We start from the raw sequence: 122,943 nt of genomic DNA, 5'->3' as shown, positions 1-122,943 counted from the left end.
TGCAATAAAAATATTTCAGCTTATGGATAATTTTAAAGAGCACATCTACCAAAGTACAGCCCACTTAAACAGTGATATGGTTTGTTTCCCTGCTATATCCCATTGCTCCCCAGAGATGAGAACATCCCTCTCATTAAGGGGCTGCCTAAAGCACTCAGAGTTAACCAGGTAACGCTTAAGCAGGAGGAAGACTACGCAGGCTGATTCAGGGGTTGCCAGAATGCTCTGCGATGGAAAAGCCTGCTGATACTTCTGTTGACATCTCACACTCAAGGTGCTTAGGAAAGTATCACATCATTTGGCAAAAACATCCTGTGGCTGAATCAGCAGATTTAATGGAAAGTCCCTACGTATGCTACTCGTATACAGACTGGGTTCTGGAGAGACAAGTCTGGTTGACATAAAAACAAGAAACAACAGTTTAATGTATAACTAAATCTGCCTCTCTGAGGAGGTAACCTTAAATATCTTTGGTTTTTTATAAATTTGCTGATAAAAAGTACTTGAATTAAAACACTGATAAATACCAATATAACTGTATTGCTTTTAATTATGTAAACTTAGCCCTTTGATATCTCTGCTACTAAAGCTAGTTTCCCTATCAGCCTCTAAATAAATTTATTTCAAATCTGCTCATCTTTACTTACTTACAGGCTAACCTATATATTTTAATGGTCTTTGGTATGAAAATACTGATGAGCAGTATCTTGTAATATTTGGCATAAAAATGACATGCACGTTTCAGTACTTACAGAGAATAAACCTTTGGGAAAGAAAATAGTTACTATTTGCATATTAGCCCCTTTGGAGTGAAATACCGTGACATAACACCACTAGGAGAGAGAAATGAGAATCTTCACATTTTAGTTACAATTTCATACTTAAGACTTCAAAGAAGCTAGCTTTGGCCAAGTAAAAAGAAGTCTTTGGTGTACATTAAATATCTTACTTCAATGAGACCAAAATATTTATCTTTGGTGAAAAGATTTTTTTTCTCTCCAGCAAGTAGTTTCAACAATTTCAATATACTTTAATACTGTATAGCTGAAGATCTACTTGCTGAAGAAAAAAAAAAATCTGAAATTCTATGGAACTATCTGCTGGTGAAGAACTTATTTTAAATGCTCTGGTAACAATAAGGTAGTTAAAATTACTAGTCTATTTAACTACAACAATTAATATAAACCCTATCATTCTGGGTTAGTAACTACCTGTATAAGCTTTATACCTATACATGTTTCTAGTTAATTCAACTTGGGGGGAAATCATAGTCAAATTTCCACTTTCTACTGAAAATTCTTTGGTAACAGGATTATTATGAAAAAATCTTGTATAAGAACAAAATGAAAAGGTGAAAGAGTAAAAAATGTACTGGTAAATAATTAGCAAATAGTTACAGCCTAAAGATCTACAATTGCTATGGGCCTATTTATCAAAAACAAAACAAACAAAATACTCTCTTCAAGGACTTCAGATCATCACTTTAGGCTTTTAAAATGATTCAAATTCATAGAGTCCTAGACATATCTCCCATAATCACGATGGACAAGGTTTCAAGTTTAGATTTTGTTTGCCTTTTAACAAAAGTTTAAAATAATAAAACCAACTCATTGTACTCCTTAAATTTAGACACTGATAAAAATTGGCCCCTCATACTTCTACTTACGAACCAAAAAAACGCCATACCCTGTCAATTTGCCCATGCTTCCATGAGGCAGCTCAAAAGCAACAAAACGTTCCCTGAGTACAGGAAAAAAAAATAACACTAGAATAACTTTACAAGGAGGTAGTATAAAACAGGAGCTATAAAGGCAGGAGCAGCATTTTCCCTTGCCTCAGATTGTTCATCTAAAGCTCTGCTTTTTTGTTTCGCCATGAAGCCCATTTTTAGATAACAAAATGGGGGACTTGGAATTCAGTTCGGAAGTGTTTGCTGGCACTTAATGTTGGTCTGCTTCTGAACACATCCAGTTTGGCACAAAACTGCGGATTAAAAAACAACCAAAAAATGTTGTATCATCAGACATTGAGATAGAAGGTGACAGAGGTGGGACAGTTACCCAGTAATTTTTTTTTTTTTAAGAACATCATTTAACATGACCCCTCTATAAACAAAAGGTTTCAAGGGGAAGATCCATTATGATTCCTTCCAAAATGAGGCTCAAGGCTCAAAAGTCATTTCTAGATAGTTTGAAGAAATACTTTTAAAAGATATGAGGGCCCCCTCTCTATACACCATGTGTTTCTTTATCCTCTCCCACTGCTGGGCACCGAGTAGTTAATGGTCTCATGACTGAGAGAAAGCCTATCTATGTGGCTAAGTAAACAGTTTGCTGATTTCAAACCAGGAAGAGAGTTAACTCACTCCTGGAGTTAGCACTGCTTGTTTACAGCACTGATGCTGAAGGAAGATTAAACAGAGTACCAAATTCTCTTAAGAATTCAAGAAAACACAAGCAAGCTGGTGGAGCTCTGAATACTTATCCCTAAACAAAACCTGCACAAAAATAAACCAAAATGCTTTGATAAAATTCTGTACATAAAAACAGTTATTGATAAAAATCCAAGAAATTCTTAAGGCAACTTTTTGTACTCTTGTCCTGAAAAACTTCATGAATATTAAAAAAGTATAAGGCAAAGAACTTCATAATATATAATGAAAGGCACTGTTACCATGACAACCTCAAGTTTATTTTACTGTCTACTGTTGCACTTATCTTCATTCTTAATATTTTATGAAATTTCTTTACCCCTTTAAGCCAAGCTGAGATTTAAGGGGGGAAAAAAAAAAGCCCTAACCTATTCTCTTTAAAAATCTGTTTCCTGCAAGGAGTTTTGCAGCTAATTCTGGAAAGGTTGAGGATGCTTTGCAAACTAGACAGTGCAGCCTTTGGCCAACTGTCAGGCAAAGGGGCAGGTAGAAAGGCACGGCTTCGAGACAGGCTGAGGTCTGGGTTACAGCAGAGAAAGCATTCAGGCTCTCATGCCCACTGTGTAAAGGCCCTTGAAGCAACAGCATTCCCTGTACGCTAATGAACAGTTCTGTTCTCAAAAGAGATAGACTTTTTTGTTTTGGTCATTCAGTAAAATCAACAGTCCCAACTTTTCTCTTCTCAGTGGTTTCAGTCTGCACAGCCAGAGGTGCTAAATTATCTAAATCATGTAGGTATCATAGTTTTTTGTTGTTGTTGTTGTTTTTAAATCAGAGCTTCGGATAAACATTCTTACTCATCTACCTATATGACTCCTTTGATCACACACATTACACGTACAGCAATGAAAACAAAATGCTACTAGGAAGTATCATTGGTTACATAGCGGAGATCAACTATCACAACAAACGAGGTAACAAAGTTATCTTCTGAGTTTGCCACTTGGCAAACTGAGGTAGATAGTCAGCAAAGGGGCTTTCAAAAGTCATCCCTTTGCTCCAGTGATATATTTTATAATCCAGTCAAGTATCTTGACTGTCTTTTCACATTGCTGACAATGAAACATTCAAAATATGTGAGCTTAAAAATAAAAAAAAAAACCACATTCAAAAAAGGTGAAATACCCAAAAAGACATCAAGATTTTCACAAAAGGCTTTGGCTCCCTGTTCATTGTCCTTCGAACAGACTTAAAGGTGAGAATACCTGGACATGGCTGTCTAGATTGGAAAATCCTTTTTATCAAAGCAGAGCATGGCAGGTGGTGGCTGCGGCACTGAAGGGAGAGTTTGCTCGGCATCTGACGGCACTTCAGGGTCTTCACACTTCCTCATCGAGGGCTCCCCACCTGAATCACTGCCAGTGAAGGAACTGGGGATCAGGGGCGTGGTACTTATAACTGAGGACAGGTGTATTTCATCATTGGATTCGTGGGAGAACCTTCCGGAATCCCCAGTTTCGTGGCTGCCTTCACTATTTGCTGAATGCTCAGTATCAGTCACACCACCAAAGGGTCTTGGGAAGCTGGCTGTCTGACCTGGGGAGCTGGGGGAGTCTTCATCACTGATCAATACCGTGGTGCCTGGCTGGTAAAAGCAGACTGCTTGAGTAAATCTTCTTTGAGGCTAGGCAAAAATACATAAAACACCATCAGCCATACCAGAGCACTCTTAAAAAATATTAAACCTGGTTTTACAGATTCAGTGTATTCTGAGATAGCAAACTGTTCAAGTTACCTGGGTGAAAGAAAGGTCATCATGAAGGAACTGTCTGGGCCAGTGGTTCCGCAAGGAGTGAGAGCACATCAGAATAACTGGGGCAAGAGACGTGCCCCACCCCTTTCTCCATTGCCCCCCAGTCCCCACTGAGAACCACAGCTCTGATTACTATTCCAGCTGTCACTTCAGTGATCATTCCCCATGGCTTTCCATAGAGTCATGTCCCAAATTCATAAAATTACATCCAGAAAGAACACAGAAGTTAAAAGCCTTCATTTTCATTTTCCTCTTTTTAAAATTATCATTTCATATACCATGGGTGGCCAAAGATTCTTCCATTCAGGTAGGTGAGTTACCTGCTCAGCTTTTATCTTCTTAGAATCTTGGAAAAAAAGCCATTTTTTCTTTGGGTTGCTTTTAATAATAGGACCATAGCTATTAATTATCAGGTCAGTTCCTCCCTGGAGATATAAAAGGGAAAATGTGCATATTACAGATTTCAGTTTATTACAAGTAGTACACAACATTTTTACATGTTAAAAGAAAAAATGATTATAGACATTATTATTTCTTTTTTTACACAAGCAGTGCACAACAAATACAGGATATTTGTAAGTGATCAAAAAGATAAAATTGGTTTATTTCTGAGAGATATATATGCTGAAGTATGTGGGCTGAAGTGTAATGATTCCAAAACTTCTTCTCAAATGACAGAGGAAACAAAAATACAAAGAGAGAGAGAGAGAAATGACAAGATACTGATGATTATTTGTGCATTCATTATATTTTTTCAACCTTTCCACATGTTTGAAAAATTTGAAAAGGATTTGGGAAGAGAAAAATGGACCCACATGTGCTCGACAAAACAGTAGTAGACGGGGGATCATTTCTTAAGCTGACCCATGGGAATTCAGAGACCTGTCCTTCAAGCTGGCTTCTCCGCCTCACTTCAGGCCTCCACTCTGCTCTGCCCCCTTTCACGGGAATGCAGATGCTCCCTCTTTTTTCCCACGTCTTCCTCCCCACTGCGTGTCTCCTTAGTCCTTTCCCATGTCTAGTTCCAAGTGCTTAATAACAGAACAACAGTGTATTCTAGTGCCTTTTGTGCTTATTTAAAAGTTTTAGGTTCTAATGTTCTAGATTAATTTGAAATAAATTAAATGGCTTGCATTTGCATCAGAAAATAAAAGCTAAATTAAGCTGCAAACAAAAAATACAGAAGACAAGAGTAGCAAAAATCAATTCATTATTATTTATCCAGATATACACAGTATATAGCACCGTGCTAGATACAAGTAAATTACGTATGTTGAATATAATTGTGTAAAATTTAATATGAAAACTACCTGAAATTTTGTTATATTTTTGGTATTCTATATTTTGGGGAAGAAGAATTTATACCAGGATTTAGCAAGTTTTTTCTGTAAAGGGGCAGATAGTAAATATTACATGCTGCAGACTACATATGGCCTCTGTTGCATTTTTCCCTTCTTTCTCCTTTTTATTTTCCCCCAAAATACCCTTTAAAAATGTAAAAAACATATGTAGCTCAGGGATGGCCATACAAAAATAGGCTGCAGGGTTGTGGATACCTGATTTACAGCACATTGGTTATGAGAGCCATTATAATAATGCATGCTATCCAATGTTGCAATGTGACTAAAAATAATTTTCAGTTGGTGTTCACAACGCTTATCACTGTACTATTATTACATATAGCGGGGAAGGACATGAAGTAACCTCCTCCACTGACATCTCTTTACTATGTCCAACTTCCTAAGGCCATAAAGGGAAGGATCTCGAGATGCCCATTTAGATACTCCTTATTTTAAAAATATGTCGTTCATATCTGGAATGTTCTGATGCTCCCTTCAGTTCGAAAATCAACTAAAGTATATAATTGATTAATAAAAATTTATCCATCTAATATATAGAGGACAGCCCCAATTATAGTCAATATGGACTAATGACCTTTGTGTCCTTATTTAAGAGATCTCAGCTCCACATAATCCCATCTAAGAGAATTTATGCTACTTTTTCATTTTTTTCTTTATCTCTTTCATCTTTTATTCTTTTACCTATCCCTATCTTCTTCTCCCCATTTTATGCTAGGAAGGACCTCGGTGAAATGGTTTCCCATTTCATCACATGGAGTATGGATGTAAGAAATTCAACGGATCATTTTTTGGTAAGAAGATTTTATGCATACAGAGAAGATGAAGAGTGGGAAGGAGCACGCAGCACTGAGTCCGACAGCCGAAAGTACCTTGGCGTCTATGAAGCTGTTCGGCATGATCATTGGCATTAAGGACTCTTCATTTTCTACCACTCCTTCCAGGTTCTTTCCCATTTCATTTCCGCTGGTGAGGGAGGCACCGGTACGAGATAACTGTTGAGCTCCATTCTGTGCTGTCTTAGAGGCAGATGATTTCCTGAAATAATGCAAGAAAACAAAATTGTCTAAGTCCAGAGAAGATAGAAGCAAATGTACCAAATTTGGTGAAATTAGCAAAACTCACAACTTCGCAAACAATGGACTTCCTTAATGCTTGTTTCTCAAACACCTTTAGAAAATGAGTACTAGATTTTTTTAAAATTGAGGTACAGTTCATTTATAGTATTCTGTTAGTTTTAGGTGTACAGCAAAGTGATTCAGATATATATATATATATATATATATATATATATATATATATATATATATTCTTATTCAGATTCTTTTCCATTATAGGTTATTAAAAGATATTGAATATAGTTCCCTGCACTATACTGAGTACTAGATTTTAACTCCAACACAGTGCTGCAAACTTTTAAGACTTGAGAAAACTTCTTTATGTCTTTTTGCCCCAATCTCTGCTTATATAAAATTACTTTTTACAAACACTTAGTAAAAACCTTAATATTTATAAAGTAACTATTATTTATTACTGTTGATTACAATTTATGCAGAAATGGTATCTTTTTAAATTTACATGTTCTCCTGCAGGTCTGAAGATTGTCACAGTAACGTAACAATTAATGATGACAAATTTACAACAGTACTTCTGCAAGATTTGGGCATCAGTAAAACTAAGCCAGTTTCATATATAAAAAATGTTAGAACTCTTTCATTAACAAAATATGTTTTCTGAGTATGTTTCTAGGTACAAGTACCAAACACATATAGAATAAACTCTGAAAAACCTGTGCTAATGGAGAGTCTAGTGATGAACATTACCTAAAAATGATGTGTATTTGACTTTGTTTTTTAAATTTAGTAAAAACCTGAAGAAAATAATTGAAAGCAAAAGCCAAAATATAAAAGGTTAGAAACAGCCAAGTTCACTGAATGCTGAGAATTCAGCTGAAGTCAAACCACAGGCGAAACTGCCTGACAAGAGTTTACAGAGAACTAATCCCTAGTTACTACTTTTGTTTTAACCCCTGTCTGGAGAATCCCAACCATGTGCCCTGTGGTGGTGAGGGTAGAGCTCTCAAGCGACTCAGGCATTTCAGGCTACTACTTAAATATGAAAACATTCCAGACAGTAAGGAATCCTCTCAACCAGCAGATACATCAGATTAAGTGTGCCATTTTTTTCAAAAAGAAAAAAAAAGTCAAAGGATATACTTTGTGATTCTCAAAATACCACGGAAATGAGGAAAACTAGGTCCTCATTTAAGAATATGCTGCTGGCGCAGTAATTTTTTTCAAATGGCAAGAGAATAATCCTTTCCAAAGTGAGCACATCTCTACAGCTCTAAGAACTCTAGTAATAATATGTTCATTTTAAATTGAAATCAAGCACTCTAAAAGGCGCCTGATTTCAATTTGCTCCTGTAGTTTCTGTAATTTAAATTTCTTTTTCTTTTAACCATTGCAGCATCTCTAGCAGCGGAAACACACCTGGCTTTACTTCGGTATATGAGGATGAGAACACAGATGAGGATGCAGGTCAAGGCTATGCCGACACCCACAGCAATGCCGGTCATTGATTTTTGGTCCAGATGGTAATAGCCTGAATAAACTAGAAGGGGAAACACATGTACTCATAGTCAGTCAGAAAAATAAAGGATTCCATTTTATCATAATTCTCAGGTATTAGCTTTTCAGTAATTTTTCTTCCTCTTACAGGAAACCTTTTGACAGTATCTGTGTCTAAGCAGAAAAGACAGATTACTCTTTGATCAGTAATCTTAAAATTGGTTTATCTTCTCATATCGAAGGCTCTAAATATGAGTTCTAGATATTATATTACTATGTCAAACACGAACATCAGTTCACAATGTATAAGGCTAAAAGGTGCAAAGCACAGATGTTCACTGATGGACCAAAGGATAGCTTTCCTGGCATATTACCCTAAAAGTAGATCTGTAACTGCAGATTAGTTTTCCATTTATGTATTTTCATTTACATAGCAGTGCTTCTCAACCTTTAATGTGCATAAGAGTCACTAGAGGATTTGCTACATCTGGGTCCCTGATTCTGCACATCTAGTAAGCTCTCAGGTGATAATTCACACTGCTGGTCCCTTGACACTTAGACTAGCAACGTATTGCTCTCAGCTTCCCCTGATGACACTGTATCTACTGTGGCTACCTTCTTCCTGTGCTTAAATCCGACTGTCCTGCCGTGTTCTGTTTCTCTCCCTCCTTCCCAGTTCTACCCTCACTGCCCCCCCGCAAACACACACAATACTGAATGACTATTCTCTGGGGAATTAGGAGCCCTTAATCCCATCCCGAGTTCAGCTGGCATCTCCTTCCTGCCTTTAAAGCTGTCCCTGTCACACCCTCATCCCCATACAGGCCACCTCCCCCAGAGGAGGAAAAGGAGGCGTCTAGTCCTGTATCACAGGGGACCCCCGGTTTCTTGAGAACAGAAGGACGATACCCTGAGTGGAGTGAGAGTGGCTCGTTAAAGGTATTCTTTCCAATTGCTTTCTGAAGAGAAACAACTTTCTCTCTGGAAAAGCTTTCTTTTTTCTTTTCTTTTTTTCTTTTGTGGTGAACACTTAATGAAAACCATGTTCTCCTTAGCTTGAACACCACAACTACCACTACTATTTATTTCCACGAAACCTCCCAGGATGCCTACTCCCACCAGTTCACGGGTGGTGTGGCTCCTCTGTCTTGGTGGCTGCACAGCTGGGAAAAGAAGACTGGGACACAGTGGTCTGAAAACTGCAGTTAATTTTGAGCTGAAGCCTATCTCCTAGGAGTGCAGAGCGAGCCACGCAGCTCCACAGCCCCAGAACCTCACCAGCAACAATTCAAGGAGCCCCACAGGTGTGGGGACATGGCCATGGTAAGAGTGGAAACAAAGCATGGGGAGCTGGAAAACAGCACGTGTACTTTCTTTTCCTGAGGAAAATCAGTGACTACGGCAGCATACCGACCTTTGGCATCAGCAGGATCTAAACGCTTGGGCCTCTGATTTGATTCTGGGGTTTCCTTTGGAAGCACTGCCAGCTCCACAGAGTTTGAAAAGGGTCCTTCTCCCACTTCATTGGATGCAGATATCTTGACAATGTATATATTTCCTGCCACCAGGTTTTCTAGCAAAGCCATGGTTATTGCCCCTATAAATATATCAATTACAAATTAAGCAAACTTTATCTTTTATTCATTCTTTCAATCACACAAACATGGTCTTATTTTTATGATTCAAAAAGTAATACATTTATTGTAGAATGTTTGTAAAATAAAGATAAGTATGAATAAAATGACAATTTCCTATTGTTAACATTTTGGTGTATTTGTGTGTGTACAATACACGTATGAGTACATATTTACCACAACCATTCTTATATCCTAGAATTTTAATTTAACATTGCGCCATGCACACTGCCCCTATAAATATATAATTCTTCCTTGTAATTTTGTATTAAGAGTAGCTTGTAAAAGCAGTATGTATTTTTGTTTGGATTATTTTTTTAACCAAAAAACTATAAACATATATATAATGTTTCACTCTTTATATAGGTATGGATACAAACAGCATTGAAAACATTTTATTATGGAATATTTCAAACATAGGTAAAGAGAAAATGACATAATGAACTCAGATTCAACAATTATAATTAGATTTTAAAAATCCAATGTGAAAGTCCTTTTTTTTTCTTTTAGGAATGTTTAAACTACTTATGGTAATTGCGATAGACAAATTACAAACAACACAATTACTTCTGAAAGTATGAATGTATTTTCAACCTCCTAATCATTATCTAAGAGTTCTTGGATGTAAACAGGCAAGAAAATGCCAGAGTTGTGTCGGAACTTCAGAATGCTAGAGATCTAGATCTCAGATTGACTATTAAAATTAGCACCAACAATCTGGCTGGCGTCTACTTCTCTCTAAAAGTCACCATCATTTGAATGGATAGACATTTGGTATTGAAAGGTATCTTCTCTGATGGCATGACTGCTAAGGAGTCACATTTGGGCACTGCTATTTCTCGAGGGGTCTTTCTGCACTCGTTCTGCCATGGCACTGAAGTGTTTTTTCTTACAAAAGGACTCACACCTTAGTAGCTAGTCCTAATGTTAAGAGAGCAGGTGTAACAGAAATTCAGCCAGGAAGTTGTCCCTGCACTGCATCTGTGGGTGGATGTTCATAGGGAAACTGAGCTTCCCTGCGGTGATTTCTTCTCATTTTTTCCTGACGCAGGGCATCCTTAACGGTCGTTTCAGAGCACTTGCAATAGCTTGTAGCTGTCACCTCCAGCCCAGAGCCGGCTCTTCTAGTGCACCTGCTACAGTATATTTCATTACGCAAGTGAAGTGTCGGGTGATCTGAGAGCTGAGGTCATGATTCAGAGGCCACATCTGTGGGTCACATGGTGGGAGGCAGCCAAACCGTGCAGCAGTGCAAGGAGCTGAACACTGTTTTCATGTGCTCTGGTTTCAGCTTGGCCTGGACAGAGTGTGAGCTACTTGAGTCACAAGTGTTAAGTAAACAAACTGACCCCTATTTAGAATCAGGAAGAATCTTTCCACTCCTATGTGTCCTTAGGCATGTGAAATAAAAAGCAACGATGTACTATGACATGTTACAATTAGCTAGAAGGAATAACATTTTGATTTCTTCACAAATAGACAAATTGCCTTTCCATTTTATTATAGAATACTTTATATTTAATTTTAGAAAATGCTTGGCAAAGCCAATCACCACCTGAAATTAAAATTATTTCACTTAATTTAAAATTAACAAGCAGATGAGCTGTGTGTGTGTATGTACATGCATGCTCCCCTTCCTCCCACAGAGAGAAAAAAAGCTAACTATTACATTCTCATTCTGCACATTTAAAGCATTTCCCAAACAGTAAAGTGATCAATCCCTATAGTCTCTCAGCAAACTGTCTCAGTCCTAGTCACTGTGATTATTTCAGTCCACAGCCTTTTACATGTGTCTGAATCTTTGGCTAGACTATAGGAGTTTCACAAACCAGACAGTGTAACAGGCTCAGTGTTGGACCAATGTTGACCAAATCCTGGTGTGTTACCAACTGAGTAATTTGCAACCTGGGGCACATCACTGAACTTCCCTTCCCTCGCGGGGGCCATATCCTCACCTCACAGAATTGTAACAAGGATTAAATAAACTACCATGGGCAAGTGTCTGACACAAGAGAATAGACTCAATGAAAGTAAGCCTCTTTCCTCACTTCTGATCTCCCCATCTCCCTTTCTGGAGGACCGAAAATTTTCTTTTTCACATTTGAACAGCTTAAGGTGGCTAGCGTAACACTTTGTACAAGATGATCCTCAGTAAATACCAACTGAACATATATTAAAATATGAGCCATTTGTTACCAAAAGAGTGTTCATTTAATACAGAAAAGAAAAGGGTAAGATTTTGAGGTTGGAGGAACACCCCAGAAGGCAGTCTCACACCCTTCTCTCTTCTGTCCACTCTCTCTAACGTGATTTTCTTCCAGTTCCACCATCTTAAATGTCACCTGCACACTGATGACTTCTAAGTTACACCACTGGTCCCCTCTCCCAGGAATTTAACCCTCCCACCGCTTACTCAACCTCTCTACCTGGACATCTAAGCGGCACCTCAAATTTCACATGTTTGAAACCAAACTTTTGACTTCCTCCACTAATTCTGCTTCTCTTTTTCCATATATCCCACATCAATCTGTGACAAATCAATAGGATGTTCTTTCAGATTACTAAGTTTCTTCTTCCTTTCCTCATTATTATTCCTACCTAAACCCCCATTAACTCTCACACGGACACGTGCATATTAAATGGTCTCCCAACTTTTCTACTCTTACCTCCTTATAATCACCTTTTCAGGGAGGCTGTTAGGGGCTGCCAGAGCAATCCTTTACAAATGTAAACCTGATCAAAAGTCCACAAGGGCTTCCATCTCTCCGAGAATAAAATCTGTGGTCCACATGGCCTGGCCTACAAGATCTTCCCCTGGTTACCTTCCCACCTCATTTCCCACCCTTTCACTCTTCCCCTCACTCTAGCCTGCCTGGCCTTCTTCGTGCTCTTCTAAAACGCCAAGCACACTTCTGTCTCAGGGCCCGTGCACTTCCCCCAGATACCCATACGGCTCTGCTCAGATGTCGTCTATTCCAAAAGAACTTGGCTCACTGACTGCACCACTTTGTTCTTTCCCCTACTGCAGCTTTCTTCATAGCACTAGGACACTGCCTGAACATTTACATACTTGTTTGTTACCTGAGATGTAAGCTCCAATGAGAAATCGACATGGTTTTGTTCCCTGTGGTATTGCCAATGCCCAGAAAAGAGCCTGGCACATAGGAATCACTCAATAAGGAGCCATTTAATAAATCAATATGTTCTTACTATCAGTAATCCAAGGCATTTGGCAAATGTTAAGTTAAGTGAGTTCCTTTACTGAAAGACTTAATTTTCCAATATGAATCTCTAATAGGAGGAAATGGCATATGGTGTTTCTCAAATTTATTTTGTTACGGAACTTTTTTTTTTTGAAGGAGGGCACATTTATGTTCTTGGGAAAATAACACCAAGAGGGACAGAAATTGCTGTAGTAGAGAGTGATTTCTTACAGCACACCCTGTAGATTTAAAAATAACTGAGTACTTTGTGCTGATTTATATCATATCAGGAAGGTAAAGGCTGTAATTTCTGATCCACTTTCAATTATGATTTCATGTCACACTTCTGCTAAACTATTTATCCATGTCCCATTTTAGCCACAAATACACGGTTACCAGGAACATCTTAAAAATGTTTTAACTAATGCAAACAATTCTGTTCCATGTGGCAGTAAATATGTAAATTAATTATATACATAAGTGTATAAGCATACTATGTATAGAAGATTAATAGATAAATATGAAAGAGATATTGATATTCCTCCTCTTTTGCCCTCTATATTTTTCTACACCATTACCTTTCCAAAAGTTGCCATAATAAAGTTTTTTTCTTTAAATGCCATGCTGCATTCTCTGCTTTTTGTTTAGAAGTGGGTAACTCAAACTTTTTATATTTTTCTCTCTGAACAAAATAAACACAATTGCTTCTTACGTTGTTTCTTTTGTTCTCTATGAATTACTAGCATTAGCTATGAAAAAGGTTCCCTACATTTAGTAAAAGACAAAAGCTTTTCCCTGATAATATTTCTTAAAATTACACAAGCGGCATAAAGGCAAAAATAGATTTTTTTCCCTCATGCACTCTTACATAGTTAGAAAGGCTTATATAGAAGTAAAACCTGAGATTACAACCCATTTCACTACTGCACCATCAGTAAGGCAAAATTTTGTTTTCTGAGCCTTGTCTGAAATTGACAAATGAATGCGTTAAAAGGAACCAAACCAAAATACTGGTTTTTTTCTAGGTAGGTACAAATGAAGAGCTAAAGGAAGTATGTGCTCAAGTGATCAAAATTTGTTATTAGTACTTATAAGTAACACTCCTTAAATCAGGTTAGTCACTTGGCCAAACGTTGTGTCAATACATAATTTTGGAATTAATCAGTGAAAACTGAATTATATATTTTAAGAATATCGGGGTAGACCGTAAGACGAAAAGCCCTGCATAAACCGTGCCTCCATCTCTCCACACCTGTGGGCACTCCCTTCCCACACTGACGGCTGGGCTTGTCTACGTGATTTGCTCTGCCAGGGGGGTTGTTAGCAAATGTGATACAGGCAGAGGCTTGCAAGCTCTGTACCTGGGGTTTCCTCCCTGTCTTCCTTATGCTGGAATTGTCTCGTTGTTTGTAAGCTACCCACGCCCAGCTGAAACCCTGAGATGATTAGAGCCTCATGAGTGACCTGAGGAGAGACCAACAGAACTGCCTGGCTGATCCCAGTCCAAATTGTTGACTCACAGAATTGTGCGAAAATACAATGGCTGAATTTTAGAGTGGTTTGTTAGGGCAGTGATGGACAATGGGTAAAATGAAAAACTGTATTAGTAGCAAGCACATATTACTTTCCAGGCTCTTCAGTGACTAGGAAATCATTACTTAGCGGGGCATTTGCTTAGTGAAAAATATGAATACATAACTATCAAAATGCCAGCTACAGTTACTGTGTACTTTATAGTCACAAAAAGCGTTATATATTCATTACATCCAGGTAAGTGGCCTTGAAGTACATTCTTTTAATTGGGTAAATATTCCGCATTAAAGGTAAAGTGGAAGTGGAAGTGCCTGGTACTGTAACGTGGTTAGAATATGCAGACTGCCAACAAATTTCCTTCTCAAAATCATGCTTAAGTTTTTAATTGCTTGGAAAACTGTTCTTTTCCCAGCATGCGTGTCTGAATTTAGAAAGTGCCAAAATAATGAAATTATTCTATTCATGTGATGGCCCATCTAAAAACTGGCATCTGGGACTTGTCCAAATGAAAGACTCAAAAATTTTAAAAGGGCATTCTGATAAAAGCATGAAATAAGAATGGTGAGTTCTACAATTCAGTTTCTCTCAGCCAAAACAAAATTGGTGTAAAAAATTTAGATTTAGCGTTCTTAAGCCCTAATCAGCTTCCCCCAGTACTCAGGTGGACGTGACATCCACATGGGTCAATTCATTTGCACGTGGACCATTTCTGTAGCCGTACAAAGGTCTTCTCCTTTAAATCAGGTCTTCTTCCGGCGTCAGCTACTCCAGCGCAAGACACACAACCCCTGGAAATCTACTACTCACCTGTAGCAATTCTCCCTCTCTGACCCCTTCTCCTTCCCTCCTTTAGCTACCGAGTCCTGTTAATTTCACCTCCTTGATCTCTTTCAACCACCCTCTCCTTTCTACCTCAATCCTTGCCACCATCATCCAGGCTTCTCATCTCTTTCCTAGATCACAATTCCTTCCTGGTCTCCTTGTATCATGCTTGCCCCTAGTCCTCCTCTACCAAACCTCTTCTCTTCACAATACTCAGAGTGATCTTTCTGAAATGCAAATCATGCTCATGCTTGCAGTATGTGGATGGCTTCCCAATGGCCTTTGAACAAAACCCAAATCCTTAATTGGTTACTTCATAATTATACCTTCAAAACAAACTCTAGATCCCTCTCTTTCCCTTTGTTTCCTTATCACTGATCATCTTACTTCTTGTCCCCTTTGGTAATTTATGATCCTATTTACCTTCGCGGTGTAGGACCTGCCACTCTCCTGCAATCCAGGCCTTCCTGGATGCGTACAAGATAGTGTAGCGCGTCACAACCGTCTCCGGGCCATCAGGAGGTTTCCAAGACACCAGAGCAGTGTCATCCTCTATCAGCGTCACTTTTACTCCAACCGGTGGGCCTGCCGGTGCTGTGCACACACGTGGAAAATACTGTGCTATTAGGAGATAATGGTCATAAAGACTCAAATACCTGGCTAACGGACTGATAGGCGGGCATAGAAAAGAGTTTGAAAAACTAGAAACCACTATAAAAACATCTCAAAATCACAGCTTTCATAGCTCACTGGTGATAACAGCAGATTATGATTTTTTTCTTCTTTACCTGAAAGCCTAATGTTTAAAACGCTAAAAAAAAAAAAAAGCAAAGGAGATGGTAGATTCCCAGACGAGGAATTACTAAGTCGCAGGTTGTCAGCATTTTTAGGGCTCTTCATACTGTTTTGCCACACTGACGACTAGAAAGGTGTACAGTTCCACCAGGAGCACCTGCCTGTTAGGCATCCTATTAGGTATAGAATCCACTCTGTGTTTCTTACTAAAATGCACAGAATGTAAACTTAATCTGCTCTAGGAAACCAGTGAAGAAAATACTAATGAGACCAAAATATTTACTTCTTCTCCAAAAAGTTGTGAATCAGTGAGCTTATAAGACAGACTTTAGACTAATAACTTTTATCTCTGAAAAGGTAGTGAAGTCTAGGGATTTTAGCTGACCCCATGTTCAATATGCTAAAAGTGTGAGGAACTTGTTTTGGGTGTCACACTGCATATGGAGTACTGCCTAAACCTTAGCAAAACAGCCCAGTGCTCACTGAAATAAACGCCCTCTGCCTTCTCTCGGCATCATTAAAATAGAGCTGCAATGGTCCTTACAGATGGATCATGTAGACCTCACTGTAGAGAAAAGGAAAAGCAGGTTGAGACATGGAATACTGTATCAAGTGCTGTAGGTAAGCCTCAAAACTGGTGCTCGTCTCCACTGCACTACGCACAGCACCAAGCTAGGAGCTCACATTAGGTTCTAATGCGGGCTCCTAACATCATTAAATACATTATTCACTTATTTCCATTTTAAATTATTTCGGTGCAGCCTTGCACGGCACACCTGATTTTAGAACATGCAGCATTCCCTAAAGAGACACTAAATTTAAGCCCACCTGCTTATGCAATACATTGAGAGGGAAAATGTTTTTACTACAATAAAGGAACAGAAATTTCAAAAGTTAAGAAACTAAAGAAAACAAATACATACACTTCAACAGGTAGGTAGCAACCATGGCAGTATCTTCTTCAAAGTGACACACACACACGCACACACACACATATATTATATATGTATATACTTTAACATGTAGATAAAACCCATAGGGGAGCTGCTTTCTTTACCTTCTGGAAGCGTGGAGTGGTAGACAACCGGGCTCCAGGGACTGGAAAGCTGATCCACGTGCAGTCGAACAGCAAATTCGTATTTGGTGTTTGGTTCTAGACCTTGAACCAACATGTGAGTTTCTGATCTATGATAATGAGGAATGAAGTTGTTAATGCTGGTAGCACATGGTTTCTAAAAGATGGTCAGTATTTCCAATCAATACAGTTAGGGCACACTATTATTATTCATTACCTCCTCATTTTCTTAAGAAAATGTTTTTAAATTGAAAGAGCAATCTAATTTGACTATTAAAATGCTACATTTGGTCTTGACTGTGGTAGTGGTTTCATTGGTGTATACACCTATCAAAAATTAATCAAATTGTACATTTTAAGTATGTGTGATTTACTTCACAGGAAATCATACCACAATAAAGGTGTTTGTTTGTTTAAATAAATAAATAAATAAATAAATAAATATTACATTTGGTGTTATAGAAATAAGCCTAAAAACTGCTTTGAGAGGAAACTGGGAAATTAACAGGACAGAAATGTCCCAATACAAAAGGACTTCCTGTGAAATACCGGAAGTCAAACCAGTCTTTTAAAGCATAATGATGGCTATCTTTCTAACTATGATCTAGAAAACAGAATAACGAGCTTCATTTTTTGATGGCAGCATGAAAATGGTCTTGTTTCTTTCCTTAAACATGCTAAGTTTAGCTACTTGAAATGAGTAATAGCTTCTTGCCTAATCTTGCTCCATGAGGCTGGGGAAACAACAACAAAAAATTGTTCATGGAAATTAAATTTCAAAAAATACAGGTCTCAGAACTGAATATGGTAAAGATGCACCATTCCCACCACTTTATAAGTAAGACAAGTCCTGAGACAGATGCTTCCCGCTGGAGCTCAAGCTGGCCCAAGATGGTAAAGAAGGAAGAGCGAGTTGGGAGGAGAGCGAAGAAAACAACCATTAATAGAAGCTACATACGTTTGAAGGTACAGAACCAAAGAAGCATTCTGCAGGCCAACAGGGTTACAGCGGACGGTGTAGTTAATTATTTGTGCCGTGGTGAACGCAGGCCTCCTCCAGTGCAGGAATATGGAAGATGAGGTGTTAGCCTTCGCATAGAGGTGGTGGGGTGGTGGTGGAGGAGGAACCATGCGATCACGGACAGCTATTGAAAAAGACAATGTTAATTTACTGCATGGTGTAACGTTTAATGTAGAAGGTAGAAAAATGGTAAAATCATAATACGTCCCCTCCTCCCATAAGTTGACTTTAGGTCTTTCTTCCACCACAGGTTCACTGTGGTTTAGCGATATATCATTTAAACCAAAATGACTCTTCCATGAGTTAGATAAGGAATTAAACATTATCAATATTTAGAATGTAAAACAGAAGCACAGAGAAGTCAAGCTACCAGCCAGAGACATTCAGAAAGCCAGCCATAGGCTTAAAACAAGACCCACATCCTCTTTAGTAGCAATAAAACCAAACAGCTCTTAGTAGCAATAAAACTGAACAGCAACTGGAAGGAAAGAATTAGCCTCAAGATTAAAGGAGATAAAAGAAAACTTAGTGTATGTAAGTATTCTGGGTTATTTTCCCAGTTAAATTTCTAATGGTCTTTTGCATGCAAAACAAAAATAGGTTCTTATAATTAAGTACATCTCACTGAGTACGTACTTGTTCAAAATAGAATGTTAGGCACCTTGGAGAATATAAAGTAATAAAAACCACCAAGGTGTGCAAGTAGTAATGAGACTTAAATGTAAAGAACGAAAAGGAGAAAAAGGAGCGTGTGTCTTACATGGTGAAACAAACTACTGTAACTCTTACTTACACACGCATCCTGGAGTACTGACTGTCTGGTCCGCCTGATAGCCATCTTCTATGTTGTTGTAAGCCAGCAGCCTCACATGGTATTTTCTTCTGGGGTCTATAAAGAAACCAAGAGGTAGTAATTAGGTCCAGCCCTCTAGTTAGGAACAAAGGTTCTAGAACAAAGGTTCTAGAATCTAGATTTGGGTTTTAAAAAACTTTCGAATGCATAAGGGCGCTAAGTAAAATGAAAACTTTCTTTCTCTTCCTGTTCTTTGCAATGATTCAGCAATTCACCTTACTATGACATGGCTACTGGGACCATCTACCAAGTATTAAAATTTTATTTTATTTAGCCTCACTTCGAACAATGACATTACCACCACCACTCTTCCTCCTCTTCTTCAACTGACCAGACACAGATTCTAGATTTTAAAAGTCTTGGGCTGTCTAATGGGCCCCTTACAAGGGATTACACTACATACAAGCTCTTTGTTTAGTTATTTAAGGGTCGTTAACTTAAAAGCATGGAAATCCAACTGAGATTGTTTTCCCCCTAGAAGGTAAGAAGAATTACAGTTGTCACTCTTGAGTACCTTTGAAAATGTTTATAACCATGTGTTATTTAAGTTTATTTCTACTTGTGCCCTCTCCACAAACCGACATGATCAAGTTGAGCTAAATTTACCAAGAAAGATGCGCTGGAGCTCCCTCTACTGGTGTCCATAAACTATCACAATATGGAAACTGAAGTCCATCCCATGCATATTAAAACAAAAATTTTTTCATGCCTTGTAGGAAATAAGTCGTCATAAATCCTAAATAATATACTTTAGAAGATATTCAAGAAGTTTAATGATATAAATACATTTAAATGTAAGTGTTTATGATAACATTTAACTATAAAGCAATACCTGATTAGGGCAAAAATAAATACTATTCAGAAACAATGTATTCCTTTTTTTCCAGCTTTATTGAGGTATAGCTGACAAACAAAAGTTGCAGACATTTAAGGTATATAACTTGATGTCTGATATAGGTATATACTGTGAAATAATCACTATAATCAAAGAAATTAACATACCCATCACTCCACAGTTACTGTTTGCATGTGGGTATGTGTGGTGAGAACATTTAAGATCTACACTCTTAGTGATTTTCAAGTATACAATACAGCATTGATAACTATACTCACCACGCTGTACATCAGATACCCAGAACTTACTCATCTTGCATAACTGAAACTTTGTACCCTCTGACCAACATCTCCCCATTTCTCCCACCCCCAAACCCCTGGCAACCACCATTCTACTTTCTGCTTCTATGAGTTTAACTATTTTAAATTTAAATATGAGTGAGATCATGTAGCAATTGTCTTTCTGGCTTATTTAGATCATGTACTAACTGTCTTCCTGGCTTACTTCACTTAGCATAATGTCCTCTAGGTTCATTTATGTTGTGCAAATGGCAAGATTTCCTTCTTTTTAAAAGCTGAGTAATATTCCATTGTGTGTGTGTGTGTGTGTGTGTGTGTGTGTGTGTGTGTATGCATATATATGTGTGTATATATGTATACATATGTCACATTTTCTTTATCCATTCACCTGTCAAGAGGCATTTAGGCTGTTATCACAACCTGTCTATGGTGAATAATGCTGCCATGAACATGAGGGTGCAGATAACTCTTTGAGATACTGATTTCACTTCCTTTTGGTATATACCCAGAAGTGGGACTGCTGGATCATATGGTGATTCTATCTAATTTTAATGTATTTCTACCTTATACTTCTCTAAATAATAATAAAACAAACACATAAATAAATCCAGTGTTTCATAAGGGAAAACAATCATCCTTAATAGATATATCAAATGTGAAAAAGGCCTTAGAATAAAATAGTAAAAATAATTCTAGATTGAATTTGAACATTTAAAATCCAAAAATAAGCTGTGAATTTAGAATTTCTCCAAAGTAATTTAACAGTTTGCATAAATATTTTTCAAACTGATATGTTCTAATATTTAATTTTAAAATGCATTAAAAGGATATCCTAAAATACTCTATAAGATATATGTGATTCCCTCTGTATACACTGTGGTACAAATGTGTTAAGTAGCATGTCCAGTATCACTCAAAGCTGAACCAAGAACTTGTGATTTCCTATGAAAAAGTACAGGGTCTTTAAATTTATACAAATACATGCCTTTGTCACAGCAAGTATGTCTCCTTATAATGAATTTTAAAACAAATATTTTCAAGCTTTTATAAAATAATTATCAGAAAGCAAAAACACATGTGCATTTCATCCTTGAAACGATTTCTAACATCCAGCACTGAAATTCTAAGATTCAAAAGGTTTCTGTTCAGATCAATGGCTACTTAATTTGAATCTGTTTTCTTCTTTCTTTCCTCCTAGTGCTAAACCTATTAGTCAACTGAATCCTGAGTTCCATCTTACAAACTCTCCCTCTGAATGGGTACAAATGGAATTCAACTGGCTCTCCGCACAAGTTTTTCAAACGTATTTCTTTATACTGTCTCTACTCAGTTAGAAGAGTACCTTTAGGAAAGCCTCCTGAGTGTGAGGTATTATGCCAGGAATCAGGAGATACAGAAAAGGAAGGATGAACGAGAACTTGCCCAAAGTAGCTCACATTCTCCGGCAGCCAGACACGGGAACAGCCAGGTCGTATAGAAAGCTGATGTTGACGAGGGTTATGAGTGGAGATGGAGAGATTAATCTTTTTTCCATCGTGCAAACAATCAATCAACATTTCATGAATCCTTCTCTGCAATGGTTATTTACTTATTTTTTAGCCCTAAAATTGATTCTTCATTTTCCTCTTCTTACTCTTTTAAAAAAAATAAGCTGCTTACACTAAATTTTAAACCCAGAATTAACCTTTTTTTGGTTGCTGTTGATCACACAGAAGCAGCTTATATGTCCTAAGAAGATGAGAGCACAGAGGTGCCCCCTTTCCACTCCCAGCACCTGGCTATTACCCTCTCAGCAAAGACGCCAACAAGTCCGACACGAGGAGAGGCAGCTCTTCCGACATCCACCTGGAAATCATCCCTGCGGCCAGAGCAACCGCCTCCAGTGCTGGGCTCCTTCCCCTGCTAGTTTACCCGAGGTTAGGAAAAGGCAAACCACTGAGCAGGCAAATCAAGTATACTGGGTGCACGAGATTCCTTTCTATCCACACCAAAAAGTAAAGCAAGAACCAGGATAATTTTGGAAATTATTTTAGTAGAAAAAATAAAATTATAGGACATATTAGGTGGAAAAAATATGGTAAAGGAAAGAGAAAATCCATTCACGTTTGTTCACATGTGATCTACTCTTCATGCTCTGTGAAGAATCTTGTTTTTAAAACTAAAAAGTGCCACGTTGGGGGCCAAGCTGAGCAGTGAGCCACCTGTACTTGCCACATACTCCTCTTAGACTTTAAAAATATGACTTCAATTTCAAAATCTAGTCACTGTATTATTTTGATCTGTGAATCCAGAAAGCCCAGAGAATCCTGGCTCGTTCTTCATAAACAATTTGTTAGAAATTTGATTTCATGTACTTTTGTAAATTTAAGACGGGACCTAAAGGATCAAAGCCCTCAAAATAATGTTAAGATGAGCATTATCAGGCAGTAAGAGTTATCAGCTAAGAAAAAACAGAGAACAGCTGCACAATTAACAAAATTTAGGATACCGAGTAAAAAAATAAAGTTTAGGACCAATACATTAAGTACAGGTAAATGCACCAATGATGTATCTCAGCAGAAGCAGTACAAGTCCTAATGCTCTGCAGTTCTGCAAAGACCCTCTGATGCATGAAGGACAAAACAGAGACAGGATTAACACTGTGAAATGCCACAGGGATCCAGTTCCCAAGGCCTGTTCCAGCCCTCCTTGAGACAAGCGCTGCCACATATGTGGTGCTTGGTTACACGAGACTCAGCAGACTTAGGCTATGCGGTTTAGGGGGAAACCAGCAGAGTCAGGAAGAGCAGCCACAAAGAATAGCGCAGGCCTCCTCCAAACCCAGCAAGGGAAGGAGAGTGAGAGAGAGGCGGGTGGGGAGAGAGGTGGTCGCAGTTCCTTCAAAGGTCAACGCAAGGGGCATAAAAATCACTCCTCAACAGGGCTAATTGCTTAATGGTCCCAGGGGTGATAGATGGCATTTGGATTTGTGGTTAAACTTGCCTAAAGATTTAGCAATATAGAAAGATGAAGGGTCAGGAAAGAAAGCCCACGTTAATTTAACACAAATCTGGCTCTGAACGCTTTGATGCATAACTCTGGAGTGTCAGCTTAAGTTAACGTGATCGTGGTCCCAGCTAAATTAACTTGCCTTTCTTTATCAAAGAAATTTGTCTTTATCTTTTCTTTATTTTTTGGCTAAAAAACAATCTCCTTCCTGAAACATCACTATGGCTATATCCATTATTTTTTCTCCACTGGTTCTAAGACTTGCGTCACCTTCTTTCTTTTCTATTTCATTCTCACTACCAGCTCTTCCACTTGAGTTTGTTTCACCTAAGGAGGAATCAGAACCAGAAGTCTGGCTGGCCAAGCAAAGAGTCCACAGGTGTCAAATAAACACTTACCAAAGCACCTGCTAAAAGTCAGGTACTGTCTGCAAGACTCAAAATGCCAGAAAACCATAACTCTTGCTTTTAATTTCAATCTACCAAAGGGGAAGGATTGGTAAATGAATGCTCGCTCTATATGATTTACCAGTTGTATAGTCTTGGCTAAGTTTCTTAGTTTTCTAAGCCTTGCTTATTTTCCTTTGGAACATAGAGATATAATCCTTTTCAGGGATTTTTTTAACATTTTTTATTGATTTATAATCATTTTACAATGTTGTGTCAAATTCCAGTGTTCAGCACAATTTTTCAGTCATTCATGGACATATACACACTCATTGTCACATTTTTTTCTCTGTGAGTTATCATAACATTTTGTGTATATTTCCCTGTGCTATACAGTGTAATCTTGTTTATCTATTCTACAATTTTGAAATCCCAGTCTATCCCTTCCCACCCTCCACCCCCCTGGTAACCACAAGTCTGTATTCTCTGTCTGTGAGTCTATTTCTGTCCTGTATTTATGCTTTGTTTTTGTTTGCTTGTTTTTGTTTTTGTTTTTTAGATTCCACATATGAGCGATCTCACATGGTATTTTTCTTTCTCTTTCTGGCTTACTTCACTTAGAATGACATTCTCCAGGAGCATCCCTATTGCTGCAAATGGCATTATGTTGTCGGTTTTAGAGTATTAGATGACATCATGCCTATTAAGGGCTTTGTATAGTTCCTATAATTAGTAAACACAACATTACTATTGTTGTTATTCTTTTGAGTAGAGCTGTCTGGGAGAACAGAAAAGGCACTACCAAAACTACAGGTGCACTTAAATTTGGGAGACACCTTTAGGAAGGCAAATGAATACGAAGGTTGTTCGTTCATACAAGGAAGGTCTAGAATCCCGAGTATCAGCAAATCAGCAAACACCGAGGCTGAGCTGGAATACCCTCAGTTCTCACGAACATCCCCTGGGCTGCAGAGCAGGCACCAGCTCTCAGGTGTGTGTGTGACTCATATACATGACTGAAGGAGCTGCGTTTTGTGTTTATAGCCACTAAGAAAGCTTGCTGTTTTGGCAGCCACTCCACATGGTGTATAATCCTCTCAGTGTCAGATCTACCTTCACCCATGTCTTCCATTTTAATCTAATAAGCTCTCATCTGTTAATAAAGAAACAACCTGATGATGATAAATGCTTTGGAAAATAACTTAACAGACTTCCCCATTAATGGAAGAGCAGTAGATTGTTTCAAAAAAACGAGGTGGGAAGAGTTTGAGAACTTGTATTAGAAAACAGCAAGCAAGTGGACACAACAAATTCATTCATTCTTAATTATGTCCAGTTTTAACCATTAGGTGTTACCAAGAACCTGTCTTAATTCCATTCTAAAAGCGTATGATTTAACAATAATGCATTCACTGAATCTTCATGCAACAATCTTAAGTAACCTACTAAAAGTTTTGGTAGAATATACCCATTTTTTCATTGCAACCTGTTTTCAAAGACCACAAAACAACAACAAAATACGCCTTCTCTCAGTGTTTTACTTAAATAATGTGCATTTCCCTTCTCTATCACTAGATGGCACCTATGTGCCTGTAAGGAGAGTGATAACTCATCTAATAAGAAGGTGGGAGCTATTCAGATACCAGTTGAAACTGATAAATGAGCAATTCAAAATAGGTATGCATGAAATACCGCTATGGCTTTAGTTTTACCAAATGAAAGACTTCATGAAATGCAAAGCTATAAAGAGGGAGAAGGGCTGCCCTGGATCAGGGTCTGTCATACATACAAATATTTCACATGAACTTAAAAACCCCATGACTGAGGTATTGTTTTTGTCACCTATCCTCTACACAGGAGGATACTGAGACAAAGAGAAGAAGTAACTTTCCTAATGACTCAGTGCTACCAAGAAGTTAAGATTGACAGTTTAGCACAAGGGTTATGCTTTATCTGAGATGTCAGACCTAGATGGCCTGGATTCCAATTTCACCTTGGTAAGTTATTTTCTCTGTTTACCTCGGTTAAAATCACCTATAAAATGGGTATGATGATGACACAGCATCTGTCTCTTGAGGTGATGGGAGGAGGATATGAACTGATTCACATAAAGTGACTGAGAGAGTGCCAGTGTGTAGTAACAGTAACACACTGATAAAAGTAATATACAGATAAAAATATCAGTAGTTATAATATAAATCTTAGCATCCAACAACTCCCTGCTCCCTCTCACTTAGAAGACCAGGATGGTATAGTGGTTAGAGGAGAGAGTCTGGAACCAGACCAGTTGGGTTTGAATTGAGTTTCCTCATCTATAAAATGGAGATTAAATGAGTTTATATTTATAAAATGCTTAGGAAAATGTCTGACACAGTAGGTGTTTTAGTGCTAAATAGATAAATGTAGAGAGGGCTGGTTAGAGAATTAGGGGATCTGGCTTTCATTCTTGGATTTTATAGCTGTGTGGCTGTAAAGGTAGTCTCCTAGAACTCAGTTTCCTCTGTTTAAGATTAGGAAGTTGAAACATATAAGTTACTCCCAAATTTGTTTAGGTAACAGTGTGCTAGGAGAGCGAAAACAAAGGTCTAAATAAGTACCATGCAAGACAGTAACTGCTGCAAAGGGATTTGTTGAAACTCTAAGGGAAGTTAGAGGAGGGAATGGTTACTAGTAGTTTGGGGAGTGAAGAGGGCTTCATCAAAGAAGTGCATTTGATTTGAGCAGAATCTGACCTTCCTGTAATAAGCATGGGGGAGAAGAGACTGAGGCCATGGGAAGAATATGAGCAAAGGCTCGGGGTCAGGAACCTACGGACCAGGGATGAGTGACGGGGAAGAGCTCAGTAAAGGGTGCATGAGTGAGGGTCAAGCAGAAAAGTTCGGCTGGGGGTCATTCTCGGAGGGCTTTGAGAGCTAGGCGAGGCATTGTGGATTTTATTACTTATATATGGAAAACAGCTGACTCAATGAAATCGCTGAGAGAAGGGATTAATGAGGAGGAGGAGTAGGAAAGCTCCCCAGTTTCCAGCATGGGTTCACCAGACAGAAATGGAAGAGCATATGCCTGATGGAGCCAAGGACATGCTGAATCAGAGATGCGGGGGGAAGGGGGCTGACCAGAGGGTGGTAAGAAGTGTAGGCTGAAGAAAAAGAAAAAAAAGGCGGGGGGGTGGAAGGTATAGCTCAGTGGTAGTGTCTGCTCAGCATACACAAGGTCCTGGGTTTAATCCCCAGTCCCTCCACTAAAAAATACATAAATAATAAATAAACCTAATTACCTCCCCCACAAAAAGAAAAAAAAAAAAAAAGAAATGTGGGCTGGAGCCAGCAGTGAGGATGGAGAACCACATTCAGCAGTTATTTACACAAAAGGGTGCAGGCAGAGGAGAGAAAAGACAGCAAGGACTAGAAACCTTGGGGCCAAAAGGGAAGTGGTCTTCAAGAGTCATGAGGAGAACCAGGAACGTAAAATACCATGGACACCAAGGGAAGGATGGCTGACAATGTCCAAAGCTGGAGAGAAGGCACCAAGGGTCTGGCTATCTCTGTCCTTTAACAGAATAAATTCATCAGGAAGCCGTGAGGTTAGGGGTAGCAAAAAACATGGAGTTAAAGGGCAAGGAAGTGGACATCAGAGGCAGAACTATAAAGGGGAATGAAAATGCATTATCTTCTGATATGTACAGAAACATGAACATGTTATGTAGCTCTACATGGTAGAATTTTTAGTTACTTTGCTTCCTATATTTCTACCTGTTCTATAACAAACATGAATTGCTTTGGTAATAATAAAATGGTGAAGAACTGTTGAGAAAATGTACTGTTTTATATGCCAACAAGCTACAATGTACTTGATATGCATTATCTTAAATAATCCTTACAATAATCCTATAAAATAAGAATTGTTATTTTTATTTTACAGATTAAGACACTTCTATGTAAGCAAACTAGCTTTCTGTCAACAACCAATCATTTTTTCCCATGTAAAATATCCAAAACTCTATTTCAAACCTCCTTGATTCTTTACTACACTAGAAATAACTGAAACTTCCTCTGGCGCTTCAAAATCATCCTTATGAGCATCAATTATTATATCTTCTACAACATAGAGTGGTTGGGTTTGTTTTTTTTAATTTATTTTTATTGTCCTTCAGCTCCAATTTTGTGCTTCTGGGTCTATGTGATAAAGCCAGGGGTCCTATAATCACTAATATCTGAGAAGCCAAATAGGAAAATATGTGAGAATATGTGTAAAATTAAGAGAAGACATTCTAAGCAATGTCATCCTCTCCTTAAGTGGCTTTATGACTTAAACCCATTTTTGGCCCCTTCCGGGTTTAGGTTATCCCTGGAGTAGACCCCGAATAAGTGGGTGATATTAATGTACATTCAAAGCAATCAAATACACAGTAAAACAAAAGCAAAGTAATCAGAGATTTAAACACTAAGGAATAAACTTACTCCGAGGAGAAAACTTTTAAGAGTTCCAGTCTTATTGGATTTTCATCATTGTTCTGTCCTTCTACTTTTTATTTTCGATACAAAAGGCAAAAACGAATAGGCTCACTTGTAGGAAGTTCCTGCACCATTCCTTCCCCCAGACACCATGAAGATCAAAAGTTCTCTGACCGGAGATGAACTCAGATGGTAAAACTGATGGATATCCATTCAAACTTTATGGATTCTCTGCTATAAGACTGACATTTCTAGGAGTTTGGCTTCTTGGAAAATACATAATAGAAAACTATTAGTTACAAAGTATTTAGCTGTGGACCAAGAATGAGAGATAACTCTGGGCTCATGAAAACCAAGCTTTTATTTCTTCCAGCTGCTAACTGGTAAGGTTCCAGAAGCCTTGAAAAGACCCAGGCCAGAGCGGACACGTGGGAGCAGATAAAATTCAGAGAAAACCTGAGGTCAGAACCATGAGAAAACTTTTACCCCACAGCAGTTGAGTCCACCTCTGACATAATTTCTAAAATTCCAATCTCATAAAGACTTGATGCGTTTTATTTCCCGTCCTTCTATGCAAACTTCTCAGGTGGTGGGAAAAGTAATCCTCCTACGACTCAAGGAAGGAAAAGGAATCAGATCCACGTTGGGACAGTCCAGTTTACTGACATGAACATGCTGGAGCAGCTTAATAGAACATTTTGAGAGAACAAAAAGCATTACTTTAAAAATCACTATGCACTGCTGAAAATTATTTCCTTAAACTACTGCTAAAGAAAAGCTTTGCTTATATTACCGACAAAGTGTCATAATTAAGATGGCTTCAAAGCATTAAAAATAAATAAATTAGAATAGATGTGCGCAAGTAAGTCTGAACACTTGCTGATAAAAAGTCAACTTCTATGAAGTCTGAGAATAGCTAAAGTAGGAAATGCTCAGGGTAAGTGAGAAACGGTGAAGTTCTGAGGGGTGAAACCTAGTGCCTGGCCAAATGTCCATTTTTAACTTAATCTTTTGTGCTACAAGGTTTGGTGTGAGCCTTTTCAGGCTCATTGTTCCCCTGCAGTCCGACTGGAGGGCTCCTTGGTCTGGCTAGCCAGGGTGGCTGCACTGCCCCCAAGCCTGTCCCGCCAACACAATACCCCCACATAATTATTCAGAGAAGAGGCCAGCAGTACGGACCACTGTGACACCTGGGTCATGGCCTCTGACATAGAATCTGGGGCCAGCCCAAGTCTGGTCCTGGAGCAGAGGAGCAGGAAAAATGCTAAGGGGGATGGGTGGGAAAGGGAAGCTGAGTGAAATACTCTGTTTTAAAACGCTATGTTTAAGCACAGTAATGAAAATGCAAATCACATTTGAACAATTTGATTTGCCTTCAAGTTATCAAACTGCTGTGTCTCTCCTTTCTAAACTGTACTGAGATTAGTACAAGCCTTTGTCGGGGGGGCATAATTAGGTTTGTTGGTTTGTTTGTTTAATAGAGGTACCGGGGACCGAACCTAGGACGTGGTGCACACTAGGCACGCGCTCTACAACCACTGAGCTATACCTTCCCGCCTAGTACAAGTCTTTTAAGAGAGATTTCTTTGTCTTGTATCATCAGACTTTGTTAGAATGGAAAAGGTTAATTCATGACAGTTAAAACGCCTTACATAAATGTGTTAGTAGGCTGATTAAAAAGCAAAAGCTTTTTAAGCTAAAAAATGTAAATTTTACTTTAATTCAGGATGAAAAATTCATTTCCCTTTTGTTTATAAACTGACTTTCTGTAACGGATTGCTAATCATAAACATATTTCACTGTTTGCATTATCAATTTAAAGGAAGGGTTTTTTTTAATGATCACCATGCCAAAATGTTATAAATTTGTTCTGTGATAATACAGAATATTTATCTGAGTGTAAAATGGACAGAATGGCAGACAGAGTGGGCAACCCCTGCACTTGCACTCTCCCAACTTTCCCTACGTGTTCTGCAGAACAGCTCTCTATGGAAGCTGGTGGTAGAGTATTTGTCTAAACCTGAAATGACTCAGTCCCTTTTGTTCTGCCCCCTCACCCCTACCCCAAGGGCCGTAAGACAAATAACACCTCTCACTCCCAGTAAAAACATCCCCTTTCCTACTGAGTTTAGGATAATTTGGAAGAAAGCTCTTTGTATGTGACATTTGAGAATCAGTTTCCTACCAAAGTAAGTATATCCTATTGTTAATCTCTATTTTTCAAAATCTCCCCCAAAAGACTGAGATTGTTTTGTAAAATCCAGAAGCCTAAGGCTTTCCCAGTTATATTGTCTTCACTAGCATTCTGATCATGTTATTTCTTTTTTGATGGCATGGTTTCATTTTTATACCTCTATTAGACTTTTAAGACTTCTTTTAAAATCCATTTTTCACCTTTGACAAATGCATTACTTGGGGCTGTCTGGGTAAGATATATCTGGGGTTGAAGACTTCTACTTGAACATTGCCATGAATGAATCTGATTTACAACCAAACACAAAAAACGAATCTGAAAGTGATATTGGAAGCTCTGACGCAGGTTTTGATCTTTTATGTTCTTTTCTTACGGCATTCCTTTGCCCTTTGTGAATCTCTGTGGAAGAAAGGCACCTCAGTGGTCCAGTTTTGTAAGACGAGCAAGCACTGCCACTGAGTCTCTCCAACTACACCATCAACTAATGAAATTGTGCCGACGGCTGATGGTGCCTGTGGGCTGGATGGAGAAAAAGAAAGAAGACTCCAAGAAAGCAGTGGCTTAACTGTTACAAAATTTGTAACAGCTTTATGTGAGGAGTTCTAATAAAGCTGGTCGACATCTATTATTCCTGAATAACTTGAAAGTGAATAATATGGAGGGATTGTGGATTACAAGAATTTGTAACATAAACAAGTGTGTTAGAATGCGGAAGTGGGGAGCGCATTTTACAAGACTATAAAATTTACAAAGGAAGTTTACTTAAAGTCGTTATCTAAGAAAATGAAATAAATCCCTTTGATTATGTTGATATTTCTATCCAGAGCAATCCTTATCCTAAAAGCATACAAAGTACTTGACTTATGTTACTATATTCGGCTTAGCATTTAAGTAGCTGCTCTGTCTGCCAACACACACTGTCTGTCTGACATACATCATTGCCTTACAAACAATATTTTTATAGACTGACAGAGAGAGCCTATTCATGACAACCAAACTTCCCCTGAAGCCATGAAATAAATTTCCTTCCAGGACTAACATTTCTCCCTTTCACTGTCATGGGCTCGCCATGCCATTTTGACCTTTTTGTGAGGCAACATGAAAATACCATCTATCATCTCCTGAACCACGGTGACTTGGTCGGAGGTGCACAGTTTCATGGCAAAAACATCTGTGCTTTGATAACCATTCCTCCAAATCTCAGACCTCGGCAGTTAAAAGCATGCTTACAAGATGGGAAAGAAGCAGGTAGACAGCTTGAAACCAATCTTAAATTTCTTCTCAAGTAGGAAATGCAAGCTGGTGAAATATCAGCTTCATCAATCACAGCGATAAAACATGATTTTGTTATTTATTTATGCCTCCTTTAGAACTCACAAGAAGCACTGTGTTACAGCAATTTATTTAAACTTTGTTGAATGTATCACTCTGAAATCAATTTTAATGCTAGCAGATAAGAGAATTCTGGGAGTTCTTTGATATAAGCAGGTGCAAGTCATTACCGTGTTAATTGGCTACAAACTGTCTACTCAAGTTCTATATAAACCTGAAGTTTATATAGATACTTTCAGATACTGAAAGACACTAAAGATCTTTGGGGGTACTTGGAAGGTATTCAATATATCTTTAAATAGTTTTCAACAGGTATGATAGAGAATCTGAAACAATTTGAGCATACAGAGTTAAACCAAAAAACATTTTTCTGGTAAGTAAAATATTCAAAAGAAAACCCTAAGATTTCTTATAATCAATCTGAAATATATTACTATAAACACCAATTTATAAACATTCCATGAATAGAAGAAATAATTTCAGTTTTTAGTTCCTCAAGTGAGGTTTAATTGGAAGGGCTACTGGACAGTATGAGTAAGAAACTGATTTTCTGTATTTATTTCTCAGTGGGTGAAGTTATATTACAATGTATGCCAATTGATACAACTTTTAAATATCACACACATCGGAAGAAATTGTTTTATATAATCAGCTGTTATTTCAGAAGTGCTGTTGTTTTAACCATGTGCATCATTATTGTAAAACCATTCCTAACTTGGAAGAGCTGATTAAACACACAGCACAGGGCATTTTTAACATTTTAAATTATTTTTTAAACATTTTGATGTATTTTCCTGTTTTCTTATTCTCTTATTGGTATGTGCATGTGTTCAAGTGCACACATACACACACATTTTCTTTTGTTGAACTATCACTATACTTCATACCTAAATACTTGGACATGTTTCCCCTGAGAACAGGACAGTCTCTCCTACATAACCACAATACCATTATTACATCCAATAGATTTAACACTGATACAGTTTTATCAGACACACAGTCCATTTTTAAATTTCCCACCAATATGTCCTTTATTCTCTGCCCCTCCCACCCCAATTCCTGAATCCAGCTGAAGGTCACACACTGCTTCTTTCTCTAGAACTGTTCCCTGTCTTTTTCTTATCTTTCATGACAAGAACATCTTTAAAGAATCAGTCCAGATGTTTTGTAGACTGCCTCACATCTGGATTTATCTAATTGTTTCCTCCTGGTGAGATTCAGACTAAGTGTTTTTGGCAAGAATATTATGCAGGTTAGACTATGACTTTAATAAAGGTGGTGTTTTTTTTTTTTAAGGGAAATAAAGTCCATTTTTTTTGTAAGTGCAAATTTGTCAGCTTTTTTGTTAAAGAGCAATATCATGGTTTCATAAGCTTTCCTAACCCCAGAATACTCTAATTTTCTTAGTGGCCAATTTTATCTCTGTATCTGTTTATCTCCTTATCCATATGAATGTTTGTATTGAACTCTTGTCTGACAAGACAATGAAAAGTACTAACATGTTTCTAGGCTTCTTATAAAGTTTCTAGAAATATCTGGGACTTTGTATATAAACATAAACGCACATTTCTTTCCTTAATTCTCAATGAGTCATGCGGGAATACTAATTTGTAATATGTACACAGCATGGGAACAGAGTGCCCCAAGAAATCAAGGCCATAAAGTGTGCAACTGAATCAACATAGAATAGAGAATTAATATGATTAAAACAATCACTTTAATTTCTCAGAGTGGAAATGTGCATAGAAAAATGGGCCTTTTAAAAAGAGTGTTTCAGATGTAGTTTCCATAGTTTTGAAAGGTCAGAGTTAAGGCCCATCTGCCATGATTTTTCTTCTGAGACAAAAAGCCATTTTATGAAAAGAATAGGAGTGTACTCAAGAAACGGAAACCACACTAAAAATCTTCATACTTGGTCATCCAGATGGAGAAAGGTGAAAGTTCAAAAAATTATTTTAATTGTTTCCTCCATTAATATCTCTAGGTCATTCAAAACCCTATAACTTGTTAAATGATCCTAGAAACCACAGGAATCCTCTTCCTGTATTATCTTAAGTCATTGTCAAGCATAATACGATTTTCAATACACAGATTCAGAGATAATTTCCCACAATTTGAACACAGTTTTTTGGAGGTACTGTATTTTGGGAATTTAATTAGTGTATTACAATCTTCTAATAATTAAAATATCTTGATCCTCACAGCTAACTGTATTTGTGGTTTGCTTTGGCTGCAAGGCAGCTCACAGCTAAACTTAACAGGCATTTCTAGCAACCATACAGTACCTCACAGCATGCAATAAGGACGCTGCTATCCTGGTTTCACTGATTTTTCAATCTTGATTTATCTTTGCTCCAATTTCTTCATCTAGGTATAGTCAATTAAAATGCACTTTATTGGTTTTTTCTCATTATGATCAAATATGTATTTGTTACAGAAAGTTTATAAAACTCAGATAAGCCAAAAGAAAAAAGAAAAAGAAAATATCCTTAAAAATCAGCATCCAGAGATAAGCACTGTGAGCATTAGTCTGTATGCTTTTTCATTCCTTTTCCTAGCCACGTGCATACATACTCGGTATTTTTTGCATTTTATAACCTGCTTTTTTCATTTAATATACTACGGACAACTACTCATATTATTAAACATTCTCCTAAAAGATCCCTTCTAATGTCCACATTTATTCAAGTTGTATGTATGTACCATAGTTTATTTTATTAAACTTCTGTAGTTGAACATTTAGGTTTTGTCCAGCTTTTCACAATCATAAATGACCCTGTACACTACAGTGAACATCCCTGTGATTAAATGTTTGTGAATGTTCATTATTACTTTCTTATGACAGGCGTCTATTAACGGGGTTGATCGGTAAGAGTGTGTATTAAATGCACCCCCCCCTTTGGTGTTGCCTAATTATCCTTAGAAAAGCTTTATATCAATTTACACTCCCACTATCAATATGAGTGTTCTCTAACCCCAAACCCTTACCAACACTGGGCCTTATATCACCTATTTCTTCTTTTTATTTTGTTGAATTCGTGTTTCTGTATTGCGTTCCTCTAAATCTTTCTTAGAAGGAAGCAGGAAGTATATATATTTGAAATAATGACTTGAGTTAGATATACTTACACAATCTACCAGGGAAGTCATATCCTGTGATAATCAGGCAAAATGTGCTGCCCACTGCACAGGTTTCCTAAGTTATTATCAACATCCTGGCATGCTAAGAAAGCTCAGGTGCCATTTTCATCTTCAGCTGAAACAACCGCTCTAGTTTCTGTGATAAGGTCAGAGTTAGTGGCGTGCCCTATCTTGGCTAATTCAAGAAGCTTCCACTTACACAGGACAGCCTACATTCTGGGATGTTACGCAGTCTTTGAAGAGTTCAAGCATCACAGAGTGGAAGAGAAGTGTAAAATTTCAATAAACTCTGTTGGGATTACGTTATCACAGTAGTTTATCCAAATCAACTGAGAATCAAGTTGTTCAGACAGGAAAATATACCAGTATTCAGCCTGTTTTGATAATTAGTCTCTGACTATGGTTTATGCCATGCCTTCTTTAAATCTTTCATTATCCCTTCAGGGTCCTTCACCTAGTTAACTTCTAGTATCCTTCAGATCTCAATTCATTATCAGTTTCTCAGGGAAATCCACTCCAATGGCCACTCACAAATTACATAGTGTCCCTTATAACTTATGACACCCTATGCCTTATAACTCTGTATGCTTTTCCACCACAGCACTTACCAAAGTGTGCAGTTATAATTTATGTGGTGACGTGACTAATGTCTATTTCCTCTTCTAGACTGTAAAGCTTCATAACTGGGGTAGTTAGAAATAACCAATTCCCTATTTTAGAATAGTGGTCTCCGAATTTTTTATTTCCCCCTCCATTAATAATATTTTCTCTAACATGCATATTCATAACAAATATACCTTTATTTATAACATATACATGTGTAACTGTCCTATGATGTACTTTATGAAGCACACAAAATATTTTTAAAGGCTAAGATAAAAATATTTGCCTCCAGTAATGCCTGTCTTGTAGTTCCCCTCCACCTCAGGGAGTGTATAATTAGCACAAAGCTTAACATTTCATCTGCATTAAGGTTTTTTTTTTAAATAACAAGCTTAAAACAAAAACAAAACAAAACCCCCAAGTATAATTACTGCTATGCAGCAAATGTTTTTTTTCCTATCCACTCTGAAGTTTCTTTCATGTGCTAATGTGGCATTTAAAAAACCTCCTCTCCTTTAACTTACTTAGATCTTTAAAGACCTCACACATCTAAAGATTCTTTACATTCACCAGAAACGTCCAGAGTGCTCTGAGGGTTGACATGCAGTATGATTAATGGACAGTATTGATTTAATTTCCTAAGAGTTTTCCCTTCTGCAAGGAAAACTGTTGTTCGCAATTCATGTCAAGCATTTTACCATGCTTACAGATTCTGAAAATTAGTAAAAAAGGAAAAAGCTTACTGAATTTTTTCCTTCATTCATAAAAATACCATTGGGAAGTTCTGGCCTATAAAACAATCAAGCTGATAAAAAAAACTATGACCATCTTCCTAAAACCAAGGAAACGCTGATTTTGTTACCATTTTAATGAGGGTTTTTTTTTTAGCACATGTAGAAAGGAGACAGAAAGTAAAACAGTAAAATAAATTTAATAAATAAACAAAATATAAATACAAAGTGCTATAGAGAATACTGGGATATTTTAGGAGAGAGATACATAAAGTTAAAGGTTCAGTATAAAGCTATTAGTTAAATAATTATTAAATAGACTTGAACATCACGAGAAAGTAAACTTTCAAAGAGTCTTCAAAGATCTTAAAGTGTCATTTGAAATGAAATTAAAAATATGTTTTCTGGAGACAAATAGTGGGATTAATTTTGTTCTCATGTACTCTTTGTATTCGGTATCTGAAGAAAAACTTGACTTCTTAACATACAAAGAGAGAAACAACTGGTGAGCCTCATTCTCACCTTATTTCAATAGTGCTTTTTTTTTTAAGTTTTCTGTTTCTTTCGTTCCCTAAAGAAAACATATTTCAAGTGGAAATTTACTTTGAGGGAGCCGGCAGGAAGGGATATTTGCTGAGTAAGGGAAACAGAGGACACGGCCTCCAGGCATCCCCAACCCTAAGTTCTCTAGCATCAGACCCCAAACTTCAGTGACATCAGACTCAAAACTGGAGACACTTCACAACTGGTATTTCACTTTACAGAGCGGTAAAAAACCAAAAACCACCACCACACACAAACACACACACACACACACACACACACACACACACACAAACCCACAGCCACTTGAAATAATGGAACCTCCTTGTCCTGCTCATTTTCTCCATCTCCACAGGGGCCTTGCTTTATTTAGGGCTCTCCGCAGTCAGGCATGTGAAGCTTGGCTCCACAAGTACTGTAAATCTTTACCTAGCACCAAGGGTCAAAGGGTTATCTGTGCTGTGTAGTTTGAGGGTAGATGATTTTCTTTACTCCTTTCTTTCTTTCTCCTTTTTCTTCTTAAGAAAACAAAACGTATGCGTAGGAAACAGCAAGCCAATTTAGGTACTAAGAAAGTTCCCCTTCTACAGCTGAAATGCTTTCTCGAGAAAACTACTAAATATTAACTTTTCAGGCATTTTACAAAGAGAAACCAGATGCAGCTGAGTCCTCCTCTCCATCACCATTGTCTGCTAGAAAACTTGCCACACAGCTGCTAAAGCAGTAAAACAACTTCAAACCCACAGAAGTGAGGACCATTTAGGCAAATGCATCAATTTCGTTCTTGGGCAAAAAAAAAAACTTTGCTTTATCTTGGGGGAAAAAAAAGGAGTAGGGTTTTGTGTGTGTGTGTTCACAAATTACACCTCATTTAATAACAAGACAGATGTTTTTCACAGAGCTTTTCATGTTTTACAGCATTTCTAAAGGTGATGACTATTCAAGACTAAGAATATAAAAGTCCAGGAAAAACTATCAAAATTCTTTTCCCAATTATTTTTTGGGTTTGATATGGAAAATAGAACCTTAATATTTTTTTTAAAGATGGAGGAAAGATGTTTAAGAAAATATAGGCATTTATGCCTTCCTTGTCTCTTGTCAAAATGATCTTTTTAAAGTGGGAAATAAAATTGTTGGGTGTAACATCCCAAAGGGTGCCACTGATACAATTCTGACCCAATACAATATACAGCACAAGAGTAAACGGCATTTATTCTTTCAGGACACACTGTCATTTTAATGCTTTTTGCAATGCTCCAATTTAATAAGCAGAAATGCAAATGATACTACTACTGCTCTTGCATTCAACTGATTTACAAAAAAAGTTACAAAAAGGCTTTCAAATATTGAAGAGTACCAGATGTCTTCTGTGATCTGCTACAAGGAACAGTTTGGAATTTGCCAACTATTTTTTTCCCATAACATAGCAGCAATGATTTACCTGATCCTTTTTGCTTCTTTCTTATTTAAAATTCCTCTATCTTTAATGGCAAGTAAAAGAAAAGAGATAAATGTTAGAATTGCACCAAATTAAGCATATAAATATGACCTTATCTATATGGAAGGCAAATGGAAGGAATTTCAGTTTCCTGAGGTCTATAGAGATGATTTTTAAAAAAGAGAGGGAGGTGCCAAGATGGCAGAGTAGAGACTCGCAGCTCTCCCTCTCCCACAAGTACACCAAAAAGTACATCTATAAACCCAATGAATCGCACAGAACGCCTACTGAACTCTGGCAGGGTCTCTCGCTTCAAAATACAGGAGAATTCTCACAAAATTCGATCAACAATAAGTTCGTATCTTCACCAGAACACTAACCTTTCCAACCCAACATGATCAAAACTGAACTTACTATCTCCCACTTTTCCAAACCTCATCTTACTCCTGAAAATTCTACTCCAATTAAAGTACTGTCCACCCAGAGCTCTTGAGAATCAGTCCAACTTCTTACACACCGAATGATGTTACAGACAGCTAATAGTTATTGAGCACTTAAGTACCAGGGCACCATGTTGAGGGTTCCACATGCAGTAGAATATTTAATCCTCAGCATCCTGGACACTGTGCAAATCGAGGTTCATGGAAGTGCAGTAACTTGACCAAGATCACAACCCAAGTGTGTGGAGAGCTAGAATTTAAATGCTGGCCAGTCTATCTCAAAACTTTAAGTCTTCTATTTCAACTTTTCGAATTGGCCTTTTGGGGGTGTATGGTTCTATTTAACACATGCACAGATTTGTGTAACCACCACCACAAACAGGAAACAGAACAATCCCATCATCTCAAGAAACTGCTGGTGCTGTCCATTTGTAGTTAAATCCTGCCCCCCACCCCTAATCCATAGAAATCACTGTCCCCCATCCCTATAGTTTTGACTTCTCAAGAATGTTACACAAATGGAATCATACAGAATGCACCCTATTGAGACTGGCCTCTTTTACTCAGCACAATGCCATTGATACTCATCAATAAACTACTGCAAGTAGCAATACAGTTCATTGCTTGCTTGCTTGCTTGCTTGCTTGCTTGCTCTCTTTCTTTCCCGCTCTCTTTCTTTCCCTCTTTCTCTCTCTCTTTCTCTCTCTCTTTCTTTCCTGCTGAGGAGTAATGCAATTGTATGGATAGACTACAGTTTGTTTTTCCACTCACCCACTGAAGGAAAACTGCTGTTTCTAGTTTGGGGGGACTGTGACCTGAGCTATATATTTGCATATAGGTTTCTATGTGAACAACCATTTTCATTTTTCTAGGTTAAACTGCTGGGTCACATGGCACAGGCATGTTTAACTTTATAAGACAGCACTAAACTGTTTTCCAGGGCGGCTGTACCATTTTGCATTCCTACAATAATGTGTAAGAGTTCTAGGTGTTCTGTGTCCATGTCAGCACTTATTACTGGCAGCTTTAGTATTTATACATTTTTTGGTCATTCTAATAGGTATGCAGTGGAACCTTACTGTAGTTAACATTTTTTAAATTTGTATTTCCCTAATGACTAATGATGCTGAACATCTTTTCATAGACCCCTTAGGCATAATCCCTATATATGAAGGTCTCCCGTCAGGCCCACATGTAATCAGAAAAGTTCTAAGCCCAAAAATCTTCTCATCTGCCATCTCTCCATCTCTCCAATGAACTACTGTCTTAGCTTATACTTACTTTACTATTTTAGATTATTTCAAAACCCATTTTATTGATTTCTTGTCTTTAGTAGCCCCCTCCTTGACCCATGCTCACTGCACTCTCTAAACCTATGCTCAACAATATCATTATCAGTTATCTGTCTAAACAAGCCATGTTATTTTCTCACTTAGAAACTTTTGATAGTTCTTCACTGTTTATCAGGACAAAGACCAAATATTAAGGGTTCTTAAAACACATGCATGTGGTTAACTGTACGGTTTTAGTCTCAATAACCCCTACCCAAATAACCCATGTTTTAGCCATAGCAAATCAATGAGGCTACCTCTTTTAATCGTTCTGTTTTTGTACATTTTAAGCTCTTATGATTGGAGTGGTTTTCCTCCTCTTTTAATCTTTCTGTTTTTGTACATTTTAAGCTCTTATGATTGGAGTGGTTTTCCTCCATTTCTCTACTGGGCAAACTATTTTTCATCATGCAGTAAAATTAGTCATTTATCCTTTACGTTTCCAGAATACTCTGATTATACCTCAGTTTTGCCTATGACTGATAAGTCCTCCAGGCTGAACTTAAAACACTCTGGAAACAGGCATGCCAGCTTATGTTCAGGATCCCTGTGCCTGTGCCCAATACAAGGCCCGGCAGAGTGTGTGCATTCAATTAATGTACATTAATTTTTAAATTTTAAAAATAATAGAGAATAATGGGGAACACACACATAAACTTCTGAGAAAAATATGTATTGCAACCCAAAAATTAGAAATTTTGCATTTAATTTTGCAATTAATTTGCTGGTAGTTAATTTACACTAATTTAACAGTAACTGCAGCCCATTATTAGTAATTTCCAAATGGAGTTCATCTGATTTGCAAGGCCAAAGAGCTTCTGTGTTATAAACCTTCTAGTAGGGTCCAGGAGAACAGCTCCAAGAAAGCAGAGGACCCTCTTTACCTGAGATCCACGGAGTTCCATAAAACACTGTACTCACTGTATTCACATAGTGCTAATGAGAGCTTTACAGACAGTGCTGTAGCTTTGGGTCCACTGTAAAGCTCAATGATAGCAGCTGAGTGGGTTAAAAAATATTCTCCTTTTGATTGACTACTAAATGCTCATGGCTTCATGCTGTGGATTCAAAGAACAGTTTGTGTTATGGGTTTATGGAATCCATGGCTCTGTTTCCTTTACTTCTTTGATCATTTAAAAACACAAAATTTAATTAACTTGGCAGTATCACAGTTACTTAAAATGAGAGGAACAAATCAAGAGTAATTAGTCTTTCTCAGGGGACAGAATACATCATTAGATTTGTGACTGGATGCCTTCTGAGAGTTAACACCAACAAAATGAAGAATAAATTAAAACACTTTAACACAGTTACAGAACTGGCTTAAAGGCAGGCATGAGCCAAAGGTCCAAATACCTTCCCCTTCTAGTTAAAAGAGATTTTTTTTCCTGATAGGGGATCAACACTAGTTAATAGTTCGTAAATGATTTTTTGAAGAGAATCTGCACAGTGAAATTTCCAAATTTGCTAATTTGGTGGATACTATATCATATAGTGATTGTAATCCCCCAAAGTTGAGTATAAACTGATTTAAAACAATAGAATAAGCTGTTCTGTGAGGGAATTTTTATTTATTATTTGATGGAAACTGCCATGTACAGCAGGGGCTGTAGCAGATTTGGAGCACAGAGTTTTGCAACATCCCTGAACCAGAAAGTGAAAAGAAAGTTCACAAAACCTCCTCTTTCTGGGAAGAATCAATTCTGAGCTGCTTCCTGTCTCACTTCTCGACATCACATTCTACACCTGCCCTGCAACAGAAAGATACTTACATAAATCTCATCAGGCCACTCACGTGCTTAGAATCATCTAACAGCTTCACACTGCCCATAGGACAAAGCCCCAGTGCCCTCACACGCCTTACCAGGGGCTAGCCTCTTACAGGCCTCTCCAGCTTTGCTCTGGTCACAGTAACACTTCAGTTCCTCCAGAACGCGGTTCCCTCACCTCCTGGCCATCCCACATAAATTTCACCATTCCCCGAGCGGTTCCTGGCTTCTGCCATTCCCTCTTTCTAGAGGTAGATTTTCTCCGAAGCTATGAAGCTTAAGTTTCAGAGCCCTTTACTTGAATGGGGTCTATTAGAGACCCTGTACCTACAGTGTATTTCTCTATTAGCTTAATTTATTGCCTATTATTTTATTAGGCTCCAAACAACCCGTATATGCTCCTGCCCCTTTGCCTGGCTAATCCTCTTCTTCCTTTAGATCTCAACATAAATGTTCTTTCCTCTTGGAAGCCATCTCCATTCTAGCCCTAAAATAGGTCAGAGGCTCCTGCCAAGTGCAGACGCCCACTACCAGAGTTCACCATGCCTTATTTTCATTGATTGTTTAATTATCAGTCTTCCTCCCAAGCTTCCCAAATGCTATGACCACATCTACGCTGAACATGGCTGTGACCTGATACAGGGCCTACCACACAGCAAGCTGTCTGAGAACGAAACAGTACTCAGCGGCAAACAAAACACAGGAATGGAATGATTAAACCCACAAAAGGCCACGTAAGCTGAGAAGGATGGGGAAATGTGACTAGACACAGGATAAGCAGTAAAAAGCGCAATAAACATGGACTAAAGAGAGGTTTAGTAGGAACAATAGTTAAAAACTGTAATCAGTCTGACAATTCAGAGGGTCAGCAAAATATAGGAACACAGAAGGCACAAAAGCAAATTTCTGAAAGATTTCTAACAAGAATAACACTCTAGAGCTAAGAGTTGTTAAGTTACAAAGAATTAACACTGGCTATTTAGGAAAAATATTACTAGGTCATCTCAACCAGTGTTTCCACTTTAATGTACATATTAACCACTTGGTAATTGTATTAAAATGGAGACTCTGATTCAGTAGGTCTGGGGAAGGGACAGGAGACCCTGAAATTCAACATTTCAAATAAAATTTCAGGTTACGTTGCTGATTCTGGAACCACAGTTTGAAGAGCAAGGACTATCAAGTCTATACCTGGAACCGACAAAACATAATAATATGGTTTAACACCTTTGGGTCACCTGCCAGCTAAAAATTGTTTTTCTATTTTTGAGTAGTCAGAAAAAAACGTAAACAATATTATGTGACACATCAAAATTATATGAAACTCAAACTTCAGTGCCCATAAATAAAGTTTTACTGGAACATAACCAACACCCATGCATGTACACATTTCCTGTGCTGCTCTGTGCTACCGTGGCAGAGACCATACGGCCCAATGTATTAGTCTGCTTAGGCTGCCGTGGCAAAATACCATAGATTGGATGGCTTAAAACAACAGAAATTAATTTCTCACAGTCTAGAGACCGGGGAGTCCAAGATCAAGGTCTGGCAGGGTTCCATTTCTGGTGAGAGCTCTATGCCTAGCTCGTAGACAGTTCTCTTCTCACTGCCTCACGTGGTGAAGAGGGAGCTCTGGTGCCTTTTCCTCTTCTCATAAGGACATCGGTCCTATTGGATTAGGGCTCCACCCTTATGACCTCATGTAACATTTATCACTTCCTCAAAGGCTCTATCTTCAAAGACAGTCACATTACGGGGTTAGGGCTTCAACATATGAATTTGGTAAGAACATAAACATTCAGTTCATAACACCCACAAAGCCTAAAATATTTACCATCTGGCCCATTACAGAAAAAAATTTGCTTACCCTAGTCTAGACCTTTGCTTCTCAAAGTGGGCAGACATGCAAAAATTTCAGGCCACAACCAGACCTACTGAATTTTAATGAGGTCCCTGGGTAAATTCATACACATATTAAAGCTCAAGAAGTAGTGGTTTCCAAATCTAATGATCATGGTAAATCACATGGGAAAATTTTTTTTAAAATAGATTCTCAGGCTCTATCCTGGTAGAAGAACTATTTTAAAAACAACTGCAACAGCTAACATTTGCTGAGGACTTAACAATGCAATTTACCAGGCATCATTGTGCTAAACTTTATGTGCATTGTCATTAATCTTCCTAACATTCAAAAATAGCTGCTATTATTATTATTATTATTATTATTATTATTATTATTATTATTATTATTCCTATCTAAAAGATTAGGCAAACAACCAGGATTTAATTTGTTAAAAAACTGTGGAGCTTATAAGTTAAACCTAGGCAGCAGACATGCAACTTAGTCAACTGATATTATTCTTGTAAGTGTCAGTGCCATGTGCCTCCTATAAAAGAGCTTTGTAAACGAAGTACCATGGGAATGACTGACACCAATTGGGGTCACAAGAGGATTCCCAGAAGAGTTAAGACTTAAAAGCCAGGCAAGATTTTTCCAAACAGAAAGAAGAGATAAATCTCTAATTTTGTCCAGAGAGTATCAAAAATATTTTAGAATGGAAGATAATCTTTCATCCAAGAAAAATAATTTAAGGAAAGATAAACAGATGATTAACTGTAACTTTTGTAGAGTTTTTACAGCTTCATCAATCTGGATTTGCCTTTAAATAGAGGTAGTTGCAAACTGGCAAATGGAAATGTTTTCTTTTTTATTGTCTTAATGGAACACTATTTTTTTTAATCATGGGAGTTTTTAGAAGTGGATGCTCCATTTCTTTTGAGGGATTTTTTTTTAAGTATTATGGTTCTAATTGATTTGAGTATTGATCATATTTGTCATTTCTGGATAGAGAATGAAATATTTTAAAAATTTTGCTCCCTTGGTAAATTAAGAAAAAATAGTTCAGTACTCCTAAGTCTCTGCCAAAGACCCAGTAACAGATTAAACACAACATAAGAAACGGTGACTTGAGAGATGCTTGACAGCGAAAGAAGTGAGAGACAGTACTTTTTAAGCGTTCCCTTTGTTTTGTTATAATTTACTCACAGTCAGTTTTATGGCCCACATAGTAGGTGGTTTCCAAAATCATTCCTTTAAGAAGTCTACTGCCTTTGGTTAAATGAACCTATTTTGTAATTATTTGAAAAGACAGAATGAAAGACTGTAATCAGATACTGTTCAGAGCAACTATTTCTACTAAAAGTGAAAATTAACTGTGGAAAAGCACAGTAAGAACAGAAGAGAAGCAAAAAAATGTGAGTTTATATCCCAAAGACCTTGTCTGTGATAAATGACAGCAATAATGTTAGTGGAATTTTTAAACCGACCCTAAAAATGGTCTGTTAACAAATGAACACAAAAAAGCTAATCTGGACAGAACGCTTAATGCCATTTATGTTGCCGGTACATTACTTTAGCATAGAAGAATCCCGGCATCTGTTAAGGTATCTGAGCTGATAGTTGCTATCAAGGAACCAGATCATCTGAAACGAATTTATAGAATAAGAGTCAGTATGGAACAATACACCTGAAATTATTCACAATTAGGACGATTTTATCATAAAATACAGTGTATTTTCCACTCCATCTTAAGGGGGTACAGTCAGAAAGTTGCAAAACAACCACATTATAAGGGTTTTCACCTGTAGCAGGCTTCCAAAGACTCTGGATGTTGTCTAAGGCTTCCTTGTGTGAAGGGGAAGAGGGAACACAGTCTCTGAAAAGACTCCGGCTTCTTTAAAACGTGACTTCCGTATTTTGTAAATTGAGTGATCCTCATTCTCTTCAAAACAAAATCGCTATTACAGTAAGGTTCAAAATGAACCCTCTCTGATCAAAGTGGTCTCCTTTATGCCACAAAATCTTGTTCTGCCTTGACTAAAGGAAAGATTACAACTTCCTCCAGCTATATCAATTTGGCTTACGAGTGGTAGTTTTCTGTTTTCTTTCATGAGATATGTAACCACACAACCAAATCCTATTCTGCTATGATGAAAGGTAACACCCAGAAATCTGACTTAATTTTACCATGCTTCCATACAAACTGGCTAAGGGACTCTGAAATTAATCCTTAACCCGGGACTGTTTCTTTCACCTCCTACTCCCAGCAATAACTAGGAGTTTTAACTTAAGATTTCTCAAAAAAAAGATTGAGTTTTGAAGATGTGCAAGTGATCCAAAAATGTTGCTAATGATTTTAAATATTCTGGATCTTTACAATTGGTGCTAAATAGCATGCCAACACATCACACTTACTGTGAAACCTAACAGCACAAATTCTTGGGCAAAATAGAAGCTGAAGATTATCTAATATCAGCGTCCTAAATGCTAAACCAGCAAAGACACTATCCAAATAATCCCCCACTTTCTCATCCTACAAAGATGAAACAATTAAGATCAGTTTCTGACAATCAGCTTATGGAAACAGTTCCTTTACCATTAGAAACCCTAACTTCAGAATTTGAAGTCAATTTCTGAAATAAACAGGCAAAAAAAGAGGAACAAATTATTTCCATCAGTCTATTATCAGGGAACACAAGTGTGTAGCTATTAATTTTGCTTCAGTTTATTGTGCGATGACTATAACAAACATTTAAAATTGTACTTAAAACTGAGCTAAATACTGAAAGTACCAAGTAAAAAAAAAACTAAGTGAAAATAATCACTACAAAGATGTAAAATCCTGAAGAAAACCGCAAACCACAATTTAGAACAAATCACATAAACATTAAATCAGAAGCCTAATGCTTTATATCCAACTCCCCCAAAGTAAACCACTTCCAATAAAATCAAACTGTGTATTTTAAAATCATTAAATGAGAACAAACTAGCAACATCAAAATACTTCCATTGCTCTGCCAGTATTTACACTATACTAATAAAGACAAAAGAATCTTCTCAGCCGCTTTAAAAAAAACAAAACATTCTACATCTTAGGGAATGGAACTTTGAAGGTTTAGAGTAAAATGTTCTAAAGTAACTTTCATTATTATGTACAATTAAATTTAGTTAATCAGAAATTTGGGAGAAAACTGGACAAGTGAGTCAATTTAATCTTTTGGTTTAATCCTTATTTTAAGCAGAGGTCACATCTGTTCCATCTTTTCATCTAGTCCTATAATGCCTCACTTTAAAAAATTTTAATGTTAATTAAATGAATTGAAACATATGAACTCATTCACCTATTTCTTTCTTTCAGAAACAAAGAACTGTATTTATTACTAAGGAGAATGTGTCCCAATAACATACTTTTTTAATGAAAACTTAATTACCAGAAGTGGAAACAAAAGGATGCGTATTAGGGCATCAAAAAGGGGATTCGTATGAAAATGAAATTTTGAGGTATCACTTTGCTACTCAAATTGACATTGAATCAGCAAACAGAAGCAGTTAAATTTCATTTCCAAGCCCACTTAGTAAATCTAGTTCCAGTTAGAGTATCTTTAATGTACAAAAGCGCAGTAAAAGCAAGTATTCACCATGTAAGACACAGATAGGATTCCCTTAACCTACTGCCCTCTAGACACATCATTCTCTGTTAAACAGGCAGCTTTCGCCAGATGCTCTCGCTAAAATGGTCACAGATGGTCAGCTGTCCAGTTAACAGAACACACTGCCCTCCCAGTAGCCAAGAGTAAGAAGGAAAGGACTGAGAACAGCTAATGCTTGTCTGCTTAGTGGGTTAAACCCATTCGCTTGTTCTAAGGGTGGCTAGGCCCCAAGCGTGGCTTTCCAGAGAAGGAAGACTAGACCCTAGGGCTCTCAAGATAAAAAGGCATCTTAAAGGTGATCTAGTCAACAGCTGTACAACGCTTGAATCCACACAACCACATGCCTGCCGGTCAGCCAATCCCGCCATGGGGTGTGGAGCCGGGCGTCTAAGAAGAAAGCCCCACAGCTGTGAGAGTCCTCTGTCACCCTGCACTGCAATTACTCCAACCACTCAGTTTAATTCCAGTCAGGAAACACGGGGCTATTTTAATAGATGGGGCATATTGACTATAACAAAATCATTCCCTACTTTCATGCATTATAAAATGATTTTAAACTGAATTACCCCAAATAGTATATGCAAAGGATTTTACAGCATAAAAACACAAGCAGTAAATATGTGTGATCTATTTTTAAAAGAGGAGGAAATAAACGTTTACAGTATTGAAAGCTACTATTCAGAGATATTAAAAATTTCAACAAAGATCAATGGGACTTCTTCATATACGTGCAGTCTGTGGAAATTTTTTAAATTTTAAAGAATTGCTCTTAATTGACAAAGTTATAATAAAATGTTTCTCTAAACTTTTCACAAGCAGAGCATTATTCTGATTTTTTTCTAATAAATTATTCATCTGTTCATTATTCATCTACCTGTAAGTTGGGGAAGAGTGCTCTAGGAATCCACTGTTTTGTATCTTCAATATATTTGTACTTCCTTATCAGTGAAGAAATTGGAAGTACTGAACTTGACGTATGACTTTTCATCAACAATTGTCCCAAATCCTATTTCTTACTTGATATCGACTAATGTTTTCTTGATTAAATGACATGCATCTGGAAAGGGAGGGCACACCGAGAAGGCATGGCTGGAAATAAATGTTGCTGAATGGTCACAGTCAGTTAGGCTAAAGTCATCTGAGTATCAGTGGCTTAAGGAAGGTCACCCTGGAACATATGTAACTTCTCCTCGTCCTTTATAAAGCTGCGTGACAGGGATCAATAGTGAAACTTATTTAACCTCATGCAGATTAAATAAAATCCGACAAAACAAGATTACCAACAAAATGCCATCTGGAAGACTACGGCAAAGAACTGAAGGATGGGGTTCTGTGTTCCTGGGTCTGAAAGAAGACTCCCACCACTGCTTCTCAGGGTGCTGCACAGGGTCTTGAGTCTAACGTTGCTCTCACAGCCTGTGCTGCGCGGCCAGGGAAATAGATGAAGCAGTCCCTGATGGGACCACTGTGCCTCTTCCCTTCCCACACTCCACAGGGCAGTCCGTGACAGGGAAACCCAGAGTGCTGTAAATTTCCAGTGTGCGCAGAAGGTGCTATTAACAATTCAGTAGGAATTTAGTTGGTGATCATAAAATTGCTGCTTTGTACTCACGGGCAAAAATCTATTCATAAGCAACAAATAGCTCAATGTGCATTCCGCACCTCGAGCATCCGTCTGTTTATACTCATGCATTTACTGTAGTTTTAAGGGTCTTTACTTTCTACTAAACATGTTCACATCGTGAAATTCTTTCACTCTGCAAAGACAGGATGGATAGGGAATGAAACAGTGCCTTTCAGAACTCTGATGAACCCAAACACAAAATTAAGTGCTTTTTCTTTAGTGTTTCTGGGTTAGAGCAATATAAAGTAAATATTAAGTTACATGTCTCATACAGAAGAGCATTATTTTGTACACAATTTACATGTATTTTACACATGCAAAATAATACACCCACATAGCACTCTCAATTTCTAAGTTAAACTTAAATTACTGTGTATTACCTGATCATTTGTGGTATTTCTAATTTTACGCTCCTATTCTATATCCACCATACAGCCAAAAGAATTGATCAGCATGTCACTCTACCAAAAGTGAACTTGAGAAAGAAAAGGAGATGTGCAAAGGTGGGGGGCAGACAGAAGGACACCCTGGTTATCTGACCTTCTGTTGATTTACTCACAATGGAGAGTCAAGGACCACACACTGACTTGAGCAGTAGGATACACGCAGTGGGGTAGAAAAGTCAATTCTTTTCTTTTAACCATGAAGTCAGTTCTTCTACCTTATATCCAATAACTTTTTCCCCAACTGGTCAGAACGGAAGGGAAAAAGGAGAAGCGCAGGACAGGTTCACTCACCTAAACCACTGAGAGTATACAGAAGGTCGCTGGTATCTAAGAAAATGGGTCCGTTCTCCTGCTGCCCTTCCTCTTTGTAGAACAGCTTGTAGCCCCGAATGGTTGCTGTGTCCTCAGCATCCTGCTGCCACTTCACAGAAATGGTGGTACAGTTGAGAGGCTCCAAATGCAACTCTGGAGACTTTGGGGCTAGAAAAATTCACCAGAAAAGTATGCGTAAGAGACCCATAATTCGCATGAAAACACAGGACCATCGAGTTCTCTCAGTCTTAAACCAACAGCTGCAAAAAAGTTCAATTCCAACAGTTATACTTAACCTTAATTTTTGAAATTCCACAATGAGATGAAACTTTGACACAGAATTAAAAATATAAAATACTAACTAAAAAACTAAGGTATATAAATAAGAACAAAATTATATTTGTATATTTTAAGGTTTTTCAAAGAAGCAATAAGTATTTCCCTAATTTTGACCATCCACTATTCCTCAATGATAGAATAGGTATTACGATTAATCAATTAACAACAAGAAGCCCAGGCGTGTTACAGTCTACATTAGTAAAAGAGGAAGGTCTACAACTTCCTAGTATTATAGTCTTTCTAATAAATTGATTTTTTAAAAAATAAATGGCAATGATATTAATTAGGTCTCTATTAATAAATAATTTTTGGTAATTCAATCAGATTTGGACCCATCTGTCTATGAAAGATCTGCTAAGCAAACATAGAGTAACCAAAAGTTTTACACGCTAATGAGTTCTACGCAAAAAGCAACTACTTAGTAAAAAGTTTAAATTTTTTTTCAATTAAGCTCATGATCTGTGGAATATTTTAATTCATAAGACAAAATTTTAAAATATAAACATAACTTAGGTAAGAAAAAAAGGAAAAACAATGTGCTACTCTTCCTTAAAAGTCAGATTTACCTTTCACACTGGTAGCTTTGGGGGTCCTATGTGAGGTCCACACTGAAGACTCTCCCAGCCCCACCCTGGTGGCAGCAGTGATCCGCACCAGGTAGACACTGTCAGGTTTCAGGCCCTCCAAAAGGTACTCGTGCGTGGTCCCCGGGAGCTCCAGAACTTGGATGGTGTTCTCGGTACTCAGGCGGAAGGACAGGCGGTAGAGCACCACTTGGCCCCGCCGATACTTGGCTGGGATTGGCAGCCAGGAGATGAGAATATCCGTGGGACTTCGACTGGTTAAACTAATTTCAGGAGGTCTCAAGGGAACTAGTCACACAAGAAGACAAGTTGCTTATAAATATCAATGTCAATTAGCACTCCAGTATGTACTGAATTATCTTAACAGCAACATGCCACATAATAAAGGAGAAATACTTTCAGCCCTAGCTGAGGTTTTCAGTTAAGCAGAATACAAACCACAGAAAAGGAAAAATAATGAGGCAGGGTCCAGTATAGAGAAGCAAAGACAGCAAGGTGTTCGTCTTTGCTACCGTGACTGTTCTGATGTCATCTGGGGTGAATATGAGCTTACTTAATATCGACACAAAATAGGAGAATGGTTCTCAAATAACCCCACCAAAACACCTTAAAACAACAAAGAGAGAATTATACAAGAGTAGAGGAGCTTAGGACACCAAGGTTATAATCTGACTAATAACATTTTGAAGTGTAAGAGTTGTATCTTAAAAACTGGTGCGACTCTTGCAGGGTGATGGACATGTTAGCTATCTTGATTCTGGTGGTGATGTCATTGGTTTCACTTCATATACATCTATCAAAAATTCATCAAATTGTACATCTGAAAGATGTGTAGTTTATTGTGCAGGAGTCATACCACAATAAAGGTGTTAAAAACAAAAATTTAGCACTGTTCTCCAAATTTTAAAAAATTGGTGCAAATTTTGTATCTCCAGTTATAATTTATTGTGCTCAATATGAAAACAGTGTAAATATTTCCTCTGAATAATCTGAATACAACTGGCACTCCAGGAAAATGAGTCAAGATTACTGGCAGGCAGTCTAATGTTAAGAGTTAAGGTGAGTTCTGGAGCTAGCCAGTGTGTGTGTGAATCCTTGTTATATCAATTACTAGTCTGTGCGATCTTGGCCAGAGGAACTTCTCTGTGTCTAGGTGTCTTCATGTACAAAATGAGGATGATGGTAAGAGCTTCTTCTCCAGTCTTTCCTGTCTCAAGTAATGGCAATTACTTGTCCAACTGCTCAAGACAAAAACCTGCGTGTTACCCTGGACTCCTCCATATACTCAATGCTGGGGCTCTGGCTCACACTGCCACCCTCTTGGCCCCTGTCATCGTCACCCTCAGTCTGCGGTGTCGCACAAGCCTTCTCACAGATTTCCCTGCCTCTGCCCTCATCTCCGCATCAAGTCTCAATACCTGCAGTTAAATTGTGAGTCACATCTTGTCACTTTCCTGCTCAAAACAGCTCCCAACTCACTCCAAGGAAAAGTGAGTCCTCACTGTGGCTCCATCCAAAGCCCTAACCTGCGTGCACAGTAGGCTCCTCATTCATCTCTGCCTACTGCTTTCTGCTTGTTCCCTCCACTCCAGCCATGCTTGTGCTTCAGGCCCTTGGCAATTCCCATGTCCTCTGCCTGGGATGCACATCCCCCAGCCCTCTGCCTCGCCAGCCCCTTCATTTTCGTTTCCTTCACATCTTCAAATGTAACCTACTACCCTGAGGTGCATCTGTCTAAAGTCTTAACCCCTTTCCCTGCTTTTTCCCCCTTCTCCCCAACACTGATTACCATCCCACACAGTATGTAACTGACTATCATATTTGTTGTTCCTCTGCTTTTTTTCTCATTATAGAAAGTAACAAGGTCAGGAACAATTTTTTGTCTCTTTTGTTCACTACTAATTATTGAATAACACATAGCAGGTACTCAAATATTTGCCGAATTAATGAAATAGTATGTGGAAGAGGGAAGATGGGTTAATCAAGCACTTCTGAGTCCTTTATGTGTATCAACTCATGAATTCTCAAAAAAAACCCAATGAAGAAAGTACCATTATCATTTCTACTTTGTGGCTGAGGAAAATTGAGGTACAAGGAGGTCAAGTCACCTGCCCAAGGCCGCAGAGCTTGGAGGTGAAGAAGCAGACCTGGAGCCTGCATTCTCATCCCCTATCCTCTACTACCTTTTACAGAATAGATAGTTCTTCTATCATAGGGTGATGTAGGGACTAAATGAGCTAGTTCAGGGAAGGTTTTTAGAGCTGGCAGTGGTAAACACTCCACAAGCGTTAGCTGTACCTGCTGTGCACACTAGGAGACCCTCATATCTCAGCTTGAGAAGTACAGGCTTAGGAAATGCAGGAAGACTGGTGCAGAGAACTGAAAAGCAGTATCAGAAGTATGTATGTATGAACTAAAACTTCATTCAATAAAAAAGTTGCAGAATAAGGGAAGGTTTAAAGGAGACAAACTTTGAGATCGTAACTTAACTGGCACCGGCAAGCTTTAACAAGTAGCTTTCTATGCTTAGACACATTTTCTTCAAGAATAAAGAGGGGAATACACCCCATACACTAAATAAACCCAAAACAACAACAATAAACACTAACCTGTGTTTCACCTTAGATATGCATGTCAGAGGTTGTTAAATACAGTAAGATAACCAGAAAGGTCATGGTTCCCTCTAAAATAGGACAGACTCTTCAATGTAAACTGAAATGTGGAATTCAGTATCCAGACCAGTGGTCATTCTTTCATTTGGTAAAACCCTGACTTCATAAACATTTATGCAAATGGTATTAAGAGATACAAGAGATCTGGGACCAAATGAACCCGAAGAAAGAGTTTTGGGAGTCATTTATATTAAAAAGTTTTGAAAACTAAGGGTGGACCATTTCTTGAGGATGAGAAAGTGTTTGTAAACGGAGAATACTGTAATTAAGTATATGTTAAATCATTCCCTTTCCACACTGCGGAGTACAAACATGGGCCACAGAGAGCCCCTAAGCACAAAGTGATTGAAGAGTCAGAGGAGGAGACTCAGCTCTCCAGGACGATTTTAATGGATGGAATTTCCCACCATTATAAGAGTATATGGAGCCCTGTCTGCAAAAGAACTGCAACTCAATTCCCAACCTCTGGTCAGTTAACTAACTGAACAAGTAATACTTTCCTCCTTAAGCAGAGTAAGCATAATATATTTAAAAATAAACTACCCGCTTTTGGATTTTACAATTTTTTTTTAACTGACAGGTACTAAATTTTATAAACTCCTAATTTCAGAAGTCCAAAGCCTCCGACATCCAATTATAATATACTCAATATGTAACTCATTATATTTATTCACACCTAGAGAATCTCACATTTTGTTCTGCTCAATTAAAAAAAAACCCCTGCAATATATTCACAGTTCAAACTAGGAACCCTGAGGAAAATCAGTGACAATACAAGAGTTTTGTTATTAAAATCTGTATTATGAATTACAAACCAAAGTGTTCTTTATCCTTATCATGCTACGGCCAAAAACTGAAAGATCTGAAATGGCAAATTAGCCTCTGGTTACCACATCTGTTATTTTTTTAACCAAAACCAGGGTACTTTCTCTAATTTAAAACATTTATTCTTTGAAACTGATAAAATATATTAATGTTCATACTTAAATGACCTAGAATCATGCTTTCTTACCATCCTCTAAAGTGTTCTGTGTCACATGGTCAGACATCTGGCTGGCTCCCATTGGCATATATGCCACTATGTAGAAAGTATAATTGCTGGCAGGTTCTAAGTCATCAATAATATAATGAGTTGTGTCATTTCCGATGACTACTTGGTACTCTTCATTATTTAAACCTAGATTAAAGAATCAGTGTTTTTAAATTATGAACATGCAAAAGAAAATTAAGACCATCACCATTTTCTCTTACTATAAAACACTGGTCCTTGGGTCTCTTTGCTATCTTTAGTAACCCTTTAAAAAATGTGAATAAGAAGGTCTTTATTTTTCAAAAGTAACCACGTCTTGTTACAAACTACTAGTTAGAATTTTTCCTGAATACATCAGACTGAAACAATTATTCTTCTCTAAATTTCATTTAACATCTAGTCTAAACCCATAGCAGAGACAATGTACAGCACTGACACAACAGAGTTTAACACTACAGAATACTGTAGTTCATAACAGTGTAAATTTTACTTGCTGAAACTCATGGTTTCTTTTTTCTTTTAAACACAAATGGAGAGACAGTAGGGAATGTAATGGCTCTACTCTTTATAAAACCAAACCAAACCAAAAGTAGTCCTGCAAAAGATCTCATTTTGCCCTTAGAGATTCTATTAAATTTGACTGACACAAGTTGTTCTTTTATTTATATTGAAAGCAAAAGAACTAGGAGGCATAGAATGTGCTTCAAAATGTTTTGTTCCACAACGAGTTTTCTATTCCCCCCCAAAGAGGAAAAAAAAACATTCTCAGCAATTCTTAATAAAATATGCATGGCAAGGTATAGAAGAGGATTTGTCTTTGTGGGGTTTAATTCCTACCGAGTAAACCTGCCAAGTGGAACAAGAGCCCTGGCAGCTAACTGTGCTTTGTGAACAATTCACGGTAAATGCACGTCAACTTAATCAAAACTCTCTAAGGAAGGAGCCCCTTCTCTCCACACTGGATTTATAAACAAAACAGAAGGCAAATTCCACTATTAAGTTTTCCCACATTTCTGAATTAACTTGATAGCATTTTAATTAGACAAGATTACAGGCATTTCACAACAGACTGGCTAATGGCTCGTTAATTAGGAACTGCACAGTACGATTTCTGACCTACTAAACAAGGTCCTTGAGTTCGAATTAAAAAGCCTTGTTCCGCCTTTGAATAGACCACTGGGCTGCATGTGGAGGCTCTAATGAAACAACCATAATAGCAAACAAGAGTGGTCTCCACCAAAACCAGCATTCCTTTTACCTTCCTAAATCACTCAAAAGGGAATTAACATACTCTAACATGCTCAGTTATCAGACTTTCATTCTTCTTGCTACCATGACCCCTGATTTAAATTCAAAATATTCCTTTCCAAAATACTGCTCCAAAGTACAAAAAACAAACAACAACAAACCACCTGTTTCTACAGACAGTTTTATTACATCACCATTCTTTGGGTGTTTGAGTTTGCTTTTAATATCTGCTGTATAAAAGGTAGAATGTTTGTGTAGACAACTAACATCTGTAAACCTCTGCTAAGGTTTCTGTGAGAAATCAATAGCAAAATCTCTAAGATTTATAACTAGTTTTTCCTTTTCCTCTAAACTTTTTCTTCCCAAAAGAAAATATGAGGATAAAGAAGATTCCAGAAATGGAACTGAATGAAAATTTTAAGACAGATTTGATTTTGACTTTTATATTATCAATGAGATACCAATTAAGAATGTCCTGGTCATGTAATAAATGAGGTATCAATTAAGAATGTCCTGCTCAATTTTTAGAGTTCTACAAGATTTCAGAAAATATTCAAAATATGTAAAATCATACCGTGGAGAATCTGAAAGTGTTTACTTCCTCCTCCCTCCAAAATAACATGCTATCGTGATTTTGGCTCACATTATTATTTTATCAAGCAGTTACACCATGGTTTCTATGTAACTGCATACTTTAACTGGCATTTTAAGCCTTAAGTAAGGAATTTATACCTTGGCTGAAATGAAATTCCTAAATACACCACTCTGTAATGTTCAGCAGGCAGAGATGGTACTTACTTCTAAACAGAAAAATCTTAAACTATACTTACGTACACAAAGTTAACAATACAAAATTAGCAAAAAATTGACATGAAAGTGATATGTTAATTATTTTATTAAAAAAGGTAACTGCCATAGAACTTCAAAAATATTTTGTGGATTATGTAAGACATCCTTCATCCTGAAAACTATCCTTGGCAGTAAGCAGCACTTGCAAACAAACACTCCACAAATTGCTTACCTTCTGCTTTCATGTAGTGCACAGAATAAGCAATGACTTTGTCTGAATTATACAGTGGCCTCTCCCAAGCTAAAAGGATAGCTGAACTTGACATGGTTTCAGCATGCACATTATAGGGAGCGCTGGGTCTGTCTTCTGACATTACTACAGTCAGCCTGGCTCTAGATAAAACAGATCCCTGGCTGTTCTCAGCCATGCACTGATAAATAGCATCATCTTCAGGAATAATCTGGTTAATTACCAATTTACTGAGGAAAGAAAAAAAAATTTCAGTGAAAATTCTAAGTATGACGTAAAAATAAAGCTGAACTATCGTTAAGTGCACTCTTAATTTTAAATGACAAAAGCTACTAAGAACAAAAAACTGTAATCAGCCCTACTAAAAAGCTATATGAATTGAAATTATTCTTATTTTCTGAGTCTATATAAGTAAATACTTGTGATATCCAAATTCTGTTCACTTTAGATGACAGCTTAATCTTTTTTTAAAATTCAGCTTTTATTAAGAAGGAATTTTAATATGTAATAGCAACTAATTTCTATAATATTGCAATGTTACATAAGATTCAGGTGTTTAAAGTTTTGTTCAACATATGAGAATGGTAGAAGAAGATTCATACTTATACTAATAAAAACAAGTTCTTAAAATCATTAAGTTTGAACTGTCGAGGAATTCTCGGAGACTTAATTATTTCCTTCTAAATTCCTCATTTTATAGAAGACAGAACTGAGACTCCAAAGGGTTAATATGCTTACTAATAATTTAGCTGGTGGCTTATCAGGACTAGAACCCAGGTCTGGGGGACTGTCCTAACAGTCATTTCATTATAATCTACCACTTTCACAATCCATATATAAATACAAAAGGAATTTTGGCATGCTGCTGTTAATAGTCTCAAGTTAATTTCTTATTTATTTTACTTCAGTTTAAAAATACCCAGATAAGTTAGATATTTGATATTATAATTATAATCATTTCACATAAGAACTACTAAAGCCACTATATCTTATCTACAACAGTAGCAAAATGACTTAGCCCACCTGTTGTACATCTTAATTCTACCATTTGAATGTATCCTCCTTCCGTTTTTCAACCATGACATTTTGGGTGAAGGGATTCCTTCTGCCTGACATACAAATCGAGCAGTGCCAGCTCGAGGCCTCGTTAAACTTTCTGGCCATTCAACAAATGAAGGAGGAGCTATTTTTAAAGAAAAAAGAAAAAAGGAAGTATTTTTGTGATCCAAACAAGAATGATATAAAGAGTCAAGGAAGAGTATAGCAAATGACACAAGTCCCATCCCTGAAAACATGTGATGTTCTGAGCCTCCTGTCCACACCCCCACATAGATCCCTCCAGACGCCTTTTCTCTGCATTGCTCAGTTAGATGCCCACTCCCTCCAGGCTTTCTCGATTGAGGCCATCTACACAGACACACTAAAAACGTGTGTGCCATAATCCTACTTAATATGCAGCCACTTGCGAATACATACAGATGATAGATCAAAATTTTAGATTTGTCCATGGGTATATGAATTTGTGGGTGGGTAAGAAGAAGATAAAAGGGAAACTTAAATAAAAAGGAACATCGTGTTATAAAAGCAAACAGAATGGTGACTTCAGAATGACTCTAGCTACAGTTTAACACAGGTCTTTAATTCCCTCCTAAAATTCATCACTGGATTACAATATTTTGTATCAACCTTCATATCAGTGCTAGTAAATTCAAGAAAAGTGGGAGTTAGCTATGAGATAAAACAGCAAATGTGAAAGTATAAGATTTTCCTGAATGCAGAAAGAAAGAAAACATACCTAACACAGTTAAAGTTGCCATGGCAACTGTAAAGTTGCGTGTGCCTGGGGTGGTGGCCCGACAAATGTACACTCCAGCATGTTGTAGCCTGACATCAGATATCATGAGGTTACCGTTACCAAGCACCCGAGTGTTAAAGACATCAATGGACTTGTGATCTATTTCAAAGAGAAGGCTTCAGTTAAATCAGTGTAACATACAATCTAAATTTTTTTCCTTTTTCAGTTTCATTATGTAGAATTGTTACAGTTTGACTGCACATATACACCATATTGCATGTAAATACATACATACAGTACACGTACACTGCACATTTTCTTTAGTTTTCATATATGTACTAATTATTGTTTCTAAGAACAGATTAGATCTCATATGATCTAAAATTTTGTCAAAAGATCACTATCCAAACAATCACTATCATAAAAAGTATAAAATTTCTCTACGCTAAAATCTTTCCTCTACACACTGAAATACCGAAAAGTTTGTATGTAAAATAAACATGTTATCAGTTTCATCGGTATGAACAAAGTTGAAGGAAAATACTTCTTCTTCTAAGACTTACCAAGACGGCTCCAAGAAATGATCGGTTTGGGATTTCCCGTGGCCACACATTCTAAAACAACAGTCTGATGAAGAGATGCCGTTATGTTCTGTGGACCTGCTATAATGGCTGGTGTGTGGAAGGGCTTAGGCTCCTTCCCTTTGAGAGGGAAAAAGTAGAATATAAAAATAATTATAAGATACAAATAAAACAAGTTAAAATACTTATGCTGAAGTTACTCACTTTTTAAAAACAACCTTATTGAGAGGTTAACTCACCCATCTGAAGTGTACAATTCAGTGGATTTTAGTATTTTCAGAGTTGTAGAACTATTACCATAATTAATTTTAAAACATTTTCATTGCCCCAACAAGAAACTCCATTCCATCAGCAGTCACTCCACAATCTTCTCTCCCCACAGCCTGACCACCACTCATCTACTTTCTGTCTCTGGATTTGCCTATTCCAAACATTTCAATAAAAAGGAACCAAGTATTATATGGTCTTTTGTGACTGGATTCTTTTCACTCAGCATAATGTTTCAAGGTTCATTTAAGTTGTAGCATGTACCAGTACTTCATTTTTTATTGAATAATAATAATAGAACAATATTTAATTAAATGAGTAAGACACATTTATCCATTTATTGGTTGATGGACACTTAGGCTATTTCCACATCATCCACCTTTAATTGAAGTTCAGACAATAACTTAATGCTTTCACTAATCTTGTTAGGAATTTATGTGATACTGGGGAGAAGGGAAGAAGTCTTGACAGTGCTTTTGTCTTTATCCTTCACACCAAGAAGCTAATAGATACCATCTAAGATTAAAACACGGCATTTAAAATTTCATTTCAGACTCAGTGCTTAAAATTTTTTTTTTTAAATCTTAAAGGACCTTTTAGGAAGTAATACCTCTTGCGAAGAGCAAACATTCATGTGAAGTTCAACAATGTCTTTAGGTCAGGTTTTCTACTACTACATTCAAGTAAATTGAATTATTTAAAGACAAAAACTATCATCTATCTTAATTCTGTTTTAATAAAATGCATATTTCTTTCCTCATATTCATCTCTGTAGCTAATTTCCCTTCTAACTATACTCAAGTATGGCAAACTATATGAAATTATGTTCATTTAATGTTAACAATGATAATTCCTGGGTATGGAACTGGGGACATTTTAAAACATATCTTTGTACATTTTACATTGTTTAGTGTAAAAAATAATTTAGTTTTACTTTTATAGACATCACTATTTATAAGAAGTAAGCATCATCTCCACAAATGGACATTGTAATTTTTCTTAGAACAACAAACAAAAAAATTCAAACTGTAAACAAGTATATCTTTATTGGCAATGAAGTGGCCACCTTCAGTGGAAACAGATGATTGTTATTTTTTTGTGTGCGTTTTTTGTATTTTATATTTTAAAAACAAAAGTAAAGTATTTACAAAATAAAAATTCTATCTTTCTTAAAGATGCTGACATTAACATATAAAACAAGTTAGTTTGAGAAAGTTGCTTAAACAGATAAAAATAGATTATAATAATTTAAATAAAATTGAAGTACTACTTTATGGCATACTTCTATAGCCAGAGAAGGAAAATTAACAGCTGGGCATCCATAACTTTGATGTAAACCCCACTTCTGTGTGGTACCTGGAATCACTGTGAGAGAGGCCTCCATGCTTTTACGTCTGTGGGCTACAGTAGCAGCAACACAACGGTAGTTTCCAGCATCCTGCTGGTCGACATCATAGATCTGCAATACTCCTGTTGGTAGGGCGGTTATCCTGTTATGAGAAGGAAGATGATTAAACTTTGCAGAAGATTTTATATTTTATCTTAACATATATTCTATGATACGAATTAACATACTCAACTTTTTAAAAAAGTGCCAGATGTAATACTTTAAAGATCTTCTAAAATATTAGTTTGATTGAATATTTTTATTTGGGTTTTATTTACAACTCTCTAAAACACGATTATGCTGTATGTGGTTTGTGAAATCTATCAGTGTAATTTTGTACAGAGTCTCACTTGACATTACAGCTTACATTTAGCTAACTGGTGGTCTAGAGCTTAGTATGATTTTTTTCAAATTCCTGACTTCTTGCCTATGTATTCTCCAAGATACATCTGAATACAAGTTTTGTTTTTAAAGCTTTTCCTTAAATAACTTTGTCCATCTTAGCGCTCTCTACCATTTCAGCAAATGATTTCTGTCAGCTTAGGAATATTGCTGCTCATTAGGACAGGAGTCAAACTTTTGAAGTTGCTGCCTAGTTCTTGACCTCTAAACTTTTATCACCTTCAGAGCACTAGGTACATGCATGCAAGTGAGCAAGTGTGCGTGTGCATGTGTGTGTACTGTAGAGGGGGCTGGAAAGCAGAAGGCCAAGATGGAAGTGGGCAACCACCACTGCACACATGGGAGACCCTTATACCAGCGCTACTATTCCTAGCAGTGAAAGTGTAATTCAGTTTCCTAAATCCTTGGACAGCAATCCAGGTACTCAGGTGGTCCCAAGGTTGGAAAAGATGTTTGAGGAAGGGAACAGAGTATTTGAATTCTGATCTGAACCAAAAAAAACAGGAACTATGTCCCAGGTACCCGAGACCCATAATCTAATTCTTTGCCTAACTTTGAAATGTCTTTAAAAAACTGGTTACTGCTACCAACAGTGAAAATGAGCTCTCCAACGGTCTTTCTCTCCTGTAAAGCTTTATGAAGTCCTTGCTACTCCTCTGTCACCTTTAAAGACATAAGCTGCATTTACCTGTCCATAGTTACAGGCAGAGTTGTCCGATTTAATTCCCATGTTATGACTGCAGCAGGGTTTGATGAAATCTTGCATGCAAATCTAGCAACTCCACCTTCTTGGACCTCAATAGAAATTGGCTGAACTTCAAATGCAGAAATAGCTATAAGATAAAGTTTGTTAAATTCAGAATATGTACATGTATTATTACACTATATTTAGAAATAACATTATTCTAGACATAATTTGTCAAATTTGAACTCCTACCCAGACATAAGGCCAACTTAGCAAGCACGAAGAGAAATTAAGGAATAATTTTATAAAACCACTGGGCAGTTGCCCAGCTAAATGAGTTTGGTCTTTTCCAAAATGAAATTCTAAAAAGCTTCTCAAGCAACAGGATTGTGTTCACAGGACTGTGAGGAAACAACCAGGATTAACTACTGCAGAGTAAGTCAGATTAAGGATTGATGGAAAAGTGGAAGGAGAGTAGAGATAAAACAAATTTGTACCATGGTACAAACTAAGGCATCACTGAAAAGTTTCGAGCAAGGGAGTATCATGATAATAACAGTGCCTGGGAAAAATTACTCAGGTACTGTCACATAGGATGGATCGAAAAAAGTAGTGTCTCAAGTCAAAAGGTCAACAGACTATTTAAATAGAAATGACACAACTGAGTGGTGGCAGTGAGAATGGAGAGATTCTACAGATACCTTCATGAAAACAGAGACTTGATTCTTACCGGACACAGGTATCTCACTCCATGTTTGGAATCAAATGAAGTTGGTACTGATGGAGCAGAACAAGAAAGGAAAGAGGAAAGACACCTGTCTGATGAATAAAAGGTACACAGATTTGAGACTATCTTTCGACTTCTGTATTTCTAAAGTAGAGAGAAGTCTCGAAGTGTTGATATTTTCGAGAGAGAACTCTTCTTTACCATTCTCGGCAAGCCTCCAGCAACTGGTCATCAGCATCCTTGGTCTCACACTTTGACGGAGTCCAGACTCCAGGTGGTATTATGCCTTGCCTCCCCTCCACTAAGTCTTTCAGGATATAAAGAAAGGGCCCCAGTGATTGTTCAATCGATAAAGTGAGAAGTTGTAAGAAAAATAGAAGGAGTAAGGGCTAGATGACTTATGCCTCATTAGACTGGGAAGGGAAAAAGGTCACAGACTAAAAAATTCTGCCTTGGGCTTGACTTCATTACTTTGTAAATGGATCATGGGCCTTTTGAGGTACAGAATAAAGCCACTGAAAAAATTCTTAGGGGTATCTGCTTCCAAAAAGGGTGGAGTAAGGGTAAATGAATACTTTGTGTATGTAACAAAAAATTCCTGCTTCTTCAAGAACAGTGGTTTTCAAACTGCTGTTGTCAGTGAATTCACAAGGGTGAAAGCATTTGTATGATATCCAGTCTATGCCTTTTTCACTGTCATTTCTTTTGCATACATAGTGTTTCTCTTGAGTACATAGTGGGTAACAGAGCAATAGACACTGCAGATGCAGATACATGTGAGAAACCAGTTGCCTTCTGTCAAGCTAACTAAAGAGACTCACACAAATGGAAAACAATGTCACTCCTCTCACTAAAGTTTTTTGGAAAATAGTTATTTTTCATCAAATGTGTTATGTTAATATGCAACTGATTAATGTTCTCATTCAAAATTAATTAATGAATATTTTTAAAACTTCTCAGTTCTAATTTCTAAGAATAAGTATTAACAGACATAACCTACATAAAGTGAAGCTCTTTGGGGTCCTCAGTATGTTTCAGAGTGCAGAATAAGAATAAAATGTTTTAAGAACCATTGAATTCTAAAAATCAACATAATTTTTCTCTTTAATTGCTTCCGTAATCACTTTCTAGGATGTTAATCTATTTACACACATTTTCATTCTTTATCAGACCTCAGGCCCACTAACTGAAGCATCAGGAAACAGATGGTTATATTCATCTTCAAAATATCAAGTTCATACTCAGAACAGCCCAATTTCTCAATAACAATGAAAGCTTATCTTTCATTAATTAACTAAACTTTTCTCAAATACATTCATATTTTGGGTGAATTAAGACCTAAGTTTCAAAAAGTTTAATGCATGCTTTATGAAGTATTAACTGCTTTTATTGATCCCACATTTACCACGTGTGAGGGGGTGACCTTTAGCCTCAGTTGTCATTGATAATCCTGTCTATATTCAATTTACAGACTTCAAAGTGAGCATTTTTATCTTATTCTTTCCCAGCATTTACCTCTCCAGACTGGAAATATCTAATACAGTTTAATTTTTATTCATAAAGCAGTGAACATTTTCTTCTTACCACACAATGAGTCAAGCACCTAATTCAGTACGTTTTATCTCACACACATATACGAGATAAATCTCTCACTATGTGTATCTATGTACATCAATATATAGCTCATCTCTGACTTCTCTCCATCCCTAATAGTACTCTTTGAGTCAGGCCCTTATCACCTACTGCCTGGAAGTCTTGCAGGAGCATCTTAGGTGATATTTTTCCTGCCAACGACTTAACCTTCGAGAGTGATGGTCATAAAATACAAATCTGATTGGTGTTGCTGATGAATTATTTAGTCCCTGCAAAGCTCTGTCACCTTGTAGTCAACCACCTAAAATTATGTTCCATGAACCCTGAACTGCTTATAATTTCTCTGAATACACTATACTTAATACCTCTGAGCATTATGTGAGGATTTCCTTCTCTTTCAAATATCCTAGGTCTCTTTGTCCACCTATGAAATCCTGTTGTCACTGAAAGCCTCGTTCTCCCGTCTCATCCCTTGGGAGGCTGTTCCTGACCTTTGTCTCTACAACTTCTGTACACGAAGACTTTTATTGCCACTTTTACCCCACAGTATTATTTATAATCGCTTATTCACAAGTCTTCCTCACATTCTACACACTGAGCTCAACGAGGGTGAGCAGTGGGCCATACTCTGCAGGATCCCTTAAGTCAGTGAATGGCACAGACTCGGCACTAAAGCAGTATTTGCTAAATTAAACTGAAATTTAAAAAATGTTTTCTAATTCTATTAGGTCTTTAAACAAAGTAACTAGAAACGTGGGCAATCTCCCTGGTACAAATGTCAAGGCTTGGGATGAGAAGAAAATAATACTTTTTATTATTTTGTTTGCTAATTCTAAACAATCCCTGACATTTTGGTGGTGTTATTTTTAGAGACAAAAATCTGTCCCTCCTTTCTTAATGGATTTTTATAAAGATTAAGTAAGCCAATATAGTGAGGGCTCTTTATATATTTATTGTAAAACTTTTTATCAGTGTTGTGGTTATTAAGAATAAAAATAATCACTCTGTTGCCTTGAGTAATTTCCCTCCAACCACTTAAGCCCTTGAGAGTCATTTTTTACTCTAAATCTCATCTAACCAATCAAACAACAATGATGCCTCTGAACGACTCCCTTTTCCTTCAGCAGTTCCCTCCTTCTTTCCCAGATGCGTTAAGTCTATGAAACCCCTTAGCTTTTTTATTATAAAAACTAAACTAACTTTGCACTTTAGGTCAAATGGGCTAGAACTGGTGTCATGAAAGTCTGAGAACTAAAAGATAAACAGATGTATCCTGTAACATAGCAAGGGCATTTGTTTATTTTTTATACTGTGTGTGGGGGGAAACAGCTTTACTGAAGTATAATTCACAGTGCATATAATTTACATTCCACAGAACTCACCCATTTAGAGTATATAATGCAATGGGTGTATTCACAGAATTTGTGACCATCTCGATCATCAATTTTAGAATATTTTCATCACTTCAAAAAGAAATCCCATATCCTTCAGTTATTACTCCCTAATCTTCCCATCCCTTCCCCACTCCGGCTTTACTGAGATATAACCGACATATGACATTGTGTAAGTTTAAGGTGCACAACAATGTGTACGTCTGCGGCCTGATACATGCATATACTGGGGAATGACGACCACAATAAGGCTGGTTAACACAGCCATCAAGCATGAGTACTTCTTATCCCACTCTGTTATTCATTAAGTTATGAAGCAAGTACCATAAAAAGATTTTTTTTAATCCTTTATACTTAACATGTGTAACTTTTTGGTTCCTTTTGAAAATTCAGCTGGCTGGCAAAATGATTCTCCCCAGAGAAGACCAGGCCAGACACTCCCTGGGACTCTGGTCAGCACCTCTGAGACTGAAGAGCAAGAGGCACGCATGACTCAACAATAAATGCAAGTTGCCTTCTCTGGTTTTAACTCCTCCATCTGGGTGCCAACCCCATCCTCCACCCCCGCCTCTGGGAGCCTGATGTATCTGTGTTTCTTACATCTCTCTCCTTCCTGCATATTTAAACTCTTCTTCTCCTGACTCCTTCCCTCAGCTTATAAACGTGTCTAAGTCTTTCCCAACCTCAAAACACAAACCTCCAGGCCTCTCTTTACAGCACATACCCCTCGAGCAGCTATCCACTGTCTCTCTTCTCCGTGGCATCAAAACTTCTCTAAAGAGCGGTCTACTCTAGCCACCTCCCCTTCTCCCTCTCTGACTTGATGCCTCAAGCATCTAACCTGCATTCTTCCCCTATGATTTTGTTGAAACAGTGTCTAGGACACTGCTCACTCCTCCGAGTTCTCTGACTCCATCCTGTTCCCTTCCAGGGGCTCTCCCTCCTCCTTCTGCTCCCCCTTCCAGAGACTCTCTGTTCTTCTCTCTCTCCACATTCTCCTTGGGTGACCTCATCCACTTTCAGTTTCCTACTACATCCATCTGCTGCTGCCGAGTCCCAAACTACATCTCCAGCTTAGATCACCAAGCCCAGAGCTTCACACCCATGGCTCTATGCCTACCGGACACCGTCACCTAGAATCCACAAAACGTACCTCAAACTCATCGTGCCCAAAATGAAATCATCTTCCTTCCTCCCAGCCTGTATCTCTACCTCAGCCTGTCACACCGTTGTGCAGCTACTCACCTGAGCTAGACACTACTGACTCCTCCCGCACGCTCTTCAATCAATCCCCTGGTCCCACTGATTTTAACTCCTAAACGTGTATTAAATCCATTCCGTTATTCCTGTCCCGACACCTCTCACTCGAATCACCATAACAGTCTCTGTCTGGTCTTCCTGCTGTCACCTTCCCTCTCCCCCCTCAAAAAACGTCCTCCTGACATACAAGTGTTAGATGTGGGCTGTACGTGACTCACAAGTGGCTTCCAACTATTATTTCAAAGGCTTCTATAACTCAACCCATTACTGCAAAAACCACCATGGACAATATTTTACAAAAAAATGTGATTCAATTTTAAATGCTGTCCAAAAGCACTGTGTCTTATCAACCCTCCTTCTAAATCTTCAGACTGTTCAGCCTAATTATTAGAAATACATGTATGTATCTTTGCTACATTAAAGGAACTGATATCTTTATACCAATTATATATTTTTCATTCTTTTTGACTGGGTACATTCTCAATAAATGAGATTTGGTGGCTAGCTTTTACACACCCCCCCCAATAAAAAGAGTAGTTTGGCGTCAATTACTACCAAACTATTTACATGGTAAGCATGCAATTGTATAGTCAATGTACAGCAGTTATATAAAAAATTGAGTATTTCTGCTAATAAAGATATACATTATAACTATGACACAAAGGAGTTAATCTCCATGAATCACACATTAATATCAACCTCATTATCTTTTATAATCATACCATTAATTTAATTTGTAGTTAATCCATGCTGACAGCCTTTGAATCATGCAGTTACTCATAAAATAATGGGCCAGATTAACTGTCACCAGAAAAGGTTTTAATCAGACTTATGGACCACTTTTAGACTAAAGTAATCTCTTCTAAATTCATTCATTTATTCAACAACTGTTTATTCAGTGCTTAGTATGTTCAAGGTGCCAAGAATCCAGTGATGAACAAAACTAACAGAGGCTTTGTCCCCAGGGGTCTTTGTCCAGCAATGCAGAAAGGCATTCACCTAAATTACTATGCAAGTATACAGTAATTTTAAATTGTGAGAAATGCTATAAGGAAAATTATGGAGTATTATTAAAGTATATAACAGTTATAATATTGACAGAAATAACAATAGCTTACCATGTATTTTATTGCAAGGAGGCACATTAAGTACATCACATATTCTAGTTTATTTAATCCTCACAACCATTATCACCCTAATTTTCAGTTCAAGAAACTGAGACACAGGGAGATTAGCAATTTGCTCAAGTTCTGCAGCCAGTAAGTGGTGAGGGTGGGATCTGAATCCAGGCAATCTCCAGAGATCCTACATGAATTCTCTCATGAGTAAAAGCATGAGATACCCAAACTTTCTGTGGAAGGTAAAAATTACTGTTTCTACTTCCACGCAGTTTTGCTGCTCAGGCAGAAGTTAATATGCATTGGTTTTCTAGCTGGATAAGAGTACATATCCTGTTAAATTCCTAAATTTCCAAAACGGAATAGCATCTTTAAACTCTGGTATGCTAGGATTTTGAAGCTATGGCTCAACTCAAGTGGGAGTATTTCCATTTCTAGGAACCTGTTAAAGATAGGTATGCAAGTAAACTGAATCATACTACCCCAGTCTACAATTTATTTACAAAACAAGTAGCTTTTAAAATCTATTTTAAAAAAACTAGTTTATCTCATGGGAATATCAGCTATTCCTTTATTATTATTCTCCTAGTTCTAAGCCCACATACATTTGATCATCAAAAAGCCAAACACCTATAGAGAGCGAGCGTGTAGAGGTAGGGAGACCAGTTAAGAGGCTTTCAGAAAGTGGAGGAGAGACCAGCTGTGGGCTTGAATGACGGCAGAGACTACAGGAGCAGAAGGGAGGGCATATACAAGAAATGCTGTACATTGAACAACATGATTTGGCCATGAGGGGTTCAAGGGAAACAGAAGGAAAGACCCAAACTTTTCTGACGTTTCCGGCCCATATGCCTGGAAGGTTGGGAGACACTACGCTGCCTGAACGGAGAACACAGGAAGAGAGAGAAGATGGATAGATGAAGCACCATTACAGGTTCTCATTTAACAAGAATGAGGAGAAACTGGACATGTTAAGGAGACTAGGAAATTATAAAATAAGGCCAGGGATTACTAATATCAACAATATCAACAATTATCTATTCATCCTGATTTTTAAACAAATGGTTCAGATGTTAGACTATTTTTTTTAAGATTTAAAGAAAAATATCCATGAGTTTTTATAATAGCAGTCTATAAAAATAGCAATGTACAACATGTAAAATCAGCAGAGAAAAGGACTTCCTACTTCTGAGGCTCTGCTGGAATGAGATAAGGAGAAATAGTGTTTACTGTTTTTCCAATCTTAATTTATTTTCATTTCTTAATGACAGAGTTAAGGCATAAGAAAACTGAGGTAAAGGATATTAAGACTAAGATAAAATTTTCATCTTAACTGGTTTAAAGAAAATCAGGAATAAAACCCAGTACAATGCAGGGCACAATTCAGGCGCATACAGAGAGGTGGTACAGTGCAAAGCCCTGAGGGGTGCAGACACTAAAATCTATGGATCTGGGTCAGAATCACAGTTCTGCATGCCTAAGCTGTGTGTCCTTGAGAAGTTACCCAACCTCAAGCCTCAGTATTTCCCAGTAAAATGGGGATAATGCCTTATAAGAATAACATTAAATTATACATACATATACATATGTGCACACACACACACAGGACTATGAGAGTGTATTCAGGCTCTGCTTGGCACCCAGCCAACTCCTAGCAGTGGCCCTGGAAGCAGTAACAGTTGAAGGATGTCTTGCTAGGAATACACTGGTTTTGCTTTCAGAACAGTAACTTAAAGAAAGTCAAACAAGGGATGTTAGTGACCAGCACACAATAAATTTTAAAACCCTAACAAAGGCAGAGGTATTTTTTTCTAAGATTTAAAATTTTATTTTTTTCCTACTAAGCCAGACTATGTAGCTTTTACATAAAGGAATATGAAGTATAGAGGAACAAAAGTAATCTTCCCATTTTTAACGTGTATAGATAAGTTATCTGAAGAGGATAAAATCCTCTATCTCAATGATCAAATAATAGGGCCCAGATTACAAGATCTCTAGCTATAGAATTATGCATTTTGAACTTGTAATTTTTCCTACAAAAACACATAATCAAGGAAAAGCTAATGATATTTAGAAGTAAATTTTATATGTCTTTATGGTACATGGACTGAAGAAAGAGTTTGCACAAATTTTCTACTATTGCTCCACTACCTGATAAAATCCCTCATCCTTAATTTTTATCTGCATTTTTAATACTTTGAGCTTCTCATTTTGGGGGTAACTATCATCTGTGATCTATGGATGCTCAATTTTCTTCCCAATCGATATTTCAACCTGAAAATTATGAGAAAAAGAACACCTGAATAAAAAGCACTTCTAAATTTTAAAAAATTACATTAAAATTTTGTATCAAACTTAGAAACTTGAGAAAAGCATGCACAAATATGAAATACCTATGTCATGACAGTCTTAAACTTTGTTTCCCAGTCAAGTATTTGTTTTCCTATTTTTTTTTAAGTGGGGCATTAAGCTGGGTCAATGAATACATCCTTTACAATGAATGTTAGATTCTCCCCTAAAATTTAAGTTCACAGACCATTTTCGGCATTATCAAAACATTTTGCACTTATTTAAATGGCATAACACCTTGTGTTCTTATGCAAATCTCGCTTTCTCCTTGATGTGGACTTTGTTTCTGCCAGTTAGGTATGATTTTACAAGTCTACAGCCTCCTTGTGAAACCTGACCTCTTTCTTCCCTCCACAGTCAGTGCTAACATAAACCAAGAGCCCCACAAGAAGTCATTAAAGCAGTGCTGTTAAGAGGCCAGAGCTCTATAAAACAGGCAAGAAATAAGGTCTCAAGAAACATGCGCCGTCCTCAAAAACAACCCTGCAAACACAATAAATGTAAGTGCCTATTTTATTTGTGACTTCCTCCTCTTCAGCTGTCTACTTAATCATTTGCTTCTATGATTTACAGTCAGAAAAAAAAAAGGATCAAAAATGCTAAGAGGAAAATGTTCTCCAAACTTTAATTTTATCAGAAAGCAACACATTGATGTTTCTGCTTTGGAAATGTATGACTACAACATTAAGCTAGTGTGCCATTCACGCTTCTTAGAAGTTGCAAAGAGTGAAATATTTCCTACATGTTGATTTTAAAACCAACTAAAAATTATGGATACACAGTTTGAAATGACAAGTCATCCAATAATTTAAAATAAGTTGGTAGACTATTTCCTAACATAAGAAAATAAAATTTTCTTTTGTAAATTGCTTTAAAATACTCTTCCCCTAAACAGGAAATATTTCAGTTGGTGAGAACCTGAATGCAGGGTTTACACCGGTGGTCTTAACGCTGTGGATCAGCCAGGGGGTCTGGAGGCCTCAGCTGGTGGAGGCCTGCACCAGTTGCTACTGCCCATCCCTCCTTGGGGAGTCCTAAATGTCAGGGGTTCATGGCCAGCAGTCACGTTCCAACACCTCTGTGCTGTTTCCATGGCTCTAAGTCACTCATCAGTAGCTCCAGGGAAATCTGTAAGTAGCACACCAAGAAAGCAGGGAGATTCCTATCTCAGGTTCTCAAAGGTCCACACTTTCAGAGTCTGTTACGGAGTTTTATGCATAGTAGTTTAAAGTTTATTTCTGTTAACACTGGTCTTTCAAATCATGCATTTGTGCACTCCAGGATTTACTAATCAAAACATAGTTATAACTTCTTACTTCATCAAGTCCAATCCACTCTGGGTCTTCAGACTTGAAGACTGACCTGCAACTGAACAGGAAGTAAACCAAGAGACCTGATCCAGCATTTAATCAAAGCATCACAATAAATGATGCTTTACCTACCGAGGTAAAAACCAATGAATGTACAAGTCCCAAACAGAAGCTGAAAATGTATTATAGCCTTAAGATGAGGCAAGAAGCTACCTGAAATTTTTAAAAGTTATTTTACAGAAAAAATTCACCTGTTTAATAAAAGTAATATAACGCAATCACTACATCTTAGGGGTCAGCCTCTTTTTAAAAAATCTGTACTGAGTCTGCAACAGCTACTGTTATCAGTGGTTTATAACCTGACTTCTAGTGAATTTAGGATCCTGCTTCCATCTGTGGCAATTCTGACAACCAGGAGCTAAGAGGTATTATACACTTGCTTTTCAAAGGAAACACTTAGATCAAAATATGTGTCCGAATAAACAGAAAGGCTAGAAAGTCTGTAACAAAGTTGAGAACCAGAGACTTTCAGAAACAGATCCTACATGCAAATTTCCCACAGACTATTTTATTTTCCAGTCTATTCCTACTGTAACTATATTAAAAGACACCTTTAATTACACCTGAGAATTCGTTGTCTCTTTGACAGTTTATCAACCCTGTCCTGCCAAACACCAGGCCTGGCCCTCCCAACATTCAACTTCTTAGGCTGAAGGAAGAGACACCAAGCTCTTCTAAGTCCCCTCCTGCCACCTGGACCACTCACTGACGTTCAACAATTCTTCTCTTAATCTCTTTTTAATAACTGGTTTCAGGAATTCTCTAACTTTCCAATTTATTCAAGTTCCCAGCCACTTTTACCCTAAATTGCAAATTACCTGACTTTAGAGACAATGTCTTACTTGTCAGTATGTTGCTAGGACAGTGACCGGTATTCAACTCAATAAAGTTTTCTTGAGTAAACTCAGCAGACCACATCACTATCTACATCCTATCTGCAACAGAAATCCCTGCCTCTTACCTCCCTGAAAAGATTAACAGAATTTTAGCTGTTACCATCCCTACTGTATAACTCTGAGCAATTACTTACTCTTCCTGAACGTACTTTGTTACATAAAATAGGATTCTTAGAAGGGTTTTTATGGATTCATAAGGTAATGAGTGTAAAGTGTTTAATATAGTGCCTGTAACATTTAAAGCACTAAAGGATCTTTGCTGTTTCTATCATTTTATTAAACATAAATTTTCTTCCTCACCACCTAAACATGTCTCCCTTTTCACTGAGCTTCTCTTCCCTCACTCCTGGTTCTGAGGAGTAAGCAACCATCCAACTTGTGCCAACGCCAGCCCTCTGCTGCAAGCTTAATTCCTCCCTGATTACCTTCTCTGAGCCCCATTCCACTTTTTCTTCCCGTTCTCTTGCATCACTCCCTCATGATCGCTTTCTTCCTCTCTGCCTAGAAACATATGCATAGCTTCCCTTTCCTGAAAAGCAGTGTAGATCTCAGGCTAAGGTAACATTCAGCCCACTTCTTTCCTGTTACTGTCGGTCTTCTGGAATGACTCCATCCACGTAATTCTTCACTTCTGCTGGGGCAGGGTGGCAGGAAGGCTATGGACAGGAGGGAGGGAGAAGAGCCACAGGTGTGTTTATATACACGACTCAAGAGCCTTAGGGAACAAATTCTCTTAAGAGAAGAAGCAGTGCTTATGAGTTTGGTTCAAAAAACAATTGACCAGTTTAGGCAGGGGATTGCGTCAGAATTCATGGCTACCTGACTCTCATATTAGGCAAGCCATCAGAACTCATGAATCACGCTTCTACAAAGGAGGAGGGCTGCTGGGCTGCTGACTGAAACTTTTGCAAGTTTTATCAAGACTACTTCCAGTAGGAGAAACAGGGCAGGGAACGTAGGTAGCCCCCCTCTTGGGGCTACTGTAGGACAAGCTGGAATGGGGCACACATAGTACAGTTCAGCCACTGGAACTGACCAGAAAACACCTGGAGAAAGAACCATAGCCCTCACCTGAGGGGATGCTCAATTAACGAAGAAAAAAAAGAGGCTGCTGACTCACTCCCCCAGGACCCTGAGTACAGGAACTGGACTAAAGTGTAACTGACTGAAAGTTCACCTCTGCCCCGGATCCTTTTTCACTTTCACCACCCCAGATCTTGCTCTCACCGGCGTTTATTCATGCTGTGATGCCTGGTGGGCGCCTGCAGAGATCCGGGTGTATCTGTACGTATTTGATACTTGATAACCAATTTTTAACTTAGAGAAAAAGTTATAATCAATTGACTATGTTGTCCAGAGACTAACAGGCCCCTCACTCTCAAGATTTCTTCCCTCTCTTCATCCTCCATCCTCCTCTCTCTCACTCTCTTCCTACACTTCCTTATTCCTTTGTCTCTGGCAGACTTTTTGGGAAAACAATGGTGGCTTGAACTGGAGGATTGACTGGGGATGGAGATACCCAGAGAGAATCAAGAGACATGGGGAGGCGGAATCAGTATGACCAGAACTTAGTGGCAAGAGTACGAAGAGTGCAGGACAACAAACAGTCTTATACGTTGCTGTTGGCAGTACAATATCAAAACAGATTAATGTACAACAGCCAAAAAAATGCCGAAGGAAGCTATTAAACCTTCAATTAATGGAATTTACACAGCCCTTAAAATGGCTACATCATTACACAGAAAAAGCTTGTGATATGCTAAGTGAAAAAAAAAATTAGATGCAAAATTGTATTGACAACTTTCTTCTCATGATACTAGTAAGCTCACTAACCTAGTAAGTCCCACTCTTACAACTTCTTTTATTCTTAATAAAACATGAACAAGCCAATCAAAACTCTTTCCTGCAGGCATCTAAGAACTAGCACCTGACACCAAAGCAAGGTTTTAAAAATTGGTCCTGGCCAATGTTGATGTGGAAACGACTAAAGTATTAAGATGTGAGTCTATATGACTACGAAAAAAGCAAAAATTTAAGCAAAGACATTTTCATTCTTTGGAAAACTTAAGATAAGTTCAATTAGAATTTTAAAAAAGTTTTCAGTTACACAAACAATAATTGTTTTAGGAGAGATGCAAGAAGGTAGGGAATTTTGTTGGTTGAATGAATAAATAAACAAATACATAGACAGCTACCGTAAGTGGGGACAAACATTTGTTAGTAATAAAAATCAATGTTAAAAACTGCTGCTTGCTGTTCACCTTAAAGAATATGGTAAAAGGTTTCCAAATCAGGTGGAAGCCTGAATGACCCTCATGGTCTCAAAGGTCCCTTCATGGTACTGTTATTCTAGCGGCACTTGTTGTATTCTTGGTCGCTACATCACTGACACAGAGGTAGCTGTGGTTCAAAGAGAGATTCCAGAGTCAGGAGACCTAAGTTCTTCTTGGCTCCCTCACTCACAGCCTTTCACAAGTAAGCTTGGATAGGTCATAATCTCCCCTGAAGTAGTGCCATCTGCCTCACATGCTCTTTTCAGGAGGGAAGAAGATAACAGGGGTGAGAGTTTTATAAGCCCCACACTGGGGTTCCTAAGCTGGGGCACAAATGGCCCTTAGCTTCAGTACAGGAAGCAGAGCAAAATGAGAAACAAGACTGGACTAAGGTCAGAGACCTGTATTCTTTCCAAGCTCTGTCACAAATGAACTGTATGATCTGTCAAAAGTAAGCTCTCTCTGGCCCTCAGTGTCCTCATACACAAAATGGCAGAGCTCTTCTCAGCAAGCACTGCCATTTCTCCTAGTTTTGAGGAATCTTGCCAGAATCACAGTCCAGTGTACCCTGATCCTTCTTCTTACTTGACATCGTAAAATTCAGGAGGCCAACAAAGATTACCAGTCTAGCTACAACCACTATAGCCATAAAAAAATGACACAACATGGATGATCTTAACTCTCAATGACATGCTCCAAACTATAAGTAATTTTTAATGGCAAATTTACTCAGGCTGAGAGTTCATTGTTAAATCGAGGGCTCTTTTTGGTAAATTTCTCCTACTTTTCCCCTCTTCTGCTACCCCTTCCAGTGTATACACTCAGCAAAAGCACAAGTGTCATTAACTTGCCATCTGTCTCCTCAAATATTCAAGGAGCTCCAGGGCCAGGAATTAGCAGCAATTTAAATGGACCTAAGAGTCATAGTGCTTTATACACAACGGTCCATCAATGAATGTCCACCAAAATGAAATTAACTTACAATTAGTGTTTTTTTTAAACTCACAATTAGTTATGATGTGAATGTGCTTAGTGCAAAACTAGGAAGAGACTACAAATGACTTAAAATCAGTCCAAATCATCCAATATACTAAATATTTTCTGCATGATTATTATTTTGTAAGAGTTCTAGCATACAAGGAGGCAAAGACATTTATGTCTGTGCATAAAACATGTATCACAAAGCACAAGAAGGCACTGAAATATAGAGATCAGATGAGCCAGCAGAAGCCATGCCTGCGGAAAAGCATGACGGCAGTTATATTCTCCTTGGTCTAAAGGGCCTTGAACAGTCTTGAGCAAGGAACCCTCAACCCAGAAAGGAGCAAGAATATACTAAGTAGTCAACAGATGTAAAGAACACTGGGCACAAAATATATGGGGAAAAGTGGTAGAAGACTAAAGACAGGCAATTTTGCCCAGGCCAAGCCTGTCCTTATATGCAGAGTAAAAAGCTACAACCATTATAAAATGTTAATGGAAAGGCAGAGGAACTAGCCAAAACAATTCTGAAAAAGAACAAAATTGGAAGACTGACACTGCCTGATAAAGACATATGATAATTTCAAGAATTATGATAAAACTCCAGTATTCAAGGAAGTATTACTGGCAAAAGGACACAAAGATTAGTGGAACAGAAGAGTACAGAAATAAATCAATATAAATATGTCAACTGATTTTTACAAAGTTGAATAAGTAATTCAAAAGAGATAGTCTTATCAACCACCAGTGCTTGAATAACCAAACATCCGTACACAAAAAATTAATCTTGACCTATACCTTACATAAAAGTAACTAAAATCGGTCATAGAACTAAATGTGAAACACAAAACTATAAAACCTTTAGAAGAAAACATAGAAAAATCTTTGTGACCCTGGTTAGGCGAAGAGTTTTTAGGTATGACATCAAAAACAATCCATAAAGGAAAAAAAACTGATCAACTGGACTTCCATCAAAACAAAAAAAACTTTTGTTATTGGAAAAAAACTGTTAAGAGAATGAAAAATAAGCCATAAACTGGGAGAAAATTTGCAAATCACATTATCTGATGAAGGATTTGCATCCATAATATATAAAGAATTCTCAAAATCAATAATTAGGAAGCAATCAACAACAACAAAAAAAACCGGCAAAAGATCTGAACAGATGCTTTACCAAACAAGATATATGGATGGCAATTAAATATATAAAGATGATCAACTTCATTAGTCATAGTTTTAGAGAAATACAAATTAAAACCACAATGAGATACCAACTACACACCTATTAGAATAGCTCAAAGGAAAAACACTAACAATATCAAGTGCTGATGAGGATGTGGACTACCTGAAACTCTCTCCTGTGTTACTGACAGGAATGCAAATTGGTATGGTCACTCTGGAAAATAACTTGGCAGTTTCTTTTAAAATTAAAAACACACTTACTGCACTCTCACTTTAAATATTTACTCAATAGAAATGAAAATTTATGTTCACACAAAAACCTGTACAGGAAAAATTTTCAAAGTTTTATTCATAATTGCCCCAAATTTTCAACAATTTAAATGTCCTTCAACTTCAACTGGCGAATGGATAAACTGAAGTAAATCTATACTATGGAATACTACTGAGCAACAAAAAGGAAAGAACTATTGATACACTCAACAGCATAGATAAATCTCAAATGCATTATTCTAAGTGGAAGAAGCAATATCCAAAAGCCTACCTAATGTATAATTCCATCTATATGACATACTGGGAAATAGTGGTTTCTAAGAATTAGGGGAGGAAAAGGGTATGACTACATGGGCAGGTAGCAGGACAGAACGTTTTGTGATAATGGAAGTAATCTGTATCCTGATTGTGGTGAAGGCTACACAACTGTGCATATGTTAAAACTTAACAGAACTGTACAGCCAAGTAAGTTTCACTGTATGTAAATTAAAAAATAAATTTCAAAAAAGGCTATGTTCTCTATAATATAGAAAGACTTTAGTTCAATTTTCTAATTACTCTTAATAAGGAACTATAAATTAAGCAAGTTGACAGCACACATAAATTTTAAATGCCCATGCCTTCAGGCCACCTTCACTTTTTCTGTGAGGATGTACTTGACTTTCCCAAGTAAAACTATAGAACCCTTACATACTCCCAGGATCTTGGAGTATCCTGTTGGCTTCATCGTTTTGCCAGGTCTACTTTTTGCACCTACCCACAGGACAGGACCTGTCTTTTCATCTTTGTATTCCTGACATAATACCTTAGATACAAAAGGTCCTCAAGAGGTACTCAATAAACCCATGAATGAAAACATGTCCTAGGGAACATATCCATCAGTCTAGCCATCACCTCCTCCGTCTGGAGTGCATACAGTATAATGTGTGCACAATCTGAGAAGGAACCACAAGATGCCGAACCTAAGCTTACACTACCTTTAGAATACTGTAGATGAAAAGTACATAGAAAAATGTGCCCTAACAACTACAAATGGATCTATGTTCTTGAAGAGCAGGCAGAGAAAGGAACCTACAGCCCTCCTATTCCTCCACCTACTGAAATGGTGGGGGACCAGTCACACCTCTGCTGAGAGGCTAGAAGAGTGGGGAATCAGCAAGGCAACACACACACACACACACACACACACAGGCATACACTTGAATACCCAGCCTCTCCTGAGTAGCCCAGCAGAGCTCTCTTGACTCGTGATGCCAGTAGCACACTGCAAGACTGTAACTCCTGCAAAGACCTTTTTTGTAGGCTGCTGACCCAGCATATTCTGCAGATACTTGTGAGCTCTGGGCTGCCTGGCATTCTGAGCCCATCTTGGGGAGTCTCATAATATTCAACCTGATACAGATTCCATCAGGGCAGGCTTGAAATTATGCAGAATTTGGTCTTGGAACCAACTGGTTTGACTCAAGGAATCTCACATGAGAAACAGATTTTCTAGAGTGGCTATAAGGTTTTGGAATTCATATTTGACCAAGACATGAGACCTCTCTTCAGGACTAAACTGTCCCACTGAATGCTAAAACAAAGGAGCATTGTTTGCATATGTGTTTGTGCCACATTTGTACTTTCACTCTCCTAAAGAGAGGTGAAAACAGTTACACTGAATGAAGATTTGCAATGCTGAAGTCACAGCCACTTGTGGCACCCTCACCTGCAGTGAGCGTACACTTCGCTTTAGCTTCACCTTGGCTTATGTTCTGCTGGATTGATGGTGCTCCTCCCGAAAGAGATTAGTAGTAAGCAGAGAGTAGCAAGCAATTAGGGTGGCTTCTCAGGACTGGATCATAAAGAACACCAGGAGTAGATGTGGAAATGTGATGCTATAAAAGGAAAGGTCTGACTTGGTAGGAACTTAAGGAAGAGATTAGGAATATAAGGAAAAATCACACACCTAAGCAAAATAAATAGAATCAGGCTGTCAACAGGAAAAACCCAAGGAAATAAAAATAGTTTTCTGTAATTGTTAAACCATCATAAAATTACTACCAACATTCCTTGTCTTCCATTCTAAAGCTGATAAAATGAAAATAAACCATTATTCACTTTCCCTTTCATCTTTCCCAACTGTTACTTAAACTTGAGTTTAAAAAATTTTTCTTTTAAAATAAGCAGTCTCCATATGGTACTCTCATAATCTAGACAGAATCCTGTTAGTTTGGGAGCAAAATCTGATCTCACTTTGAAAGACGTCCCCAACTGGGATTTTCCTCTTCTCAAATTATCTGTCTTCCCAGCAACAGTGTGTGGTCACAGAAGTGTATGAGACATGCTAATGCGTTTATCAAGTGATTATTCTCGGCCCCTCTGCTGGCAAAAACAAGCAGGAAACAGTACAGAAAAAAACATGCATAGTAAGCCACATTAACCAGCTTCAAAGCTGTTCAACTTGTGTGGCTCCTATGAATTCAAGGGGAAGAGAAAAAGTACCATTGCTTTGTCTTCACCAAGACCACTTCCCCTTCAGCGTCTGCCAAGTGATTGCCTTATAGCGCCTAATCCGAGAGATCCCTTTCTTACGCCTTGTTGTCATTCCATAAAGAATTAGTTCTGCTTAATAGCTCAACTGTGCAGGAAGAACATTCCATGCAATTTTACACTTTGCATCAGTCAGAGAAACAGAAGGATCAAGAAAGCATTAAGAAAAGTGAGGTTTTGTAACAAAATTCACGTCACTTAGCAACTTCACCCGTGTACAAATTTATAATGAGAAAAATTACAAAACCCACCAAAATTAAAGCAGAAATATTCCTGCTAGGGTTATTTTTACTTTTCCAAATGCTTCTCTAAAGGACATTTAAAATAATTCAACAGCTTCAGTACATTAAATTATGTGTTGATAAACTTTGCAATATTCTTTTCCACTGTTGTTTATATATTGCTTTCTCAGATTATAAAAGGCCTGGTTTTCCTTTCTCTTTCACATAATAACCTGACACTCAGTGGGTATTTAGTACATGCCTGTTAACACAATACAATTTATTAAACTTTACATAATTATAATTTATTGTATTAATTAAATGGTTTACATAAGACTGTCAATTCATAAACTGGGAATCAATCACTATAAAACGTCTGGGTATCTCTTTCATCTTCTAATAGCTGTTAAAGACCAAGCCTATTTAATTGACAACAGGAAAAAATTATACACACACATCAGATGACCTTGTTAAAGTGAATTCATAAAGTGGACCTTGAATTCTAAGCTTCCTGCCTACAACACAAAGCAGTCTTCTAACGATACCGTAGCTCATTTTTTAACGAGGTTTGACCACACAGTCCTAAAAGGGAGAGAAGAGGGAATTAACCTGCTACATACTTTATATACATTAAATCATTTAACATTCATGAAAACCTTAACAGGTAAGCAATATTACTTCTACTTAACAGGTAGAGAAATAGGTTCTGAGAGGTTAAGCCAGTTGCTCAGGGTCACAGAATTAGGAAATAATGGTCAAAATGTTTTTTTTTTTTAAATTACACCCACACTGCAGCCCTAGAAGTTAAGGAGGCCCCACACAGAGTCCACCAGAGCACCCCAAAGCAGTAACGCTCACCTGGCCTTCTGTGTCTGCTCTCCGTAGGAAACACACATTCATGCACAGAAAACAGACAGTTTTCCTTTCTCCTATTTTCTCTCCTTTAAACCTTCCTAGAAGCAGCAGCAAAAACATATTTCTCCAACCTTCCACCTGACTGAATATTACATCACTCCCTAATCATCAATGACAGCTTTTAGGGTCTTCTGTCAACAATTCTTTCTCCCGATTTTTTACCAGTATCAATTTAATTTAATTATTTATCCTACATTCCACATTATTCTCCAATACAGACTTACCTTGCCTAGTCCAAGTAAATCCACTTGCCATTCTTTAAAGAACACTCAGAATTTAAGAACATTACACTGTTAAAGCCCTCCATAAAGGTACAGCAAACAGGATGGTCTAACAGCTCACAGCCATCAATCAAATCTGAGAATCAGGGAGGGCTTCACACAGGAGGTGATATATGTGCCTGAGAACTATGTGCCTAAGCAGCAGGGGATTATCAAGAGTAGTCCAGGCAAAGGGTGGAGAGCGGGCAAAGTCACAGAGCACCAAGAGCGCACAATGCATTCAGAGAACTGAAACTCCATGCAGCAGGAATTTAAGGTGTATGGAACAGTCAGAGGTAAGAGGGTGGAGACATGGGGAGACAGGGTAGTAAAGGATGCAGCTGCTGGGCAGGCAGGGACCAGATAATAAAGAGCCTTGCCTACTGATGCACCAATACTCTGCTGGTCTAAGTGTGGTCCTTGGAAAACTCATAGAATTTGTTTGAAACACAGACTATCAGGCCCTACTCAAACCTACCAAATGCCAATCAGCACTTGTTAAAAGATGCTCAGCTTTAAGTATTTGGTTTGCATTCTGAAGGCAGTGAGAAGCCACTGAAATATTCTGAGCAAAAGATATACTTGATCAGTTTTGAAAGGAATATGGGAGATTAATTCTGAATAGCGAAAAATGCATATATGGTTTTCTTATGGTTTACTTCCTATTGGATTCTGATGTTGGAGAACAATTCATAAAAATGCTTCCCATTTTTCTGCTCTGTTTCTATGTCTGCCAGGAGCTGGGGAGTTGGGGAGACAGGGAGAGGTTGGTGAAAGAGTACAAACTTTCATTTCACACAATGAATAAGGTCTGACGATCTAACTTAGGAAGTGGCTATAGTTAACAACGCTGAATTGTACGACTGAAATTCACTAAGAGGGTAGAGCTTAATGTTCTCACACATACACAGAAAAGATAAATATGTGAGGTGATGCATGTGCTGATTACCTAGATGAGGGAAGTTCTTTCAAAACGTATGTGTATATCAAATCACCACGATGCACACTTTAAACACCTTACAATTTATATGTCAATTATACCTCAATAAATCTTAAGTTTTCTAAAAAGTGCTTCCTTACCTATACAGAGGCTCCCAGTAATAGGAGGAACATTAAAAGTTATCTCAAACACCAAGAATGCACTTTCCATAGGACAAAAACATGTCTAACCATATCCAACTAGTGATTTAAGTCAAATTTACACAATCATGTTCCCTAAACAGTTTCGTCAACTCAAAGCTGTTGCATAAACAGCTTACTCTTATTTGGCCTGTTAGTGGCCTTTGAATTGTTGTGGTTGGGAGTTACAGGCTGTATTTGCTGCTCACAAACCATTTTTTAATGAAAGAAAACATTCCTTTAAAATATTTTGTTAAATTATATGCAACCTTAGGCTCAGAGGAATAAAAGAGCAGAATTCTGGATCACAGTCATATAGAAATCCCCTACAATGTGTTCAGTAAGCCAAATCAAAACAATGCATAGTTTATAGGAAGGGGGTCGAAGAAATCTGCAGCTCATATCTCATCTGTTGTCAAGCGTCACATTCATTCAAGCAAAGGAAAGTTAACTGACAAAAATCTGCTTTTAAATGTCTGTTACTGGCAGTGGAGAGAGTCAAATAGCCTGGTTTTTTTTCTTTGATGGGTTACAAGGAGTGTCACAGAAAAGATTTTATACTTAAAGAAGCATGACCCTGCTGAAAAAGACGATAAAACTGATCTTCATAACAACAGCAAAAATGTAGTTATGTGTGTTTGCATATTTAATGCATCTTTTATCGAGACACAAAAATTATGACACTGCTACCCACTTTCAGTCCTCACAGCCATCTGATCCAAAATTGAGATCTTTATAGGACCCTAACTCTGATATAAATATAACTACATTCACAGCCAATCATAAAGCTGGATTCCCCAGTTTTGTAGGGAGTGTTATTCATAGCCTAATGCAAATTTTCCACGTGGCTTAACAGAAACTCGAAGTTTCTTTTAAAGAAACGACCACCAGTGGCATCAGGTAATTTGAAAGATTTCTGGAAATACACCATGCTCCGAGGCCATTAAGGCAGTGTTTTTCAACCCCTTCTCTTCCATGATGGGCAGCCCTCTAGAAGTCTCCTTTCCCACTAATGTGAATTTGCTGATAGAAGGAGTCTGTATGTATATCCATGGAAAAAGGGAGTGAGATGCCAAAGAAAACTGAGGCAACAGAATTAGTGAAGGGGGGGGAAGAGAAAGAACAAAATGGAAAAAATACAGGGGAAGATATTCTGTGATAAGAAATAGGACAAGTAAAGAGACAGCTAGAAGGGACAGATCAAAAACGAATGGTGCAAACAAAGGCAAACAAAATTAAAAGACAAAGGGACAAATCACCACATTGCTGACCACTGCTACACAATTATGACGACAGCTTTGAGTACACTGTAATTTGGTGACAGAGCACTAAAGCTGACTGTACGAGTACATGTGACTGGCCAGGATTATTTCAAAGTGATCCTTGCAGGGGCTATGAAATAAATTTTTAAAAAATTCTTGGTTATCTGGGAAAATGAGTAGTTAACAGAATTACAGGTTTTTTTTTAAGCTCTAAGAGACCTTAAAGATAGTTAAATTACATGTCTTTATGGCCGTAGTTATGGATGTAAAGACACAATAATGATTTAACAGTATCAAGCAGGCCAATAACAAAAAGAAGGTGTTTGTATATTACGTGGGGGGAAAAAAGTTAAAGAACGATTACAGCGCATTTAATGGGATTACAACCACTTTGGAAAACTGCTTGGCAGTTTCTTAAAAAGTTAAACATATACCTACAATACAACCCAGCCATCTCACTCCTAGACATCTAACAGGAGAAATGCACTCATCCACAGAAGGATCTGTCCATGAACGTTCACAGCACCCTTATCTGTAACAGCCCCAAACTGCTGGGAGAGCACCCAAGTGTCCACTAACAAGTGACTGGATAAACAACTCAGCAGCAGAAAACGAACCCCTGATATACACGCAACATGGATGGATCTCAAAATATTTATCCTGAAGGAAGGAATCCAGACAAACAGAAGAGTTCAGATTACATGGTTCTACTTACGTAACTCTCTAGAAGAGGCAAACTGACTGACAGTACCAGGAAGCAGATCAGTGCTTGCCTCCGGACGGGGAGGAGAGATGGATGACAAAAAGCGCAAAGAAACTCCTGGGAGTGATGAGTCTGTTTGTTATCTTCACTGTGGTGATGGTGTAACAGCACACACACATCAAATTCACCAAACTGTGCATTTTAAATACATATAGTTTACCGTGTATCAATCACACCTCAAAAAAATTTTTTTTAAAAACGGAAGGCCAAAAACCCTGCATGTGTGGACAAACATACACATTTGTAAATGTATAGAAAAGCAATCCTAGAAGAACCTACGTAACTATGAACAGTGACTACCTCTAGAGCAACTAAGAACTTAAATTTTTCTCTAATGTCTCAGTATTTATGGTAAGCATGTATTACCTCTGGAACTTCTAAAATAAAAATAGCAAGCAGTCAGTATCTGCAAAAGCCTTTTAAAGTTCCAGAAAGCCCTATTCAGAATCATAAACATTTCCACCAGTTTCTTTCCTCAACAGTCTGACACTATTTCTTACTAGTTTTAATGTTAATAATCTACTCAATTACATTCATCATAGCAATGTTATTCTGTATTTTTCATCATGCATGTATGATTTATTAGCTACCATGTGAGTTAAACAGGTCTACTTGCAAACTCATTGTTATTTGTAGCACTTTTCCCCCCTCCATGGGAAAGTGTTCACTAACTCCAAACCACTAAATCACTCATTCAGTTTGTGTCTTTCTTATCCTCATACCCGAAGGATGTGGATCCGGAGTTCTGTCTTTAAAAGTCTCACTTTCTGAAATTTTAGGTTGTAATTACAGTATAATATTCTAGAGTTAAAAGTTTTCTTGGTCTAGAATATTTACTATAGGTATGTTTAAACACTTCATTTGTCCTTAAATTGTTCTGCTATTTTTAACAGATATAAAAGTCTTCTCTATTTATAAGCTAAAACGTTACAACTCTTTTGAGTGTGTTCACTTGGATTCTTGATCAACTGAAACATCTAATCTAATCTAATCAAAAGTGTCAGCAAACATTACAATAAACCCTCCAACTTTATCTAAGACACAGTGGGAGACAGAAGTGAAACCTTGTATCTGCCCTCAGATGACATGCTTCTTACTCTCTAAAAAGCTTTACAGCAGATAGGCTTCTTAAAAACACACACAAATATACAAAAAACAAAACTTAGTGGAAGCTCAGAATGAAATAGTGAATTCAGATCACTGATTAACAGCTTTGTGACTTTGTAAATTACTTAATGTTTCTGTCTTACTTTCTTAATCTATAAAAGGGTGAGAAATTTATTTCATAGAGTCATTTGGAGGATTAAATGAAATATTCTATGCAAAGGATTTCATTCTGCCCATCTCTACCCATTCCTTCTAATACTGATTTGTTTATAACCTCTGTCTTCCAGCTCTTTCTCATCCCTACTGTTTTCCGTCTTCTACAGACAGTCTCTTGGGCTTGCTTCTGTCTCAAGCCCTTTGCCTTTTTCTCACTTCACTCCTCTACCACCACTCACTTCTCAATCGCATCACGACCATCAGTGATGCACTAAATGGCTTCTCCTCAATCCTCAGCTGATCTGGACTTCAGAGCATCAATAACACTGCAATTCCCTCACCTGCAGACTTCCTTCTTTTCTCTTCCTTACCCAGTCTGATGGCTCCTCTTCTTTCACCCACTCCTTAAACATAAGGCTGATTGCGTCTACAGCTCTCTTATCTTTATCTTTGCACACTACTTTTTCCTTGCAACCCCATCATCTTCCAGCACCCAATGTTAATAACTGCTGAACGTATATACTTCTAGACTTCAACTTTTCTCTTAGATCTTCAATTCTACTAACAATATGGCCAAATGTCTCCATCGAGAGGTCCCAAAGACACCTAGAGCTCACTCTCCTCACTGATTCATATTCTTTCCCCTCCCAACCCTTCCCCACCTCCTAACACGTTTTCTGCCTACCAATCCTTTTTCTTTCCAATCTGATTTAATGATGTCACCATTTAAAAACAAAGCCATAAATCTTCAAGTTATCGTCAAGAGTACAGATCACCACCAAATCTTCATTTCCACACGTTCTCTCATACTCCTTCCATCTGTAGTACACTGATTGCAAAAGCAGCTGAAATTCTTCACTCTTCAATACCCAAGCTCTTTCTAGTGTAAACAAAGAGCTCCTTTCCCACCTCTAGAATCTGGGCTGCCCTTGAGACCTTCTTTGGCCAGCAGATCGGAAAGGAAGTAACAGCACGCCGATTCCATGCCAGCGCCTTCAGAAGTCTTGCGTGATTCTCCTCACTCTCCTGGAACTTGCCACAGACACGTAAACAAACTCGGGATAGCCTGATGAGTGATGAAAGACATGTGGTCCAATCTCTCCCATCATTCCAACCAACAGGCGGCCAGGCGGTCTCAGATCATCCCAGACCCACCCGCACCCCTCCTCCCAGCAGACCTGCCAGCTGACTGTAAACACCTAGGTGAGCCCAGCTGAGGTCTGAGATCAGTCAATCCTGGCTCGCACCACCAGACCCACCCACCTGACCCACAGACTTGTAGGCAGTAATATTTATCTACGTGGTAAGCCACAACGTTTAGGAGTAGTTTGTTATGAGTGATATCCAACTGATGTACCTTCTTTTCTACTCTCATGGTTACTGCCCAAACTCATGCATCAGTCTCTGAGCTGGCTATTGGAAAGGCCCCGTAATTGGTTTCCTTGTTTTGTCTCTCACCCTGTAATCATTTATATATATACACATGTGTATACATATTATTAAATAATTTTAATAATCGTATGTTTATCTATGTATCTGTATACATGTATGTGCGTATACACAAAAAACATTTGCTCAATGAATGCAGGTATTAGTGATAAGTAAAAAGTAGATGACAGCTCTATGATGGATATTACACAGAGGGAGGTTCAGAGAAGGGAGATGTCACAGGGAGATGAAATGGTTAAGAAAAAGGTAAGTGATTCTGAGTATAGTACTTGAATTGGGTCAAATAAATATGGAGCAATGAAGACATTCCCAGGCCTCAGAGCAACCTCTTCAATCACACAGCTCATCCTAGCCTTTTAAGTCAAATGAATAACCTCATATAGAACGTTTTTTCCTATTCTGATAAGTCTTTGACATAAAAATGTGAACACTGGAGGGTTAATGAATCAATCACTGGCAACCCACACTATGGTCAAAATGATGAAATGAAATGCTTGGTCAGAGTTCACTGACCACTGGTCAAAGACAGACAAAGACCCCTGTCTCAAACAATAGCTTTAGTCTTCAGAGACAGAGGGTTGTTTTCTGCACCAGCAAAGATTTTCCAGAATGCAGCTTTGCTATATATCTCAACCAAATCCACAAATCTCAGGTGGATTTGCTTTCTTCGGGTATATAATAGCTAACTGAAAAGCAGATGATTCAGCCCCTAATTGTTGATCCAATTTGACCATTAAGACAACCAAAGTAATGATTCATGGTCTGGTCATTATAATTGTGCTACCTCCCAAACTGAATTAAACATGTGGCAATCCGATAACTCAAAGGCCACGGTGAATCAACTTAAGACAATTTGGTACCAAGTACAGTTATGGCTTTAATTTTTCAACATATGCCAGGATAGATGTTATTTCAGATTATTAGTATCCTTTTATAGCATAAATTTTTATGCAAGTGCAAATTACTTTCAAGACTTGGAAGTAAGACAAATAGTAAAAAGACAGCTAAGATAAAATTTTAAACTAAGCTGTCAAATAACTCAAGCAAACAAAAAACATTTACAGCAATGTAAGATAATTTAATTTCAGAAGGCCACTAACAGGACACTTTAGCTCTGACAAAACAGGGAAATGTATTTAAAACCACTCATCTAAAGACTTTATTCAAACTATTTCATTCATACAGAAGAGTGAGTAATGTAGGTGCTTGTAAAACAACAAGCACTTACGTACATTCCGCCAAGCTTTATCAAATATTAACACTTTACCATATTTATTTCAGAGTTTTCTTAAAGAATATACAACATTACAGATTTGGCTGAAGCCTCCTGCATACCTCTCGCTGATCTGACCTTCTTCCGTCCTTCCCCAGAAGTAACCACTTACCTGAATTTAGTGTTTATTAGTTCCCTGGGTATTTCTAAATATCTGTGTATTCATAAAGTATGCATTGTTTTGCATACTTTTAATTCATATACAAAGGCACCATACCCTATGTATTCTGTAACTCATTTCTATACTCAACTTTTTTGGTCATTTATCCATATTGAGATGTACATACAACTAATCATTTTACCTAATTCATTTCACTGTATACAGTACTCCATGATTCATTAGCCATTTTCTTATTGATGGACATATAAGTTTTTTACAACTTTTCATTATTACAAAAGATGCTTCAAGGAGCATTCTTATATAAGTCTTCTTGTGTAACAAGCAAGAATTTTCCTGAGACGTACACCTAGAAATGAAATTGGTGATTCAAAGGGCATATACATTTTCAAATTTTCCAGATATTACCAAGTTACTCTCTAAAATAGTTCCACCAATTTAGATGACCATCAGCTTACTCTGACATCATTTGTAAATATCATGTTTCTGGTTTTTGTTAATCTAGTAGATGTAAAACAGTATCATTTGAAAAATTTGGGCAGGGAGGGTACAGCTCAGTTGTAGAGTGTGTGCTTAGCAGTACGAGGTCCTGGGTTCAATCTCCAGTACCTCTGTTGAATGAATGAATGAATGAATGAATAAATAATAAACAAACAAATACCTAATTACCTCCCCCTCAAAAAAATTAGAAAAAAACAAAAACAACTTTATCAGCTATTTAGGCTTTCTCTTCTGTAAACTGCCTCCTGTTTAAATTCTTTTCTACTAGGATATGCGCCTTTTATTGACTTGTAGGAGATATTTATATATTTTGGTTACAATCCTTTGCCATTTAGATTCACTGCACATATTTTGGTTGTGCGTTGTCATTTCACTCCTGGTTTAGACTGTCTTTTTAAAACTCAGAAACTTTAAACTTTTAAAAGTTTAGTAAAATTTACTAATGTTTTCCTTCATTGTTTAGGCTTTTTGTAAATTATTTTTAAATCCTTCTGTACCCAGAACTAGGGCCAAAACTTCAGGCCACTTAAGCGTCTATACTTCTCTTCTGTTTTGGTCTTCATAGATGTTTCTCTTGCTTCTGAGCCAGTATATGTCTCCCAGTTTTCTATTCTTATATTTAATCTATCATCGCTGTGTATCTGGAGCAGAGAGAAAATGTCAAAGCATGAGCGCACTGCCCCATCTTGACAAAAAAAAAATCACTTTTTTTTTTTAGTGGAGAAAAAGCTTTAGGTAAGATTAAGTTTCTAAATAAAGACAATTTCCCATGCTTATGCATCATATAAGCTTTGAAATATTATTTGTTTCAGGTGTCATGATCTAGTCCACATTGTGACTATTCAAATGTCTTAACCATTTACACTTTAAAAATAAACATAAACAAAATAGCTTTAAGAGATGATACACATTTTTTCCTACCCAAAACATGCTATTTATGCATCAAAATTGAGCAGCAGCTTCTTAAAGAAATATGTAAACATATTTTGATGTTGCTGAACTTGAAATTTGGAAACAATCTCTAAAAATCTGTTTAATGAATTCAAATGGCAACCCCACAAGGGGTACTTTTAAGGAAAGCCCATTTAGAGAGACTTCTTGGGAGCAGAGCTCTATAGTACACAGGTAAGAAACTATAATAATAATAATACCGAATATAACTGTGATTTTGAAACTAATAATTTATTTTTTATTTATTCAAAGAGTAAAATGTTTTTCATATTATCTAACACCAAAAACATTTAATAACATCGGCTGTCTATATACTAAAGAAAATATTACCATCCAAAGACCTCAGTGCCAAAGCTTTCACATTTGTTTACAGGCTAATGAATTAGTTTCCATCACATCTGTGTCAAAATTGTAAGAAAGTAAGTCTGAATTTTCAGGCCAACCAGGATATTTTCCACTTGCCTTCAGGGATAAGAACACGTTCTTTAGATAATCTCAACTATGTTTTTAATCTGATTCAATGATTCTATACACAAATCTATTAGACTATTAGGAATACTATCCCTTATCCCTAAAAGCAAAAGCATGAAGTCGGGAGCTGACCTGGGGCCTTGAGAGCATTTGAAGCATTTGTAAAAGTGACCTCAGGGCAACTCCAAGCCCTAAAGGATGCTTTTAGTGTTTGCAAAAGCAGCAGGAAGTTCCTAATCCCTTTTTCCTTAAAAAGGGGGATAAACGTCTTTGATTTAGGATCACAACACTCAGGGTCCCCTGAAATTAAAGTATCCAAAAAACTCTGAGTACCAGGGATCCAAACTGAAGGTTTATAGGGAAAATATCCATTTTTTTTTTCAGATCAAAAAGAGCTAATCTTTAAGCCAAAAAGGCAGTGAAAGAAACTCAAAAAGCCATTTAACTACTGTTAACACTAACTCCGAGTGAGAGAAAAACAGGGAATCTTTGTGATAGAACACTTAGAGGAACAATTTATTTCTATCTCAACTGGTACAAGTTGGAGAAGAAGGCACAGGTAAATTATTCAACAAGTACATGGCTATTAAAATGTTCAACACTTGTTCAAAATAATTTGTTTTTTTGGATACAGCCCAAAACTATCATATAGACAATCAGAATATAGCACTCTCCTTGAAAATAAAAATTACCTGCCACCAATTTATAAATGAATTTGGAATGATAATTAGCTGATTCTACAAATAAAATTTTATATCAATCACAATAGCTTTGTTTGTTGTTAACCAAGACCAAGCTTTTATTCAGAATAAACCATGCAGGGGTTGAAGAATGACAATTTCTCTGTCAACTACAAAAGCTTTTCCTATATCACTAATCCATGTAACTAAACTAGTAGCTAGCCCTTAGTTGCTTGGAAGGCAAGTATTCACTGGAGAGGTTTTGGAATTTCAAGAGTATTTCAATAGAGTGTTGCAACATCTTCAAAATATGGAAATCATCTTCAAGTCAAGGGCTGAGAGGATCTGTTGTTCAAGAAAACAGTGTAATCTAGTTTTTTATTTTCTTCTAAATGACTCAACCACTAGGAGAAAAAAATCACTTCTTTGTCTTTTTTTTCTTTTTGTATCTATTTAGTTAAAACATTACAGAGACATGAAGAACTCTTAGGATTACAATTGCTGAGTTTATCACAGCAAAGAAAAATTTTACAGAAATATATATAACAAAAATATAGACCACATATAACGTGTTATATATAATATATAAAATGTATGTACACACACACAGGCACACCTTGTTTTACTGTGCTTCACTTTATTGCACTTTGCAGATACTGTTACTTACAAATTGAAGGTTTGTGGCAACCCAGTGTCAAGCAAATCTATTGGTGCCATTTGTCCAAAAGCATTTGCTCATTTTGTATCTTTGTGTCACATTTTGGTAATTCTCACATTTCAAACTTCGATGTTACTATTGCAAAAAGATTACACCTTGCTGAAGACTCAGATGTTGGTTAGCATTTTTGTTAGTAATAAAGTATTTAAGTAAGATACATACATTGTTTTTTTTAGACATAATGTTACTGCACACATAACAGACTACCTTAGAGTGTAAGCAGAACTTTGCACTGGGAAACCAAAAAATTCATGTGACTCACATTATTGCTATATTTACTTCATCGTAGTGATCTAGAAATGAACCTGCAATATCTCCTAAGTATGCCTGAATATCTTTATAAAACTTGCTAATTCCTTAAACTCAAGTTGCCATTAGGATATTGAAAGGGTTATTTATTCTCAAATAGGATTCATATCTAGTAACGTCCTCATGCATACAGTGGTGTGCCACCTATGGTAAAAGCTGTGGTTATAGCTACAGGATACCAAAACATCTTGATGAAAAGTGGAAAATCCAGCCACTGATCAAGGGCTTTAGTTACATAACAGTTAAGTAATGGAAACACCCAAATCTCTGTTTACTGGTTTATCCTGATGTCATGGAGACCTCACTTTTATAGGAAAGTAAAAAATGTACATATTTAACACAGGCGAAATATTCTAACTTATTTAAAAATATAAATGATATTTCCCATAAGACAGTGGACACAGGAGGCATGTTACAACAAACCATCTCCTATTGAAAACTATTAAAATCAGGGTAAAGCACAATATTATCCTGTAGTGGAATTCAACTGGTTGTCAATGATTTTAAGAAGCTTTACAGGGTAAAGGCTCTCTCCTGCTGATTTATGAGACATTTCTTTCAAGCATGCCTCTCCAGTAATTCTATGCAAGAGAGAAAAAGCAAAGGGCCACAGTGAAGGTTTCGGGATTTGCCATCTAAAAGCTTTTATTCTTCCAAAGAAAGAAAGTTATGACCTTTGACATTGTGCTATGGTGCCAAAGAACTGCTCATAAATGTATGTCAGTAATGAAGCAGAAATCAATAATTTCATTTAATCTAGTCAACTATTATACAGTGGAACACAATACACTTGAAGAGCCAAATGTCCTTCTTTTATTAACACCAATGTCACCGTTTTGTTAAGATAAAAGTTTTGTTCCCTTGTTTTGTATTTTTAAAAATCATCATAATTTTCACTATCATATGTGAAAAGTGTCCAGCATTTTAGAGTTAACATGAAATCCTTTTTTTTCCTTAAAAGAAAAACTCCTTGTAAAAATTCCTACAAGTTTTTAATGCAGTATTTTTATTTGGCCTTCTCAAATATTATGGATATACCATGTTTATAATGATATGCCTCTTAAGACTCAGATTACTTTCCATAAATAACTTCACACACACATATATAACTAGTTTTATAAACATACACACTTTCAAACCAGTATCTCAGTTGGGTTGCTTATTAAAATCAAGTAACTGAATTGCTTAGAAAGCCACAGTACAGTGTACATAGTACAAGTGTTGTGGAAGTGACTGCCTTCCTTGTCTAAACTGATTTTCTAAAATATTTCAAATATTTACAGGTTATTGAGAAATGGCTACATTTGTTATATCACATCAACATTATCTTCAGCTGATTATTAGAAGATAAAGAACAGGGAAGTTTGTTTAAAAATCAAGCTTTCCTTCTCAAGTTGGTATGCTAAAACTTTAGAAGTGTGTATTTCAAGGGCACATCAATTTAATGGATGGCACAGAGAACTTTAATAAGCAAATGATGAATGCCTATTGATGGTTTCATATACTCACTGATTGTTACTTTTAAAGATTATGTTCCCCAAGGCAGAACTGTATATGTGCAGTACTTATTTCATGTAAAATACAATAACAACTTAACCTTTTATATTAGTTAAATAACTTAATTTGCTTATAATAACTGCGACATTGATAAAAGTTTCAGGAACATGTAAAATGGCACTATTTTGCTAAAACACCATAACAGTATTATTTATAATTCTAAAATAACATTGGACAACATTAGAACAATGAGAAATCATCCCACTGTGAAGCTTTAGGTAAAATTCTGTATCCCTAAAATCTGTGCTTGATTTCACTCTCCAGAAACTGCTTTAAGACTTTAATGACCTACTAATAGCCTGGTACAAAGAGTGTTTTTAAAGTCTTCTCTTATTGAAACTCTGCTGCATCTGATGTTGTTTCATAAATTCTTTGAAAGTTCTCCCTTGGCGTCTGTGATTCTGTACTCTCCTGGTTTTCTACCTACCTTCCTGATCACTGTCTTTGCCTCTGCTGGTTGCTCATGCTTCTTGCACGGCACCCCATCCCACTCAAAATTACCTGTGACTGAAACTTCACTTAGATCCTGGTGATGCTCAACTCAGTATCTTTAGGCCATGCACCTCTTAACTCTCAACTGCTCTCTTGGACCACCTGCTGGACAGCTCACAGACACCTAAAATGAACATATTTCAAGTCAAACTCATAACCTTTTCCCTATACTAGCTCCTCCTCCTGGGTTCCCTATTTCAGCTGGTGGCACCACCATTCACCAAGTCACTCAAACTAGACATATCAACATCATCCCGAGCTTCTCCCTCTCCTTTATTCCCCACATCTAAAAAGTACTGCCAATTTTAACTCTAATTAGAACCTAAACCCTGTCTTCCCTTCACCCCCTTACCAGTGCCCCAGTCTAGGCGCTAATGAGCTCTCACCGTACTGCTGTCACAGCCTCCATCCCTGTTCACCTGACTTCTGCTCACACAGACTCCGGGGAGACCGATCTAAAACACAAACTGGCCAGTCCAGTCCCTTGCAGCTCCTCATCACCCACAGGATAAATTCCAGGTTCCTTAAAACGGCATGTGGTCTATACGGGGTCTTTCTCTGAGTGGATCCTGCCCACATCTCCAACTCCATTTCTGACCATCATTTCCTTGAAATTTATTCTCTCACAACACCACACAGCTTATTATCCCACACGTGCCATGTTGTTTCTCACTACTATACCTTATTAGACTAATTATTTCCCTTATCTAACTAAAATCTAGTTTTCTTTTAAAATTTAGCTTAGATATCACTTCCACAAGTATCTCTCTCTAAGTGCCTCCCACCCCCATCCCAGATTCAGAGATGCAGGGGGAAGTATTTAGAAGCAAAATGTTATGATGTCTTCAACTTGCTTTTTAGAGAGTGAGAAGGATGAAATAAATGCAGCAAAATTTTAATTAACAGCTGGGAATCTAGGTGAAAGGTATTCAGGCATTCATTATACCTGAACTTTCCTATAGATATGAAAAATTTCAATATAAAATTAGAAAAAATAATATTACATATGCAACTCTACCAGGAACTCTACCAGAAATATACTCTACTACTGTACAATCATACTGTTCTAAAAATTACTTATTTATTAATTCTTTTCCCTCACTAATTATTGAGGTCAGGGGCTATTTTTTGTTAACTGTGGCATTCTAAGGACTTAGCAGAGTAGGCTCTGAAGAAATATTTGTTGCAGAAATGAATGACAGTGCCAAGTCAGAAATAAGCCTAAACAAAGAATTCTAAACCAGCCAGTAAGTGCTTTAGTGCCTAGAATGTGCCAAGCATTTTCTTGGGTGCTGACAGTAGAAAGGAGTATCAGACAAGGTTACCAAAAATCCCATTAACTAGGACTGGGCTGAGATAATGAGGAAAGACAGAAATGTAGTTGGTAGGGATGCTGAAAACTAAAACAAAGACAGCCAGCATTATACAGAGAACTGAAGTTAGAAATGTAGGAACTAAGTCCTCAAAGATCAGGCATGTGGTTTCTGAGGCAGGAAGAGATTCTTGAAGACTTCATCCTTTTCAGTTCCTGCAAAATGGTAGACTGAGTAAACATGGATGCTCTCTCTCACTGAAAACACAAAGAAATGCTATAAAGAACATACTCAAAACAACATCACCACCACTAACAAAATTTTAAGAACAAGGGCAGAACAGTAAACTCTGGCCTGATGCCATGATGGTCCAGAGGTGGCTATCAGCACTGGAGGCTTTTAGGAAGAGGATGTGGCTTTGTTCTATCACAACATAACTAACTGAGCCCTGAAGCTGGGATCAAGGCAGCACTTGGAGAAGGATCAGTGGAAAAACTCACCAACCAGCTAGATTAGCAACAAGGAGACTTTATTCTGGATGAGAAGAACTGCTTCCTATGACAAACACAAAAAGCCCCTGGGCTTTACCACACACTTGTGTAGATTATAAACTTATACAAATAATGTAGAGCTGCCAAGAATTAATCCCCAAATTGGTCCATGACCAGTGAAACCATGGGGCACCAAACAGAAAGCAAACACTTTCGTAATATAGGATATATCAAGCCTTAGTGATGATTAGCTCATAATAAATGATTACAAATCACAAAAGGGAACAATCTGCCATAAGGAAATCACCAGACACAGAAAAGGAGGAGTCTGACACCTCAAGAACTGGAGATAATAATACAGCTGAAGAAAACTGCAAGATACGGATTTAAAATGGTTAAAAACATGAAAGATAAAAGATAAAAGCCATAAGGAAAGAACATAATGATTTGCAAAAACAAAGATGGATGAACAGAACCTAAAGGACACATGAGACACTAGTGAACAGACCAACATATGCATTGTGGGAGTCCCAGAAGGAGAAGAAAGAGAGAATGGGGCACAAAGAGTATTTGAGGAAATAATGGCTGGAAAGTTTCCAAATCTGATGAAAACCCAAGAAATTCTACAAACTTCAAGAGGATAAATTAAGAGAGATGTGCACATAAATACAGTTACAATCAAACTGCTGCAAGATGAAGGCAAAGAGAGAAACTTGAAAACAGTAAAAGAGACTTGTCATATACTTGTTGTTTGTCAATAAGTTAATTTATCATCAGAGACCATGAAGCCAGAAAATAGCAGGATGACAGAGTTAAAATGACATAAAAAACTGTAAGTCAAGAGTTGTATATCCAGTAAAACTGTCTTTCAGAAATGAGGCAGAACTTAAAATATTCCTAGATAAACAAAAAGCTAAGGAATCTTATTATCACAAGACCTGCCCTACACGAAATGCTAATGGAAATCCTTCAGGTTGAAATGAAAGGATACTAGACAGTAACTCAAAACTATATGAAGAAATAAAGATCTCCAGTAAATGTAACTAAACAGGCAAACACTAAAGTCATTAGTATCATATTTTTGGTTTGTACCTCCACTTATTTTCTACATAATTTAAAAGACAAAAGCATAAACATAATTATAAATCTGTATTACTTGGCACATAATGTAGAAAGAGATAATGTATCACAATAAAATAAAAGGAGAGACTGAGCTGCATAGGAGCAGAGTTTCTCATGCTACTGAAGTTATGTTGGTAGACTGCTATAAATTTAGAATGTTAAATGTAATCTCCATGGTAACCACAAAGAAATATCTAAAAAATATATACAAAAGGCAATGAGAAGGGAGTAAAAACAGTTCATGACAAAAAAATCAACATGAAAGAATGCAGTAATAGTGAAATGAGAGAGAAAAAAGGTATAAGACATATAAAAAGGAATAGTAAAATGGCTGAAATCCTTTTAATCAGTAATTACATTACATGTAAATGGATTAAATCTCTGTCAAAAGGCAGAGGTTGGTAGAATGGGTTTTTAAAAAAACATGTTTTAAGTATATACTGACTACACTTTATATCCAAAGGAACAAATAGGTTGAATGTGAAAGATGGGAAAAGGTATTCCATGCAAATGGTAACTAAAAGAGAGTTGACTGGCTACACTAGAATCAGGCAAAATAGACTTTAAGTTAAAAACTGTTACAAGAGACAAAGGAGGACATTATATACAACGAAACAGGTCAATTTACCAAGGAGATAAAACAAATATAAACATATGTGTACCATGAAACAGAACCCCAAAATATATGACAGGATTGAAGGGAGAAATAGTTCTACAATAATAGTTGAAGACTTCAATACAACACATTCAATAATGGGCAGAACATCTAGACAGAAGATGAACATGGAAACAGAGAATTTGAAGAACACTGTAAGCCAACCAGACATAATAAAACATATAAAGACACACTACCCAACAAGAGCAGAACACACATTTTCCTCAAATACACAGAAACATTCTCCAGGACAGAACATATGCTGGACCATAAAACTAGCCCCAAAAGGTTTTTAAGTATTAAGGTCATATAAAATATTTTCTCCAATCACAATGGAATGAAGCTGTAAATAAAAGCACAGAAGGAAAACTAGAAAACTCACACATATGTGGAAAGTGAACAACACACTCTTAACCAATTGATCAAGGAGGAAATAACCACCACCAAAAAAAAAAACCTAGAAAGTACTTTGAGATGAATGAAAATGAAAATGAAACATATCAAAAATTATGGAGTTTCGGCAAAAGCAGTGCTCAGAGGGAGATCTGTAGCTGGTAAATGCCTACATTAAAAGAGAAGAAAATATTCAAAATAATAATCTAAACTATACCTTGAGGAAATAGAAAAAGAGGTTAAAACTAAGTCCAAGCTAGCAAAAAGAAGAGAATAAAGATTAGAGTGGCAATAAATGAAATAGAGGATAGCAAAAAATCCCAGAATCAACAAAGTAAAAAATTGATTCTTTGACAAGATGAACAAAATTGACAAATCTTTAGTTAGACTGACTAAGAAAAAAGAGAGAGAGGAGATATAAATAACTAAAACAAGAAATGAAAGTAGGGGCATTACCACCAGAAAGAGAAAGAAAATATCATATGATATGACTTATATGTGGAATCTAAAAAAAAGACAACAAACTTACTTACGAAACAGAAACAGACTCATAGACAGAAAACAAACATAGTTACTAGGTAGAGAAAGGGGTGGGAAGGGATAAATTGGGAGTTCGAGATTCACAGATACTAACATATATAAAATAGATAAACAACAAGTTTATACTGTATAGCACAGGGAACTATATTCAATATCTTGTAGTAACTTAAGTGAAAAAGAATATGAAAATGAATATATATGTCTTCATGTAGGACTGTAGCATTATGCTATACATGAGAAATTGACACAACATTGTAAACTGACTATACTTCAATAAAAACTTATCTATATGTATACACACACGCAAACACACACAAAAAAGTAGGGACATTACTGACCTTATAGAAACTTTTTAGAAAGATTATAAGGGAATATTAGGAACAACTACACAGATAAACAGATAGATTACCTAGATGAAATGGACAACTTCCAAAAACATACAAATTATATAAATGATTCAAAAATAAACTAAAAAATCACAACAGATTTATACTACACAAAGAGACTGAATCAGTAATCAAAACCTATCAACAAGGAAAAGTCCAGGACACAATACAATGGCTTCATTGGTGAATTTTACCAAACATTTAAATGAACACCAATCCTTCCCAAACTCTTCCAAAAAATAGAAGAGTAGGGAATACTTCCTAACTCATTCTATGAGGCCAACTCTATTACCAAAGCCAGACAGGCATCACAAGAAAAGAAAATTACAGACTAATATCTTTATGAATATAGATGCAGAATCTCAATGAACTACTGGCAAACTGAATTCAATATCATCTTAAAAAGACTGTTCTGACCAAGTAGGATGCACCCCAGGAATGCAAAAGTGGTCCAACAGAAGAAAATGAGCCAATGTAGTACACAACATTAACAGAACAAAAGGAAAAAACTATATGATCATGACAACTAATATAGAAAAGGCATGTGAAAAAATCCAACATCTTTTCGTGAATAAACATTAAGAAACTAGCAGTCGAAGGGAACTTCCTTAACATGATAAAGGGCATTTATGAAAAATTTACAGCTAACATCACATTCAATAGTGAAAGACAGAAAGCTTTTCATTCATTATATGTGTGTATATATACATACTGTGTGTATATATGTATATATATAAATATGTGTATATATATACACATATATATAGTAGAAAAGCCTTCCATTTTCCAGTTTGTTTCTTTTTTTTACATTAAAGTCTGAATAGCAGGTAAAGTAAATACTGCATGTAAGGAAAACAGTCTCAAATGAGGTCAACATGACCAAGATTTGCAAGGGCAGAAAGAAACATTCACTGAGGTCCCATTTCCCAGTTGACTTATTATTTCTACAACTCTTACTAAAAAGCAATCAAAATCTAGGCCATTGGGAACCGAGGCTCTTTCAGAAAATACATTCAAGAAACTACACTAAAACTCTCTATCACCACCCAATTCAGACACAAAAGGTAAACATCTGATTTATTTGATAAGTGATAATTCTCCACTCAGTAAGCATTATAAGACTTCTGACAAGTTCTGCAAAATTGCTTGAACTAAACCTTGTTAGTGCTCTTTATGTATACCACACATAGGCATGTTCCCATCAGCTGCCGCAGTTCTTGCAGTAATAACAGCCATATTTTTGCTTTAAGAACTGGAAGTATAGGTAATTCAACACAGAAATTCTAACCAGAACAATTAGATAAGAAAAAATATAAAAGGCATCCAAAGGAGAAAAAGAAGTAAAACTGTATTATTCACAGATGACATGATTTTATATACATATAGATACACACACATACATACATACAGAAGATTCCAACTAATCTTAAAGCTACTAAAGCTAATAAATGAATTCAGAAGCATTTCAGGGTACAAGATGGACACAAAGCCACTGTGTTTATATGTACCAGTAATTAACTATTCCATTTACAACAGCATCTAAAAGAATAAAATACCTAGGAATAAATTTCACCAAAAAGATGAAATATTGGTACACTGAAAACTGGAAAATACTGCTGAAAGAAAATAAATATCTAAGGAAGTAGAAAGATACACTGTTCATGAATTAGAAGACTTAATATTGTTAAGATAGCAATACTAACCAAAGCAATCTACAGACTGCTACATTCAATGCAATCCATAGCAAAACTCCAACATTCTTTATGTAGAAATGGAAAAGCCAATCCTAAAGTTCCTATCGAATTGCAAAGAGCCATGAATAGCCAAAACAGTCTTAAGAAATAACAGAGTTGGATGACTGACATTTCGAATTTTAAAACTTACTACAAAGTTACAATATTCAAAATAGCATGGTACTGGCATGAAGGAAGACATATAGGCCAATGGAACAGAATTAAGAGTTTAGAAATAAACCCTATATGTCTATGACAAATTGATTTCAACAAGGATGCCAAGTCCATTCAACAAGGAACCAATAGTCTCTTCAACAAGTGGTTCTTGGACAACTGGATTTCCACATGCAAGAGTGTGAAGTTGGACTCCTATCACTGATTTGGTAATGGATTGTTAGATATAACACCAAAAGCATAAGCAACAAAAGAAAAAAACATTGAATTTCATCAGAATTTAAAATTTCTGTGCATCAAAAGATACTATCAAGAAAGTGAAATGACAAATATACAGAATTGCAGAATATATTTGTAAATCATGTAATTGATAACAGTTTAATGTCCAGAATATACAAAGAACTTTTACAACTCAACAACAAAAAGATCAAGAATCCCACTTTTTTTAATGGGCAAAGGACTTAAGCAGATATTTCTCCAAAGAAAATACACAAATGGCCAATGAGTACATGAGAAGATGGCCCCATGAGTCATTAGGGAAATGCAAATCAAACCCACTACAAGAGAGCACTTCACATCTACTAGATTGGTACAATTTTTTTTAAAAAGGAAAATAACAAATGTTGGTGGGGATGTGGAAAAACTGAATCCCTTCAGCATTTCTAATGGGAATGGAAAGTTATACAGTTACTGTGAAAAACAGTTGTTTCCTCAAAAGTTTAAATGTAGAATTACCAGACGACACAGCAATTCAACTGATAGGTGTATGCCCCAAAGAACTGAAAAAAGAGACTCAAATACTTGTATGCCAATATTCATTGCAGAATTCTTCAGAATAGCCTAAAAGATGGAAACAATCCAAGTGTCCATCAACAGATGACTAGACAAATAAAATGCGGTGTATCTTATTCAGCCATGAAAAGGAATGAAGCACTGATACATGCTACAACATGGATGAACCTTGAAAATTACACTAAGTAAAAGAAGCCAGACACAAAAGTCCACATATTGTAGGATTCCCTTTTTATAATATGTCCAGAATAGGCAAATCTATGAGACATAAACTGGATTAGTGGTTCCAGGGAACAGAGGAGGGGAGAAATGGGAGGTGTGGGGTTTCTTTCTGGGGTGATGGATATATTCTAGAATTAGACAGCTGTGACAGATGCACTAAACCTACTGAATTATACACTCTGAAAGGATGAACTCTGTGGTATGTGAATTCTATCCCAATAAAACTGTTGTTTAAAAAAAAATGTCCATGCTAGATATAGGCTACCACTACGCCCCTCTTCCTAGAAGATAATAATGACATATACTCAACCATTTATTTAAAATTCAAGCTTTTGGTTACAAAAGAGTCTCACTCCATTGGAGGTTTTTCAAAGACAGGTTGAAAATCGTTGCTTTAGCTCAAACTTTTCTTTGGACAGATGTCTCAACAAATGCTGAGCCTCTAAAAGGTCTAGAGCTCAACCTCCCTCCACTGAGATTATCCACAAGAAAAGAAACTCCATGAAGTGTTACAGGATGGATAAAAATAAAAACACATTAGCGATTTTATTTCAAAATCACTTATTCACTACATCAACAACAAAAAAACCTTATACAAGTACAGTAAAGGGTGAACTGAAAAATGTTAAAATATTTTTAATAAATATTAAGAAATTAAAGAAGTATTTTTAATATCTCAGGGTCAGTTCCATCACCATTCTCTTTTCTACATTCTGGACTAGATGAGACGTATTTGAAAACAGAAAGACATGCTTCCACACAATACACAGGAGAAAATCTGTATTTAATTACTGCAAATTCATGACTAGAATCAGCAAACCTGAGCTCTGGTCCCAGATCCAGCAGCTGTGTGCTTAGGCAAGGCAGTTATCTCCTTCCAACTTCATATTTCTTACTGGCAAAATAGAAATTTCTAAGACCACAAATTGTTATCTTTACTTATGTTAGAGAAAGGTAGAATGATACTGCAAGTCAAGTTAGGAAGCAAGGACTCTCTACCGACTATATGGTAAGTTTTACAGAATCTTAAGGTTCTCTCTCCTAGTATGTTCATAGTCAGTATATCTTAACAAGTCTTTAAGAGTTTGGAGATCAGCGGAAAACAGTGATGTATTTTCTTTTGTCTCTTATTTCATTGTCTAAAATTGTCATCCCCTTCTGAAAGCTGTCTTAACAGGGAAAAACTTTCCAATTAATCACTTTCTTTCTGTTCTGACAAAGAATGGTAGAGTGGAAACCATAAAACTCGTAGAAGAGAACATACGTAGAATACTCTTTCACATAAATCGTAGCAATATTTCTTTGGATCTGTATCGTGAGCAAAGGAAATGAAAGCAAAAGTAAACAAGTAAGACCTAATCGATCTTAAAAGCTTTTGCACAACAAAGGAAACCACTGACAAAATGAAAAGACAACCTACTGAATGGGAAGAAACATTTGCAAATGATATGACCAATAAGGGGTTAATAGCCAACATATATAAACAGCTTATACAACTCAACAACAAAAAACAAACAATCAAGTAAAAAATGGGCAGCAGACCTGAATAGACATTTTTCCAAAGAAGATACACAGCTGGCCAATACGCACATGAAATGATGCTCAATACTGTCAATCATTACAGAAATGTAAATTAAAAACACAATGAGATACTGTATCACACTTGTCAGAATGGTTATCATCAAAAAGAACACAAATAACAAATGTTGGTGAGGACGTGTTGAAAAGGGAACCTCAATACACTGTTGGTGGGAATTTAAATTGGTACAGCCACTATGGAAAATAGTATGGAAGTTTCTCAAAAAACTAAAAACAGGACTATCAGCAATTTCATTCCTGGGTACATAACCAAAAAAAACAGAAACACTAATTTGAAAAGATACATGTACCCTAATGCTCATAGCAGCATTATTTACAATAGCCAAGATACAGAATTAGCCTAAGTGTCCAACAACAGATGAATGCATATATTAGATGTGGCGCACACACACACACACACACACGCACACACGCACACGATGGACTTCTACTCAGCCATAAAGTAGAATGAAATTTTGCCATTTGCAACAGCATGGATGAATTTTGAGGGTATTATGCTAAGTAAGTCAGACAGAGAAAGACAGATACTGTACGTTATCACTTATTTGCAGAATCTAAAAAAATACAACAAACTAGTGAATTTAACAAAAAGAAATACATTCACAGATACAGAGAACAAACTAGTGGTTACCAGTGGGGAGAGGGAGGGTTAAGACAGGGGTAGGGGATTAATTAGTACAAACTATTAAGTTTTATGAAATAAATAAGCTTGAAGGATATGCAACATTTGGAATACAGTCAATATTTTATAACTATAAATGGAACATAACCTTTAAAATTCGTTACTCTCTCTGTTGTACACCTGTAACTTATAATACATTGTACATCAACTATGCCTCAATTTTAAAAAAAGGAATGGTAGAGTTGATTCTAATCTGATGAGAAACTAGTCACACCTCTCTGTTAATCAATCGTGAATCCACTCACAATTTCTCATTGTACCATTTGCTAAGCAGTAAAATTCTCCCTTTATCAGAAGTTCCAAGCTGACATCTGGTGGACTGAAAACTAAACTTAAATATCACAAAGTTTCTTCCATCTGTGTATTTTCTTTCAAGCTTTACTTACCAGATTTCTAAAAATGCACTAAATCATCCAGGTAAAGCTACTTACGGGCTCTGAAGAAATCATATTCCATTACTGGGATAACTTTAATAATCTTTCTGGTGAAACTTTTGGTAAGTTATTATCTCATTGCTTTACTGAAGTTGGTCCCTCAATTAAAATTATGTTAAAAGTATTAAGTCAGAGCATGAAAATGTGGCTTTCTTAAACATATTAAAAATGAATTCTTTTTATTAAGAAAACAGTGAACACATTTAGTTGGTAAAAATTATTTAAGAAAATTTGTCATCTCCCTTTTTAAAAGAAATGCCAAAATGGCAATACCCACATCAAAGCATTTTTTTCTTATTATGTGTCCAGTTTGAAGTCAATACTTTAACCAAAATTACTTTAAATCCAATCAGAGGGACTCAAGTTAATTTAGTTTGAAAGCTGGGGCAAAATTAAACCTTATCATTCTTAATAGGAATTGGTGGTGGCAGAAGGGAGTCAGTATAAACTATTTCCATTAAAATACTAGTAACACTAGCAAAACTCTCTTAAGATAAAATTAGTACTATTTTTCTTAAACACCAAGTCTTACTGACTTGAATAAACATCAGAATACATTATTAATTACTAGCAGAACCAGACATATGGTTGGGTTTTTGTGAGGGGGGTGGGGGTAATTAAGTTTATTTACTTATTTATTAGTCAGTGGAGGTACTGGGGATTGAACCCAGGACCTCATGCATGCTAGGCATGCACTCTACCACTGAGCTGTACCCTCCCCATTCAGACATGTATTTGTAAAGCTATACCTCTCGTACACTAGGTCAACCTCCAAAGCAGCACAGCTATTCTGAACTGTCCAGTCCTAGACAAAGTAACTTATTTTTCTAGATTCTTATAAACAGTACTAGTTTGAATTATCAGTATTGGTTTAAGACCTTTCCCTCTCCAAAAGATCTTCCTAAGGTCCATGGCACGAGTATGAATTCTTTAAAGTACCATGTTAAATTTTATCGCCAAGCTATTTTAATTTTTGTCTCAGTGACTTAAATGGCTCTCTTGCAATGTGACTGGACTCAGCCTTACAAAAAAAATCATTTATTGGCCATTTACTTAGAATTACAGTAACAGAATTATGAAACTACGGGCACTGTGTTGCTCAACATCCATCTCTTCCCCCTTTTTTCTCCCCAGCTACCCATCTTTACAGATAAGACAAGGATCTGACAAGGACCAGATCTGTCTAAAGCCATATAAGTCACCAGTGAGAAGGCATCAATGCTCAGCTCTTCTGCCTTTTTGTCATTCTTCCTGCTCTCCCACTGTACCACCCAGCAACTCACATAAAAAATACAGCATTATTAAGAGTGTTTACCAGATATTGGAAATTATCAACTTCATAATTTCTTTATGAAATGACTACAAGAATAAGGAAACAAGAGCTCAAGAACTTTAAAGTTCTGTGTGACACAAATACTATTTTCCTTAAATATAATGAAAATGTGCATTCTTCTCTTCTATTTTGAACTGATGATTTCTTCTACTTCATGTACCTCTTTGGCGTGAACATATGGTGTCAAAAGTGTTCAGCTAGCCTTGCTCAGCACTGAAGTCACTCACTGAACTATTTTGCTTTCTCCTTCATCTATCTCTTCTTGCCACTTGAGCCACCAGTGGCTACCGGCCTCTAGAGGTGATCAACTCCATGTAGCAACAACCATAACTTTTACTAGCATAAACAGCTTAACCAAAACTGAAGCACATGCAAAGAGTGACATCTTGGGAAAGATAAAAACTATGAAGTTGCTGCCCATTACTACTAAGAAGCGACAAATATTTCTATTTCAATATTACTAAGTAAACAAATCCAATAATAACCACTCAGAAATTTGCCTGTGACTTTCTGAATACTAGTTAACATACTGTAGTGCCTAATTCTTTTCCCTTTAGTCACCCCTTGATGACCTCTCAAGGTGTTACCATCTTCCCATCACTATCTGCAGGAAGTTAAATTGCTTCTGCCCAAAATAAGTCTATGGTACCATTGAATTAGCTGAAAAGATTTCTGTTAACCATTCACCCAATGAACCACCTACCACACAGCACATGTTATCCTCTGGGCTGTTAATCTCATACACTTTTATTTCTCACCATGCAGAGCATCACAAAAGATGTTCTTTACCATGTACTACACATGGAGATTTCTCATAACTTTTCAACCTCCCATTACATCAAGAAAATAAAAGGTGCTGCATAAACATGGTTAAATGAAATCTGCATTTGCTCTTTTACTAGATATCCCCCCCACAAAAGATCTAAAATACTGAAATCAAAATGAATGGATCTACAGAAGGGCAAACCCTTAATAGCAGTTTTCAATGGACTATGTGCATGAAAAGGGATGGAAAGGCTTAACTCCAAATTAGACAGATATGACCCAAGCTCATTTCTTTACCAAGCTTTCTAGACAATACTTTAAAATAGTAAATAGTCTTCAATCAATAAATTTAACACTGCTAACACCAAAAAAAAGTTGAATATAAAGTTAAGACATAGAAGGTTAAAATGGCCCTGTATCACTTAGAAAGAAGTTTTCCATTCCTTTCAGAAACATTAGTGGTCCTCAACTGGGGGTGATTTTTGCTTCCCAAAACACATTTTTTTGGTTGCCACAACTAGGAAGGGGTGCTACTGGCATCTGGTGTGTAGAGGCCAGAGAGGTTTGCACAAGTCAGCCTCTGAAATGAAGACTTATCTAGCCCAAAATGTCAATTGCACCAAGAAACCCTGAGAAATGTAATCCACAGCTCAAAAAACTTTGTAAAATTTTATTTATTTATGTATTTGGTAAATGTTGGTGGAGTGGAAGATTCATTTTGAATAGTACTAAATCATATTTTCGGTAGCACTAAAAAGTCTACAAAACAATAAAAAAGCTACTTTGGAGGATTCTTCCAAAGGAATATGGTTTATTTAGAAAAAGTAGTCCATACAAAGCAGTATCATTAAAAAAAAAAAAACCCAAAAACTGTCACACTGTTCTAAACAGAGATTTACCATAGTTTCACAAAGCAAACATTTTTTAAATTTTTTTCTTCCATCAGTCCTAAGAACTAAGACCAATGAGGGCTGCATTCTTCAATAGCAATAGTTACTTGATTAATCTAGCCACTACAAATGCTAAAGCTATAATATAAATACACACACACACACACATGGAAAAAGCAAACCCTCCAGAAACTGAAAAAACAAACACTTTTAATTCATGCCTTCTGCTCAGTCTACAAGAATTTGGCTTTTAAAGCTCATCAAAAGCAGTTTCTGAGAAGCAGAGGTTAAAAAAAAAAAAACAAGGAATGTAAGAGTCAGGAAAGTATTTGTCAGATTAGTGTCAGAGACTTTTGTGAGGATGATGCCTTTATCCACCGCAATACATATCCCTAAAGCTGTTCACTTGGCTTCAGAATTATAGCCATTGAAGGTAGTTTGGTACATTTTTACCTTTTTTGTACATCACCATTGTCAACTGTTGACTGAGCTTGCTCTGTGCAGATTACCATGTTAGGGTAACTACCAATACTGCTTCAATGATTACAACTGTGTCTTCTTCCTCTCTTATTTACCAAGACCTGTACCAAATAATGAGCTTTAAAAATGTTTTAATAAAGAGTCTGAACACTATAAACTTTCAGAAGTACTGAAATAGCCCTTATTGACAATGAAAACTTAATTTGGGCTACACTTTTTAGAATTTCTTCTAAAACAAATCAATAACCAGTGCTGTTTTTAAAATTCAAGTATAATCCTCAGCAAAATGCCTGACTCAACACTATTGATTATTTTTCATATTAATAGTAATTGCCAGTTAAAAAGTTGAAAGTAATCAACCCTAATTAAGCATCTCTGCCTGTTAGAGATAAAAATCACCACTCAAAATTGCAGCCAGGAACAGCAGGGTTTTCAAAAAGGTAACCTCAAATGCATTTATTTATTAATTGAAATACTCCTTCAACCTAACACCCTGCTTGAGAGATTTGTTTTCTGCTATTCTTTTAAATTGCTCTGGACCTCTCATCAATAGGCCCAGCTGTTAAATTCAGGAGCGGTGACAACAAATGCCTGGGCAAACAAGAGCTGAGAGTGAGGCCTTTCTTTAGAATAATCAGAGCTAGTTGACACAAAGGGCCATACCAAACGCCTTTTCAAAATTCCATTAAGAAGCTGGGCAGAAATAAAATAAACACATTTATATACATCTTAAGGCAAATTATAATTCTACCCCCAGCGGACCTTGCTTTGTTAAAAATTTTTTAAAAATCTAACAATCTTGAGAAACAGTGAGACAGTGTTACAAGTTTCCGAAGATGAGAAATGAGCCTCACTAAGTGCAAAGTGGGAAAAACTGGTTCCATTACCCAGAAATTATCAAGTACCTGATAAATCTTTTAGGCAGGCTGACTTTAAGAACCAAGTGTCACTGTAAATAAGCCTGTGGAACTAGATATGCTTTTACTTCCCTGACTTAATGTATGGAATTTTATAAGATGGTCAACTTTTAAGTTAAATGTGTACTTTTGAACCATACCCCTTTCTCTTTTTTTTCCTGGACCCCAGAAAGCATCATCTGAACCTTATCTACAATGCTGAAGGATTGGCCTCTCTAAATACCTCAGTTCTATCTTATTTTTCCAAAATCAAACAACTTTTACTTTTATGTGAGCACTCTTGAATTAGGGCAAGTAACTGTTAATAGCTTGATTTGAAGTAAACATGCACACAAGTAAGAGGCGCTGTCCTCAGAGCATCTGCAAATCTCAAGAAAAAGTTGACAATGAAGCAAAATCTTGCCCATCTTGGGTCCAGGATCATTAATAAAATTCAAGATCTAGCATAATAGTCTCATAGTTTTTTATCTTTCTCTTTTCAATACACCACCCACCCTCTTTTTTGTCTAACATGACTTTAAGTGTTTTCAATATGTTTTAACTTCACATTTCAAGATCAGCTTTGAGCTATAATTTATGTATTACTCTTTAAGATAGGAACCACAATCACAGAACAGTTTTTCATTAATCTCAGCAAAAAACCTCAAGTTTCATCTCAAACTGAAGTGATAAACATTTTATTCATGGAAAACCACCTACATCCTTTTAAGGGAAATGATTATGGCTAAATAAAGTTATAGAGATGAAGCCCCTTAAACAATTTTATGGATGTTTGAACTAACCTCAAAATTTGGGGGGAAATATCTATCATAGAATTATAATAATTCCTACGGTCTTTCAGCTACAGATGCTCATTTTAAAAACTATTTCGTACCCAAGTGAAAAGTCCTGAAAAATCTAACAAATATAAATCAGCTTTATGTTCTCTTTGCCTCTATCCTAAGACTTCAATTTCCACCTTTTATGGAAAGGAAATAAACAACCAGCTTGCTGTTCAATCACTAGCTTACGGCCAGTCCTTTACACATCACAGAACACTACCCACCTCCTCCTTTACTTCTCTCCAATGTCTCTTATCTTAATTTAAACTTGTTGAAATATGAGAATGTTCAACCACACTAATGCTTTCCTATGAAATTTATCTTTCTTACTTCAACATTTGAATGTAAGAAATGTCAAGATGTCATGGATTATTTCTTACTCCTAAGATATTTGTATTAAATTATTTATATAGTGAAGACTTAGCACCTATGAAAGTGAAATTTTGATTTGCCTAAAGTTGAAAGTACTGCAATTTATAGGAAATGGTTTCATCTGTGCTTACTATTGTATGCAACTAGAAAAAGGGCCTCCCAGATCACTTCCCTTCCTATTCTAATTACATGAAAATGTAAAACAGCTAAAATGGCTATCAATAAGGGGGATTAACTTTTTGTGAAAAACTAAATATTACTTTAACCCTATACTTTCCTTTAAAAATGGGATGCTTTAGAAAAACTAAGTTAGACAAATTCTTTTGTGCTTGGATGAACAACAGGAAAGCAAAGCCTCCAGGCCTTTGGGGAGGAACCTTGTCCCCACAGCCGGCTCTGATGTGCTTGGGAGATAAGGCTCCACAGTGACACTTAAGGAAAGGCCTGTTCACATTTGAATTTCTGCATTCCTCAAGAACAATTCATGGCAATAACTAACTTTGCAGAAGAGCTACATGAAAGCTTTGGCCAATGAATGAGGGTCATCTGCTCTTTATCACAAGGGTAAACCTCATCCTGGCCAGTTTCTAACCTTTTAACCCTGTGAATTCCTAATTTACACATGAATAATGGAATTCTTGCCTAGAGTGCAACTTTCAGCTTCTAGTTCCTAAGTTTAGAAACCAAGACTTGATTGCCTGTGTTAAAAATCTAAAACTTGCACAGATTAAAGTTTTAGATTTCTAGGTGCTGTACTACTTATTATACTTCAGAACTAAAAGATATGTTTGCTGACAAAATCCTTGACCAGAAAATAAAAAGAACATACTTGCCCCCTGCTGTTATCAATAACTAGGAGAGAACAAGCCTTAAAAAAAAAACAAACACAAAAACCAGAATGTCCACTTAATGCCTATTCTCTTCCTGTTTATTATGTATCACATCTTTACCAGGATAAAGACATTTGAGCCTACAGTGTCACTGGACATTACTTCTCAGTATCAGAACTAACTCTGTTAATTTTAAATCTTTAAGAAATCTACTTCTAAAGAAAAATCTAAACACACTATGAATTTTTCATTTTAAATCTATAATACTGGATGCAATTTCCTAGCAAAGTTCCTCCTCCAAGTTAAATAAAATACATGCATATGAAAAATGTGGTTCCTACAACTAATCACCTACAGCTGATATTTAATAGCAATGTTCTATATAATTTAACTGAGTTTCTGATCCTTAAAATATGAAAACTCCTTCACCATAATAGCCTTCAAAATATTTGTTATCAATTTTTATAAAGATACCAAATCTAAAGCTACTCAAAAAGCCAATACCAATATCTGTTTCAGTGTTATTAACATTTGTTATACTGTTTAGAATTTATTTATGAAGTCAGAAAGCTCTGTGTGTTTTCAAAATATTTCTGAGTGCTCGAGAATTTTGTCAGGCTTCTAAGGAGGTCCTGGAAATACCCTGTGGTCATGACAAATGCTTCACCTTTCAAGGCCCCCCTCCATCTTTCCATCCTGCCCTTCTCCTCTCCAGGAAGGTAATACAAGTTACAGGTCCTGGATATGAAAACACAGGATTCCACAAACCCAAAAGGGGGGGGGGGGAATTACAACTCTATAGGACAATTTTACATTAGACAAAAAATTAAGTGAATAGAATGTAAGTGTGAAAAAGCACACTATCCTGAAAACAATACTGTACTGAAAAACCATTACTCAACAGCAACAAAAAATAATTACTGGCCAATGACTACAGCAAAAAAAAAAAAAAAAAGCAAGCAAGCTAGCTTATCAGATATTCTCTCAGATTTACGCTATTCTTGGGGGGGTGTTAGATTTAGCAACTTCTCTACTTTTCTGACATATTTCAATGTAAAATATCTTTCTTGCAATTTATTTTCTACTGTTATTACTGTCCAAATTACTAAAATGAGGGTGGCACAAATATGGCCATGGACTATTACAATAAAGTCACCCAGGAAACCCCCACCAACAGCTTCCTAAATTTCAACTGTGAAGACCTTGAAGAGACTATTTCCTAAAGATTATGCCTTTATCTCAAGAGCTCTCTCCCCCTATTGTTCAACTTGCAAATGATCAATTTCCAGGTATAGTGTAAAAAAGTGCTATCTTTCGTGGATTAACAAAAACTTGTATCTAGGATGCCTGTAAAACTATTCTTAAGATACAGTTGTGTTGTGTTTTGTTTTAAGATGGAAATTGTTTATTGTAATCTTAAGTGCTGGGTATCTGATCACCTGAAGAGGTGAAAAGCCTCAGGGAAACAAGACGTTCCCTAACTCTCCTGGGCCCATGTGTACACTCAACAGCTATCAGGTCAACCACCAAGCAGTGGATCACTTGGACAAATGGTTGATCTGAGGGCGTTGTTAATACAAAGGAAACCATTAGACAGCAAACTTTATGACAAATGGGAAAAAGTGAGCAGATCTGGTTTAAGTCCATGAGGCATAACATGGAAATGGTCTTAATCTCTTTCTCTCCCAGCAGGAAAAGCCTAGAAATACTTCAAAGGCTTGAGAGTTACTGATCAATGCCCTCTCTTACAATTAAAAAGCAACATGGGTGATCTTAAAGCAGTCAGAGAAATGGAAGGTTAGGCTATATGAATGATTTAACTTTTAAGGGCCATCTACAAAGCAGAAAGAGTTGCTTGTGATTTTCAAAATTTAGTTATTAATTTACAAAAGATGAGATTTTGTCCTGTTGGCCAAACTTTTCACCCAACTCTTTTCATAGTTTGAAACACTTAAATTTATACATAGTCACCTTTATATAGGTTTTGGTGTTCTAAACCTAATATGACTTTTGTTCTTAATCACTCATTCGAATTTATATCTATATACGTTTTCTTCAAATTTTTCTGCGTGTCTTAGCACCAACTACTACCTCCAGAAAATTCTTAACGTTCGTATGATTATGGGGGGTTAGCATATTAATGAATCAAGAAATTATCAAAATGTTAGCAGTGAAAAATGTCAAACAATCAAAAACATAAACACTTACTTGATAAGGTAAGATGAGCTTTTTGACTAAGAATGGCTCCAAATTTGTTCATTGCCAAGCACTGATAAAATCCTTCATCAGACTGCTCTTCTCGCTTGCCTTCCACCTCACTGATGTACAAAGAACCGTTGGACAGAACCTGGATCCGCTTATTTTCAGACACTTTTGCTCCATTTTTCAACCAAGTGACTTTAATAGGAACTTCTCCATGAGCCTGGCAATCTAAAATGACTGGGTCCTTTCTTGTGACAGTTATATCCTGCGGTTCTTTTATAAAAAACAGTTCGCTAAAGCACCATACTCCTACAAGGAAAAAGGGGGAAAGGCATACCCAGAATTATCCATATAAAATCATTTCTTAACACACAACTGTAAAACACATATTCAGGATGTAATGAGACAAAGTTGAACCACCGTATTAGTTAACTTACAAATACCTTACTTAACAAACCAATCTAAGTTTCAGCAAACCTTCTCAACAAATCAGAGAAATCTTTTTACAACATGCTTTACACTAAAAGCATAGGAAAGATTTCAATAACTTCTATGTCCTTTAAGAATTCTGTTCTCAAGTGCCTTACCAGAGTTTCAAAATCATCAGGAAAACTCTTGAGCACAAGCTGTTGGCCACTTTTACAAGCTTGTCAAAAAGATCTTGAACAGAGTAAGTCGTAAAAGTCTAATTTTACAAGAAATCATTAGCAAAACTCTGACTCTGTGAACAAGCAAGTTTATTTCCTTGTCCCTTGAAGAGTTTTTGGAACCCTTGGCATCTACTCCTTTGGGAAGTACGTTTATCTTTTGTGACAAATTACAGGTTTGCACTTTTATATCTGCCTTTTTACAGCAAGGACTCTGTCTCCTCTCCTTGAAAGAGAGCCATTTACTTAATTTCTGCAGAGTATGGTAGGTATTTAAAGGACAAACAGTTGACTTTGAAAAGTTGGTAACTCTTGCTGCTTGTACTCAGTGGGTGATCGGATTAGGAAACTTTTATTTCATTTTTTTAGAACTACCAACTGCTGGAAAAAATGCGTGACTAATTGGTCCTTACTGTCTAATAGAGACAGGAGATTGCTTAATCAACCAATACACATTTTTATCAGAGCAGAGGAAAAGCTTTATTCTAAGCATACACATCGTCCGGTTCCCTCTAGGATAAAGCATCCGATGACCAGCTAATAACCCCGTCACCTCCTGCATTTAGCGGAAAGGTCAGCTAAAGTCTTGCATATTGATTGGGGCCGAGGAGAGTATTAGGGGATTGGGGGGTGGGGTAGGGAAGGGAGACATTTAATCTTCCTTCTGATTGTCTTGAATTCATGATTACAAATCCTTGGAACTGATCTGTTTCTCATCAAGGCAGGTCCTCCAAGCCTCACACACTAGTCACGCTCCCACGCCCGGGCTGCCGACTTCTAATGGATGCCCAGGGCGACGCGAGCGACTCTAGCAGCCCCGCGCTTCGAGGACCACTCCGGAAGGCGCCCATTGTGTTTCCGAGTCACATCTGACTTTGATCCTTTTCTCACGCTAACAGAAAACTAACTCCTCCAGAAAACAAACAAGCCAACCCAAAAAACCCCACGAAAAGTCTGGGGTTTCTAACCTGTAAATAAGTAAAATAACCCATTCTCCTGAACACCTCCCCTCCATCCACTTTACACTTTTTAACTTTCTGAGGATAAAGCAACACAGATGCAAAAGAGAAAAATTAGTTCATTCAAGTTTGCGCAAGGCCAACCTGGAGTTTGAAGGGGATCTTCAGATTCGTACACATCTCAGGCCCTGCCTCAAAATACCTGGCTATGAGAAATAATAAATCCTGCTTAGATACCTTCCTTCTCAGTTTTGGGACGTTTCTCGCGCCCTTCCGGGGCACAAATGGGCCACAAAACGTCCAACCCTCTTTTTCCAATTCCACCCCTCCTCGCTGGATCCGGAAAAGTGGGGGCACTTAGGGGTCTGACCTGGGCGCTGAGTTCGCCCATTCTCCCCCCTGCCCTAAAACGTGGGTGAACCCCCACTGCAAAGAGGGGAAGCCGCGCGGAAACGCGGCGCCCCCTGCGCGGCGAGGCTGCCACTAAGGAAACAATATAAATAAAGCCACGTGCGGCCGCGGCAGCCCCGGCGGGCGCGGGGCCCGGGCTGGCCACGGAGGCGAGGACTCGGCCGGAACGCGGACAATGGCGCGAAGAGAAAGGGGCGACAGTGGACAGCGGACGCCGGCCCTGCAGCCTGCGGCCGGGGGAGCGCAGCGGGGAGGGGCGGGCACTGGCACAGGCGCCCACCGCCGCCCGCGCCCCCGCAAAGCCCGCGGGCACCTCGCGCTTCCAGCAGCGGCTCCTGACTGGCCGCAGGGAGGGGGCAGCGACGGGGGGATCGGTCAGCGCTCCGGCAGAGGACCCCGCCGTCCCCCGCCAAACACCCTCCCGCCCCGGTTGCCCCCCTTCCCAGCCCACGCGCGCCTGCTCACGCCCCACCCGCGCAGGAGAAACGCAGAAGCAAGCGCGCCCACCTGGAAGGGAGCCGAGGAGCAGCAGGAGCAGGAGCGCGCCGAGCAGCATCCCCGGCGGCTGCGGCCGGGCGAGGGGTCGCGGAGAAGGCGCCATTCAGCGGGGCTGCGCGGGCATGCTCCCCGGCTGCCCCGCGGCTGCTGTCCGCCTGCCGGCCCCCGCCTCCGGGCGCTCCCCGCGCGGCGGCTGGACGCGCGCAGCCTGGGCTTCTCTGCTCGGGCACCGGCGTGGCGTGGCGCGGCCGGAGGCTCGTCTCTGCGGTCGCGACGAGGCCGGCGCACGGACACCCGCTCGCGGGAGGCGGGGGGCCCGAGAGTCCGGCCCGGGGGCGGAGTGAGGCGGCGGCTGGAGGGGGCGGGGGCGGCGGAGTGGACAGCGCCGCCGCTGCCGGCCTGGGGACTACTTTCTACATCTGGCCCCTGGTCTGGGGACCGCGAGGTCGGCGCGGCCCGCGGAGGGAGACGCTGGGAGGGGGCCCGGTGGCGGCCGGGTCGCGGCCCCGGGGGGAGGGGGCGGTCCCCGCCGGACAATGCACCTGGGGGTCAAGCCCCGGCTGAGGGTCTCCGGCCCGCGTCCCCGCCCCCTCTGCCTCCCCGCCACCGTCGAGGACGGAGCCACAAAGGCCGAGCCTCCCGGCCCGGCCTGCCCCGGGGGCCCCTCTGCGCCCCCCACCCTGGGCTTGTTTGGGATTCGGGGAAGGAGGAGGCGGGGTGGGGGAGGGATGGTGTTGAGAGACGTCGAAAGGCCGGAGACTTCTCCCCTGATGGCCCCTGCCCATCCCCCTCCTCCCCTCACACGCCGAGGCCCTGTGGAGGGAAAACTATTTCCCACTTCAGAGATTTGTCAGCTCCGCTGGAGGCATCTCCGGGTGATAAGCCTCCACATTTGGGGACGGTTCCTATCCTCCCTGCCCCCATCAGATGCAGCCCTGGCTTAAAAACATCTCTGAAGTGTGCCCTGAAATGAACAATTACCGTTTGGGGAGACGTTTTATTATCTCTTTCTTAAGTTAGTCAGGCTCTTCAGTTCGTGAGAGTTGTGCACACAAAAGGCCCTGTCCTGAGAGTTGAGGCGAGATCAGGAGATTTCCGGATTGTCCGTGCTGGGTCTGGGGGCTAGGCGTTGATGGACTACCTGGTTAGAAGTTGAACTGACTAGGAAAGACACAAATGTGAGTTTGTTCTCATCTCTTAAAAATTAGTTAAGGATAACAAGAGAAGTTAACAGGGACATTAAAAATGTAATCGGTTTGGTAAACATGTGCGGATCAGGGAGAATATTTACATGTGGATTAGCATTCCTAATCCGAAACTAAATCTATGGCCATGATGATGACACAGGCCAAAACACTAACCTTAATGAAAGCTACTGACAGAAATCTAGCTTTTGTCACTAAGACATCAACTCACTCACTGCCTTTAGCGTGTTCCAGAAATCCTCCCTCTGGAAAAAAAAGCGAGGGAATCAACAGTTTCAGAACATCTGTTGGGAGTAACCTTCCCCGGAAGCTTACTATAATAGGGATCAGTCTACTTAACAATTTCAACTTAACTGCGTGTAAAACGGTAATACCCTCGGCTCTGTTTCCTCCAAAACCTAACTTACCATTTATATGAATTTCAAGTACTTCTAAGCATCAGAATAGTCATGGAAAGGAAAAATGTTTAGAGGTAATAAAATGAAACATTAGCAAAGATGTTTTAAATATCTGACAAATTTACACAATCGTATTCTTAACTGTGTGCCTATTCAACTGGATCTTTTTATTGGATGACTTTTTTCCTCTGTCTTGACTCCCCCTTCTCCCAGTTTCCCTTTCAATCGATCCTAAGTGCTCATATTTCCTGGATAAGAATTGCTAATAAGATGCTTTTATGCTCTCCTTTTTGAATAAATCAGAAGAATAAAGGCTAGGGGAGAGAAGAGATAAACTAAAAAGCGAGGGAAGAACTTTTTTTTAACTGCCACTTCGCTGGTTCTTTAACATTTCAATTAATCATAGGAGCCTTTGATTCTCCTAAGATGGCTTTAAGTTGTACTGAAGAGGAACACAGCATTGCATTGAATATAAAATAATATATATATGATATACATATATATGTGCAATGAGATTAAAAAACCCTAATTAAACTCTTCTAATGTATTTATTTTCCCATGTTGGGCAGCAATAAGTTTACTCTGATGATGTAATTATACTATGTTATATAAAATTTACAGTATACCTACCCAAGGTCACTTATTAGAAAGTGGTAACTGGAAACCAGAATCCATATCTTATTTGTTTGTTGCTGTTTCTACTGTATAATCCTTTATGTCTTTAAACTTCTTTTTTTCTTTCCTTTTTTTCTTTCTTTCCCCTTCCTTCCTTCTTTCCTTCCTCTCTCCCTCCCTTTCTTCCTTCCTTTATTTTTCTGTAACACCTATTCCTCTGGGATTCAGAATTTATAGCATGCTTCTTTAAATAACACGGTATATGTCTTCTTGGACAGTTACATTTTCTTTCATGTATAATATTTGTCTTACATATGTAGTAGGCTGTGTAAGCTACCTAGGCTCTTGTTACCCAGTTCTCGAATGCCCCACAGATTCCAACGCAGTGCCTTGAATATAGTAGGTGGCACTGTAGTGGCTAAGAGTACAGTTTGGGGTTTCTGACAGACTAGGGTTCAAACTTCAGCCTCATGTAGATAAATTATTTATGCTCTCAATCCTCATCCATTTAATGGGAACAAGTATGGTACCAATGGGGTGCTGTGACAATGCGTGGAAAGTACCTGATGTGTAGCTCTATGAATAAATTCTATTATTATTTTGTAAGTAAATATTCTCAGTAGTGACATCTGTGTCCTTTTAGAGTGGGTTTAATTTTGCAGTACTCAAGTTTTTAATAGTCAAATCTGATTAACTGGTTGGGTGATCATCCTGATGGTTACTCTAAGGATTTATTGAAACAGTTCCTAAGCTGGTCCTAAAAGAGGTAAGAAAGACCTAGGTGTTTAACCTCCCAAAGTTACCCCCTTGATAAACAACTACCTAAGCCCTCTTTGCTTGTATATTCTAAAACAAGGAAAATTATTTTCAGGCCCAAAAGGATAGAGCCTATATGGTTAAAAGAGAGCTGAAATATGATGGTAGATTTCAAAAAAAGGAATGAAGTTTTGCTAAATAAATTCAAGACTCCTGGCCTTTCAGGGGGGAAATAATGACGTAGTTTCACTTACCAAATTATGGAGCTGTACAAAGTGACCTTCAGACCCTCTGACCACTAAACATTATCTGGTTCTATGGAATCATAGGACCATTTGCATATGCTCATGAATCAGAGAGAGTAAGAAAATGCAGCAAAAGCCCAGAGTCGTTCAGTTTTTTTCCTGGAGTTGAGCTCCTACTATGCTGCTTAGGTGGCCAGGCCCTGGGTGAGGATCACATGTTATGGTCTTCATGTGACTTAGGAAATCACACCATGATGAGCTTAATATTTGCCATCAGAAACATCCTGAAATGGATTATTTTAAAAGTGGTGGTAAGTTTTCATGGAATTGAAGAACAGTGCAGCTGCTATGGAAAACAGTATGGCAGATCCTCAAAAAATTATAATAGAACTATAACACGGCATAGCAATTCCACATCTGGGTATACATAATTGAAAATAGGGTCTTGAAGAGATATTTGCAAATCCATGTTCATCACAACATTATTGATAATAGCCAAGATGTGGAAGCAATCTAAATATCCATCAACAGACGAATGGATAAATGAAGAAATATACATATATATATCTCACAAACATATGGTGAAATACTATTCAGCCCTAAAAAGGGGGAAGTCTTTTTATATTCCAGAACATGGATAAACCTGGAAGGAGTTATGCTAAGTGAAATAAGTCAATTGCAAAAAGATATATAATGCATGATTACACTAATAGGAGGTATCTAAGCTAATCAAACTCATAGAAACAGAAAGTAGAATGGTGGTTGCCAGGGGCTGGAGGGAGAAGGAAATGGGGAGTTGTGCCTGAATTGGTATGGAGTTTCAGTTGTGCAGTGTGAAAAAGACCTAGAGATCTGTTATACAATAATATGCATATTGTTAATACTGTACTGCACACTTAAAATTGTTGAGTAAATTTACATTGTATGCTTTTTTTTTAACCACAATTCTTAGAAAGTGGGTTATAAATGCATGCCAAGGGCAGTGCTGATATTGACAAAGCGAAAGCTCATATTTACTAAGAAGATCAAGGTAGGTCAAGAAAATGGAAGAGCAAAACACATCTTGATTCCAACAAGACATTTGACCATCTACATCTCATGATATTCTTATAAAGAAATGTTGATTCGATGTTAAAGGGGTTATGCAAAATAACATTTGATTTAAACATCTACTCACTCTTGTTCAAGGGCTCCACGTTGCCAAGTTTCTTTCTGAAATCTTTTTTTTTAATTGAAGTATAGTCAATTACAGTGTTTCAATTTCTGGTGTACAGCATAATGTCCCAGTCATACACACACATACATATATTCGTTTTCATATTCTCTCTCTGAAATCTTTTAAAATCTGTTCTACACTCACTATCTCCTGCCACTGCCCATGTTCCAGCTCTCACCTGGGCCATCGCATTAGAAAGGGCTCTCAACAGACTTCCCCCTAAAGATTCCAGTCTTTCCATGCTCCAGTCCATTTTCATAGTGACTACAAGGTTCATTTGCCTGTGATCAAGTTTTTCTTCTGATCAAAAAACTTTCACTTCTCCCTCATGGCCTGTCAAATGCCAAAAGTGTTTATTAAACAACAAACTCCTTAATCCTATTGTCTCCCCAACCTGGCCTTGATTTACCATTACAACTTTACTGTCAATATGTTCCTGAATGTATTTGACACTCGGGCCAAAGTGAACCACCTGCTAATTGCCCAATAGCGTTTGAGTTGTCCTGACTCTGAGCCTTTGCAGATGTCTTCTGGGTTACTTTCTTTACCCTTCAGTTGCATGCTGCAAAATTGAGACTTTTCCAAATATTATCTGTATTTTTAGGGGCAGCACAGGTGTTATTTCATCTAAAACCTTATAGTATTCTTTATAACACGTAACTTACACATATTTTACCGTTAGCATTTCGTGGGCACAAATCATGTCTGATTCATCTTGTGTTCTCCATAATGAGAAGGACACTGCCTTGTAGTTAAGAGGAACTGAATAGGTATTTGTTGACTGAAGAAATGATGAATTACCATCCTGAAATACTGATTAAGTTGATGGAAAGCAATTGACAGAAGATTCTCTGGGAGAGCAGGGCAAAGTCCTGTACTTGGAGTTGATCTTGTCTAGTCTACATTTATTACCACTGGTCTGGATTAAAATACAGTGGGCACACTTATCTTAATTTGCATGTAACACAATGCATAACTAACATGTTGCATGATAGAATGAGAATTTTTTTTCCCACTCCTAGTAGTCGTCTTGAAAGGTAGAAACTCAGAAGAGAGGCCCTGGGGGACTATCAAAGTGAGGATTTGTTACTGGTACACAATTTCCAGGGGAACTGAAAAAACTTAGGAAACAGGAGCCAGAAGTAACTCATCAGCTACCAGAACTGAAGGGGTTGTTCTGGGGCAGGAGAGGGAAGGTGATCAAGGGTTTGTAGCAGACGAGAGCACAGGATATTTTAGAACTGAGGCCAAGAGCACTGGACATCCCCTTGGATATACACCAGCACTGGGAAGAGTTGTGGGGCACTGGTGAGGGCTGGCCCCATTCACTCATTCAACAAACAACTGAGCATCCAATGTGTTAAAGGCACTGATAGATGCTGCAGATACAGAGCTCAGAAAAATATGCTGATACTGAATATTGTGATAAAGTCTGCAATGTTCATGATAATTTGAGGACACAATATTAGGAGCAATTTACACTCCTATAGTGGGATGAAGTGGGAAGGGAGGGAAGAAAGAAGTGATAGCGGGAGGTGGTCAGTGAGAACTCCTAATAGATCTAACAAGATAATTTTTACTAGCTGAGAGTTTTTTCTCTATTTCTTAAGCTCTGAAATAACACAACTCTATGGTTCTTGCTGAAACACTCTCCTTTCTCCTATCCCAGTCCACCCGAGACCACCACTTTTTTTTCTGCTTTGCCTGGACCAGTAAACCACAGACAATTGGTGTAGCTGGGCTGTGTGATAAGTGAGAAATGTCTCCCTTATTTTTCAAATAGCTTGGAATTTAACTGAGATAAACATAAACTCATACTTTTTGGTTAATTTAATTGCATTTGATGGATAGGAGTCAGGGTTGGTCATGGAGAAACCTGGCTTATCTGCAGTTTGAGAGAAAGTGGCCTGTAGATACTGATCATAAATAAGGCAGCAATGCATGTGGTGGCCATCATGCTAATGCATCTGTGTTGTGTTCATAGATGCATGTTGTCCAGGACAAAGATAGTTCAGTCTCATAAGTCATTTTGGTCATACGAGGTCTAGTGTATTATAGTCGTTTCTGAATTCCACATTTTAAGAGGCAAGGTCTAGAATGCTGGCAGAGAATAACCAAGAGGGTAAATGTTTGGAAGCCGAAATAATATATCAGCAACAGCAATAGCTAATCCTTTCTACAGAGGAGGACACAGGCTTGGAGAGGTTAAAAAACTTACTCAGGGGTTATACAGCCCATAAGTGATAATGCAGATTTCAAACTTGGGCTTGTCTGATCCATGCTTTATTGCTTTGTGTGTATTTGTTTCCTTAAACCACACCAAGAGTGGCTTTATCATTGGATTCATATTTGTCTTTGATCATGTTTGAAAGTCTATAGTAGATAAGATTTAACATCAACTAAACTCTTCCTTTTTCTAATTTTATGCTGATTTTACTACATTAGTATATTAAGCGACACTCAACCAAACTTTTGTTTCAGGGGTTTTGCTACAACGTGTCTAAGAAATAGCAAGCAAAATGTGCGTGTGGGTGAACACATGGCAGTGGGATAAATTCTAACACCTGCGAGTTAATCATCCCCTCCTCCTCAGCAATGAGCTTATCTTCATGCAAGAGCTCTCTGTCCAGCTCTGCTCAATACAGCTCAAGGGGAAGAAAGAAAAACAATCAGGAAATGGCAAGTTTGAGGATGCTGAAGAGAATTGAAGATCTGTAAAGTGAGATCAATGGGAAGAGGTGGGGAAAAAAATGTTTAGATCAAAGAACTTAAAGTTGGGGAATAAATTGACAATAAAACTAGGGGATTTAGAAACCCCCCATCTTCCAGCGCATCCTGCTGCAGGTCTTGGACCACTAAAGAGATACATGTTCTTACTCAGGCTCTGTTTGGTGGATCAGAAGAGAAAAGTGGAGGTGGTGGTGGGAGGGGACGCTGTGTACTAAGATATTGGCCCCAACACCTTCATGCTTCATTAGAGGCACTCCAGGGGTCTAAAGGGACTTCGGCACTCCATTTCTAGACACACCCACACTAAGCTTTCATTTAGTACATTCATAAATCTTTTATGACTGTCCTCAAATAGTGCACCATGCCCCAACACCTTTACATAGCACCTAGCAAAGTGCTTTGCACACAGTGGACCAGGAG

At 37.5% G+C, this 122,943-nt stretch overlaps 1 protein-coding gene across 1 annotated transcript; it reads right to left on the bottom strand.

Annotated features, from left to right (window-relative positions):
- Positions 1 to 2,702: 2,702 nt before the first annotated feature.
- PRTG (protogenin) lies at positions 2,703 to 115,461 on the bottom strand. Its single transcript, XM_072962363.1, has 20 exons — positions 115,368 to 115,461; positions 112,850 to 113,152; positions 61,437 to 61,581; positions 60,316 to 60,449; positions 58,675 to 58,812; positions 58,112 to 58,270; positions 57,340 to 57,499; positions 56,299 to 56,546; positions 54,012 to 54,176; positions 50,310 to 50,615; positions 49,384 to 49,572; positions 18,989 to 19,084; positions 18,133 to 18,319; positions 17,157 to 17,284; positions 15,728 to 15,898; positions 9,527 to 9,709; positions 8,035 to 8,155; positions 6,415 to 6,580; positions 4,505 to 4,609; positions 2,703 to 4,055 (listed from the first exon to the last, which is right to left on the bottom strand). The coding sequence occupies exons 1-20, from the start codon at positions 115,459 to 115,461 to the stop codon at positions 3,651 to 3,653; spliced, it is 3,603 nt and encodes a 1,200-aa protein (XP_072818464.1). The 3' UTR covers positions 2,703 to 3,650.
- Positions 115,462 to 122,943: the final 7,482 nt, after the last annotated feature.

This window comes from Vicugna pacos, chromosome 6 (genome assembly GCF_048564905.1).
Source record: "Vicugna pacos chromosome 6, VicPac4, whole genome shotgun sequence".
NCBI classification, from domain to species: Eukaryota; Metazoa; Chordata; class Mammalia; order Artiodactyla; family Camelidae; genus Vicugna; species Vicugna pacos.
This window is presented reverse-complemented; position numbering and strand designations above follow the sequence as displayed.

Bases quoted from the DNA above. Each gene is read 5' to 3' on its own strand.
- PRTG (XM_072962363.1), bottom strand. From the start codon at position 115,461: ATGGCGCCTTCTCCGCGACCCCTCGCCCGGCCGCAGCCGCCGGGGATG. The intron at 50,616-54,011 runs GTAAGAAAGCAT...TTGTGTGACTAG, and splicing joins ACAGAACACTTTAGAGGATG to TTCCCTTGAGACCTCCTGAA. The intron at 8,156-9,526 runs GTCGGTATGCTG...TTCCCCTTCTAG, and splicing joins AGATCCTGCTGATGCCAAAG to TTTATTCAGGCTATTACCAT.